This window comes from Dreissena polymorpha, chromosome 2, assembly GCF_020536995.1.
Source record: "Dreissena polymorpha isolate Duluth1 chromosome 2, UMN_Dpol_1.0, whole genome shotgun sequence".
In the NCBI taxonomy this organism is placed as follows: domain Eukaryota; kingdom Metazoa; phylum Mollusca; class Bivalvia; order Myida; family Dreissenidae; genus Dreissena; species Dreissena polymorpha.
The window spans coordinates 20,582,964-20,727,142 of NC_068356.1; the positions used below are offsets into that span (position 1 = coordinate 20,582,964).

The following is a 144,179-nucleotide window of genomic DNA, read 5'->3' on the forward strand; positions in this document are numbered from 1 at the left end:
ATAGTATTTTTATTTGCAACCGAAAAGCACTATCGCGCCAGCATAGAATCACCGAAAAGCACTCAATTATTCTATATATACATGAAAGTAAACTATAAGGGCCGATTTTAATGGAGTGAAAAAATGTACATATTTATTTAGTCAATAATGACTTCGTAAAATATTGATTTAAGTTTAAACATAAAAAAGGCAGTTCTTCTTTTCATTGCATCAAATTAAAGGTTAAAGACCGATTGTTTAAAAAAACTGCTATTTTATGAATATATATCAAGCACGTACACTTAACAAAAAAATACGATATTTCTTTATTTAATGTAGAATTTTGAAATAGTAAAGCGCTTTATACATAACAATGCTTCTTTCTGGTACTTCTTGAGTAAATAAACAACAATGTATAGCATATTATATTTGTACATAATTTATAAAAGAACTATGCGCGTCCCATTGAACGTTGAGTTAAGCGAGAGTTGAGAATTAAATTACACATTCATTGTTTTATTTTTATTTTTAATTTAAATGATTGAAAAGTTATGTCAGAAAACCAGCTTTTCTGCATTAAATGACCTTTAACAAAACGCCATCAGACCCGAATGAATACACGTCATTTATTCCAAGCAGGTAAATAACAAATACTATAATAAAACAGGGGAAGTCTACACTGTGTATTAGCAACCTGCTGTGGTTATCGTATCAGCTCAATACACAGGAACATGGCCATAATGGCTACTGTACTGGAAAAATTGGATTTACAGTCAAAATAACCAATTTCGTTTAAGTCTACACTGTGTATTAGCAACTTGCTGTGGTGATCTTATCAGCTCAATACACAGGAACATGGCTACTGTACGGAAAAAATGGATTTACAGCCAAAATAACTGATTTCATTTATTGCTGAAGTGGTGTGTAATTTAAATTAACAACGAGCATTGATCCACCTCACCGTTGCACATTATATTAAATTAATTAATTTAATGAACTAATTAAAGACGGCGCTAATAAAGTGTGAAGGTGGAAATTAAGAAATAAGATATATTTTCGCATGACACTGAATACACACGATACATGGATAAAATATAAATAAGACAAATTTGAATCTTTCATTTCTCCAACAAAATAGCACGTAGTCACATATATAAGATAGCTTAAAGACCAGAAAACAATATAAGTTAGACACATTTGCATCTTTCATATCTTAAAAAAACAAACATGTGAATCTAAAGCAAAAAAAACCCGTTAAAACAGGCTGACTTTGACCGGGATATACAGGCGGACTCTGACCCTGCCATAAATTATTTTGACATGGTTAATAACTGTGGAGTATCTTCTTTACAACGGTACCACTATAATTAATATCGAACGAATAATAATGCATTTATAACCATTTTCGCTTTGATGCTTCGCCTTATTTCATATTATGCTTTCTCACAATATTTGTTTACATATTTAGAAACAGTGGAAGAATACCGTAACAACGGTACCAAAAATGTATGGTCGGTTGGGAAAAGGATGCTTTTATAACCCCTTTTAGCTTTTCCGTGTTTTCATCAAGACATTGTTCTGTGTAAAAAAACACGGTATTTTTCGGTCAACTTTTACCGCACAGCGATTTACAGGTTGACACTGTCCCTGCCATAAAATATTTTAACATCATTAGAAACTGTGGAGGTCCTTCTTTGCAACGGTACCATTATAATTAATATCGGACGAATAATAATGCATTTATAACCATTTATATTGGTTCCGGGTTTTCTTTACGGCATTTGCGTGTGTAAAAAAACCCCGTTAAAACAGGCCGACTTTGTCCGCGATTTACAGGCCGACTCTGACCCTGCCTTAAACTATTTTATATAATATTAGAAACTGTAGAGGATCTTCTTTACAACGGTACCATTATAATTAATATCGGACGAATAATAATGAAGTTATAACCATTTATATCGGTTCCGGGTTTTCTTTACGGCATTTGCGTGTGTAAAAAAACCGTTAAAACAGGCCGACTTTGTCCGCAATTTACAGGCCGACTACGACCCTGCCATAAAATATTTTGATATGGTAAGAATCTGTAGAGGATCTTCTTTACAACGGTACCATTATAATTAATATCGGACGAATAATAATGAAGTTATAACCATTTATATCGGTTCCGGGTTTTCTTCTCGGCATTTGCGTGTGTAAAAAAAACCGTTAAAACAGGCCGACTTTGTCCGCGATTTACAGGCCGACTACGACCCTGCCATAAAATATTTTGATATGGTTAGAATCTGTAGAGGATCTTCTTTACAACGGTACCATTATAATTAATATCGGACGAATAATAATGAAGTTATAACCATTTATATCGGTTCCGGGTTTTCTTCTCGGCATTTGCGTGTGTAAAAAAAAACGTTAAAACAGGCCGACTTTGTCCGCGATTTGCAGGCCGACTACGACCCTGCCATAAATATTTTGATATGGTTAGAATCTGTAGAGGATCTTCTTTACAACGGTACCATTATAATTAATATCGGACGAATAATAATGAAGTTATAACCATTTGTATCGGTTCCGGGTTTTCTTTTCGGCATTTGCGTGTGTAAAAAAACCGTTAAAACAGGCCGACTTTGTCCGCGATTTACAGGCCGACTACGACCCTGCCATAAAATATTTTGATATGGTTAGAATCTGTAGAGGATCTTCTTTACAACGGTACCATTATAATTAATATCGGACGAATAATAATGAAGTTATAACCATTTATATCGGTTCCGGGTTTTCTTCTCGGCATTTGCGCGTGTAAAAAAAACGTTAAAACAGGCCGACTTTGTCCGCGATTTGCAGGCCGACTACGACCCTGCCATAAAATATTTTGATATGGTTAGAATCTGTAGAGGATCTTCTTTACAACGGTACCATTATAATTAATATCGGACGAATAATAATGAAGTTATAACCATTTATATCGGTTCCGGGTTTTCTTTTCGGCATTTGCGTGTGTAAAAAAAACGTTAAAACAGGCCGACTTTGTCCGCGATTTACAGGCCGACTACGACCCTGCCATAAAATATTTTGATATGGTTAGAATTTGTAGAGGATCTTCTTTACAACGGTACCATTATAATTAATATCGGACGAATAATAATGAAGTTATAACCATTTATATCGGTTCCGGGTTTTCTTCTCGGCATTTGCGTGTTAAAAAAAAACGTTAAAACAGGCCGACTTTGTCCGCGATTTGCAGGCCGACTACGACCCTGCCATAAAATATTTTGATATGGTTAGAATCTGTAGAGGATCTTCTTTACAACGGTACCATTATAATTAATATCGGACGAATAATAATGAAGTTATAACCATTTATATCGGTTCCGGGTTTTCTTTTCGGCATTTGCGTGTGTAAAAAAAAACGTTTAAAACAGGCCGACTTTGTCCGCGATTTACAGGCCGACTACGACCCTGCCATAAAATATTTTGATATGGTTAGAATCTGTAGAGGATCTTCTTTACAACGGTACCATTATAATTAATATCGGACGAATAATAATGAAGTTATAACCATTTATATCGGTTCCGGGTTTTACCATAAAGATTTCCGGATAGTTCCGGGTTTTATACCTGCCCTGCAGTTTATTATACGGGTCGAAGCCAATCGTGATACATCGGCTATCTCGGATTCCTCCGTAAGATAGGCCTCGTGGCTAACGGTCGCCATATTGCCTTGTATTACTACTTTACTACCCAAAAGGTTGTCAGTCTATTGTTATGAGGCTGTATACGATGCGCGTTGAACTAGCGCCAACCTTTTTACCGAAACTTTGATATAAATAGCACTATTAACGTTCATTTGTGTTGCATTTTGACCTATTATCCAAGTGATTTACTTTTCCATTATTATTTAATCACCCTATCATCCAATTTTTAAGATGAAATTACGGTGTTTACAAAACCAACCAAACCGAAAGTGAAACTGGATGCATTACGTTTCGCGATGTAAACATTAAATATTTGTTCAGTTTGAGGAAGCGAATCGATAATAGACGTTGGAATATGTATGCAATACAGACTATCATTGCCGATTGTAGTACTGGCTAAAAAATACCTTTTATGACAGGTCATGTAAAGAACGTTAATCAAATAGTGACCATAAATCACTACAAATGTCTGGGTTGTTCATTAATATAATTAATGCACGTTTCTGATCTAATTGCCTGTATCTAGTTGTAATTACCATGATATTGATAAAATTAAAACGTTTTTTTTTTCATAAATTAACATTACATGTTTTATTTTTATCATTTAGGGAATATATAATTGTATCATTATCATCATTAAATATTATGAAAATGATCTAAATTATCATGATTACTTTAAAGTATAATTTTTAAATTTTACTCATTATTTTTAATGAATTTGCACATTTGCTTGATTCAAAATAAAATGTATTAATAAGGGTTTCAGTTGTTAGTTTTAACCCATTTTTAGTTCGATTAAATTTAAAGTACTAACTACGTACATGTATGTGAAATGCTCTTGAGTTTGTTTCCTGGGCCTAGAACCAGTACTTGGGTGTCTCTTGGAGATTTCTTGAGAATGCTCCCACACTGGGGATCAAACCAGTGACCTCCAGATCATTAGGTGGACACCACATCCATTACACATCAGCGACCTTTAATTAGTAAATTACTTTAGTATTGCAGCATTATATAATGTAATGTTGCTACATATTTTTGAAAAATGATTAATGTGCAGTACTTAATAAATCTAAATGCATACAATTTTAATTGTGTATATTGTGTGATTATTAGTTACAAATTCCCTTTTTACAGGTATACTGGATTATGAAAGACTGATAAACATAAAATTGACAACTCATCTCCCCAACAATACTTTGTGTGGCTCATTCTCAGAACAAACCCATAGTCAGTGAGAAAACAACAGTGTAAAAAGACCACTTGATTGTGACAATTATGGCTGACCAAGCAAATGTTATCATTTAAAATAAAGAAAACTTCCAGTTCAATATACATTTTATACCAATTATGACATTGGCCAACACAGAAAATAATTATAAGGTTGATTTTCCCAAAATTGACTACTTTGTCTGAAAATAAAAGTCCTAAATGATGTAATAGAAACATACATATTTAATTTTTAGTTTTACAAGGATATATATATATTATAATATCTTTTTATCGATGGTTAATCAATTTAAGTTTAACTAATATATACATACACATTTTATACATGTGTATGCTTTGATTTTTTTCTATTGAAGCCAATTAATATCCCATAAGATAGATAGATAATATCACAGCAGTATTCCTAGTTTGTCTGCAAGTACTGCAGAAATCGTGGATTATTATTTTACTGAGTCAGCCTTAATCTTTATATTATAATTGTTAAAACAGATTAAGATGTGCATTATACAATTGAGGATGCATCAAGATTAAAAATGGTACATGTATAAATTAATAAAGAATCAATAACAATCAGAAACTGTGCATTTTTTTCAGTATTGTGTGAAAGGATTTGAAGTAATTATGTGTTTTTGAAATTTGATTTATGTGAATTTGAATAAATATATAAAATTGAGTGATTTTCTCAGACAAAACTGTTAATTACATACTAAAGTATTCAGAATGTACTATTGTAATATTCATTCGAATTATTTAGTACAAAAAGCACTTTTCCCTGGCATTTGTATTTATAGTAATTGCATATTTTATAATTCTGACAGCATTTATAAACTGTGTTCATGCAAGCATGAACAGGGTTTCATTTTTTGAGTATTTAAACAAGAGGGCCATGATGGCCCTGTATTGCTCCACTGCTGAAAAAAGGCTGAAACAAATTTCTCTGCATGTGCAAATACTTAAATATAGGCCCTATTTAAGCACATGTACACTTTTGTGACCTTCTGGGCTGGGTCAAATTTAACCCCGGGGGCATAATTTGAGCAACCTTTGTAGAGCACTACATACAAAATGTGGTAGCCCTAGGTCCTAGAGTTAAGGACAAGAATATTTTTAAAGTTTTCACAAAATAAGCAAGATATAAGCGTATATAATGTTCAATTTTGTGACATGCGGGTCAGGATCAAATTTGATCCAAAGGACATAATTTATACAAACTTGGTAGAGGACTATAAGATGTTACTGCATACCAAATTTGGTAGCCATAGTCCAAATGGTTTTCGACAAGAAGATTTTTAAAGATTTCACAAAATAGGCGCTTTAAAAGCGTTTAATCAATTTTGTAACCCCCCGGGGCAGGGTCAAAGTTGACCCCAGAGGCATTATTTGAACAAATTTGGTAGAGGTTTATTAGATGTCACTACATACCAAATTTGGTAGCCCTAGGCCCAATGATTATGGACAACAAGATTTTTAAAGTTTTCACAAAATAGGCCCCATGTAAGCGTATGTTCAGTTTTGTGACCCCGGTCAGGGTCAAATTTGACCCAAGAGGCATAATTTGAACAAACTTGGTAGAGAACTATAACATGTCACTACATACCAAATTTGGTAGCCCTATGCCTTATGGTTAAGGACAAGAAGAGTTTTAAAATTTTCACAAAATAGGCACTATATAAGCATATAATTGATTTAGTGGCCCCCGGGGCAGGGTCAAATTTGACCCCTGGGGCATAATTTGAACAAACTAAGTAGAGGACTATACAATGTCACTACATACCAAATTGTGTAGCCCTAGGCCTAATGGTTATGGACAAGATTTTTTTTAAGTTTTCACAAAATAGGCCTTATTTAAGCAAATTTTCAATTTTGTGACCCCCAGGGCAGAGTCAAATTTGACCCCAGGGGCATAATTTGAACAAATTTGAAAGAGGTTCACCCAGGAACATTCCTAAGAAATTTCATCAGAATTGGACCAGTAATTTAGGAGAAGATGTTTAAAGGAAAAGTTTATGCATGGATGCACGAGCTAAAAATCAAATTAAACATTTAGTTTTGATGTAAAATCAGTTTTTATATGCAAGTGTGAAAAACAGTGTCAAATTCATACCAGTGCCTATTTAGTAGCAGTAGGCCTTATATGGTCTACTTGTGGTAGAAATAATGCATTTTGTATCATACAACATACATAAATTAAAAAATATAGCTGCCCATACAGTTCAATACAATGTTCAATTAACTACGCTATGCAAAGTTGAAATATGACATCAAGCTTGGAATAATCTTTTTAATAATGAATAATATGCTGTTTTAATTTATAAGTGAAATAGACACTTGCATATAAAAACTGATTTTACATCAAAACTAAATGTTTAATTTGATTTTTAGCTCGTGCATCCATGCATAAACTTTTCCTTTAAACATCTTCTCCTAAACTACTGGTCCAATTCTGATGAAATTTCTTAGGAATGTTCCTGGGTGAACCTCTTTCAAATTTGTTCAAATTATGCCCCTGGGGTCAAATTTGACTCTGCCCTGGGGGTCACAAAATTGAAAATTTGCTTAAATAAGGCCTATTTTGTGAAAACTTAAAAAAAATCTTGTCCATAACCATTAGGCCTAGGGCTACACAATTTGGTATGTAGTGACATTGTATAGTCCTCTACTTAGTTTGTTCAAATTATGCCCCAGGGGTCAAATTTGACCCTGCCCCGGGGGCCACTAAATCAATTATATGCTTATATAGTGCCTATTTTGTGAAAATTTTAAAACTCTTCTTGTCCTTAACCATAAGGCATAGGGCTACCAAATTTGGTATGTAGTGACATGTTATAGTTCTCTACCAAGTTTGTTCAAATTATGCCTCTTGGGTCAAATTTGACCCTGACCGGGGTCACAAAACTGAACATACGCTTACATGGGGCCTATTTTGTGAAAACTTTAAAAATCTTGTTGTCCATAACCATTGGGCCTAGGGCTACCAAATTTGGTTTGTAGTGACATCTAATAAACCTCTACCAAATTTGTTCAAATAATGCCTCTGGGGTCAACTTTGACCCTGCCCCGGGGGGTTACAAAATTGATTAAACGCTTTTAAAGCGCCTATTTTGTGAAATCTTTAAAATCTTCTTGTCGAAAACCATTTGGACTATGGCTACCAAATTTGGTATGCAGTAACATCTTATAGTCCTCTACCAAGTTTGTATAAATGATGTCCTTTGGATCAAATTTGATCCTGACCCGCATGTCACAAAATTGAACATTATATACGCTTATATCTTGCTTATTTTGTGAAAACTTTAAAAATATTCTTGTCCTTAACTCTAGGACCTAGGGCTACCACATTTTGTATGTAGTGCTCTACAAAGTTTGCTCAAATTATGCCCCCGGGGTTAAATTTGACCCAGCCCAGAAGGTCACAAAAGTGTACATGTGCTTAAATAGGGCCTATATTTAAGTATTTGCACATGCAGAGAAATTTGTTTCAGCCTTTTTTCAGCAGTGGAGCAATACAGGGCCATCATGGCCCTCTTGTTTAAATACTCAAAAAATGAAACCCTGTTCATGCTTGCATGAACACAGTTTATAAATGCTGTCAGAATTATAAAATATGCAATTACTATAAATACAAATGCCAGGGAAAAGTGCTTTTTGTACTAAATAATTCGAATGAATATTACAATAGTACATTCTGAATACTTTAGTATGTAATTAACAGTTTTGTCTGAGAAAATCACTAAATTTTATATATTTATTCAAATTCACATAAATCAAATTTCAAAAACACATAATTACTTCAAATCCTTTCACACAATACTGAAAAAAATGCACAGTTTCTGATTGTTATTGATTCTTTATTAATTTATACATGTACCATTTTTTAATCTTGATGCATCCTCAATTGTATAATGCACATCTTAATCTGTTTTAACAATTATAATATAAAGATTAAGGCTGACTCAGTAAAATAATAATCCACGATTTCTGCAGTACTTGCAGACAAACTAGGAATACTGCTGTGATATTATCTATCTATCTTATGGGATATTAATTTGGCTTCAATAGAAAAAAATCAAAGCATACACATGTATAAAATGTGTATGTATATATTAGTTAAACTTAAATTGATTAACCATCGATAAAAAGATATTATAATATATATATATATCCTTGTAAAACTAAAAATTAAATATGTATGTTTCTATTACATCATTTAGGACTTTTATTTTCAGACAAAGTAGTCAATTTGGGGAAAATCAACCTTATAATTATTTTCTGTGTTGGCCAATGTCATAATTGGTATGAAATGTATATTGAACTGGAAGTTTTCTTTATTTTAAATGATAACATTTGCTTGGTCAGCCATAATTGTCACAATCAAGTGGTCTTTTTACACTGTTGTTTTCTCACTGACTATGGGTTTGTTCTGAGAATGAGCCACACAAAGTATTGTTGGGGAGATGAGTTGTCAATTTTATGTTTATCAGTCTTTCATAATCCAGTTTACCTGTAAAAAGGGAATTTGTAACTAATAATCACACAATATACACAATTACAATTGTATGCATTTAGATTTATTAAGTACTGCACATTAATCATTTTTCAAAAATATGTAGCAACATTACATTATATAATGCTGCAATACTAAAGTAATTTACTAATTAAAGGTCGCTGATGTGTAATGGATGTGGTGTCCACCTAATGATCTGGAGGTCACTGGTTTGATCCCCAGTGTGGGAGCATTCTTAAGAAATCTCCAAGAGACACCCAAGTACTGGTTCTAGGCCCAGGAAACAAACTCAAGAGCATTTCACATACATGTACGTAGTTAGTACTTTAAATTTAACTGAACTAAAAATGGGTTAAAACTAACAACTGAAACCCTTATTAATACATTTTATTTTGAATCAAGCAAATGTGCAAATTCATTAAAAATAATGAGTAAAATTTAAAAATTATACTTTAAAGTAATCATGATAATTTAGATCATTTTCATAATATTTAATGATGATAATGATACAATTATATATTCCCTAAATGATAAAAATAAAACATGTAATGTTAATTTATGAAAAAAAAAACGTTTTAATTTTATCAATATCATGGTAATTACAACTAGATACAGGCAATTAGATCAGAAACGTGCATTAAAGGGGCCTTTTCACAGATTTTGGCATTTTTTAAACTTATTCATTAAATGCTTTATATTGATAAATGCAAACATTGGATCGTAAAAGCTCTAGTTAAAAATCAAGAAAAAAAAATAAAAAAAGGAAAAGAACATTGCCCGGAGCAGATTTCGAACCAGTGACCCCTGGTGTCCTGCCAGAGTCCTGAAGTAAAATCGCTTTAGCCTACTGAGCTATTCCGCCGAGTACACCTGCTGGACGTATTTTATACCCTATATAAGCAATCTTCGTAGTTTCACAAAATTTAACGACAAAAACAGAACTCTCCAAATTATTCAATCGTTTCGCGTTGCAACGCTTTATAATTTTTAGGTTTTAAAATCGTCAAAAGATGCATATAATGGCTCTATTAGACCATGGTAAATGTTCAGTATTACTGTTTCCTCACAAATATCATAACTAAAACGAAAATTTGCGAATCTGAAACAACTTTTTTCAATTTTGTCAATTTACCAAAGCGTGAAAAGATCCCTTTAATTATATTAATGAACAACCCAGACATTTGTAGTGATTTATGGTCACTATTTGATTAACGTTCTATACATGACCTGTCATAAAAGGTATTTTTTAGCCAGTACTACAATCGGCAATGATAGTCTGTATTGCATACATATTCCAACGTCTATTATCGATTCGCTTCCTCAAACTGAACAAATATTTAATGTTTACATCGCGAAACGTAATGCATCCAGTTTCACTTTCGGTTTGGTTGGTTTTGTAAACACCGTAATTTCATCTTAAAAATTGGATGATAGGGTGATTAAATAATAATGGAAAAGTAAATCACTTGGATAATAGGTCAAAATGCAACACAAATGAACGTTAATAGTGCTATTTATATCAAAGTTTCGGTAAAAAGGTTGGCGCTAGTTCAACGCGCATCGTATACAGCCTCATAACAATAGACTGACAACCTTTTGGGTAGTAAAGTAGTAATACAAGGCAATATGGCGACCGTTAGCCACGAGGCCTATCTTACGGAGGAATCCGAGATAGCCGATGTATCACGATTGCCAGAGTGGGGTCGAAGCTAGTCAACTCGTACCTAAGTCAACACGTACCTTCGGTCAACTCGTACCCGATTTTTGGTCAACACGTACCCCCACTAGTCAACTCGTACCCGATTTGGTCAACACGTACCCTCTATTATGTTTTAATTAGTTTCCGATTAGCGTCAGTACATAGTTTCCGTAGATCAAGTAGAGATGCTTCAAAATAGTTTATAGATTGAACTGTGTCAACAAGTTTATATTGTTAGATAAAAATTTGTAATATATTAAACCCGTTTGTTTTTACGCAATAAACTTACGTATTCTCTAGTATTGAAACAATGTGTTTGTTGAACTGTGTCAACAAGTTTATGCTGTTAGATAAAAATGTATAATTTATGTGTCCAATAAAATCTTGGATCTAAATACTCGATAAACCCCCTTGTGTTTACTCAAAGGTGTTCTTTTTTGACAAAGGTAAAAGGTGCAGATTAAATCAATTTAGATATCAGCGACCCGTATCGAGTAATGTGTTATTCAATATTTAACTCAGGTGCAGATTAGGTAAATTACGATATTAACGAGCCGTATCACGTAGGTGTGAATAAGTATTCTAGGCGTTGATTAATTGACTACTCGAGTTTCTGACGAACCATAATTCGATGCAAAATTTGTTAACATCTAAGTATTTTGTATGTATGTTGTGTTTTATGCTTGACTTTAATTTCATTAAAAACTCAAAAATACGGGTCACTATGCGTTGTACTGCATTTGGAATCAGTCAGACATAATCATGAAGCATCATATTTGACACAATAAAGAAAATGGAGTGAACATGTAATACTATTTTAAATATGTTTAACCAGAGTAAAAGATGGGGTTTACCATTTGTAAATATTTACTTTTTAATAAAAAAAAAATGCCGGTGATGGTCGATTAATTAATTCCTTCGCATCATTAGTAAAATACAAAAAGAAGAAGAAGATATACAGGTAGATTGAAAAAAAGACTGCGTGAAAGGGTTGAAATAATTTATATACAAACGAAATGTTACGTGGAAAAATAGTTAGCAGCAACTGTGACCATTGTCACAAAGATACGTATCTCAATATGCTGACCTCTGGGAAAGATTGTACAAATTAGGCCTAAGTCTCAATTGCCTCCTGTTTAACATTTGACATTGAATTATGGTCTTGATCGTCGGGTTGGGTTACAAATCTTTTGTTCAAAACTTCATTATATACTTACATTACTTGTGAAGAGTTATTTGTACATTATTTTTATACTTAAAACGGTTTAGTTCTTTTTTGACATTTAGCATTGAATTGAAGCCTAAATGTGTTTTGTTTGTGGCTATACCGGCACATCATGTGTAGACCATTCACTTTGAAAGATGACCATGGCCTTAAACCAGGCTTATACGTGTACATCGCACAATGTTTGTCACTTCTGCATTATTTTTTTTATTTGTGAACTTGACCTTTACCTTGGACCTTGACCTTGGACCATTTAATTAATTTGGTTATTGCGAAGACACTCCGTCTCGTTTCAAACTTATGTGTGCCCCAATTTTACTTAATGTATACACTATAAATTGTTACATGTTATTTTATTTCATTTGTATTTATATTTTCAAAATAGGATCAAATGCAACCCATGTTTAAAATATATCAACATACTGAATCATGATTAGAACTGTACTGAATAACAATTTAAACATATCTGAACCGCAACATATGCAGGTTTTGACATACATTTGTGTATATAGAGTATACCGTTAAGCCAAGTACACGGTGATTAATTGAGCGAATACCACAACTTTTCCGCTCACCGTCGAAATTTTATACTTCTGACAAGAGCACCGAATCCTTCTGTCAAAAACATGGCCGCAAACGTTTTTGCGAGTCCAGAAATGAAAGATGAAAAAAACGAGAAAATAAGGTAAGTTGGTAATAAAAAGATATTCCATCGAACGAAGTATATACTTTACATCTAATGGCCGTTTACCACATCGAAATTGAGTCGCTATTAACTTCAAAATAGTGAAAACAATTTAAGCGTGTCTTGAAAGAAGTGACTATTAATGACGCGAAAAATCGTATTTTTTGCAGATTTTAAACATTTTAAATGAAAGATTTTTTTGTTTAACGGTATTTTATGGTACAAGAATCAATTAACAACACAATATGGCATGCTTTATTGAATATAACTGTGATTTTTACTTTTACACGTGTTAGCAAGTTTGCACCGCTAAACACTGACATCATAGAAATATGAACACCGCTCAACAATGTCCGTAAAAGCACCGCATCTTTATGATTTTTTTTTGCACCGCTTTATTCTGATATTTTTTCCTTCAGAAGGAAGAGACGTTAAAATATTTGTTTGAACAAACAAAAAAAAACAAGACAAGGAGACTATTTCCTCCGGGTGCTGAATATTACAATGTACTTAGAAAATATTTGGATTAATATGTTTTTAATACTTGACGGAAATAACTATATATAATTCGAACCCTTTACATCTCGTTAAAACGGACCGCGCTGTAATGTTTTATCTATGGAGACATGCACTCACAAGCTTCTATAGACAGTCTAAAAAAGTTTTTTTTAATAATTGGATTTCCTTTGTTTCTGATATAAGAAGGCGAGCGCATCTTTGGTATATATCTTTGGTTTTGGCCACAAACACCAAATTCATATTTCAGTACATTTAACGAATGCAACATCACGTTGTACACTCTATACATAACTAAATTTATTATTTCCTTCGGTTAATTTTACACCAACATTTGCTTATACCTTTCCGAAATCGTAGCTGGACATATTTTTTACTGGTTATAAATCTGAAATCAATAAATAATAAGACAATTGCCAAGCAATATATATCCCCTACCGGCTCCACCATTGTCAGAAATTCCACCATTGTCAGATTATTTTTTTTTGTTTCCATAGCAACCAAAATTTTTAAATTAGGGACAAAATGAAATGACGTGCACAATGTCCATATTGCCATCTATCCATGTATCAAGTTTCATGAAAAAATATGAAGAACTTTTAAAGTTATCGCAGGATCTAGAAAACTACCATTTTCAGCAGTATTTCTAGTATATTTGTTGCCATACCAACCATAATTTTTGACGTAGGAACAAAATGAAATGACGTGCATAGTGTCCATATAACCATCTATCCATGTTTCAAGTTTCATGAAAAAAATATTAAGAAAATTAAAAGTTATCGCAGGATCCAGAAAAGTGTGACAGACAGACAAACAGACTCACAGACGCACAGAGCGAAAACCATAAGTCCCCTCCGGTGAAACCGTTTGGGGACAATAATTACTAATAATGATTGTATTTTACCACAACAATACAGATAAATTGAAACATTAGACTTAAACATGTGCCCTCCACGTACTGAAAAGCCAGATAATCGACCCCGACGAACCTTTTTTGGTGCAATATAAAGAAGTGAAACTCCAGCTGCTAGAGCAGTATTGAATTCTCATTATAAACAATTAGTTGGTCCTTTATGTATGCCATCATTTTCAAGATCAATTCTGGGACATGTAACTTTTATAAATGGAAGATTATCGCAAATTAATTCAGCTCACGATGGCTCGTTCTAGCTTATCATTTAAAACCATGTGCAGAAGTTAGCGGTGCCGCGAATCTCAGTGACACGGAATATAAATACGGTGTTTATAATCAGTGTTGCGCGGTGCATCGATATTTATGTATAAGCGATGCATGTTTTCACCAAAAATTAGGCCTTTAACAGATATTAAAATAAACAGGTTCATATGGCATGTTCTTTATATACATGTATATACAATGATTTAAGTCTGTTACATCAGGTCTGACACATCGACAATCATCTGATTATTACATTTTTCTCACAAGTACGAATGGTGTCGAGCGCGACACGACTTTTTGTAAACACTATTTCAAAGTCATGCTATATTTTTCACGACTGGTCAACTTTTAAATGTTGGTTCAGAAATTCGATGGAGTGCTTCGCTAGTGGCAATCATTTTGCAGTGTCTTATAATAAAACGTTTTGTCACCCACTTACCTGATATTGCTTCGTCCGCCATGTTTCTTTTGGTCAGAAGGATACGGTGCTCTTGACAGAAGTAATCACTTTTGACGGTGAGCGGAATAGTTGTGGTAATCGCCTTATCACCGTGAAGTAATGCACAATGTGTACGTCCAACGTAGGGTATATAACCATTTATACTGTAAAACGGAGCATGGTTTTAACAGAGCAATCCGTAAACGGAGCAATTCGTTACAATATCAAAAGTATAAAAAATCTTTAAATATAACACACATAGGCCCACACATTGTTGTAATTATTTTCACGATAAGTCTCACAATGAGTTTCATTTTTGTCTCCGACAAAAAAGTAAAGGCACGGTTTTCTTAATTTGACCATTGACATTGAAAGTGACCTTGACCAAGACGCTATAACACTACATTTGCTTTTCATTTTTTATGATATACTTTATTTGCTTTGTTAAGATGTTTAAACATTTGTAGATGATATAGTGTATATGTATGTATAAGGATATTATATTCTAACAATTGATAACAACATTGTTTACTCATACTTACACAAAAATGTATGTACGGTATGAAGCAGGATGACCTCGACCTACACATACCTATGGACGAGGTAAATAAAGTATTATTATCGGAAAAAAGACCCTAAAATACAATTCGTGCGAATTATCGGTGTACTCCCGCTTATTATACTTAGCTTTTTGAATATCCACACTTGGTGAACAAAGTTTGTGACATAAAAAACACATTTATATCCCGCTGCTCGCCCATTCGATTGCTTTCTTTTTGACTGCAAAAGCCATCAGTTTACCGAAAACCTTATGTTTCAAAATTCGAAATTTGATATGAATAACGTCAACACTTCTCGATTTAAACTTCGTTTATGGGGGTCAATCATGGTGTTTATCATCTATTAATAATTGATTATTATAGTTGCACGCGATGAAAGAGCAATTTAAGGTATGTTCAATATGCGTATTTCTTTCATTTTTGTTGTTGACGACGTTTACTGCGGGGTTTCAAAAATAATCATTAACTGGTGTTTGTTGAGAATGTCTTTAATTTAAGTTATAATTAATTGGAGTCAAACTTCTCAACTGATCGCTCGAGCCCCGCCCAGTTAAAATCTGTACACACTATTTTCTCAACGGCGACTAAATATTAATAGAACCAACATTTAATGCTTAAATCACATCCAATAGATTCTTCGATTTTTTACGAAAAACAATATATACCTGCAACATAGTTTGCTCTTCAATTGATAGTGCATGACAGAATGATTAGATCTAGAAACGACCAGTGAGAGATCTGCCATCACTACTTTCTTGGTAAGGACCACTAATGGCTCCCATCCCACTAATGAATCGTCGCTGTCAGAGAGTACATTAAGTGAAATAGTGAAAGTTTTAAAGGCGCTGCCAGTGATCATAAGACCTCCCACCCACCAAGCAATCATGCAGCCTTCTCATATATCTTTGTAATTCAATAAATATACCCGCAGCAGCTAATTGACCTACTTCTTTTTTAAATAAAGAATGGATATTGTTAACACATTGATAACGATTATGAGATAGGAATGAACTATTTATTTAACGTGTAAGTTTAATAACTCCAATCGCATCGTGGAATATTTAACCGGAAATAAACTGTTAAACGAAGATATCCGAATTTTGCACAGGAGGGAACCGACGCCATTTTTATCTACAAACGAAACACGAATCTCCTTACTATTGTGACGAAATAGTATTCTAAGATTTTAATCTAGAAGCTTGTAACGGTCTAAATATGTCTGCCCATGATCAAGTTCGAGCTATGCTCGATGAACTTATGGGAACTGCGCGAGATGGTAAGTTATAAGAGTTGTTGATTTACTCACCGATTCGTCCACCTTCGTTCCGTACCGGATGATTTATGAAATAACTTAATAAGTAATTTCGAACCAACTTTTAAGATTTAGATTGGTAAGTTTTTCAAACCCTTAATGAAGGGATGCAAATGTTCTAAACTTAAGAACTGAAAAGTACTCTCTTTCTTGTACAGTTTTAATTGAATCAGCATCAATCTTAATGCAGATGTTTGTAAAATTAAAGTGCAGTGGTATTCTTTCCTGGGTTCTCAATAAGAGCCAGCCAAATCGGCCGTTTGCAATCAGATTTTGGAGAGTTGAAAACCGCTCAGATTTGGAAAATCGGAAATTGACTTTTCGAAATTTTCGTGTCTTTCGTAATTTTGCTTCTATTTGCTATTATGCAAAGGCGTCGCTTCATTATCTCCCTTAACTCATTACAACACCAACAATGAAAAGGCGCATATTGGAATCGGTCAAAAAGCAGTAAAATTTTTTGACGTTCTGTTCATCACATGTTGAGTTAAAATTTTACAAAAGTAATAAAGAGCTTTTTCCATTAATCATTTGTTAGTTAACTTTAAAAAGCTAAAATTCATAAAATGCACACACAAATGCTAAATTTTAAGTGCCTGGTTGACCACTAAAATAAGCACAAAATGGCTAAATTTGCAGGAAATCAAGTGCTCAATTAAAAAATTTTGAGGGGGAGCATGCCCCCTCGGACCTCTAGAAGGCCTTTTGGTTTTACATTTGGGCTTGTTGGCTCAAAAGTTATTGAGAACCCTGATTTTGCTTTTTTTTTTACAGCCTGTGCCTTTTTGAGAAAAAAATTGCAGAAGACCATGAAATAAGGGAAAATTAAACTATATGAGGTTTTTTTAATCTGATTTTCGGGAAAGTGCCTGGTCTTTTTAAGGCGAATAAAATAGCATGAAACACCGAATTTTCAGGAAAAATAAGTCTTTAATAATTAATAATCAATTGAACATATTTTACTGTTTTTAAAACAAATTCAAAGCAAAAGATAATTTAAATAAGCTATATTTTTCCAGTGTCCGACAAATTTCTTATTTTTCAGGAAGCCCACTGGGCTACCAATAAAAATATTTGGTAGCCCATAAAATTTTCCTACAAAATGATAAGAGGCAGGTTTTCATCTTTATTTTATTTCTTCATTTACATTTACATAATATGTATACATACATATACATAAAACAGCAAGTAGTCTGATGTACACAGTCAATATCGTAAATTAATGTTACAGTACAGACACCGAGTACTTAAATGTAAATGTACCAAAGAAAATCATATACTACATGTAGATATTATACAGTACACTCCACGCGTTTTCCCCAATTTCCCTCCATATTCCGCGGGTTTCGACCGGGAGGGAGATTCAGAAAATCCCGCTATACGCGGCGTTTGGATGATTTTGGACGCGGCGGTTAACGATCGGCAAAACTGATAAACCGACGCGGCGGCCCTCGGCGTTGGCAACGCGGGGGAAACTCCGCGTTTTACGAGATAACAATCAATTTAATTTTGTTTGACTTCCTTATTTTCAAATAAAATTACATTTATTACAAGTACATACATGTACATGTAGTATAATATTTACAATTAAAAAAAACAACCAAGATAGATCGATCCCGACGTGGTTGTAGAAGTAGTTGTGGTTGAATAGAAAACTCGTTGATTTACGACACACAAAACGTCGTCTTTTAACTAATACTTACCAATTAATATAAACACAGTTTGCAACATTGTTTTTATTTTGATAACTTAATCCAAAGTTTTCATGTTAGCAGGTGATTTTCTATAATGAACATGTATACAAATGACCAAGGACCCTAAAAATCTCGCAAATCTGTGTGAATTGACAGTTTGACGTAATCAAAGAAAAGCCGCTTCCTGTCTAAAGGCATAACTTACTCAAGTAAACACGTTCAACGAATGCATAAGGAATGGTTTTAATTGTCGGAACAAAGTCTATTCTCTGCTCGCTAATGCATTGATTTTCTCTTTGTTTGTAGGTTATTCCATTGATTGCTAAAAGGTGGTAACTATTGAGTTGATAATTGCATTTAATATTCACAGTTGTATTCTTGTTGCGTCGACATTCTAAACAATGTTTACCAGTAATTATGGACCTAATCGGCAGAGTGACATTCACACATGTTAATCCCTTTTGTCAAAACACCCTATACAGCAGTCTACACAATCGGTCAGTAGACATGCTTTGCGTGTTTTCATAACGTCAAACACTTAAGATCCAGTTCCGCCCAGATGTCTTCTGTAATCAGTTTACAGTACAATTTGTGTTAAAATAATTACTCTACTAAAATACCGTGACGATAAAGATTCGGCGTGTTCGATTTGAAATTATTTTAGAGGAAATATCAACTTATTCGCTATATGATTTCGTTAATAAATACCAAAGAAACTTTTAACCGAAATCAACAATGTTCTCTGCGCTACAAAGTTTGTATCAACAAAATCAATACACGCACGCTTTGCAGGAGTATACATTGTACCTTGACCTTGTACATTGCAGCATAATTTTCGCGCGCTTTTGTCGGGAAATATACATGACTGTATATTGGAAGCATTTGTAAACGTCGTGTTAACAATTAAAAATCGTAGTGTGTTTCGGATTACTAATTATTATTCTCATTTGGAAATTTTACGGAACATTTATTCTTGTGTCGTATGTGTTATGATTTAAATATTAATTTGTCAAATGTATTATATTAGACTAATTCATATTGTAGACGTACCTGTGAATTAAAAAACATAATTTTTATACGTATTTAATTTTCTATACAATTATCTTTTTATACATGTACTACAGTATTTAAACAATTTATTATAACAATGTTTTTATTTTTTGGCATGCCCAGTAGCACACTGCTAACGCGGCGTTGCGCGGCGATCACTGATAAGAACGGAAAGTGTCTGCATTTACCGACTAGCCTAAAGTAATACACGCCGCGGGAATTAGCGAACGCGGCGTAACGCCAAGCGTTTTATCGAGTTCACCTCGCTCTTCCAACGCCGCGTGAACACTCGCTAGCAGAAAAAAACACGCGGAGGGAGCGCGTTTTTTGGGGAAAACGCGTGGCGTGTACTGTATGTATGTGCACATGTATGTGTACTTAAATTCGGACAGCACGTTAAGTCGTAAACGTAAATAAAGGGTTAAGATGATCAATACGATTGACTCGTATGGTGTTAATCAATGCAATTGCCCTTTTTAACAACAAATACCGAGTTTCAAGAAATCAAGAGTATTAAATCATTTATTTACTTGTGTCCGACTTTTAGTACTGTCCGAATTTACGTATTGCATCCGTATGTTACGACACTTGTGTGCAGTCAGTATACAATACAATAATTGTTTCAATAATGAAGGAACTGATACAGCGTAACGGTAACGATACAGCGTGTTTACATTATATTTATTAAGAGGAAATGTCAATGTCAAATAATTCGTGAGATACCCCGGTACATTAGTTGAAATTCACAACGAAACTTTTAATGGAAATTAAATGATCTCAATGTTGTACCCGCTACAAAATTTTTATTTACAAATAAATACACCAACGCCAATTTTCGCGCGCTTTTTATCTGGACAAAGAAATTCATTTCTTAAATGTAGAATTTTGTAACCATAAATAGCTGTGCACAACGCGTGCAAACCGTGGCAGGTGATTTACGCATGTTGCAATACAACGGTCCTGATTGGGAGCTTATTTCATCATATCTTTAAATAGAACCATATGCCGAAATTCATTTGACACTTTAGAAAATTTCAAACGTTTGTGTTTATGACTCTTATCGTCTATATTACCCACCCATAATTTGGTTTTAAAAATATAAATGGGGCATATATGGGATTATTGATAAACAGTCGATTAATCCAATTATTAATTGACAATGCAAACTTATTAGCAGTTGTTAACCGCGTTCACACCCTTGTTATAAATATTCATTTTCGGTTTCGTTACCGTTTTGAAGAATCCGCTCTTGTTTTGATTTATTTAATGTTCGGCGTCCTTGGATATTTAACGACATCAAAAACGTTGTCACTATTACTCATTGTTGCGGTTAACAAAGAATTCCAAACTGCGAAATGATGTTGCATCATGTGCGCCAACTATCCAATCGGCTCTCATTATATTATTAGCAGACGACAAATGTTGATTCTAATTGGGTGATTAAAATATTAGTACACTGTTACTGTTTAAGACATTACCGCAAGTGATCGGTGACTGATTAGATAATTGATTGCACTTTATCGGATTATAAGCAATACACAGTGTACAAACACATGGTCAGCGTGTTTTTTCTACGTATGTCTGTCAATAAACCGGGCTACCGCTTTTATAGATTTATAGTAGCCCGGCGGGCGTCAGCTGGAAAATTTCAGTAGCCCAATGAAAAATTTCGGTAGCCCCCGGGCTCCGGGCAATGGATTTGTCGGACACTGATTTTTCATATTTTCTACACTGGATCAGATTAACTTGTATTATTTTAGTTCTTTTAGATATCATTGTTTAAGGGGAAATTTCTGTCAGAGGGTGTCTATAAGTTCATGTTTAACTGCTTTCTAAAATTTATATTATTACGTGCTGGGGAATTAAATTGCTGTATAATAAACTCAATAAACCAAACATTAAGTTTATTGGAAAAGTTTGGCATATTTTTTAGAAATTTTGGTCAGATTTTTATGTCCCCCACTATAGTAGTGGGGGACATATTGTTTTTGCCCTGTCTGTTGGTTGGTTTGCGCCAACTTTAACATTTTGCAATAACTTTTGCTATATTGAAGATAGCAACTTCATATTTGGCATACATGTGTATCTCATGAAGCTGCACATTTTGAGTGGTGAAAGGTCCACTCCAGGTCATCCTTCAAGGTCAGAGGTCAAATATATGAGGCCAAAATCGCTCATTTTATGAATACTTTTGCAATATTGAAGATAGCAACTTGATATTTGGCATGCATGTGTATCTCATGGAGCTGCACATTTTGAGTGGTGAAAGGTCAAGGTCATCCTTCAAGGTCAGAGGTCAAATATATGTGGCCCAAATCGCTTATTTTATGAATACTTTTGCAATATTGAAGATAGCAACTTGATATTTGGCATGCATGTGTATCTCATGGAGCTGCACATTTTGAGTGGTGAAAGGTCAAGGTCATCCTTCAAGGTCAGAGGTCAAATATATGTGGCCCAAATCGCTTTTTTATGAATACTTTTGCAATATTGAAGATAGCAACTTGATATTTGGCATGCCTGTGTATCTCATGGAGCTGCACATTTTGAGTGGTGAAAGGTCAAGGTCATCCTTCAAGGTCAAATATATGGGTCAAAATTGCTCATGTAATGTCACTTCTGCAATATTGAAGCTAGCAATTTTATATTTGAAATGCATGTGTATCTCATGGAGCTGCACATTTTGAGTGGTGAAGGGTCAAGGTCAAGATCATCCTTCAAGGTCAAACGTCATATAGGGGGACATTGTGTTTCACAAACACATCTTGTTTGACAATAAAAAAGTTACCTTGGGAAACAGCAATTTTTTTACTCTTTGCAACTGGGAAACATCCTGAAAGAGGCTGCAAATAGGGGCAAAAAAATCACTGAAAAGGAGGCCAAGATAGATAACCAGCTAAATTGTGCAAGACACATATAAGTTATTGCATCCTAGTTCATACAAGAAATTCAAAACTTTCCAATTCAACTTACTTTGCTCATTCACTTTTTACTGAATTATCAACAAACTTTCCAAAGATGTTTTTTCCCTGAAAGTGGAAGTTGAGTACAGAATCAGCCAAAAAATATTGGGTCCATTTTTTACAATTGGCATATATTTATGTAAATGATCTTGTTAAACTATTGATTTAATCAATGTTTGACACATGGGATGCATACTTAGTAACTGACTTAGGTAATACTGTACATGAATCTTTTTTTTGGCCTCAGTTGTAGACAATTTTTTTAAAATACATAATGATATGGTATGGTTAATATACTAATTGGTAATTTTAGTATGTGTATCTTAAACACTTTGAAGTTATCTACAAGTTATGTTGCAGCGATTTTTTACCCACTTGGGAAAAATACAGATACAGCGCCATTTGGGAAAACTTTGCGCTAAAATCTTAAATTGTGTCATGAAATCTTCAAATTGCAGGGGTGTGATTTTTCGTCCTTTCAGCTGACTTCCTCCCTTTCTATGTCAAAATAATTTTACAAATAGTTCTTAACTTTGCTTAATCTCAGTCTACTTACGCTTTAGATTCTTTAAGGGGCAGTGATTTTTTTTTGCTTTTATTTGTTACAGCCTTTGCCATTTGAATTTGGAACCATGATATTGGGAAAAATTGCACGATAAACCATGGAATTGGGAAAAAATAACCATTATAAATAGGATTATAAGTAACAGAATTAAAATTGTTCTTAAGTGCATGTTCAGGGGTTTTTCAAGCCATTTTGGGAAAAGGAGTCTGGTCAAATTGGGATTGTTTTATAGTGCTTTTCTCAGGGGGGCAAAGGGGCATGGCGCATTACTTTCAAAAAGGGCATTTTAGCGCGCAGTTTAGGCAGAAAAGGGCAAAAACGTTCCCTGAATACCTGAATTATGGGGAAACATGTAATCGCATCAGAAGCAGTTGTGGAAAAAAAAGCATATAAACAAGCACATTTGATGTACTAAGTATTTAACTTACTATGATTATTATGAATATATATTTACCTTGCGATGTACATTTAAGTTCCATGCTGTTTCAATGAACTGTACAGCACGACAAACACAATAAAGCAATAAATGCATATGAATCTGATTATACACAGATCCACTAACATATAAATGAAACCATGTTTGTCTTATCCCGTTTTCTAACAATAATTTTGCCAGATGTTTAAAATAACATTGCGAGTAAATTGATCGCTAACAATATGCAAACACTCGTTTCCGTGACATACATCCACCGAGTAGATTACAAATAAATAAATAATGTTGTTGCTGTCTAAAACATTTTTATGCATCGTTGATTATCACAGACATTTCATTAATTCCTTCTTAATGTATAAACTCCATCGTTAATTCGATCGGTTACGACGTTATTTGCCATTTTTGCCGAGTCACAATTAAATTCTGTATAGTCCGCCATGTTGTTAAAATGTCAAATGATGTAAGCGACAGGTGCGCATAGCAACGTTAAATCGTATATGCGATTCGCATTTTGTTAAATTAGTATACGTCTCAGTAATTATTTCAATAATTAGATCTAATTATCTTAAAGACGAAAATGATAAAGAATAAAGTTGTTTGTGTTTTTAAATGTAATTATGCGTAAAAATATATATGTTTTGATATAACTGAATAATGCATGCAATGCACAATTGCCACGAGAATAACATCGAGTTTTTCATCAAAAGTCTCCGAAGTAACGATTTTGTCGTGGAGGAGTACACATTGCCGAGCGAAAAGTGTGCTTGGTTTAACATAGCCTCTGGCATTATCGCTTGATACTGACACGGGGTTATTCACGCATGACTAATTCACAGCTTTGGAGCAGTCAGTAAGACCTACCTATAAATCGAGCACTGTAATAGATTAAATCTGCTCAATTAATATAGTCTATTAGATGTTGATGTCTCTCGAGTAAATCAAGCACAGTCGGAGCATCACAGACAATCAAAGACGCTGATTTTGCAACCAAGTTAGGTCATAAGGCAATAAAGATGTTATCGATAAAGGCGCGTGGCGAAATTTTCCTTTCAAAAGGGCAGAGTGGCTATCCGTGAAGGCGGCGTGGCTTTTCGCCACGCTAAAATGGCCTGGGAAAAACACTAGTTTTAATTGATGAAAGTGGCAAATTTGGGAATTATTTATCAACAAAAAGGACTAAACTAAATGTATATGCATATTTTGCAGGATGTTTAAATAAAAAGTTGAGATCTAGAGTTTAGAAATCATAAGTCATAAGAGACTTTTTTTCTTTAAAAAAAAAAAAATTGGGGGGGGGGGAATTGGGCTTTTTTGGGGAAATTTTGGTCAGCTTTTTGGGGAAAACGTTGATTTTTGCGATTGGGAAGCAGCCAAAAATGGGCGGTAATTTTTAGCAAAAAAAATCACTGAGGGGGAAGGGCATTTTTGGGAGTTTGGGAATAGTTGGAGTATTTAATTGCTTTATTATAGTATTGAATTACACCAACCCGTCTTGGATATTCTTTAACATGCCTTTTGGATGAAATGTTCACTGTTCATTTTTCGTTCTCTTGCGGATAATGAGGTTTTGTAACGGTATTGGCTAAACTTTCCTTCATTTTGAGAATATTTCAGACAGCAATTGGGAAATTAATATATTTCCCTGTATTTGGAAATTGCTTTTTATCTTTACTTACTTCAGTAAGGAAAAAAAAATCTCTGCGTTGTTACTTTTTAAGTCACCAGTGATATCAAGCCTACACAAAAAATATGTGTATAGTTTATTAGAATATAGATTATATTTGATGTTTATAATTATCAATATTTTGTATTCAAGCCAACAAAATGACCATTTCCTGATGTTTACTTTTTAAGGGGCCTATCGTATGCTGAGATTTCAAGAATATATGAAAGGCTGATGGCGTCGGTCTGAGCTGTGAGTTCAAATAACCTTAAACGTTTCAGGAAAATGTTGATATTATGAATTTCTTTGAAATGTGACTTAAGAGTAAATTTTTTGACAATATTTTGTTTGTGGTAACATAAAAAACAGTTTTATGGACATTTTTACTGTCTTTTTTTAACATTCATACAATTTTCATTATTGAATCAATGAATGGGTACATATGTACTTTGTGTACATTATTCAATATTGCTTTTGCATTTTGGGCGAATTCTCTGTGAAACAGACAAGTTTATTTTCAGGGGTTTTGAAAAAAATCCTGTCCTTTTACCTGGAACAGATTCTTTGAGCACAGTGTGTATTGAACTATAATTGTTTTAAAAGTAAAGAATATTTTTAAGCAATTTTTATACATCCGTGTGTCTGTTTAAAATGTGTAGTTATAAATTAGAATGCATTTAACCAGTCTATGAAATGTCAGTCTCAATGGTTAATTTACCCATCAGAACGCCATCAGATCGGGAATGGGTATGTAAGCATTTCCAAGCTAAGCATTAAAAGAGGAAAGAGTCCAGCCTAAAGAACTGTATGTATTTAAAAAACATGATAATGGGATATGTCTCATTTCACTGTTTCATACACTTTTTTATACATATAGAAGATGTAAGTCTGTTTTACAAGAAAGGAGGGTCTTCAAATGGTTGGCTTGTTTCTTGCTGCAGTAATAGCGTACGTATCTCTGTTGTAGCATTCTATCCTATCAGATAATTAACACAACATTGTCATTGACCATTCTTTCCAAAGGTGGATGGTGGCAGAGCCGGGAAGTGTATGTATAAAATTCAAGTGCCAGTAGATAGGAATTGATGCTCTTGCAATATTTCGTTCTTTTTCAGATTGTTTGCTGTTGGTATGTACAGAATGTGATGTGAGCCATATGCATATTTCATTTATGATATCATGTTTCTAGTTGTGCACTTATTAACCAGGATTTTTGCAAGCTATTCTTGTCTTTGACTCTTTTTTATGCCCTCGGATCGAAAGATCGGGGGCATATTGTTTTTGGCCTGTCTGTCATTCATTCATTCATTGTGTGTGTCCCAAAACTTTAACCTTGGTTAAAGTTTTGCAATAATTTTTGCATTATTGAAGATAGCAACTTGATATTTGGCATGCATGTGTATCTCATGGAGCTGCACATTTTGAGTGGTGAATGGCCAAGGTCATCCTTCAAGGTCAAAGGTCAATATATGGCTTCAAAGCGGCGCAATATGGGGCATTGTGTTTCTGACAAACACATCTCTTGTTTATAATAAGTTATGTTCCTTAATCCAGTTCATTTTTTTTTTATTGCAAACATGACTAAATCACAAACATCATTACTGCTAGTTCCCAACAAGAACAAAATCAGGAAATTGAGTAAACTATTTTTATTTTATTTCTACACTGAATATTGTATTTCCAAATATCTAAAAGTTTTTTTCCATAGCCAATGCTGTTGCCAAAAATGCTGGCAATTTTGTGAATGAATTTTGAAAAACTGTTGTTTTTTGCCACTGTAGGTGTTACCCAGTAACGATAAAACCAGTGAATGTAGTGCCTACAACCAAACCTTCAATCATGTGCTGCATCTAAGCTTGCAAATGCAAATGTATAATTTCAGCTTCATAATAAAAATCTTATCCTGCTTTATTAAAAATTAGTGCTGTTCCTATCAGTTTTATTGTTGAAATCATGAAGCTTAATATCCTCCAGATGGTGATATTATTCCCACACATTCTACATCATTTAGCTCGTGAATATTTCTAGGTGATGCCTCTAGATGTGCCATGAAATTTGATGACCCTCGCGTATGTAAGAGTTTTCTACTAGGCTGCTGTCCCCATGATATACTATCAAGCACGGTAGGTCCTACAGCTTATTAAAAATTGCAATTGGTGTAGCTGGACAGCATGTCAAAGCATTAATCAAATTATTCTAAAGGAAACAATAGAAGATGAAAGCAGTCTTTTTAAAGAGCACTTGCCCAAATTAATTATATTGTAGTGAACTTATAAATTGTCCTACTTGCAAGATCATATAAATGCATAAAATATTTGTGCCAATTTTTCATTTTACTTTACCACAGACCTTCAGTGAGTGTGCTAGCATGAACACTGTTAAAGTGTTAAGATTTAATTGCATTTGATCACAAGGTCTTTTTAAAATTGTTACTAATGTCAAAATTGCTAAACCCTTCTTACTGACATTTAGAATATACATGTATATGCATTCATGAACAGCGGATGGACCTTGGAGATTGTCCAAAATATCATGATGTAGCCTTGCGAGCTGACTTTGAAAATGCCTCGAAGAAGAAAGATTACTTCTATGACATTGATGTAAGTTTTTTATGTATGAGCCTTGTCAACAAAATCCTGATTTACAATAATTGTATATTCAGTTTTGGAACATGTTTTCAAAATGTTAAAATAAGTTTCATAATTGATATCATTTCTCTTAACGAAGCAAGATTTCTTAGATAAGATTTTTTAGATTAATATTGTTGACAATCTGCTGATAAAAATTATAACTTACAAGTTAGATTGAGAAAATAAGACATACATTTGGTTTTACAATATATGAATCGAATGTTTATTAGGCCATGGAGCACCTGCAGAGCTTCATCAATGAGTGTGACCGCAAGACAGAGCTGTACAAACGGAGGCTTAAAGAGACCCAGGAGGAGCTGAGTGAAGAGGCCAACAGCAAGGTGACCTTGATACACCTCCTACTGATACACCTCCCACTGATACACCTCCCACTGATACACCTCCCACTTGATATACTTCCCACTGAGCCTGGCACACATCCCACTGAGCCTGATACACCTCCCACTGAGCCTGAAACACATCCCACTGAGCCTGATACACCTTTCACTGAGCCTGAAACACATCCCACTGAGCCTGATACACCTCCCACTGAGCCTGATACACATCCCACTGAGCCTGAAACACGTCCCACTGAACCTGATACACCTCCCACTGAGCCCGATACATGTCCCACTGAGCCTGATACAGGTCCCACTGAGCCTGATACACCTCCCACTGAACCTGATACATGTCCCACTGAGCCTGATACACCTCCCCCTGAGCCCGATACATGTCCCACTGAGCCTGATTCAGGTCCCACTGAGCCTGATACACGTCCCACTGAACCCGATACACATCCCACTGAACCCGATACACGTCCCACTGAGCCTGATACACGTCCCACTGAGCCTGATACAGGTCCCACTGAGCCTGATACACCTCCCCCTGAGCCCGATACATGTCCCACTGAGCCTGATACACCTCCCCCGGAGCCCGATACATGTCCCACTGAGCCTGATACATGTCCCACTGAGCCTGATACACGTCCCACTGAGCCTGATACACGTCCCACTGAACCCGACACACGTCCCACTGAGCCTGATACATGTCCCACTGAGCCTGATACACCTCCCACTGAGCTTGACAGCGTTTTTTTCCCTTCTTTGAACGGGTCCGGTAAACTGCCCTGTTCCCAATCGGGACCGGACCTGGTCCCAAAATCGCCGACGGACCCTTCCCAATTTAGAAAACGGTCTTATCCCAAATAGTTTATATAAAAACGGCCTCGTATCGATTCGAAAATCTTTTTTGTCTCAAAACGACTTCAGAAGTTAATAAACAAGTATGAAAAGGAAACGGTTGTTGTTGTAGTTGTTGTTGTTCTTTTAGAATGAGGCCGACACAACTTCCGATAGGTGGAGCCACCTAGCTACCAAGTTGACTGTTCCCCAGTCAATATACATAATGCGGCATTATTGAATGCTGGCGGGGAAACAGTCAACCAAATAAGGCAATAGTAGTAAAATTGACCTTGTTTTGTACGCTTCGATAACAATGTTTCACATGTTCGTGACAGTTGTTTATTGAACGTTCTCGTTAAATACAGATTCAATATACAAAATAAAACCCTTATCCGAAAAGAATGATAGATATTTCGAAATTCCGACTTTGACAAAATATTTTCCCGGGTTTTGGTTTTATTCGTAGCGACATCTTTACGTAGTAAACAAACCCAAATATGGAAATCCGAAATCTCGTTTTACTCTTCAAATACTCGCGGCGAAGTAAATAGTCAACAACTTCCGACGATTTTGCACACTCGCATCGTGGTTTTTATATAAATAGCCAGAAAATGAGTCACAATTCAAAATACTACTTGAAGAAAGAACAAAACAAAATCAGCCAAGCATAAATTTAGCCACCTAAATTTCTGTTTTCCATTATAACATTGGTCATCTGCTGGTCCTTTTAATTTAGACAAGTTATCTCAAATTGCCACACAAAGTAATTGTTCAATTGGGCTTTATGCCATTTTAAACAATTTTCAGTTATATTGCGGCAATACCCATTAATTCTATTTGGAAAACCAGTTCTTAATATTTTTTTTCATAAACTGGTATTTGTTATACAGACTTATGATCTACCCTATCCCAGAATGCCATTGATAGTGTATAAAAGCATTGTTTACTACATAAAATAGATTCCAGTTGATGTATTTGTATGATTCTTGATATTTCCCAATTTGATGGATTTCACGACGCGAAAATTCCCAATTTGAAGGATTTCGCGACTCAAAAATTCCCAATTTCTAGGGGACAGGACCTGTTCCCAAACAGGTGAAAAAAAATGCTGCTTGATACATGTCCCACTGAGCTGGGCACACCTCCCACTGGGCTTGATACACACCCCAAAGAGACAGATACACCTCCCACTCATAGCTCCAGATAATTTTTTTCAGCCGAGGCGTATTTCACTCATGAAATTTTTAAATGATGAGTAAAAATCAAAATCCGATAATTTTAAGGAGTATTTATGTTCAAAGGATTAGAATTAATAATAAATTGTACATGTAATGTTAACTAGCTATAACAAGCAGTCTTGTACACAAGAAAGCAATCACTTATGTGTAACAGTTTTTTTTTCTGATTTTTAGCTCCACTGGCCAAAGGCCAGCGGGGCTTTTGTCATGGTCCTGTGTCCTTCGTGTGTGCGTGCGTGCGTTAACTTTTTCTTAAAACATCTTCTTCTCCTAAACTACTGGTCCAATTCTGATGAAATTTCTCAGGAATGTTCCTGTGGTGAACCTCTTTCAAATTTGTTCAAATGATGCCCCTGGGGTCAAATTTGACTTTGCCCCTGGGGGTCAAAAAATTGAAAATTTGCTTATATAAGGCCTATTTTGTGCAAACTTTATAAATCTTCTTGTCAAGAACCATTGGGCCTAGGGCTACCAAACTTGGTATGTAGTGACATTTTATAGTCCTCTACCAAGTTTGTTCAAATTATGCCCCTGGGGTCACATTTGACCCTGCCCCGGGGGGTCAAAAAATTGAAAATTTGCTTATATAAGGCCTATTTTGTGAAAACTTTAAAAATCTTCTTGTCCATAACCATTGGGCCTAGGGCTACCAAATTTTGTATGTAGTGACATCTAATAGTCCTCTACCAAGTTTGTTCAAATTATGCCCCTGGGGTCAAATTTGACCCCGCCCTGGGGGGTCAAAAAATCGAAAATTTGCATATATAAGTCCTATTTTGTGCAAACTTTAAAAATCTTCTAGTCCATAACCGTATGGCATAGGGCTACCAAATTTGGTATGTAATGACATCTTATAGTCCTCTACCAAGTTTGTTCAAATTAAGCCCCTGGGATCAAATTTGACCGTTCCCCAGGGGTCACAAAATTGAACATATGCTTATATTGGGCCCATTTTGTGCAAACTATAAAAATCTTCTTGTCCATAACCATTGGGCCTATTTCTATCAAATTTGGTAGGTTGTGACATCTAATAGTTCTCTACTTAGTTTTTTCAAATTATGCCCCTGGGAACAAATTAGACCTTGCCCCAGGGGTCACAAAAATGAACATATGCTTAAATAAGGCCTATTTTGTGCAAACTTCAAACATCTTCTTGTTCTTAATTATAGAGCCTAGGGCTACTAAATTTGGTATGTTGTGATATCTAATAGTTCTCTACCAAATTTGTTCAAATTATTCCCCAGGGCTCAAATTTGACCCTGTCCCGGGAGGTCACAAAACTGAACATATGACGTTTACCAGAGGAGATTACTGCGGCCGTGTGGCTGTGACCAACAACAACAACAACATCTTGTAAACATGAGATAAAACCTTGTCATTTAGTGCCATTTTAGATCAGATGGTGACTGCTTACAAAGGAATTGAAGTAAGAACATGTGTTCTGAATGTTTTTCTTATAAACCTAAAAAAAGTCGGGATTTATATAAATATGTCTAAAGTGACCATATATCCAGATAAAAAAATTTCGGATGACATATTTATTTAATGTCTTTTTTGTAGTGTTTAAACCAGTTTAATAATATCTTATTGATTTTACAACACAACTTCCATGAACATAATTATTTCCATAAAAGTCAATATATGATTCTGCATTGTAAACTCAAACTTTGTATCCAAGAGAAGGTGTTGGAATTAATGAAGTGCAATGTTCTTAACTGTCTATATGCTGCTTTTTAATAACTAATGATTCATTGTTCCATTTGTGAATTGTGATTCATGAATTGTGGAGATATGATTGTCAATTGCTCAACGATCTATATAAATTTCTGATCATTTTATAATTTTCTTAATATAAGTTATGAATTGATCTTAGAAGTCATATGTATTACTTAATTAAATACATTTATAAATATAAGAAATAATCTTAAGATTATCATAATATTCTCAGGCCTTTGGTCTAAGGGATGTGTGGGTTGTTAATTATATGTATGCCCATCTTCGAAGAAGAGGGTGTTTATTGTTTTGCACATGTCGGTCCGTCCGTCATCTGTATGTCCGTCCACCAGATGGTTTCTGGATGATAACTCAAGAACGCTTAGGCCTAGGATCATGACACTTCAAAGGTACATTGATCATGACTCGCAGATGACCCCTGCTGATTTTGAAGTCACTAGGTCAAAGGTCAAGGTCACGTTGACCCGAAATAGTAAAATGTTTTCCGGATGATAACTCAAGAACGCTTATGCCTATGATCATGAAACTTGATAGGTACATTGATCATGACTCGCAGATGAACCCTATTGATTTTCAGGTCACTAGGTCAAAGGTCAAGGTCACGGTGACCGGAAATAGTAAAATGGTTTCCGGATGATAACTCAAGAACGTTTTATGCGATCATGAAACTTCATAGTTGCATTGATCATGATTCGCAGATGACCCCTATTGATTCTCAGGTGAAAGGTCAAGGTCACTGTGACCCGAAATAGTAAAATGTTTTCTGGATGATAACTCAAGAACGCTATTGATTTTCAGGTCACTAGGTCAAAGGTCACGGTGACTCAACTTAGAAAAATGGTTTCCGGATTATAACTCAAGAACACTTACGCCTAGGATCATGAAACTTCATAGGTACATTTATCATGACTTGCAGATGACCCCTATTGACTTTCAGGTCACTAGGTCAAAGGTCAAGGTCACTGTGACTTCACACAAAAAAATGGTTTCCGGATGATAACTAAAGAAAGCTTACGCCTAGGATCATGAAACTTCATAGGTACATTAATCATGACTCACAGATGGACCCCTATTGATTTTCAGGTCACTAGGTCAAAGGTCAAGGTCACAGTGCCAAAAAATGTATTCACTCAATTGCTGCCACTACAACTGACAGCCCATATGGGGGGGCATGCATGTTTTACAAACAGCCCTTGTTTGAGATGATTCTTTACAAAGAAAGATGCTACTATTGTATTTGTTATAAATGTGTGAAAGGCTCTTAAGAAGGAACCAGAGATTATTAACCCTTTACCAAACACCAACAGGATTTTACGGGTTTATAGCTGACGACTTTATAAAAAATTATGATAAAATGAGAATTTTCTCAAGATGAGCAATTTCTCCTTTTATCACAATTATTTCTACCCTACCTGATTATTTCCTTAATATTCCATTACAATTTAATTGTCGTCTGCAACTTTTTTCAAATTTGGAAAGTCCAAAATGTGTAGTTTGGTAAAGTGTTAAGGCATTTTGATTCCTACGGGTCTTGTGAATCTGTTTCAAATTAAATGCGTATATTTGATCTTCAGCATCTAAAAATATGTGAAATAGAAAGAACGACAATATCTTTTGGAGAGATAAATGTACCTGCGTTATAAGCAATGGGACTGTGCTTCAAAGGAACAATTCACAGGCTTTTTAGTCTGTTTAGTTAACACGGTAGTAACTTTTTCCATATATAAAAATGCTCACCCTTCCAACTTTAAGCGTCCAATGGGACGAGGGATAGACAGAGAAAGTCACATGCTTGAGTACATTTCAACCCATGCGCATTGCGCGTTTTTTTCGCATAAAAAAACAGTGGAGCGATACAGGGCCATCATGGCCCTCTTGTTTTTTTTGCCCTTGGCTTATAAGCAGCCATTAATCTCTTTTTCCGTCTTGATTTGGCAAGCCACTGTTAAGTACACACTGTACAGCCACGATCAAAATCTTCTGAGCTTGGCCTACAAAACTTGTTATCCCCCGCCAGAGGCGGAGGGATATTGTTTTGGCGTTGTCCGTCCGGCTGTCCGTCCGGCACTTTTGTGTCCGGAGCCATATCTTGGAAGTGCTTTTGGGGATTTCATTGAAACTAAGTATGAGTATATATATGCATAAGAGGATGATGCACGCCAAATGGCATTGTACACCATCTGTTAATAACAGAGTTATGGCCCTTTGTATCTTGAAAAAATGCTTTTTACTATAGGCACTTTTGTGTCCGGAGCCATATCTTGGAAGTGCTTTGGCGGATTTCATTGAAACTTGGTACGAGTTTATATATGCATAAGAGGATGATGCACGCCAAATGTCATTGTACACCATCTGTTAAAAAAAGAGTTATGGCCCTTTGTATCTTGAAAAAATGCTTTTTACTATAGGCACTTTTGTGTCCGGAGCCATATCTTGGAAGTGCTTTGGCGGATTTCATTGAAACTTGGTATGAGTAGATATATGCATAAGAGGATGATGCATGCCAAATGGCATTGTATACCATCTGTTAAAAACAGAGTTATGGCCCTTTGTATCTTTAAAAAATGCTTTTTACTTTAGGCACTTTTGTGTCAGGAGCCATATCTTGGAAGTGCTTTTGCCGATTTCATTGAAACTTGGTATGAGTATATATGCCCCGCCAGAGGCAGAGGGATATTGTTTTGGCGCTGTCCGAGCGGCTGTCCGTCCGTCACTTTTGTGTCAGGAGCCATATCTTGGAAGTGCTTTGGCGTATTTCATTGAAACTTCGTATGATATGCAGAAGAGGTGTACACCATCTGATAATAACAGAGTTATGGCCCTTTGTATCTTCAAAAAAATGCTTTTTTTAGTGTCAAACATAACACTTTTGTGTCCAGAAGCATATTGGCGGGGATATCAATTCAACAAATTTGCTTGTTTATTATGTATTTTGGCGCCATTTAAAAAGTGCTTGAAGGTAAAAGGTTTTTCCATAGTGCCACACAAGAGATGAACTGATAGCAAAAATTATATGCTTGAAGTTGGGCGATTCGGATTTTATCGAATGTGATGTCAAATGTTTTCACCATAAGCGTATATCGATTCTCAACAATGCAACGGGAGCCCGTTGTGTCAACATCGGCCTTTATCGTGGGCCAACATGAAATGATACCGTTTTGACTGAGGAGTACATTAGGTCGGGAACCACATTCTTTACATAGATGCTGATGTCACTACGTTTTTACCGGTGTTGGCAAAATGACGGAAACCAGTCATGTTTACATGAATTTACGGTATATGCATGTTTGAACGGCTAATACGCATTGAAATTGCACATGAAGCGTAATCTGAATTTAGTCAGGAGTTTTTTATACTCAACACAATTTTAAGTCATGCGTATTTTCATTTTTGTCATGCGTTTTTTACGCAAATACGCATCTTATCTGGCCCTCTGCTCCCACTGAGCCTGTTACTACTCCCACTGAGCCTGTTACACCTCCCACTGAGCCAAACACACCTCCCACTGAGCCAGGCACACCTCCCACTGAGCCTGTTACACCTCCCACTGAGCCAGGCACACCTTACACTTAGCCAGGCACATCTCCCACTGAGCCAGGCACACCTCCCACTGAGCCAGGCACATCTCCAACGGAGCCTATTACACCTCCCTCTGAGCCAGGCACACCTAACACTTAGCCAGGCACACCTCCCACTGAGCCAGGCACACCTCCCACTGAGCCAGGCACACCTCCCACTGAGCCTGTAACACCTCCTTCTGAGCCAGGCACACCTCCCACTGATCCAAGCACACCTCCCTCGAGGCCTGATACGTCTCCCTCACCTCCCACAGAGCCTGTTTCACCTCCCACTGAGCTTGGCGCACCTTCCTCTGAGCCTTATTTGACTCCATCTGAGTTCAATACACCTCCCCTCTGAGCCTGATACACCTCCCACTGAGCCTGTTACACCTCCCACTGAGCTGGGCACACCTTCCAATGAGCCTGATACACCTCCCACTGAGCCTGATACACCTCCCACTGAGCCTGATACACCTCCCACTGAGCCTGTTACACCTCCCACTGAGCTGGGCACACCTCCCAACGAGCCTGATACACCTCCCACTGAGCCTGTTACACCTCCGACTGAGCTGGGCACACCTCCCAATGAGCCTGATACACCTCCCACTGAGCCTGTTACACCTCCCACTGAGCCTGATACACCTCCCACTGATCCTGATGCAACTCCCACTGAGCCTGATACACCTCCCACTGAGCCTGATACACCTCCCACTGACCTGCTCACACCTTCTACTGAGCCTGATGCACGTCCCACTCAGCTGAACACATCTCCCACTGAACTGGGTACATATCATTCTGAGCGTGGCACGTCCTAACACTGAGCTTGGCACATCTCACACTGAGCTGGGTACATCTGACACTGAGCATGGCACATCTCACACTGAGCTGGGCACATCTCACACTGAACTGGGCACATCTCACACTGAACTGGGCACATCTCTCACTGAGCTTGGCACATCTTACACTGAGCTGGGCACATCTTACACTGAACTGGGCACATCTCACAATGAGCTTTGCACATCTCACACTGAACTGGGCACATCTTACACTGAGCTGGGCACATCTCACACTGAGCTTGGCACATCTCACACTGAGCTTGGCACATCTTACACTGAGCTGGGCACATCTTACACTGAACTGGGCACATCTTACACTGAGCTGGGCACATCTCACACTGAGCTTGGCACATCTTACACTGAGCTGGGCACAACTCACACTGAACTGGGCACATCTTACACTGAGCTTTGCACATCTCACACTGAACTGGGCACATCTTACACTGAGCTGGGCACATCTCACACTGAACTTGGCACATCTCACAATGAGCTGGGCACATCTCACAATGAGCTTTGCACATCTCACACTGAACTGGGCACATCTTACACTGAGCTGGGCACATCTTACACGAGCTGGGCACATCTCACAATGAGCTGGGCATATCTCACACTGAACTGGGCACATCTTACATTGAGCTGGGCACATCTCACACTGAACTGGGCACATCTCACAATGAGCTGGGCACATCTCACACTGAGCTGGGCACATCTCACAATTAGCTTGGCACATCTCACACTGAACTGGGCACATCTTACACTGAGCTGGGCACATCTCACAATGAGCTTTGCACGTCTTTCACTCAGGGGTGTCAATTTTCCGGATTATTCCGGAAATCCGGATTTGAGCCGGCCAGGGTTGATTTTGAGGTGAATGTAAATCCGATGAGTTTGTTTAAGGCGGGTGGGGGTAGGGACAAAATTCTTTTAGTGCGGGATCATTTCAGAACGAATATTGTTATAGCATCGTCGGCATTCCGGACATTTGCGCTTGGTACCGATTTTATTTATTGATTTCTGATTGGCAAGCGGCTGGCACTGACATGGGCAGTAACTGGCTGTAAAGCACTGCAATATCATATTTTAAAACAATATGTTAATCAAATTATATATTGACTGCGTATTTGCTAGGTTACTGGCTACTGGTTTTCATTTTCTGCAGTCAAACGATGTGCATATTTTATTTCATTTGCAAATGATGTATCGCGACATGTTTTCGGACAGTCGTTTTCGGATACGCTGGTTTGTCGATTTTAATTTAATTTCGAAGTTCTTAATATCATTTGTTTAGAATGACAAATACACATGCGGTGTTACGGATGGTTTGGTTTATAATATTTCTTATTGTACTCACCAGAAATTGCACCTAGAAAGACTATTAAAAAAAAGAACAATAAGCTAGGGATCGGGGGGTTGGGCCCTCTCTTCCCTTTATCTTACGGCTTAATTTTCCGGATTTCAAATTTGGGACAATTGACACCCCTGTTCACTGAACTGGGCACATCTTACACTAAGTTGGGCACATCTCACACTGAGCTGGGCAAATCTCACACTGAGCTTTACACACATCTCAATGATGAACTTCAAGCAAGTCCTTCTTAATTTCTCACTGATTCTTTCATGGCTAACTGGATGCCCCACGATTTCGAGATATCACTGTTTGTTACTGTATAATGTGTTGCTCATAATGATCACATTACATTAGCCAGTAAGTTTGTGTACACATGGGAGTGTTATTTGAATAAGCACCATGTTTTTTTCTACAAAATGTCAATGCAGCTTTCTATTAGCAATTTATTCCGAGATAAACATGTCTTGGTATGGATGAGTGCTGACTGCAACTAAGAAGTAAGGGCAACCTGATTTTGTCAGTTGGAATCCATTTAGGTCTAGTGGCCTCTAATAGATTTTTACATATGTACTATTGTAGTGTTCAAATGTTTATCAGCGTTCTAGATAAGCTGCGTATCAGCGTAATATATGCATTAGAAATAGCAAGATACACTCAATTTATAATTTCCGTGCGTACATTTAAGCAAGTCAATCTGGACTTACGCAAATGATGTAAGTTCTATGCGTACAAGGTAAACAAAACATATAAACAGCTGATTGTCTTTCGCCCAAATATGAGACTGGTTATCGTAAAAAAAAGAGCTGATTTGTGCGATGGATTGTAGAAATAGTTAGCCAGTCAGTATGAATACTCTGTATCATCTAGACGGATGGTAAATTTAGTATGGATTTTTTAACAGACAGTCAAGCGCTTATGTGTTTATTTACATGGAAGAGGTCAGCACAGCTTCTTTGAAGCCAAAACAAATTATGTCTTAAAGTAAAATTGATTCTTTTATACAGTAAAAGTTGTTTCGAGTTGAAACATTGTACTGCCAATACTGAATGATTTCTTCTGTTTTCTTATCAAAAAGGACACACTTAAACGCTAATAAAACAACTATTAAAAGTTGGCAAAAAAGTTTTCCGTGGCTCACAGTGGTGGACGTCTGATGTCACGATAAGGACGAGGTTCGTCTTAAATGCGTCTTAAATGTAAAATCTGCCAACAAGACAAGGCTTATAAACCATGGACAGTTAAAAAAACAAAAAACACTTTAAGAAAGAAACCTACTACTATGAAGGAATACACATAGTTAATGGTTTATTGTGTTTTATATGATTAAAGTAGTGTGTTTGTACCCCGGCTATATTCTTGTTTTACTTTTAGCAAATTACCCTTCAAGAAAGGCAAAATTTGACCATTTACCCCCATGCTTTGAAAAGTGGGGGTATTTACCCCCATGGGTCAGAAATTATCTATAACGCTGTGTATATTTAAAGGTTTCAAGGAAACTTAAACTTGATAATGGAACATGATGTTTAAAATAATTCTTGGTTTATTGTTTGAAAATTTTGGGAAAACAATGCTTATAGATCTTTGGCTATGTTGTTTGCAGGCTGAAGCCATTCACAACCTCGGTGAAGAGATAGGTACCAAGCTGGCCAAAGCTGAGGCAATGGGAGCTGAGGGAAAAGTGGAGGAGTCCATGGAACTCATGAATGAGGTTGAAGAAATCAAGAAAAAGAAATCTTTGGAAGAGGTACTGTAATTTGTGTGACATTAAAGAATGAGTAAAAGAACATGGATTTTCATTAGTTGTTCAAACAGAATTTATGTTGGCTAGTTCGAATTTTAACCCACTGAGCAATGAAAAATTTCTTGCAAGTTCTTGAATTGTAGAAACATGGTATTGAAATTAACTTTCGATATGTTGTTGTATGAGATTGCAATCCATTCTCTTTACAGCAAGAGTACAAGAACTCTATGCCAGCATCCAGTTATCAGCAACAAAAGCTGCGTGTGTGTGAGATCTGTTCGGCCTACCTGGGTATCCATGACAATGACAGACGTCTGGCAGACCATTTTGGGGGCAAGCTTCATCTTGGCTTTATCACCATCAGGGACAAACTGGCCGAATTGAAGGTACTTGTTCAGATTTTATTATGTTGGGTTTTGTACTTTTTTCTCTGATGCAATTAGCCTTATAGCAACTTTTTTGATGATATAATGTCATAATGTAAAAAATGGACGGTAGCAAAAATGGGATATTTCTTTGCAAAAGCCTTTATCAAATTTGTAATTTTTTAGCTCGGTGTTTTCGAAGAAACCCCGAGGTATTGTCATAGCCAGCTCGTCGTGTTGTCTGACGTCCGCGTCGTGCTAAAACCTTAACATTTTGTTAATGTTTTGAACATTGGCTCTAAAATCAAATTTCTTCCACCTACAACTTTGAAACTTTATATGTAGATGCACCTTGATGAGTTCTACACGCCACACCCATTTTTGGGTCACTAGGTCAAAGGTCAAGGTCACTGTGACCTTAAAAAAAATAAAATCTGACAAGCTTTCATTTATTCAAAACTGCACCCGTAGCCGAGCGTGGCACCTGTTATGCGGTGCTCTTGTTTCCATATGAGGTTTTGAATCCAGTATTTTGAAAAAAATCAGTTGCCTTGGCCTCAGTTGCAAAATTGGAAATAAAGAAGCAAGTGTTGACCAAAACTAATAGTATTAAACTTATGCTTGAAGTCAACGCATGCTGACCGTATTCGCCAGCGTGGGGAAGAGAGGGAAAAACAGCGGCAGAGGAGAGAAGAGGAGAGGACTCATGAGTCACGGGACAGAAGTAGAAGCAGAAGTCGTAGGCGATCTAGAAGCCGCAGCAGGTCACGCCGGCGGCGGTCACGATCCAGGGATAGGTAATGCATTGATGTGCAAAAATTTACATCTCTTTAACTTAACAAGAACACTCAGATGTGCTGTATTTAGTGTGTAACATTTTATATTGACCCTCTTCTTTCATCAAGTCATGACCCTTTGGTCATAACTGGCCACATCCAATGGATGTAAGTATTGAATATTGGCTTACATTGCGATTTTTTGTTAAAAAATTCTTTATCTCTGATACAATAAGGCCTAAAGATTTTATAATTGATATTATTAACATAATATTGTGGCACTCTAAACATTTTATTAAAAAAATGCCCAAGGGGTGCCAAGTGGTTCAATTTTAAGCTCTTTTGAGAATTATGTAAGAGCTGCTTTTTGTCTGAAATTTATCTTCTTCATTATTTGCCTTGGGAACAAGAAAGAGACTGCCTTTATTGACCAATCTTTATTAAACTTAGTCTGCTCATTGTTTTTCATTAGATCCCTACCAATAATTACATGGGATAGAAAACTAGGTAAAATAACAATCATTTTTGCCTAATCTTCATGAAACTTGGTCAGAACAGTTTTCCAAATGATATCTCCAGTTTATGACTGGGTCATGTCAGAAATTAGGTCACCAGACCCAATTAATGAAACAATTGGTTAACACTCTAGTGGCAACATTTATTTCCAATATTTATGAAACTTGATCATAACATTTGTTCTGATAGTTTATTGACTAAGTTCAAAACTGGATCATGTTGGATCTAACTGGGTCAAATAACGAAAAACCTGTGTTAATTATTCAAATTTAGGGGCGGTTTTCCTTGTGTTGCTATAGTAGAACCATGTTAACACAGTAAAAATCATCTCTTTTAACACCTTTCTGGAACGTGATCAAAATATTTAAATAAAAAAGTTATGTTACCTTGGTTGTGTAAGAAAATGATTGTTGTTTGTTAAAAACCTGCCAGGTGTTGAGACAATTTTGGTTAAAAGTAAGTTGTGAAAGTTTGTGTACACTTTCTGCTTAGAACAGCTTAGTTCTTTGAGGTCTCAAGTTATATTTATATCTTGGGGCTGCACTGAGCAGGTCAGTTCCTTTGTATCTCAGGTGAGCGTTCTGGGCCTTTCAGGACCTCTTCTATAGTCTATAGGGGTGGTAACTTTGATATATTTTATTTATTGAAAGCAGGGTGACAAATGTGAACTATATGCATAACTATCTTTGTTTATTAGGGAATGTTCTAAATTAATGGCAAAACACTTCAGATCTTAAATGATTCAGGGAAATACAGATTTGTTGCTTTTTCCTTCATGTTTAAGTGGAAATTGCTACTTTGAAAAAAGGAAATCGGCATTGCTGATTGTAAATCCAATAGATGTATGTGTTTCTGCATTAAATCACCTTGTGTTGATGTTTCAGGTCAGGGTCCCGGTCAAGGCACTCCAGGAAGAAGTCCAGACGCAGGTCGAGGTCACGCTCAAAGAAATCAAGGTCACGCTCGCGCAAACGTTCCAGGTTGGCTCATCAAACTCCAGTAAATACAAAACAAAGCAGGCTACACCAATTTTGTTTAATTTTGCCTACTGGATTGAGTCTGTAAATAAATACAAGCTTGTCTTGGTATTTTTGTATCACAAGAATGTGCATGAAAAAGAAAAGACAATCTAAAATATTGAATTTAATAAAACTATTATTGTATTGCCATTTTAGTTATCCTCACCTGAGCACAAAATACTCAAGTTTAGCTGTTGAGATCACACTATGTTAGCCTAGGCGTTGTTTGTTTGCGTCATCAACAATGTAGTTACCACTTCAGAGGCCACATTTGTCGTCCCAATCTTGATAAAACTTGGTCAGTTTCCGTAAGAAGGTCAATTGGTGTAAAACATTACCACCCTAGTGGCCTTAATCTTGACTAAATGTGGAAAAAGCTTTGTCAGAATGATTATTTATTGTCCCCTACCGGTTTCACCGGAGGGGACTTATGGTTTGCGCTCTGTCTGTCTGTCTGTCAGTCAGTCACACTTTTCTGGATACTGCGGTAACTTTAAAAGTTCTTAATATTTTTTAATGAAACTTGAAACATAGATAGATGGCAATATGGACATTATGCACGTCATTTCATTTTGTTCCTACGTCAAAAATTATGGTTGCTATGGCAACAAATAGACTAGAAATAATGCTAAAAATGGTGGTTTTCTGGATCCTGTGATAACTTTAAAAGTTCTTAATATTTTTTCATGAAACTTGAAACATGGATAGATGGCAATATGGACATTATGCACGTCATTCCATTTTGTTCCTACGTAAAAAAAATCTGGTTGCTATGGAAACAAATTTTTTTTTTAATTCTGACAGTGGTGGAATTTCTTACAATGGTGGAGCCGGTAGGGGACTACATTGCTTGGCAATAGTCTTGTTATATATATAATTCAAAGTCTAGACAGAGATCAAATCTGGATAAAGTGCGCACAAAACTAGATCTCCACGTCAAATCTGTGTTATCACTCGGAAGCCACTATTAGGGCTCAATCTTGATGAAAATTTGTCTGGATGTTCATCTTTAAAATATCTAGGCCTAGTTCAAATACGGGTAATGTGCCTTTAAAACCTTGGTCACCATGTAAAATCTAAGAAAAACCGGGTGACTGCTATTGTCATAAATTAAGTTTATGCAACATGAAAGTGGTCAAATTTTGCCATATAACAGCTTGAAAATTGTCTTTTTAGCTCACCTTAGCACAACGTGCTCATGGTGAGCTTTTTTGATCGCTTTTTGTCCGTTGTGCGTTGTGGGGCGTCAACATTTGCCTTGTTAACTCTCTAGAGGCCACAGCTTCATGAAATTTGGTCAGAAGATTGTTTTCAATGATATCTTGGATGAGTTCGAAAATGGTTACGTTTGCTTGAAAAACATGGCATTTTTCCTTATATGGCTATATTAAAATCTTGTTTACAACTTAACACTCTAGAGGCCACATTTATTGTCCAATCTTAATGAAAATTGGTCAAAAGATTCATCCCAATAATATCTTGGATGAGTTCGAAAATGATGCCGGTTGGTTGAAAAACATGGCCGCCAGGGGGCGAGGCATTTTTCCTTATATGGCTATAGTAAAACCTTGTCTTAATGATATCTTGGATGAGTTCGAAAATGGTAACTTTTGCATGAAAAACATGGCCGCCAAGGGGCGGGGCATTTTTCCTTAAATGGCTATATAAGGCTATAGTAAAATCTTGTTAACAATCTAGAGGCCACATTTATAGTCCGATCTTCATGAAACTTGGTCAGAAGATTTATCCTAATAATATCTTGGACGAGTTTAAAAATGATGCCGGTTGGTTGAAAAACATGGCCACCACGGGGGCGGAGCTATTTTCCTAATATGGCTTTAGTAAAAACTTGCTAACACTCTAGGGCCACGACTTTTATATTTCTTGGTTTACAAAACCGCCGACCCTAATTTTTGGAAAATGGGAAAAAAAATAAAATCGGAAAATCGTCTTTTTTTTATATATTTTATTCCCGACCGCACTGAAAAACGAGCGAAACGAGAAAAAAAAACGATCCGGTTTGAGTACGGTTGCGAATAAAATCAAGTAAGTACAATCAACGATTGGTTCACATATATTACAGAGATCGGGATATTTTTCAATGTGACACAGTATGTACCAGTCCTTTTATGGGCACTTCTCAAAATTTATTTTATTATTATATTAAACATACCCGATATTATAGTAGATAAAAAAGTATTACCTTGCAATTTGATAATTAGTATAAATAATCCAATAAAACACTGCCATTATTTACGATATATGTGTTTAGGAATTTTGTAAACACGTCCGCCATAGTTTATAGGAACTGTACAGAAAGTTTGGAAATCGGAACAAATCGGTATATCTCGGAAAATCATTGATAAATGTATTTGTCGTTTTAATGCTTAGGGCCGAGTAATTTCGGCAAATCGGAACTCAACTTGCGTATTAAAAATACTAGCTCAATTAACCGTTAAACTCCGCCTCCGTTCTCTGCAAAAGATTCGAAGGCGGAGCTATGCACGTGCTATTATTAAATTGGAGGATTGCAATTGAGAAACAAACGCACGATTGGTTCGGCATGTTGATTGCTAGACAAAGGAAGCCAATTTTGTCGGCGCGAAATTTGTCGCTTTATTGCTTCAGACAGCAAGCGGCTTTCCTTTGATGACGTCAAACTGTCAATTCACACAGACTGCACATTTTCAGAAGACTTTAACTGGCTCCTTGTTTACAATTCCAGTAAAAACACTTGCTAACATTAAACTTTGGATTAAATTATCAAAATAAAGCAAAAGCCAAGTTGACAAATATGATTGTATTAATTCGCGTCAGTTTAAAAAAGACGTGTTGCGTTGTAAATCAACGAGTTTTCACGACAACAACAACTTTAACAAACATTACCGCGACGACGCGGGGATCGATCTACCTCGATTTTTTTCATGGACGATGTCATAAGTCCAATAAGAGCAAACACAAACTTTGTGTATGAGTAGTTTATCTTATATAAGATTTATGCAACGGGCATCGCATTGCGTAATGGTGCGCATCGAATTACGGAAATGAAGCGCAGTTTTTCGTTTTAATGGGAGAAGAACGCATGTCATTTAATGGAGTGTTTAAAATTGCCTGATGTTACAAAAGGTGCTTTTAGGTGACTCATTTCATTTGAAGATATAGATGTGTTTCATTGCATAATTAGATTTTTCGTCTCTGTGTTAAGGTTATAAAAGATATGATGTCTTTGTTCTGATGTTATTAGTATTAACTTATTTTTCCAATGATGTTTTTTTTTTTTTTTTTTTTTTTTTTCGACCGCCCGATGGACCATTTTCAAAATAATTTTTGTAAACCAATAAAAAAAAAAGTCGTGGCCTAGAGGTCACATTTATTTTTCGATCATCACGAAACTTAGTCAGAAGATTTGTCCCAATGATATCTTGGATGAGTTCGAAAATGGTTTTGGTTGCTTTAAAAACATGGCCACCAGGGGCGGGGCATTTTTCCTTATATGGCTATATATGGCTATAGAAAACCTTGTTAACACTCTAGAGGGTACATTTAGTGTCCAATCTTCATGAAATTTGGTCAGAAGATCTGTCTCAATGATATCTTGGATGAGTTCGAAAATAATTATGTTTGCTTGAAAAAAATGGCTTCCAAGGGGCGGGTCATTTTTCCTTATATGGCTATAGTAAAATCTTGTTAACACTCTAGAGGTCACATTTGCTGTTTGATCTTCATGAAACTTGGTCAGAAGATTCATCCCGATTATATCTTGGACGAGTTCAAAAATGATGCCGGTTGGTTGAAAAACATGGCTGCCAGGGGGCAGGGCATTTTTCCTTATATGGCTATAGTAAAACTTTGTTAACACTCTAGAGGCCAAATTTATATTCCGATCTTTGTGAAACTTGGTCAGAAGATTTTTCCTGATAATATCTTGTTATATCAGGTGAGCGACTTTGGGCCTTTCAGGCCCTCTTGTTTTAACATTTTTGAATCCTGTCAGTAGAGTGAAAATGGCTATGTGCAAACAGCATAAGACTAGAACAGCCTGCGAGTAACTCACAGTCTGTTACTGTTATATGCTGTTTGCTGCTCATCATTATCTCAGGGATGGAAATGAAGCTTTTAAAACTTGAATCTAGTAAGAACGGTCTTTAATTAAATTTAACTTTATGAAGGACTACAAATGTGTAAAAATACGTTTTAAAGTGTCAGGATTAAGACAGTAACATCTGTTTACAATGACTGCAAGTTAATACTATAAATGTGATTTCTGTTGTCCTGTTATATCTTGAGGCAGCAGCTGTCATGTTTTGCTTTCTATGATCAGGAAGTCAAGGTCACGGTCAAGAAGACATCGGAGTAGGTCGGGGAGTCGGTCACGGCGGCGAAAGTCTCACAAGAAGTCACGTTCCAGATCTCGCTCTCATAAGCGCAGTTCCAGCATAGAGAATGGCTCGAGGAAGTCGTCACCCAGTTATCCCGCTATAGAGGACATGTAGATGGTCACATGACCTTCAGGAGACCATGTGACTGACTCGGAGACTAAACCAATGATTCTAAGTTTTAAGTGTAAAATGAAACTATAACTTTGTATGTGTTTATTCATGAAAATTGTTTTAATTGCTTTGTTTAAATTGCCATTTGCAGGGGTCATTTTATCACTCATTAGTAATGTTCTTAAAATGTTTTGCTGATTAAGTCATTGTAAAGGTTCTGTACAAACATGCAAATTTCTAATTTTAATGTTCTGTTCTTGCTCATGCATCATTTTAATAAATCGTGTATAAAAACTTAAAATCTTTGAAGTGTTTATTGTTTTCTGGGAGTTAATAAAAATGTCATTAAAAAATAAAAATATTTTAAGCTAGACCCATTGTTTGACCAGAGAGTTCAATGTTTTGCCTTTTCTGCTTTTGTGGTCAGTATTAATATATGGTTGCACACTTGTTTCTTTTTACTGAGCCCTCTTGCTGTTACCATTGTGGAGTGTATGTGCGTGCTTGCTAAAGTCTGTCAATTGTATCAGGACTCAACTGAAATCAGTCATCATAGAGTTTGAAATTACCTTGCGGCATAGATAGATGGTTTGTCACGTTTGAAACCTTTCTTCCTTCCTTAAAATTAAGTCTCTTAAGTCACTTGGGAAGTAAAATGTCAAATTGAATATTATACTGTTTGTCCAGACTGTAACTTTCATCATTATTCATGCATTTTCGCAAAAAAATCCACTAATGTTCACCATTTTTAAAATGCCAGTTACGCACAACATCAAGTCCATGCGAGTTAAATATCAAGGTAACAAAGGTGAAAGGTTAAATATGGGAATGTTGGAGCCTAATGGTCAATTAAGAGCATTCTCGACTGGTGCTGATAAGCATCTAGTTTTAATAAGACAGTATTATTAACAAGGATTTAGTAAACGCTCTTTGTCAATGTTCATGCTGAAATTTTGTCTATGCCAAATTTTTAGCTCATCTATTTTTTGAAAAAAAAATTATGAGCTATTGTCATCACCTTGGCGTTGGCGTCGGCGTCCGGTTAAGTTTTGCGTTTAGGTCCACTTTTCTCAGAAAGAATCAATGCTATTGCATTCAAACTTGGTACACTTACTTACTATCATGAGGGGCCTGGGCAGGCAAAGTTAGATAACTCTGGCGTGCATTTTGACAGAATTATGTGCCCTTTTTATACTTAGAAAATTGAAAATTTTGGTTAAGTTTTGTGTTGAGGTCCATTTTATTCCTTAAGTATCAAAGCTATTGCTTTCATACTTGCAACACTTACTAATTATCATAAGGGGACTGTGCAGGCAAAGTTATGTAACTCTCACTGGCATTTTGACAGAATTATGTGCCCTTTTTATACTAAGAAATTGAAAATTTTGGTTAAGTTTTGTGTTTAGGTCCACTTTATTCCTACAGTATCAAAGCTATTGCTTTCATACTTGCAACACTTATTAACTATCATAAGGGGACTGTGCAGGCAAAGTTATGTAACTCTGACTGTCATTTGGACGGAATTATGGGCCCTTTATACTTAGAAAATTGAAAATTTGGTTAAGTTTTGTGTTTTGGTCCACTTTACCCCTAAAGTATCATAGATATTGCTTTCATACTTGGAACACTCGCAAACTATCATAAGGGTACAGTAAAAGGACAAGTTGCATAACTCTGGTTGTCATTTTTACGAAATTATGGCCCTTTTTTGACTTAGTAACTTTGAATATATGGTTAAATTTTGTGTTTCGATCCACTTTACTTCTAAAGTATCAAGGCTATTGCTTTCAAACTTCATGTACTTTCATGCTATCATGAAGTTACTGTACCTGGCAAGTTGAATTTTACCTTGACCTTTGAATGACCTTGTTTCTCAAGGTCAAATTATCAAATTTTGCTAAAATTGCCATAACTTCTTTATTTATGATTAGATTTGATTGATACTTTGACAAAACTACTCTTACCTGACATACTACAATAGACTCCACCCAAACCATCTCCCGTGCCCCCCCCCCCCCCGAATCCCCCCCTCTCTATAGTAGTGGGGGACATATTGTTTTTGCCCAGTCTGTAGGTTTGTTTGCGCCAACTTTAACATTTTGCAATAACTTTTGCTATATTGAAGATATATTTCACAAACACATATTTTTTTTTTTTTTTTTTTTTTTAAGATCTCACAAATGACCACCACACCCTCACACTATACCCCCCCCCCACCCCCCCCCAATTTTTTTTTTGAAACGGTTATAAAACACAAATATTTATTTTTATTATTTTATTTTTGAAATACCGTCCAACCATCGCACCCAAGAATACCCTCCCCCCCCCCACCCCCCCCACCCCCGAATTAAAAAAAAAAATTCGCATTTTTGGAAGATAATGTAATAAATGTCCACACCCCCACACTATACATCCCTCTTCACTCCACCCCTCCCTCCTTTGTGATTGAAATTGAGAGTCCCTTCACCTTTAAAAAGAAAATAGATGAGCGGTCTGCACCCGCAAGGCGGTGCTCTTGTTACTTAAGTTATCAAGATGGAAATTCATAGGAAGAAAGCTTGAATTATTGGGAAAGCAGTTCTTCAAATTGAAATGCTGATTCCTCCAAACACAGTGACATATGGTATTCAAAACATGACTATCACAGTCGTAGTTTTTACCAGTATTTGTTGAGATTTTTGTGGTAGTTGTCGCTAGCGTTTCTGAATATAATAAAAAAAAACATTAAGTGACATTTGGAAGACAAAAATGGTCCTCAGGGCTGTGATGTACGACGAACGAATGATAGTTCTTCGTTCATCAAATTGTTAGTGGTGTACTACATGTATTCGCAAATTTGTTAATACTCCTGCAAGAAGCAGGGACTTGTGGGAGAACCCTTAATCCCGTTGTCTAAAGACTGCCTAAAAATCGAGGTCATTAAGAACTCTACAAAATGCACAAATCCGTCAGGCTCTCAAGGCCAATGTCACAAGCGAATTTCATCATATTTGTTGTACTCTAAATACCCGCGTCACAACATGCTGTCGTTTTACTGCGTTTCAACAGTAACCACCTGTAACCCCCGATGTGCTAGGATGAACAAAGACACCCGGATTCTTTACAAAGAATAAACTGAGACTCACTACATCTATGGGGCCCTAATTACTGTCTCGTTCATGGCCGAAATGCAGCTGAAATTCAAACGCCAATATCACAATAGAGTCGAATAAGACATGGCAACAATGTGGTGTGGACGCAGTGAGATCGCCGATGACCGCCGCTTGAACGCCAAGGCATCAATATATGACAGAAGTGAAAACTCTAAGGAAGTGGCGTAAACGCGAAGAAAGCAGAATGAAGGAGCCCATGGTATTTGATATATGTAATAAAAATACATTTGCATCTTTGCGACTAACGGCGTTTTCCGAGAACAGACATATTAGTCGTACTGAGGACGCCAGTCCTGTGTTTCGGGACATTACTGAACCATCGTGGACACGTGTGTAGAATAGTTGGGCTTTGTAACATGTACCGGTACACGTGTTACGAGAATTTAATAATATGCCATAATTGCGGAATTTTCAAATACCACAGGGATCGTTGAAAATGGTAAAACAATACACAAAAAGCGTGAGTATGATATACGATTTAAAAAAATAAGTTCATTCAGAAAACGCCTTGGATATAAGGACTGTGTGTATGCTATGATGAAAGTTTTTATCAAAATAGCGCTTGATAAACGAAAACAAATCAGGAAGCGAAAACGCAATCAATATTTTTTTATTACCATTGGCGAAACTTCATGTTAATTACACTTCGTCTGTGCGGTAACTAGTTGGTATTTTACTCATTCGTAGATCTACATGATCGTCTTAATTCAGGTTCTTCTAAATTAGTTGTCATGTGGGGTCACTACGGTCGTCTAAAATATTATTGTATGCAGTCATGACAGAACATTCATAGAATATATTCGGGCTGGCAATCTCAGATTGAGATGGTAGATTTTTGCTTCAAATATGAAAATTAGTGCCTTCATTTTCCGCCGTATTTACATCACTTTTGAACAATGCTCCATCTGCCATTTGTTACTGTGAGAGAAAACACATATACTTTATATTGTAGTGTAGCAGATTTAAGCAATAAATCGTCTGCTGGTCCAGAGTGCCGTGTTTTGTCACACATTTTCAAAACAAACGCGTTCATGTCCTGTTTTAAAAGTTGTTTGGGGTTTTGCTTGAGATAAACAGTAAGTAGCTATTTAAATTTTAACTGACCACAATCTCATGCAATTGTGAATGGGAAATAAATAATACAAGAATCACACATTCAATGCCTAGTTGTTCTTGAAAGTTGAATGCTTTGAGCTTTTGACGTAAAAACTAAAATAGTAATACGCATGTGATATAAGAAAATTTATTGTTAAATGTGTATTCATGGACAATACAACGAAAACTGCATTTAAATCGGCCATGTTTTGGCAAAATACTGGCTAGACGTAGCTCCTTTTGGTAATCTGTTTCATGTACATGTTGTCTCATAGTATCGGCCCTACTGATTGGTTGTTTTATTAGATTTTTTACTATGCGCACTTGCTTGTTCTAAAAATAGCAACTTAATGGAAAAACAAAACTCTTGCTCATGATCGTTAACGCCACACACCCTGAAATGAAATACATGACATAGAAAATTTAAGTATAAATAAGAAACATATTTTATATATGCCAATTAGAATATATCTGGTGGTAACAAGGTAATAATACGTCCCTTTTGCGCTTCAAAACAAAAAAATAATCGCGTTTGTTGAAAATGAAAATCCTACTTCCGGTTTTAAAAACGTACTGTTTGAAAAATAATAAATTACTTGCTAACTATGCTATAGATTTAATTTTATCTACGTGAATTAAAATATATCTGGTGGTTACAAGGTAGAAATTCGTCTTTCTTGCGCTTTATAACTTAAAAATAATCGCGTTTGTCGAAATGGACGAATACGTACAGAAATCCTACTTTCGGTTTTAAAATTAAAAAAATAAATAAATTACTTGCTTACTAGGCTATAGATTTAAGGACAATTTTGCACACTTTCAAATTGCATCTATATGTATTGATTAACAGGTACTTCATTTCAAGGTGTGTGGCTTTAAGTCATGGATAACCATAAAATAAATTACAACTTGTAAAAATTGAACAACATTAACTTTGCAGCACTTCTTGACGGTTTTTCGATAAAGGCACGATACATAGAGAATAACAGGTTACCAGGCCTTATCCACTCCATTTTGGGAAAACGCCACACTGGAATTTTGGGAATTTCGCGTCATGAAAAACCCCATTTTGGGAAAAAAAATTAATCGCAAAACTGGCTCAATTGGGTAAAATAATCGCATGTAAATAGTGTTTCTTATATATTTCAAAGAAGCCGTTAACTGGTAAATAATGACTATTTTGATAACATATTATTAAAATTTTACAAAATATTATGAACATGTGTGATAAGTGCAGTTTTTTTTTTATCTGATTTTGGGGAAAGGGCCTGAGGGGAAAAAAATCGCGCGAAACGCCTGATTTGGGGTAAAATAAAGAAAGTCTTAAATTATCAATTTAAATAATCAATTTAAATAATCAATTCAAAATATTTTCTTGTTTTTAAAACAAATTAAATGCAAAAGATAATTTAATTATGCAATATTTTTCTATTTTCTTCACTGGATCAGGTTAAATTATATATTTAAAGGTATAAAAAATATACAAAAATAATTTATTTATTTTTTATTTTTTTGCAATTGGGATTTTTTTCAATTGGGCAGGAATGGAAACTAACGTTTTACAATTAGTTGCCCACACGGGCAACCATCTTGAGTATGTTTGTTGCCCAGCTAAAGAGTAACGAGCCCAGTACCATGTGCATGTAGTGTCGTGTTTATAATACTATCTTTAAACAAAATAATATATAACTAAACAACAACATTGATCAATTGACAAACTTTCTGTGTATTATGTCCTAATATAAGCCTGAGTTAAAGCATTTCATTGACTTTGATAAATGAATTTCATAAAACTCATTATTAATTCATAGTCGCCAATTTCATAAATGTTAATTTGCACTGAATTGTTTGAAGCTTAAAAGGCAAGTAGCCCGGCCGGACTACTTACTTTTGAATTTGAGTTACCCAGACCAAAATGTACTGGCCCCGGGTTCACAGGCAACCACTACTTTCCATCCCTGTTGGGAAAAAAACCAACAGATTTGCATTGGGAATGGGGCCGATATTCGGACCCGTGGCATAGGGCGGAAAAGGCCTGGTTACATCTGATATTTTTGTAATGTATCAGGCAAGGCTTAGGATAATATAACGGCGAGGCTTGTCGAGCCATTATTTCATTCGTGCCGAGCCTGATATATTACAAAAAGATCAGACAGTAACCTGTTTTTCTGTTTATGACATACATCTACATCCCTGATTTAAAAGAAATAATGAAAAAACTTGTCGTTTGACGTTTTAATAAAGACGTCATGAGCACACGCGCTTAATATTTGTAAACAATGTTTTTTGCTATTTGTGTTTAAAATATATTACATCTTGGTATCAAATTGTCTGTTTTGTTGAATCTGATTGGATTTTGCTAAAAAAGATTACTTTATAGTTGATTCCGAGTAATATGACCATCCTCCACACATGAGTGATATAAGAACTTCCTGATGACCATGATATAAATAGAGAATAACAGGTTACTGCCTGATCGTTTTGTAATTTATCATACCACCGCATTGATATAACGTAGGATCAGCAGACGAATTATTCCATAAATCAATCGGAGGAGTCCGATGATAGCCGATGTATCACGATCGCGATAAGATAGTGACGTGTCCTAGCAACATCTACGATTATCGAGCAAAGTTATGCGAAAATGTTACGGCGCTATAGAAAGGCGGCTGTAACTTGGTCAATAATGATCCGATTTTTATAAAATAAAGTTTCATTGAAACATGAGTAATTATGCTTTTACAAAATCTCGATTCTATTAACCTAATATAAGAATTTATAATGCAGCGATCGTTGAAGTAATAGCGCTATAAGAATTTCCGGCGAGAATGCCGTTGAATAATTTTTTTTTGAAAGGCTTTTGCTGATAAAATTTTCTTGTATACATTTTTAATTCAAACATTTAAAACCTTATAAAATAATATTATTTCAAAACGGATAGATATTGGTGAATGAATATAAATTGCTGCATCGGGGAATATGTTAAGGTTCAAATGTTGCAAATGCAACTTACAATAGATAAAAATAACTCTCATCGGTTTGAAATTCACAATTTTGACGCCATTGTCGCTTTGTCACGTGACGAGTTTTCATTTGGATACTTTCGGATCGACCTTGACATTTTTGCTGAAATTGTAAACATTACTTTCGTTTTCTGAAATCTATTATTTGAGATTAACAACTTACTTCGGGTGGATTATAAGACTGATTTCAGTGTGAATCGGTTAGTTTTAAATACTATTTACCTTGAGTTTGTATTTACACTACAATTTGATTACAAAACAATCCAGAATAATCTAAAATACTGGGAAATGTCATTCACTTGAGCACATGGTATGTTACTAAAAATAGAAATAACATCATATGACCGTGAAATCTCAGAAGATTCGCATTTCAAGAAAGTCTGACACATCGCTGTTTTTCTCGATATGTAAGAGCAGAATAGATAAATTTTAAATGTTCAATATAGTATTTTGTGAAAGAATATATCAGTTTAATGTGAAAAATTTCAATCTTTCCATCAAGTGGTAGATTTGGACCAATAACTGCATTTAAAAGCTGTTTTGGACCGGTCTTTGTTAACTGTCAACTTTTCGTGAATTTCTGGTTGACTTTCCTAATGGGGTTGGTCCATAACTATAAAGTTGCGCCTGTCAAAAATCATAAAAAGCGACATTTAAAGTTATGGTAGCCAGAACTACTTCGCAGTGTGTCAACACGTGTAAAGAATTGAATGATGTCTTTATTAGAATTTGGAATATATACTGCGCGTTTGGTTTACTGTGGTGGTTGTTCGTAGATATTGAGCCAAGTTGAGGTTCTGCACGTTTAGTACAGCTCCAAAAACATGTCATTTATTGGATTTTTGCCAGGAAACTGTGCTTGTGAAACTGCCGGGTGGATGGGGAGAGAAATGTTCATTTCGGAAGTGTTGACAGAAGTGCATGAAACAGATGGTGTTGCAGTAGAACATGTTGCCAAAAGTTTGAACATCTTTTTTGTGTTTGTTCGGAAATTTTACTGTAATTGGTTATTGACTGTACGTTTTTGTGTCCTGTTATTTGAATGATTTCAGTTGGTGCGATATTGGAATCCCTTAGTTTTTGAACAAGGTGTTTTCTAGCAGAATGATTACTTATGTTTTTTGTTAACCTGCCTCGATTGCCATAGTTTTCAACATCTTGGCATTTTTTTCACCAATTTTCTGCCGTGATTAAACAGTGATTAAAAATACATTTTCCTTGTGTGTTTTTTTTTTATAGATTTTTCTGCTTTGCTTTCAGGCAGTCACATGTGAGGGAAAATCTGGACCACTGCTCCGGAAGATAGAGTACGTATGGGTACTTCGCTCTTTGAAGTTTCCGTCAATGCTTCCCACGATGCTTCGCAATGTGACAGGCTCATATTCATCATCATCATTATTGCGAATGGAGAGCAGATATGTGGCAAGATATTCATTTAGATGGTCGACTGATAAATTGTGGATTGCCTTCGTTTCGCCTTTCTTGGCAATATATTTTTTAAATCGACTGACATCTGCCAGTGTTTTCCGGATAGTGTTTTTGTTATCTTCGGCTTCGATTAATTTTTGTACATCTTCGGTTGTCATTTCTATGGCGACTGATTTGTTTTCACCGTTCTCAGTTTTTGATTTTGTTTCAGTAAAGGATTCTAAATAACTTTTATTTAAATTGACATTTGCATTCGTGATTTCATCAAATGGTTCATTAAACACACTCGGATTTATTCCAAACTGATTGGCAAAGTCTTCTTCAGACATAACAACTTCCTCCATTAAACCGTCCCAAACAATGTTAAATATCTCCATCCACAAAGTCTGACATGGTAATGTTTATTTATTGTATTTATATATGTTTTTTATGTTTAAGTCTTTATTTTCACAAGAAATTAGCTTTTAACGAGCCTTATCAAACACAATTCATGTGGCAAAATTGGCAAACTGTAGAAGACAACAAATGTAACCTTAATAATAATTTATGATTTAAAATTATTTCATTATTTAATGCATATTACATTGGGTTTTATTGTGAAGTGTGTTACTATTTTATTTTTTACTATTTTTACTGCTTTTTATGCCCCCCTTCGAAGAAGAGGAGGTATATTGCTTTGCTCATGTCGGTCGGTCGGTCGGTAGGTCGGTCGGTCGGTCCGTCCACCAGGTGGTTTCCGGATGATAACTCAAGAACGCTTGGGGCTAGGATCATGAAACTTCATAGGTACATTGATCATGACTCGCAGATGACCCGTATTGATTTTGAGGTCATTAGGTCAAAGGTCAAGGTCACAGGTGAAGGTCACAGTTAGTGGAAATAGGCATTATAAGGATTTAGCATGGTTCAAACAAGGGAAACAACTACGGTTTATGCATGTTCTTTTTATTACAGATTTGCCTCCCTTTAATTCACTCAAAATCTCATTTTACAGCAGAGATTCCAAATCTGACCTGTAAATGAGCCCCATATTTACTGCCAGTGCTAGGTTACCTTTTCCCATTTGATCATTCTTAAGTATTGGTATTGTAATGCTGCTATTGCTGCTGCTACTGCTACTGCTACTGCTACTACTACTACTACTACTACTACTACTACTACTACTACTACTACTACTACTACTACTACTACTACTACTACTACTACTACTACTATTACTACTACTACTACTGCTACTACGACTACTTCTACTACTACTACTACTACTACTACTACTACACACCACCACCACCACCACCACCACCACCACCACCACCACCACCACCACCACCACCATAACTACTTCTACTACTTCTGCCACTACTACTACAATTTTACTACTACTTCTACTATTTTACTACTACTACTACTACTACTACTACTACTACTACTACTACTACTACTACTACTACTACTGACTACTACTCTACTACTACTACTACTACTACTACTACTACTACTACTACTACTACTACTACTACTACTACTACTACTACTACTACTACTACTACTACTACTATACTACTACTACTACTACTACTACTACTACTACTACTACTACTACTACTACTACTACTACTACTACTACTACACTACACCACCACCACCACCACCACCACCACCACCACCACCACACCACCACCACCACCACCACCACCACCACCACCACCACCACCACCACCACTTATTCTACCATGTCTACTATTACTACTTCTACTACTACTGCCACTACTACTATTTTTACTACTACTACTACTACTACTACTACTACTACTACTACTACTACTACTACTACTACTACTACTACTACTACTACTATTACTACTACTACTACACCACCACCACCACCACCACCACCACCACCACCACCACCACCACCGTTCACAGTGACAAAAATGTATTCACACAATGGCTGCTACTACAACTTATAGCCCATATAGGGGGGGGGGCATGCATGTTTTACAAACAGCCCTTGTTTATTGTTTGTTTTATTTGTTTGGTCTGTTTATAATAATTGCTGAACTTTTGACATAACCTTTGACCTTTGATGTTTGCATATGAAGGCGTGTCAAAAAAAGTAGTCCGATTGTTACATGACGCCATCAGCATGTACTTATTCATTCTTAATATTTGTAAAATACCTTTTTTCTGTTTTTGTTGTTGTTTGTGGAATAAATGTAATACATATTGGTATCAAATTGTTTGTATTGATAAATCTGATTCAGTTTTACAATAAAACAAAACATTGTACTTAAGTCTTAGTAGCCACCACACATGACTGATATTTGAACTTCCTGTTGATCGTGATATAAAAAAAGATATCAGGCAACAGGATATCAAGCAGATATCAATGTGGTGGTATGTTTAAAAAATATATCAGGCAACGTTATATAAGGCAGATATCAATGCGGTGGTATGATAAAATGATGAGGGCTGATACTATGAAAGTAAGGGATACATACTGATGGGTGAAAGCGAAACTGCTCTGATTTGTTTTCTCATTTTTTGTATAGTTTGTTTCGCATGATCCATGCCCATCATGTACCAAACTATTTTAGTTCCATTAAATCGAATAAAAACTAAAATTGAAATTTTACATTGTCTTAAAGCTCTCAGTGAAATTATATTTATTTGTTAGTGCAAAAAGGTTTATGTTCAGTGAAGTGCAACTTTTTGCAATATTTAAATTTTCAAAATAAATACTGTTAATTGATCATTTAAGCTGCAGTCAAAACCCGATGGCTCAACTCGCTGGAACTGACAACAAAAGTTCGAGCCATCCGGAATTCGAGCCAACCGATTTCTAATAAACGTTATGTATATTAACATGAATCTGCAATTTATTTGAATCTCCAATTGAAGGGTATTAATACTGCCTAAACTCCGTAGGCTACTATTTTCTGCTTTTGAATTAATAAGAACCGAATAATATGCTTAATCCTTTACCACATAGATAAGTATTTTGAAGCATTTGTAATTCCATAGAAAGATAAATTTGATTAGATATCTTTATTACTAAATTCAACTTTTAAAGGCTTCATTTCCAACCTTTAGTTACTGATGAGCAGCAAACAGCATGAAATCTGAACAGACTGCGAGTTACTCGCAGGCTATTCTGATTTTTTTCTGCTGGTTGCAAAAGCCATTATGATATCACTTTGCATCTTATGGGGGAAAGGGTTAATAATTTTATTAAGAAATAAGTTAAAACAGTTACCCATAACCGGTTGTTGTTTTTTTGGCCCGATTTTATAGCCGAAATTCGGCTATGTTCCCAATCCCAAAAAGTATACTTTTTTCCCAAAATGTGGCAAAACATTGCAAATTTCCACCCCAAAAAATAATGTTTTTTTCTTAGAAAGAAGTGTCTTATGCGTATTTTATCTCAATTTTAATTCAATTACATCTTACAAAGTATTATATGATTTTGTTCTTTAATTTGAATGATTATAAAGAGTTATGTCAAATTTAGAGACTTTTCGTGTGGAAGAAAAAAGGTTAATGAATTTATTTTCCCAATTTCATGAAAATGCCAATAAAATTCCCAATTGCAAAGCCATGGGCTATCTTCCCAAACAATGGGAAAAAAACTAAATAAAGTCAAGCAAATATCATATAATACATGTACATGTATAGTATATCAGCCCGTTTTTACGTAGCACATTTACTGTTGCATGTTAGGAACAGCACTAAGAAACAAAACATACATAAGCATTATATACACTCCGCAGAAATATTGAAAAGCACAACATGTATTTATTTATTTGCTTGTTGTTTTTAATGCCCCGAAGGAGGGCATATAGTGATCGGACCGTCCGTCTTTCCGTCACACTTTGCATTTAGGTTTCGAAAAATGCTCATAACTTCTATGTCGCTTCAGATAGCAACTTGATGTTTGGCATGCATGTGTATCTCATGGAGCTGCACATTTTGAGTGATGAAAGGTTAAGGTCATCCTTCAAGGTCAAAGTTCAAATATGTGGCTTCAAAGCGGCGCAGACGGGCGCATTGCGTTTCTGACAAACACATCTTTTGTTTTTTTATAATGACGTGATGAATAGATACAAAGTTTTCTATTCCATCAATTTGACATAGTGCATATTGTGTTGCAGCCCTTCCAGCATTGTGTACACACCGGTCTTACTGAAAATAACGTAGTGACGTCACCATCTATGTAAAGAATGGCCCTACCTCCTAATACGGGCGACACGAATTACCTAAATATACCCAAATCTACCGAAATCTTCCCAAATTGACCTAAATCTTTGTAAAAATAATAATTATACATAATGTTTGTGTGATGGGCACTATTGTTTTGTTTAATGCTTCATCTTTACGCGTGACAATATTTTATTTCCAAATAAAATTACTTTTAATAAATATAGGTTACACACCACTTACAAACTGATTTCTGTTCTGGCCACTAGGACCCAATATCCGATACCCATTTTGTAGTCGAACTCGGCTGATATATCTTAGTAAGAATTTACTTTAAATGTGACTTCTAAAGAATTAAAAAAGCTTTCACTTTAATATGAACAAGTGACCTATTAGTTTACCTCATATAGCCCTTTAAATGAGGAAGTTTAAAACTCTGCCGATATATCATTACGTACAAATTTAAAGTGTTGGCCCAGTTTCATGAAGACTAGACTAACGATGTGACATTTAGAGCGTTCACGAGTCTTGCAAGGAAACTTGCACCACTCACTGGCTGCCATATTTTTAAAGGAGCAGACACCATTTTCGAAATCATCTCAGATATCTGAACAACGGATCTTGACCTGTTTTAATGCAGATTGGACAACACATTTACATAACCATGGTGTTCACAAGCTTTGAGTTAATCCAGTATACCTACTTTCACTTTGTAACGGAAGCTTAAAGAAAGTAGAAGGGCATATACTTTGTGTTCACTTCCCTAAATCAAACACTCAAACTAAAGTAAGATTGATACAACATTTAGCTTAATGACCATGTATACAAAATTATGTAAATCAATAGTACACAAATGCTAATAAATAACAAGTGTTATTATGTTACCTAATTCAATGCCTTTATTATTGTTTGATCCAGTTGGATGCACGTTTAAAATTATATATGCAGTTAAAGTTTTAGAATGTATTTTGGGCTTTTAATAGGGTATAATTCTTGTAGTAGTAGTAGTAGTAGTAGTAGTAGAAGTAGTAGTGGTAGTTGAAGTAGTAGTAGTAGTTGTAGTAGTAGTTGTAGTAGTAGTGGTAGTAGTAGTAGTAGTAGTAGTAGTAGTAATAGTAATAGTAGTAGTAGTAGTAGTAGTAGTAGTAGTAGTAGTAGTAGTAGTAGTAGTAGTAGTAGAAGTAGTAGTAGTAGGAGTAGGAGCAGGAGGAGGAGGAGCAGCAGCAGCAGCAGCAGAAGAAGTTGTAGTAGAAGCAGTAGCAGTTGCAGTAGTAGAAGTAATAGTAGTAGTAGTAGTAGCAGCAGCAGCAGCAGCAGTAGCAGTAGTTGTAGTAGTAGTAGAAGTAGTAGTGGTAGTAGTAGTAGTAGTAGTAGTAGTAGTAGTAGTAGTAGTAGTAGTAGTAGTAGTAGTAGTAGTAGTAGTAGTAGTAGTAGTAGTAGTTGTAGTAGTAGTAGTAGTAGTAGTAGAAGTAGTAGAAGTAGTAGTAGTAGTAGTAGTAGTAGTAGTAGTAGTAGTAGTAGTAGTAGTAGTAGTAGTAGTAGTAGTAGTAGAAGTAGTAGTAGTAGTAGTAGTAGTAGTAGTAGTAGTAGTAGTAGTAGTAGTGGTAGTGGTAGTAGTAGTAGTAGTAGTAGTAGTAGTAGTAGTAGTAGTAGTTATAGAAGTGGTACTAGTTGTTGTTGCTGTTGTCTTTGTAGTAGAAGTTGTTTTTGTTGTAGAAGTAGTATATGTAGTAGTAGTAGCAGTAGCAGTAGTAATAGTACCTACATGATCGCATACTTAGTATTTATACATAATTATACTAAAAACTATCAAGCACTGAGATCTTATAAAGCAACGCGCGCTCACGTAAGTATACCTCTTATGACAAATCAATACCGAAAAAAAAAAGAAGTATGATTGCTAAATGCCCACCGTTATGATTGAGTTTATTTCAATCATAGTTTGCATAGTATGTTTATTAGTCCACTACCGGTGAAACCGGGGGGGGGGCTTATGGTTTGCGCTCTGTGCATCAATCCGTCACACTTTTCTGTTTTAATAACTGTGCCATTTCGGTCTACGCTAAACGCCCCTACCCGCCCGATCTCAAGTTAAATTTGTACGACTTCACCATACGAATGTTACCAATTATCGAAACTTAACCCCTGTCTGTAACAACAATTGTGCTCGTTCGTTGTTAATGTTTTAATTGTCAGGCAATTGATTCCCGGCATCATTATGGCATGTTGTTTTATTTGCCGACATCGTTAATTTACATTATATTGCGCGTTTAAGATCGAAGTTGTAAGATAAAGTCCTTGAACAATTAATTCATAAAAAAGTTTCATGTTATTCTTTAATTGAATTTTTACTGGTCATCTGATTTTTTTCAGTACTTACATTTTACAATTCGCTTTTGATAATGGCACTGCGCTTTCGGTACGCGGTTATTGGCTTTTCTATGTTCTTTACGTACCTTGATTTAGCTCTATCTTACTTCTTTTTAGACATTAGTTGGTCTTTTCGACAAAATTATATAGCAACCACAGGAAGCAATATATATGTGTCTCCAAATTGATTACACAAGTAGCTTTCATTAGTTTTAATTGGTGTAGATTTGGGAAGATTAATTAGTATGTGGTGTGTAACCTATGTTTGATTTTAAGTATTTTTATTGGGAAATTACATATAGGAGGTTTTTGTGTGACGTCACAAGAGGGGTTTTCCGTTATTAAAAATAGATTGGCCGTCAACTTCACGATCGCGGATATTGTATCAGAGTAAAGGTCGTCGGATATGGTGTACGAACTGGTCCAAAACTATTCTAAACTGTCCGGGACGGTTTATAAACCGTCTGGGACGGTTTGTAAACTGTCCCGGACAGTTTACTTAACTGTCCCGGACAGTTTCTTACTTTTGAACCGCTCGTGCGTCTGTAAACTGTACCGGGCGATTTATTTTGTGAATTACAAACCGTCCGGCACAGTTTAGCAAACTGTCCGGGACGGTTTTTCCGGGAAACTGTCCGGGACGGTTTCCTAAACTGTCCCGGACGGGTTACAGGCATAAATTTTAGTACGGCATAGGTTCAGAACACTCGTAACACTTCGCATTTGTGTGCCATTTCGAAAGTGAGAATTTCCTTTTTAGTAACGTTTACTCGAGTGATTGTTCGATAATTTATCATTTGTACGCGAATATGGACAGAGCTCGGTTTTTAGAGACTTGTCGGGATGTGTTTAATTCTATTACAAGAATTTTAGAGACAAATTGGTCCCTTGAGGTGATTAACTCTTCACTGGCAAGATTGGATGCTCTGGCTAGAAATGTGAACAGAATGACCACATCATATCCCGAGTTTACACCTACTCGACAGTTTCAGGGCAGCGACTGTAAAAGAAGAAATTCGTTACCAATGTCAGAAATACTTTGTGGGCAAATACATTTATTTCGAGTACATAAAATATTCATTTTCAACTCTGGCGTTTTTGGCAGCAATGATTGATTGAATATTTTTTTTAAATCATGTTTTGTCCGAGAAAAATAGCGTCGCTCGAGATGACAACGATATTACATTACGACTTCTAAAGTAAAGCATTATTGTAAGGAGTGTTCGATTGGTTGATATAAATAATACCGTATCGGACAGTTTAAACCGTCCCGGACAGTTTACTAAACTGTCCCGGACAGTTTAAACCGTCCCGGACGGTTTATGCGCACGAACGGTCCAAAACATTCCTAAACCGTCCCGGACAGTTTGTAAACTGTCCGGGACAGTTTAGTAAACTGTCCGGGGCAGTTTAGCAAACTGTCCGGGACAGTTTACAAACCGTCCCGGACGGTTTCTAAACTGTCCCGGACAGTTTAGAATAGTTTTGGACCAGTTCGTACACCATAGTCGGAATACTTAATACTCTTAATACTTACAATTTCACAAAACAAAACTATAAATACCCGTATTCTTTTTTAAGTAAGACTTTAATAAATGATATTTCAAAAATTATAAAACATATAGAGAATCTAATAATTTGAATATTATTATAAGTGGTGTGGATGCGATAGTGTTATTTTTAATCAGAGATTCAAATTTAGTGTAAGGGGTGTATTGAATCAGTCATAAAACAAAGCCCTTAAATAGCTCAATACATTTCTTGAAATGTAGTTTTAATTTTCTTTACACATTATAGCAGAGTTTACATCTGCAGGTGCCCGTTAAATACGTCACATAAGAGAAGAATGAAGCATTAAACAAAACAATAATGCCCATCACACAAACATGATGTAGAGTAATTATTTTTATGTGGATTTGGGTAGATTTGGTAGATTTGGGAAAATTTGGTAGATTTAGGAAAATTTGGTAGATTTAGGTAGTTTAGGTAATTCGTGCCGCCGTACAAATAAAGCATCTACAAAAAAACACAGATTTTATACAAAACGTAATCTTTTACTCAAATCAGTTAACGATTGAGTCCATGACATTTTTGCACTAATGGCGGGCCTTTAATCAAATGCTTCATACGATTAACAGCTTAATGCAACACTTACAACTGCTTTGCTCTTAACAGAGTAAAAAAAGGGAAATTCCAATGCAAAAAAGGTCTAAGTGAATTTTTTTCAAATAACTTTTTTGTTTATAAAGATAAAATGTCTCTGATAAAGTACAGGTCAACCCGGAGGGTCAATAGCTGGGAGTTTAATTATTGCAACTAATTTTAATCAATCAATGCACCATTCTAATGTGCGTTTTTTTAGAAAGTAAAAATGTGAAATACTATTGTCAAGAAGAATACATTACTTTCACATTTAAATAAAGAATGTTGGGAGTGGCAAATACAATGTGGTCAAGCATCTGATTTTCAACTAGGTGGTTTTTAGCTCGGCTGTTTTTCGGAGAAAACCCGAGGTATTGTCATAGCCAGTGTGACGTCAGCCGTCCGCCGTCAGCGTCATGCTTAAACCTTAACATTGGCTCTTAAATCAAAGTGCTTCCACCTACAACATTGAAACATCATATGTAGATGCACCTTGATGAGTTATACACGCCACACCCCTTTTTGGGTCACTAGGTCAAGGTCACTGTGACCTCTAATATACAACTTTAACATAGGCTCTAAAATCAAAGTGCTTCCACCTACAACTTTGAAACTTCATATGAAGATGCACCTTTATGAGTTCTACATGCCACACCCATTTTTGGGTCACTAGGTCAAGGTCGCTGTGACCTCTAATTTAAAACTTAAACATAAACCTTTACATTCGCTCTTAAATCAAAGTGCTTCCACCTACAACTTTGAAACTTCATATGTACATGAACCTTGATGAGTTCTAAACGCCACACCCATTTTTGGGTCACTAGGTCAAGGCCGCTGTGACCTCTAATTTAAAACTTTAACATAGTCTCTACAATAAAAGTGCTTCCACATACAACTTTAAAACTTCATATGTACATTCATTCCTCATTTCTACACGCCACACCCATTTTTAGCTTGGCTGTTTTTGGAGAAAACTTGAGGTATTGTCATAGCCAGCTCGTCGTCAGCCGTCCGACGTAGGCGTCGTGCTAAAACCTTAACATTGATTCTAAATTCATAGTGCTTCCACCTACAAATTTGAAACTTCATAAGTAGATGCACCTTGATGAGTTCTACACGCCACACCCAATTTTGGGTCACTAGGTCAAAGGTAAAGGTCACCGTGACCTCTGAAAAGAAAAAAAATCTGACAAGCTTTCGCAGCCGAGCATAGGCACCCGTCATGCGGTGCTCTTGTTTAATCTTAGTCTACCTGTTCCCTATGAACTTGTGTTTTCATGGTCACTTTTTAAAATTTTTGACCAGTGTTTAGCTCTGTTGTTGGTCAATCTGAGGTTTTTGTCACTCTTTTGCAGCATTTGAACTGCCTTCAGAAAATTAAATATCATCACGTTTTGACATCGCTGTCGGCAACTTTTCTTAACACTGTGACAGTGACATTCACCTCTGTGTAGCACATTGAATGAAGTCTCAAGTAATCTGAATTTGAATAATCCATTGTACCATTCAAGATGGAGACAGGTACACACAGTAACATTACAAAATTGGATTGTTTTGTGTGTGGTGTTGCCAGAGGTAGAGTGATTTGTTTGAATGGACGGAAATCTAAAGAACACAACTTTCTTGAAAAATTGAAATTAGTTTTAAACAATAATGATCTCTTTGCAAGCATCGTTAATTCAAATTCACCTTTGGTATGCAGGAACTGTTACAGGAAGGTAGAACAAACATATGATTTCATACTTCAGCTGAAGACTTCAGTTAGTAAATATGTTACTGAAAATAGTGTACCAGTGAAATGGGATGAAACTTTACCTGCAACACCGGAGAGTATGAATCCAGAACCCCAGAATGCACAGCCAAACTGTTTAAGGAAGAAACTTAAATTGATGTCACCTGCCAAACAGGTTCAAAATCCAACCCCTTCTGATAATGCGTCAAATATTCCATTTATAAAACATGCAACCTTGTCGTCCACTTGTATTTCACTGCCAGATCATGGTTACAGTAGACTTGTTGATGGAGAGGTTTCTAGTGAAAGTACTATTTTAAGCAATTTGAAAGCACTGTTACAAGGCATTTCTGCAGGCAAAGATTCAACTTCAATTCTCTTGCGAGAACTGCGGACGCAATCCTCAACACTGACTTCAAGACTACCCATTTTTTGCTCAGTGTTGTATAAATACAGAAACTTAAGTAAACTGGAGGACAATATTGATCACTTCCAGGATGAAATAATTGCAGAGATGATGAAAAGGTAACAGTATTACTAATAGTTACTTAAAAGGAAGCAATTTGTATAACCCTGATGTGTATACTGGAATCACCATGGTGGTCTGTCTGTCTGTCTTTTTAACTCAGCTCTCTATCAAGTTTGCTCAAATCATTCCTCTGAGGTCAAAATCGTACCTGACTTGGCGGTTACCTATATATCTTATATTTATACAGTATAAAAAATCCATTAAACTGCAGGTCTATTTATTTCATCTCTTTTGGGGTTTTACTTACTTTAAACTACTCAAATATTATATTTTGTTAGAAAATAAAAAATCTTTGAACAAATCTCTTTAAACATAAAATTTGTAAGATTTAATATTTTATAATGATCTCAGAAATTGTTGCTGTATATGAGTCGATTATACTGATATTTCAGAGTCCCTCTTCTTCTAAAAGTTATGCTATGTGTGGCTACCCCTGAAAGTGAGAATATGAAACCCTCTATTCTTCCTGCAATAGCTTCAGCTTACAGCATCTTGATGAAACATAAATATGATAACCTGTCAGCTTACCATAGGTTAACAACCATTATCGCTGTCAATGGGGGCCTTGATGAAAGAGTAAGTATCAAGACCATTTGTGTATGGAAATTGTTTAAAAGTCTATGCTCATCATCAGGGATGTGGAAATGCCTTATTTTTACTTAAACAAATTCTTTGCAAAATATCCTAGTATTTGTTATCAGGAAATGCCAGTTGTTTACGTAATAACGCCTTAATGGACTTTATTTCAAGAAATCTCCTGTCTGATATATTGTTTTGTGTGACATAATTACTTTTACAAAATAATAACAAAATGATAATTTAATTGTGTAATAAATTATGCTGTTATACAAAAATATCTTTCAACCGTGTATATTGACTATATTTTGCCACACTGTTCACTGACAGTCAGGCATATTGCTTGTTCTTGAACAAGTAAATTACTTACAAGGGATGCTAAGTACAAATGCAAGAAAAATATGGCCGTGACATTCCACACCAATGTTAAAGAGTTTGTGTTAGTGAGCAACATTTTGGGCATGTCATGAAATTTTTATGCCCCCCTTCGAAGAAGAGGGGGTATATTGTTTTGCTCATGTCGGTCGGTCCGTCCGTCTGTTGGTCCGTCCACCGAATGGTTTCCGGAACCAGTAAAAAGGTTTCCAGATGATAACTTAAGAACGCTTACGCCTAGGATCATGAAACGTCATAGGTACATTGATCATGACTCGCAAATGACCCCTATTGATTTTCAGGTCACTAGGTCAAAGGTCAATACAGTAAAATGAATATGGGTCATGCCGGGTCAAAAACAAGGTCACGGGGTCACTTAGTGCGTTTTAAACATCACAATGTTGTCCGCTCTCTCATTCAAGTACTTTTTATCCAATCTTCACCAAACTTGGTCAGAAGTTGTATCTAGATGATGTCTAGGTCAAGTTTGAATATGGGTCATGCTGGGTCAAAAACTAGGTCACGGGGTATCTTAGTGCATTTTAAACCTCACCATGTTGCCCGCTCTCTAATTCAAGTAGTTTTCATCCAATCCTCACCAAACTTGGTCACAAGTTTTATCTAAATGATCTCTAGGACAAGATTGAACATGGGCCATTCTATGCCTAAAACTAGGTCAGAAGGTCACTTAGTTTGTTTTTTAACATTCAGCATGGTGTCCGCTCTCTACATTCATCGTGTTTCCGGCCGCCATATTGAGCAGATTGCAAATAAAGATATTTTTTGAAGCTTCTGGTTACAATACACTAAATGATCGCTTCATGTAGGGCTGTACTCTCTAAAAAAAATATCATAGTTGACAGGAAGGCATGTTTTACACTTTTTACCATTATTCGGGTGTTATCTTGCGGTGATAATTGTAGGGCATGAATAGGTGTTCACTACTGAATCCCTGAAATATGATACACGTGAAGACTATAGTAAACCATTGCACTAGAAAAGGTTACATTCCACTAAGAAACGGCCGAAAAAAAAAGTTGCAAAAACAGTCGATTTTGATTTGTGTCAAGTTCTTTCTTGCATTGTACATGACATATCTTTTTTATTGCATAAATCGATTCCGCTTAGAATGGCCTTTAAGAAAAGGCATGGTTATGGGGGTCTCTATGTGCAAAATATTGCATTTATTTTCGCTCAAAGTTGTCGCATTTACATTGAATTATATAGGGAAATTATTTAGTGTATTATGACCTTCTGGCATCATACCGCAAAGTTAAAGAAAAGCAGAGAGGGTCCATCAAGATCAGAGACAATACAAGCCAAAACACTACCGCTACTGATACCCTGCCCGTCCATGACTGTTTGTTTTTTTCTTTTCGTAAACATTTAATAGCACTATTTCGGACGTCATTTGGTTTTCGGAATCTTTTTTCTTGGTTTTTATATTACAGCATTTAGCAACTACCAAATGACTTAATACACCATTATTATTTATTTATATAAACTTATTGGGTTGTTTACCGGTGCGGTGCTTGTTATTTATGCTTTACTGTCAGGCTATTTGATATTAACGGCGACTAGAATAAATTTATACATATTGATTGACTGTCTCAGGATTGCGATTGTAGTAGTTATTATTTCTTTATCCCCTGTCAATTTTCTTTCAATTCATACAAATGTCTTTACACAATAAAGTATCCAAGGGGCAGAGCAAGAACCTGACCCCTTTACTAGGGGAGACACTTTCAGGGTTGGATTCCCATCATCTTACCCACAACACCATGACCTTTAGGTGCCTCCTCCAGTCAGTCGGAAGTGTAGGCCCCATTATGTCTTTTTTCACTATTTTTCAACTGGCCTCGTGTTTGGCTAGGGAGCTTCCTGGATTCGTTGAGCGGACTGTGCCTCTTGCGTCTGGTTGCATCTTACTGCAGCTCAAGTCCGCTCAGGCGCTTGCTACCCTTCTCTCTAGGGGGACTTTCCACCTTGGCAGCGTCGCAGTCCGGGCCTTATCACCCTCAAACATGAGGTCAGTTTCAGGTTTTATAGCAGGGATCCCGTAAAGTCAGGAACTAATGGAACTTCAAAGAAATCTTGTATTTAGCCCTGCGATTCCCCTTTCCAAACTTTCTATAACCAACTTGGAAAGGGTTGACCCCTATCGCCCCGCGCCCCCTGGCTTTCCGAGACTGGTCAAAATAACTTTCCTTACCTCTATTCCAGTCCCTAACAAAATCCTTGTGAAGGGCACTAATATTGCCCTTGACATTCGTCCCTGCCTGGTCCAACCTACCCGGTGTTTTAACTGCCAGGGTTTCGGCCACATAGCCAGCAGGGGTAAATGTTCTAGTATCACTACCTGTTGCCGCTGCGCCGGATCTACTTGCCAGAGAAGGCGCACTCCGCTTCCTACCAGGGGTGCCCCTTCTATAAGAACCTTAGCCACTTTTGCTCATTTTTATGGGGTCACCTGGTCCGAGGCGGAGAGCAGGCTATTTACGCCTGACACTGCAAGCCAGAGCGTGGTCGCCCGTAACACGATCAACACAACCGGTTCCAAGTCATCACCCAAACATGCCTCTACCGGTAGTATCACGCCCCAAACCGAGAGGTCATGTCTTTTAGTTGAGGGGTTAGTGGGTAAAAGTACCCCCCCTCAACCTATAAATAGGGAATCCCCTCCCAAGGTTACTTTCGTGGAACCGGTATCCAAACACACACCCGATTTACGCACCACCCCCCTGTATCGCCTATCCAGGGGGATCCACCCACTCAGAGACGCCCTCCTGTGGCTACCAGGGGATCCTCCCCGTCCACCACGTTGACCGACGGTGCTAGCGACACCACCTGTAGTGGTCCTACACTGTCGGACGACTCTATGTTTGATGTGACGGGGAGAGACTCTCTGGTGTCAGTGCACTCCAGTATATTGGCGAACCTTACTATCTCTGGTGTCTGTGAAATATAGGAGGAACCCCGAGTTAGTGTCCCCCCTAACCGTCCCAGAATGGTCGACTCCCAGACATCCCCAATGAGCTCCCCTACGGACAATACCAGCAGACGTAACTCGTTTGCGGGGGACTCATTTATCCAAATCAAGGATCCGCCAGCAACAGGTCCCACATATAGGAAAATATATCTCAGCAAGCTGGTGGATCTGGTTGCTGAGATACTAAAGGACCAGAAAAGGCCCACTGGGAGTCATGTTATACTGTGAAACCATTTATTTTCGTCAGCACAAAATTTCGTCCTTTTCATAAAAATGACTATTTCGTCCGTTCATAAATTCGTCCATTTCTGGTTTTGAAAAAAAAAGCTAGACAAAAAAGTACATGCAGTTAAAACCAAACAACCAAACACAAATCAAAATGTTCTTTATTAATTTGTAACAAAGGGCAGAATATATTTCAGTCAGGTGTTGATCACACATCGTCATATTTTAATTGCTTTTAATAGTATTGTCTTTAATCCGGATTTGCCGCGTGTAGGCTGTATAATCTTCAACACCCCTGAAAAACACAATACGCACAATGGGTAATAAATTTGTCAACAATTAGCGCTAATCAACACTATTATACCTAAACGAAGTCGACGCATTCGATACAGCCTTATTGCATTCGCGTTTTACAGGAAATGTCAGTTGTCAGTACACTGTATAATGAACACCCCTTTGTGTCAAAACCGGATTTAACTTGAGTGTGAATAGTCGACTGTTTCATGTTCTTTGTATCAATACCATCTGTGTATCTGTATAATAAGTATACCAGTCTACAAACAAAGTGCCCGCTTCCGCATATGGGTATTCGGACGTTCAAAAAATTGACCTACGGTTTAGCATTCATACCGTCGAACGCATTAAGCAATATAACTCGTTTTTTTTCACTATTTCTTTACTTGCAAAAATACTTGTGGCTTATAACTTACCTTGCAATTTTTTTTTCTTGCATTTTGCGAGTGTGCGAGTGTTAATTTCGAGCCCTGTGTATATGCGTGGATTACGCTGGATTTAAATGCCTCATGCTTACGGTAGTTCAGTCTTATTTGTTTCAAATATGGGACATGATTGTTCGTTAGGATCTTGAATTCGTCCATCGGTCGAAGGACGACAAAGGCGAAAATTAATGTCTGACGAATAATAATGGTTTTACAGTATCCTACATCTGTAACAAAATTGATTCTCGATTCAAAAATTGCAGAGAATCACTAACAAAGGTCATCCCTCCTGATAAATCCCTAACTAATAAAATCCATTCTGGAACTGGGGATCCTCCAATTGTAGCAGATCCAGGATGCCCCCCCGGCCAGCGGTACCCTTTCCGTTAATAAGAAACCTGTTCGGCTTGCCAGGACCCCCGCGTTGCTCAAAGGGGCCTGTGCAGGCCATAAACTAGGAGTTAAATCTCCTCATAATAAATTAAATCTGTTTAAACGCAAGTTAATTTCACACCACTATGGACAGTAACCTGCAAATCATTTCATTCAATGTTGGTGGTCTTACCGCCAACAAATTTACTGAGTTAAAATATTTTATTGACAGCAACCCTAATACCCATATCCTTTGTTTACAGGAAACCAAGTTTTCCAATAATACTGTAAAACATATACCTGGATATAACTGTGAATTTAAGAATTTTGTTAACTTAAACCATAATATTGCCGTTGGCCTTGCCATATATATTAAAAACACAATTAATTATGAACACCTGGGAGTGAACAACCAATTTAAATCTGATGGTAGCACTGCTATTGAGGCATTAGCAATTAAATTGGTTATTGACAAGAACCGGCCTCTTATCCTGGTCAATTTATATTCAAGAGGATGTGATCTTGAAACTCTGAACGGCCTCTTTAAGGAATTAAGGACCATTAAAGGTCCCTTTGATGTAATATTCACAGGCGACTTTAATGCACATCACCCTGCTTGGGGTTCCATCAATTCAGATGCAGAAGGTCGGGCGGTAAAAGAATGGTTGGACGAGCAAGATCTTATACTGCTCAATGACGGTTCTCCAACCAGACTTAACCCCACTGGTTTTAACTCCCACATTGACCTTACTGCTGTTAATGCCAGGATAGCAAGTGCGTCTGCATGGGCAACCGTTAAAGATACCATGGGATGTGATCACCTCCCACAACAGGTTACCCTGCTCAACTATATTGCACAGGGAAATGAGGACCAATGCTCAGGAGAGCAAAAGTTTTTATTGGAAAAAGCTAATTGGGCTCAGTTTAGGGACCTCTGCTCAGATCTCTCCCTTGCAGATGTTCACTCTCAGGATCCTAATCTGTTTTGCAACAACTTAACTAGCAAGATACTGTCCATGGCGGAATGTAGCATACCGGTCTCCTCCGGCAAGGTTAAAGCCAGAAATAGGGTCCCGTGGTGGAATGAGGCGTGCTCCAATGCGGTACAGGCCCGTAAAAATGCTTTAAAAATTCTTAAAAAGAACCCCGCTGAGCATAATCTCCTTAATTATAGGTCCCTCGAAAATCAGGCAAAGCGGGTTATTTTGGACGCAAAAACTCAAAATTGGAAAGAATTCTGTGATTCAGCTATCATTAATTAGAAAAATACTAGGGATTTTTGGAAAAAAATTCACAGAATTAAAGGAAAATCATTCACCCCTGTACCGCTACTTAAATACAAAGGCGAAATTGCCACAACCCCAAGGGACAAGGCTCAATTTTTGGTACGACATTTCCAATCTGTCTCCAGTGACTCAAACCTTCCCGTTGAAACTCTGAATTATCAAAAGCGGTTTGAGACTGAGCACCGAAATATTTTAAATGAGCCTGGGGATAATAGCACGCCTCTCAATTTACCATTTACTATTACAGAATTATTAAGTGCCATTAACAGCAGGAGCAACACCGCCACGGGGCCTGACAAAATAGCATATTTAATGTTTAAAAATATGCCAGCCATAACTCTGAAAATCTGGCTTAACCTATTCAATCAGGTGTATAGGACAGGCAGGATACCACCCGAGTGGAAGCAGTCCACAGTGATTCCAATTCCTAAACCCGGTAAAGACAAAAATGATCCAAACTCATATCGTCCAATAAGTTTAACATCACATGCTGGTAAATTAGAAATAATGGTCAAAAATAGATTAGAACACTTATTGGAATCAAATAACATACTAAACCCCTTCCAATCTGGCTTTAGGAAGGGGCGATCCACTCTTGATCAGCTAGCTAGATTACAACATGATATTCTTTCTGCAAAATATCAAGGGCAATCAGTGCCCCAGATAATTATTTGGGAAATAGGGTTTTCACCCATTGATTTTGAAAAATAGGGTGATTTCATTCTTGAAATAGGGTGAAATTAGTTTAAAAAAATGCATACTTTAAAATCATTTCTGCTTTACCTATGTTAAAGCTGCACACTTGTATTGATGCAATAAAACTGTAAACTATCATAATTAACTTTAATAAACTGATGTTTCATAACATCTTTAATCCTTGAAACTGTCCTTAATATAAACTTAAAACTAAAAAAAATCGATAACACGAATAATTCGGCACTTATTGGCTCTTGCTTTCTTGTTTCGAGAAAGTTTGTGATTGACAGATATTTTGGCGCAACAATGGCGGACGTCTTTCGACCTCTCTTTGGCATTTTTATTTCGCATCGTAATATAAACTGACAGTACAGACGCTTTACAAAAACACGCACAATGAACGACGGATTAAGTCAGATTGAAAACGCATGTATGCCGTTGTCAATATTATGGTCAAACGCTTTATGATATCTATGTCTAGTCCGCAGAGCGTTTGAATAACTTTGCCTGTTTTTCTGCTCTGTCATCCAGGCGCTTGCTGAATAAAAGCGTCGCCGCGTTACGATAATAATTTCAAAAGAAAATACCGAACATGAGCAAAGCATTTTCGATCGAAGCTAGTGTGTCGTACGCATCGAATTTTACGCTTTTGCGTAAAAATCAAATTGATAGCGTTTTCAATACGCATGATATTGAATTTCTTTGCGTTTTTCAACATTTTAATAGGGTGAAAGACGCAGATACGCAGCTTATCTGGGGCACTGGGCAATAAGTATTAGCAATTTTTTTGGACCTTCAGGCCGCCTTTGATTTAACATGGACCTTTGGCATATTAAAAAAGCTAGCTGACTATGGAATCACTGGATACTGTTTCCACTACCTCAGAGCTTTCCTAGAGGGCCGAAAAATCCAGGTCAAGGTCGATGGGGAGTTATCAGAGGAAGTCATAACTGACCGCGGAACCCCTCAGGGGTCCGTATTATCCCCATCTCTGTTCTCCGTCATTGTAAACGGTCTACCTGATGCCGTAAAAGACTCAGGAATGGTTATCACCCAGTTTGCCGATGACTCCGGCACTTGGTTAAAGGGGTCTAACATGTTACACCTGCAAAAGAGGGCTCAAGCAGGCTTAGACTCCATATGGAAATGGGCAATTGAATGGGGATTCAAAAATTTTCCAACCAAAACAGTAGGAGTGCTATTTGGCCACCAATTTCAGCACTCTTTGGACTTAAATTTAGGCGGCACCAAAATTATCTTTGAAAAAGTGGTGAAATTTCTAGGTATGTACCTAGATAAACAGTTAACTTTTACTCACCACTTCAAATATTTGGCAGAAAGGTGCGAAAGGGACCTAAATTTAATGAAAATGTTAAGAGGCACAGGTTTCGGATCAGATAAAAATAGCCTCTTAACTCTCTACAAGTCCCTTATACGTCCAAAGCTAGATTATGGAGCCCAAATCTATGCATGTGCAAAGCGAAACGCCCTAAAAATGGTTGATGCCATTCAACATAAGGCCCTAAGGATAACTCTGAGAGCCCTAAACTGTACACCGGGTGCACTGCTTGAGGAGGAGGCCGGTGTGCTGCCTCTTGACTTGCGTAGAAAACAACAGTCCCTTAACTTCTAGGCCAGGGCTAAGTCTCGGCATGGTTCAAACCTCGTTAATAAACTTGTCGGGACTGGCACCTTCATCAAGGGGAAAATACTTAAGCGTAAGCATGTCGCCCTACCATTTGGTGCGAGTATGAGGACCCTGGTTTAGGATGCCGGTCTCGACAAGGTACATACCTCTGACAAAATTAGGTTATTGGGGGAGGGAGAGCAGCCAACAACCACCTAATTATTCAGTCTTGTGACTGTTTTTCTTTTAAACTGTGTAATCTTTGCACAGAACTGATGTAATCTAATAATTGTGTTGGATTTGTGTCTCTTTTACACAACTTTTATTTTAGTTTTTAATGGGCTTATTGTTCTACCCCGCCCTTTCTAAATCAGGCCAATGGCATTGACCTGGTCTTCTTTATTTTAACACATTTTTTATGAGAGTATGACGTTAGTCCACCATTTACATTTTTCAGTTTTTTAATATAATCATATTTTATGGCATTTCTTACTACAAGAAAGGACGAGGCTGCTCAGTAACCTGGGATTGTTGGCTGCATTGCTACCCCTTTCTTCCCCTTTGACACCCCACCCTTTCCCCTTCAAACTCGAAGAGCCATGTCGGACTGGAGTGCACGGTGCAGGGCCTTATACCATGAAAAACACTTATTTAGTCCTATCCAGGGTAATACCAATCCCTTGGTATTATTGTCCACTTTGTTGATACTGCTAATTTTGTACCTTGTAGTACATTAAATCTTGTTATAACTGCTATTTTGTGTAGCAAATTTCCTTATTTTTGTGTAAAAATGCTATCTTATATAGCAAATTGCCTTAATTTTTTCTCAATACTGCTATTCCTACACCATAGAAAACATTTTACTCTGTATTACACTAATTCATGTTAAAATTGCTATTTTATATAGCAAATTTCCTTAATTTTATATTAAATTGCTATTTTATATAGCAAATTGCCTCAATTTTTCCGTTTAATTGCCATTTTATATACCATACAAGGTACTTTAGTACTATTTCCTCCATTGTTATCACCAATATATAAATAATATTGGTTGGATTAGAGCTTTTTGGGTTTGTTTTAATGCATCTAGGTAATATTTGGTCTTTTTACCATTTTACATCATACCTTTTTATAATCTTCCTTCAATTGTATACAAACCATTTTCCATTTACCATGCACTCCCTCTGAACCATTGTAGACTCCATCCCCACAATTACCTCCCTTAGTTCAACTGAGTGACATCACCCCTGCTGGCTCTTTTTCCCCCACTCACACCGGCCTACACTTCCAAAAATCTCTTCTTCTTTCAACCCTCCAGGGTGGCAACATGTATTTTAAATATATAAGCGCATATAGTTCTGTACATAATGTAAATAATGTACTTTTTGTACAAATTTAGTTGTTTTTGTCTCATTTTTAACTGGAAAGCACATTGTCTTACCCTTTATTTTTATGTGGCCCTATAAAGGTGACCGTTTGGAAACACGTAAGTCATTACCCTTAACATATAAGTTTTGTTTTACTAAACTCACTTTTAAATATTGTTTTAATGCCACTCTGGGGGGACTTCTCTTCTCCATAGCCCAATCCTCTTTAAGTTCCATACAGACAGGGTCTAACGTTGGAGCATTACGGCTATATTCCATGTCTGCAAGTGTTTAACATTGAGCCACATACATAAATTTATACACATTACATTTTTAATAACTCAATACTCAATTGCAACATTAATAGATATTTGAGAGTTATATTCCCTATGTGTTATTATATTTTATCTTTTTTCTTTTCTTTCTTCATATAATTGCATGTATACATGCAAATTCACTTTACATTTGAGAGCCGTTAAATCAAGCTTTAGCATCCCTACTAATTAATGTTCATAGATAAGCATATCTTTCCATCGATTAGATCTTGTTGTATGACATTTCGTTTAAACCTTAAATAAACACATAATAATGGTACTTGACTATGTATGTAAATATATAGTGGCAATGTTAAACCACTTTGTGATCTGGAAAACCCTCAAATATTATTATTTTGTGTTTGTTTCTCAAGCATATTACACATCTGTGTATTCCTTTTTCTATAAGCATTATATTAAAATAATCCTATTTGGATTTTAACATTTAAAACACAGATCACAAAGTTTAAAGACTCCAACAAACCCATAGCAGTATATACTGAACAGTGGGTCTAGTAATGATGATGCCACATACAACAGTATGTGTGTTTTCACCATCTTTACTTATAAAAATTGGGCTATTCTCTCTCTCTCTCTTTTAAAAAACAAAACAAAACAACTATCATATAATAACATCAACATACTAATATTAATAATTAATAAGAATTATAGTAGCATAACATAAACAAATCATGAATTTCTTTAAAAGTTCTTTTGGATGTAATTATCCTTTTCTTTCATTTCTATTTTCTGCAAAGAAACTATTACTGTTTACTTTTTGTAAAGTGCAAGTCCGCCGTGGGAAAATTCTATTTATAAACGGATTGACCTACTTGTAATTCTTAATAAGAAATTTCGGCCAATCAGCGCCATCGTTTTAAAAGTCAACTAACGAATTAAAACGCCGCTTTTTAACAGCGTTAGGCTCAGCCAGTGTAAAGCTAATTTTTAAACTACTACATTTTTATTAAAGCATCGCACCAACACTGCAAAGTTTTATATTTGTATCAATGGTACAGCCCAGTAAAATCGGGCTGTCCATTTTATGGCCGTTTTCGACCTTTTAAATGCAGAGTTTTAATGATAAGCAGTGTGCTTGGGCAATGGTTTATTAACCGAAGTCCCGAGGGTAAACAACCCCATTAGTCAGTCCGCTCTCTAATTCAAGTAGTTTACATCCGATCTTCACCAAACTTGGTCAGAATTTTTATGGAGATGATTATAAGGCCAAGTTAGAACATTGGCCTTTCTGGGTCAAAAACTAGGTCAAGGGGTCACTTAGTGCATTTAAAAAATTGAGCATGGTGTCCGCTGTTTATTGTGAAGACGACATGCAAAATAATATGTGTCAATGCGGCATGTGGGGGTATTGATCACTTCTGTGACAAAGCTCTAGTTTGTTTGAGTAAAGAAAGAGTAAATTCCATTTAAAAAGTCAGGGTTTTTTCCCACTTTTTGGGAAGATAGCCCATGGCTTTGGAATTGGGAATTTTATCGGCATTTTCATGAAATTGGGAAAATAAATTCATTAGCCTTTTTTTCCACATGAAAAGTCCACTGATTAGGGAAATACTAAATTTGATATAACTCTTTATAATCATTCAAATTAAAAGAACAAAAACATATAATACTTTGTTAGATGTAATTGAATTGAAATTGAGATAAAATATGCATTAGACTTCTTTCTAAAAAAAAAATATTTTTTATAATTGGTTTTTTTTTTTTTTTTTTTTTTGGAAATTGGGAATTTTTTGCCACATTTTGGGAAAAAATTATACTTTTTGGGACTGGGAACATAGCCAAATTTCGGCTATAAAATCGGGGGAAAAAAAAACCTGTAAGTGTAAATTGAAATCCTTGATTAGCATGCTATGTATGCAATTGAAAAACAAGGTATTTTTTCCTTTTATTTCCTTAAAAAATGTTGTTGTAGTTGTCATGTATGCATTTTTATGGTGAGCTTTTGTAATGGCATTTTGTCCATTATGCTTCGTCATCATTGACCGGGTGAACAATATAGGCCACATTTATTGCCTAATCTTCATGAAACTTGGTCAGAACATTTTTTCCCAATGATATCTTTTGGAGTTCAGAGTTCCCATAAAAAACATATACTTAAACAGCAACATACTTCTTTCCATTTAAACATATGACATTATGATAATTTGTTGTAAATAAACTTATTGGATTTCATAATTTAACTTTACCTGTAATTATATGTCAGCACGAGCATATTACATATTTACTTGCTTGAATTATTGTTCGAGTTTTTAACTAAATAAATGTTTTAATCAATTATATTTACATACTTTAGATGCAAATTGTCATAAAATTACATTATATTTCATCATACATGTTCAAATAATTCACACAGTATTACAATTAATTGTTCGCTTATCGTGTAAGACCATGTTAAAATGTTTATTCCAGCACAATATTTAATATAGCAATGAAACATTTTTTTTGCAGGGACAGACTAGATTAAACCAGCTGGGTCTGATGTTGTCATATTCCTCAGGGACTTCACTCAAGCAAGAAATCAAAGCAATGACAGAGCAACGAATCGCTGGCAACCTAAAACAAAATCCATTGATAAAGGTTAATGGTAAGAATAAAGCAAGTTTCCGCAGAAGCTTTCTTCTCTTTCATGTGTTTTGACCACATAATAAAGTGTCACACATTGGAAATTAAAAATTTAAGGCCTAACATATTTTTCACCAAAAGATGACTGACAAACATGTGATAGTACTACAAATACTGGGTTTATCATTCCCCTACCAGTTCCCTGGACTGACAAACATGTCATTTTTGTGATAGTACTACCCTGTTTATCAGTTCACATGAGACTTATAACAAAATACATGTATATGATTTCTTTCAAATTGAAAAGTATTGTTGGCACATTTTTGTAGACATGAGATTAAATCATTCTGAGTAGTGTTTAGAAAAATGACTGATGTTATTTATTTTAGGCAAACTGCATAAATATATCATTGTCAGACTTACTATTTGATCTATGTATGCATGCAAACGATATAATATGGACTCTTTCAGTGATTTAAGGGAATTTTAGAAATACCATCTATTTGCCCATTTAACAGCACTAATAGCAGTCACTGGTGACTTTGGGTTTTATTTAATAATGTCACCTTTGTTATTATCTTCTGCCTAAGGCAGAGGGATATATTATTGGCCCCTGTCCGTCTGTCCGTCCGTCAGTCTGTTTCAAAACTTTGTAGGGAGATATCTCAGAGACTATATAATAAGATATCAGCATAAAACTTCATGGGTGTAAAGATATCAATGAGGAGAAGTGTCATGCAAAAGTACAATAACCCTACAGTTTCTTTATTTTAATAAAGAGTTATTGCCCGTTGTTGTTTTTTGTATGATGTTACTTTTCAGGGCTATATATCAGAAACCATGCAACACTTCAACATGAAACTTCATGGGTTGATTGATCATATTAATGAGAAGTACCATGCATAAGAACTATAACCCTTCACTTTCTCAAATACGATTTATTTCCTTTTGTTGTTTTTGTATGATTGAACTTTTCAGGGCTTTATCTCAGATACGAAACAACATTTCAACATAAAACTTCATGGGTGTGTTAAGAACAATGGGAAGAAGTTCCATGCACAAGAACCCAACCCAACCCTTTCTTAACTAAGAGTTACTCCCCTTTGTTATTTTTGTATGACATAACTTTTCAAATGTATATCTCAGATACGCTACAAGGTTTCAACATTTAACGTCATGGGTGTATAGATATCAATGAGGAGAATTGCAATTCATAAAAACTATTACCCTACACCTTATTATGTTTAGCTCACTTGAGCACAACATGCCTTATGGTGAGCTTTTGTGATCACCTTTTCTCCGTTGTTCGTTGTCAACATTTGCCTGGTTAACACTCAAGAGGCAACATTTATTTTCCAATCTTTAAAATTGTTCCAGTTGGTTAAAAAACATGGCGGCCAGGGGGTGGGTCATTTTTATACGCCCGTTTTTAAAAACGGGACGTATTATAGTTTCACCTTTGGCGGGTGGGCAGCGTCCACAGTAGTGTCCGCTCTCTAATTAAAATAGTTTTTATCCGATCTTCACCAAACTTGGTCAGAAGTTGTATCTAGACAATATCTAGGTCAAGTTCGAATATGGGTCATGCCGGGTCAAAAACTAGGTCACTGGATCACTTAGTGCATTTCAACCATTTAGCATGGTGTCCGCTCTCTAATTGAAGTAGTTTTCATCCGATCTTCACCAAACTTGGTCAGAAGTTGTATCTGGACAATATCTTGGTCAGGTTCGAATATGGGTCATGCTGGGTCAAAAACTAGGTCACGGGGTAACTTAGTGCATGTCAAGCATTTAGCATGGTGTCCGCTCTCTAATAGAAGTAGTTTTTAACCGATACTCGCCAAACTCGGTCAGAAGTTGTATATAGACAATATTAAGGTCAAGTTAGAATATGGGTCATGCCGGGTCAAAAACCAGGTCACAGGGTCACTTAAATCATTTCAAGCATTTAGCATGGTGGCCGCTCTCTAATTGAAGTAGTTTTCATCTGATCTTCACCAAATTTGGCCAAAAGTTGTGTCTAGACAATATCACATGTAGGTCAAGTTCAAATATGGGTCATGCCAGGTTAAAAACTTGGTCACAAGGTCACTTATTGCATTTCAAGCATTTATCATGGTGTCCACTCTATTATTGAAGTAGTTTTCATCCGATCTTCAACAAATTTTGTCAAAAGTTGTGTCTAGACAATATCTACATGTAGGTCAAGTTCAAATATGGGTCATGCCAGGTTAAAAACTAGGTCACAAGTTCACTTATTGCATTTCAAGCATTTAGCATGGTGTCCGCTCTCTAATTGAAGTAGTTTTCATCAGATCTTCTCCAACTTTGGTCAGAAGTTGTGTCCAGATGATATGTAGGTCAAGTTCAAATATGGGTCATGGTAAAGTTATCAAGTTGTCCAAAGCCTTAAAACGAGCCTTAAAACGGGCGTATCTTGTGACAGTTTGGCACTCTTGTTTCTTATATGGCTATAGTAAAAACTCTTTAGAACTCTAAAAGCACGTTTATAGTCCTATTTTCTGGAAACTCTGTCAGAACATTTTTTGTAATGATATCTTGGATGAGTTCAAAAATGGTTCCGGTCTGTTAAAAAACATAGCCGCCAAGGGGCGAGGCATTTTTGCTTATATTTTTCCTTATATGGCTAAAGTAAAACCTTGTTAACACTTTGTGCTCTTATTTATTGTCCAATCGTCATGAAACTTTGGCAGAATATTTGAAGAACCCAATGATTTTTTGGATGAGTTTGAAATTGGTTTCAGTTGGTTGAAAAAATATGTACTCATTCTACTGACCATCAGAGGGGGGGGGGGTGGCATTTATCCTTATATGGCTATATATTGCTATAGTGAAACATTGTTAAAACTCTACAGGCCACATTTTTGTTCAATCTTCATGGAACTTGGTCAGAAGATTTGTCTCAATGATTTCTTGGACAAGTTTGAAAATGGTTCCGTTTTTTAGCTCACCTGAGCACAATGTGCTCATGGTGAGCTTTTGTGATCGCCTTTTGTCCGTCGTCCGTTGTCCATCGTGCGTTTTGCGACATCAACATTTGCCTTGTTCACTTTCTAGAGGCCACATTTATTGTCCAATCTTCCTGAAATTTGGTCAGAAGATTGGTTTCAATGATATCTTGGATGAGTTCGAAAATGGTTACATTTGCTTGAAAAACATGGCTGCCAAGGGGCAGGGCATTTTTCCTAATATGGCTATATATGGCTATAGTTAAATCTTGTTAACACTCTAGAGGCCACATTTATTGTCTGATCTTCATGAAACTTGGTCAGGAGATTCATCCCAATAATATCTTGGAAGAGTTTGAAAATGATACCGGTTGGTTGAAAAACATGGCCGCCAGGGGGCGAGGCATTTTTTCTTATATGGCTATAGTAAAACCTTGTTAACACTCTAGAGGCCACATTTATTTTCTGATCTTCATGAAACTTTCTCAGAAGATCTGTCCCACTGATATCTTTGATTAGTTCAAAAATGGTAACCTTTGCTTGAAAAACATGGCTGCCAAGGGGCGGGGCATTTTTCCTTATATGGCTATAGTGAAATCTTGTTAACACTATAGAGGCCACATTTATTGTCCAATCTTCATGAAACTCGGTCAGAAGATTTATCCCAATAATATCTTGGTCGTGTTCAAAAATGATGCCGATTGGTTGAAAAACATGGCCACTACAGGGGCGGGGCTATTTTCCTTATATGGCTATAGTAAAACTTTGTTAACACTCTAGAGGTCACATTTATTTTCCGATCATCATGAAACTTGGTCAGAATATTTGTCCCAATGATATCTTGGATGAGTTTGAAAATGGTTTTGGTTGCTTAAAAAACATGGCCACCAGGGGCGGGGCATTTTTCCTTAAATGGCTATATATGGCTATAGTAAAACCTTGTTAACACTCAAGAGGCCACATTTATTTCCAATCTTCATGAAATTTGGTCAGAAGATTGGTCTCAATGATATCTTGGATGAGTTCGAAAATAATTGTGTTTGCTTGAAAAAAATGGCTTCCAAGAGGCGGGGCATTTTTCCTTATATGGCTAAAGTAAAATCTTGTTAACACTCTAGAGGCCACATTTACTGTCCGATCTTCATGAAACTAAGTCAGAAGATTCATCCAGATAATATCTTGGATGAGTTCAAAAATGATGCTGGTTGGTTGAAAACATGGCTACCAGGGGGCAGGGCATTTTTCCTTATATTGCTATAGTAAAACCTTGTTAACACTCTAGAGGCCACATTTATTTACCGATCTTCGTGAAACTTGGTCAGAAAAAACCTTGTTAACACTCTAGAGTCCACATTTATTGTCCAATCTTGATGAAATATTGTCAGAAGATTTGTCTTAATGATATCTTGGATGAGTTCGAAAATGGTAACATTTGCTTGAATAACAGGGCCGCCAAGGGGCGGGGCATTTTTCCTTATATGGCTATATAAGGCTTTAGTAAAATCTTGTTAACACTCTAGAGGCCACATTTATAGTCCGATCTTCATGAAACTCGGTCAGAAGATTCATCCCAATAATATCTTGGACGAGTTTGAAAATGATGCCGGTTGGTTGAAAAACATGGCCACCACAGGGGCGGGGCTATTTTCCTTACATGGCTATAGTAAAACCATGTTAACACTTTATAGGTCACATTTATTTTCCGATCATCATGAAACTTGGTCAGAAGATTTGTCCAAATGATATCTTGGATGAGGTCGAAAAAGGTTTTGGTTGCTTTAAAAAATGGCCACCAGGGGCGGGGCATTTTTCCTTATATGGCAATATATGGCTATAGTAAAACCTTGTTAACACTCTAGAGGCCACATTTATTGTCCAATCTTCATGAAATTTGGTCAGAAGATTGGTCTCAATCATGATGATATCTTGGATGAGTTCGAAAATAATTATGTTTGCTTGAAAAAAATGGCTTCCAAGGTGCGGGGCATTTTTCCTTATATGGCTATAGTAAAATCTTGTTAACACTCTAGAGGCCACTTTAAATGTCAGATCTTCATGAAACTTGGTCAGAAGATTCATCCTGATAATATATTGGATGAGTTCAAAAATGATGCCGGTTGGTTGAAGAACATGGTTGCCAGGGGGCGGGGCATTTTCCCTTATATGGCTATAGTAAAACCTTGTTAACACTCTAGAGGCCACATTTATTTTCCGATCTTCGTGAAACTTGGTCGTGAGATTTGTCCCAATAATATCTTGTTATCTCAGGTGAGCGACTTTGGGCCTTTCAGGCCCTCTTGTTTAAACATGGTTGTCTTGAGGGGGGGGCGCATTTTTCTGTATATGGTTGTAGTAAAAACTTGTTAACCAGGTTTTCCGAAGGAAAAAACTGGTTATTAGATTGGCGAATGCGGGCGGGCTGGCTGGCGGGCGGGCGGAACAAGCTTGTCCGGGCCATAACTATGTCGTTCATTGTCAGATTTTAAAATCATTTGGCACATTTGTTCACCATCATTGGACGGTGTGTCGCGCAAAATAATTACGTCGATATCTCCAAGGTCAAGGTCACACTTTGAGTTCAAAGGTCAAAAATGGCCATAAATGAGCTTGTCCGAGCCATAACTATGTCGTTCATTGTCAGATTTTAAAATCATTTGGCACATTTGTTCACCATCATTGGACGGTGTGTCGCGCGAAATAATTACGTCGATATCTCCAAGGTCAAGGTCACACTTTGAGTTCAAAGGTCAAAAATGGCCATAAATGTCCCTTGAGATATAACCTTCATATTTGGTATGCATGTGTATATGGACAACGCCTTTCCATACGCACACAAATTTTGACCGTCCGTCCGTCCGTCCGTGTGTCCGTCCGAAAACTTTAACGTTGCTCATAACTTTTGCAATATTGAAGATAGCAACTTGATATTTGCCATGCATGTGTATCTTATGAAGCTGCACATTTTTAGTGGTGAAAGGTCAAGGTCATCCTTCATGGTCAAAGGTCAACAAAAAAAATTCATGTGCATATCTCCAATGTCAAGGTCGCCACGACTAAAAATAGATTTATTTTAAAACAAACTTACAAAGGGGGTTAATTTTCTTTGTTCATTTCAAAAGTTCAGTTTGAGTTGTCTCCCTTTATCAGATTTTTTTTCACAATGAAAACCTGGTTTTGTGACAATTTTGTCCCTTGTTTATTTCTAAAAGTAACATTAATGATTTATAGTCCAATCTTCATGAAACTTGGTCAGAACATTTATTGTAATGCTATCTTGGATATGTTCGAATAAGGTTCCGGTCTGTTGAAAAACATGTCTGTCAGGGGGCGGGGAATTGTTCCTTACAGGTCAGTTCCTTCGTATCTCAGGTGACGGACTTTGGGTCTTTCAGGACCAATTGTTTATGATTATTCTGTATATTAAGAATTATGAACCTATTCCATAAATAAAATTTCTTTGGCGGTGGATATCAATTTAACAAATTTTCTGCTTATGTATGTTTTCAGGAGATATCAATGTCAACGATCATCTCGTTGTTAAGAGAGACGAAATAAGGACTTGATTGGGCATTTTCCCAAAAGAATGGGAAAACACAAAGGTTATGGGTTATAAACAAAGGCATGTTTAAAGCCTAGCTATACCTTCTATTTATTATATGTACTCATTCTTCTGAGCATGCAATTATCCTAACTAGGCATAAATGTTTAGCCACTGTAAAGAAAAGTATATATTAATTTTCACTATTTTTACTGTTTATGGTCTCTATTAGATAACTGAATTGTACATATCTGGTATTACTATCTAATAAGTTATCTGCACTATTCAGGACAATCAAATCTTAATATGATATTTAAAAAAAAAGATCAAATAATTATAATCAAGAAACAACAAGATATAATAATTTGGAGCCAGTTGTATTTCGGTTGGAGCGAGTTGACCATATTTTTGGGGTTGACCATATTTTGGGAGCGAGTTGTTCTGGGGGAGTTGGTATTGGGTCCAGTTATCTGGCAACCGCTACATGCATTCAATGCCATGACTTACACAATTGTGTTACTATTTTCACAAAAATTTTGGTTATTCAATCTATTTATTTAATAGCTGCGTAGAACAATCTAATATTAAAACATAAATTACTAGTTTGGGTTTAAATAAATAAACTACAAGTACCATTCAATGTTATTTAGTTATTAATAAACTCCATTGTCGTAAAACACCCAATAATGAACATGTCAATATATGCATAGCCTCTTGATGTACCTGCTAACAAATAAAGATGTCAATTATGAGAAAAGTAAAAAGATACTTAAAGGTTTTTGTTTAAATGATAAGTACTCCCTTGGCTGATGATACATTATATTAATTTTCGCACATACTGATTTGGTCAACTTGGCTTTTAGTTTCGGTATCTGTCTCTAAAGGAGAGATCGAGTATTTAAGCATTGTGTGCTGTATATGCATATACAAAAGAAACAAAAACGAATCATTTGTGATTTGATCAGTCATTCTATATTTTATCCTAATTTAACAAAATGCGTATGCACTATTGAGATTATCAATGAAACATATTTTACCTACTTCTTCCTTGTTTGACAATACTGGTTCCGCCATTTTGTTGTTGTTGTTGTTTACCTTAGCATGTCGCTTATGTGAGTGGATGTACAAGATGGTAACATGTTTTTTTGGAACTTACATGCAGAAATGCATCAGAAGATAGTTAATATACTGCATTTCTCAATTATATTTACTAAAACTTGATTATATTACTAATTTAAGACACGTATCAAACATCAATCTGTGAAAAGAACTCTTTAATTCTTACATTGATATTACAACATGACATGGGAATTCTTACATTTGTGGATACATGATCATTTTTCCTATGTTTACATTAACAATAATGTTATGGGACAGTAAAATATATTTTCTAACTGCATGCATTGTGCCTACACTAATCAGTATCAAAATCCATCCACATACATGGACATAACAATTACAAATTGGCTATTATAATACTATGTGACAATATATCCACGTGCACATTAGAATTTTTGTCTTACGATTTGTCTTTTATCCAACCAACTTTTCTAGTCTTATCACAATTAAGGATCACATTTACATTTAATATGATATTATTAGCTCGGCTGTTTTCGGAGAAAACCCGAGGTATTGTCATAGCCAACTCGTCGTCAGCCGTCCGCCGTAGGCGTCGTGCTAAAACCTTAACATTGGCTCTAAAACCAAAGTGCTTCCACCTACAACTTTGAAACTTCATATGTAGATGCATCCTGATGAGTTCTACACGCCACACCCATTATTGGGTCACTAGGTCAAAGGTCAAGGTCACTGTGACCTCTAATATAAAACTTTAACATAGGCTCTAAAGTCAAAGTGCTTCCACCTACAACTTTGAAACTTCATATGTAGATGCGCCTTGATGAGTTTACACGCCACGTCCATTTTTGGGTCACAAGGTCAAAGGTCAAGGTCACTGTGACCTCTAATATAAAACTTTAACATAGGCTATAAAATCAAAGTGCTTCCACCTACAACTTTGAAACTTAATATGCAGATGCACCTTGATGAGTTCTACACGCCACACCCATTTTTGGGTCACTAGGTCAAAGGTCAAGGTCACTGTGACCTCTAAAAAAATAATATTTCTGACAAGCTTTCGCAGCCCAGCGTGGCACCCGTTATGTGGTGCTCTTGTTTATTCCTCAGAAATGTATTTGTGTATAAATGTAGTAATAGTGATATTTATATTTAAACTGCTTTTCAAGTACAAAATTGAAACATGTAATAGGCAAACAAAACTTGTTTTTGTACCCATTTTTAGCACAACGTGCTCATGGTGAGCTTTTGTGATCGCCTTTTGTCCGTTGTGCGGCGTCAACATTTGCCTTGTTAACTCTCTAGAGGGCACATTTATTGTCCAATCTTTATGAAATTTTGTCAGAAGATTGGTCTCAATGATATCTTGGATAAGTTCAAAAATGGAAACGTTTGCTTGAAAAATATGGCTGCCAAGGGGCGGGGCATTTTTCCTAATATGGCTATATATGGCTATAGTAAAATCTTGTTAACACTCTTGAGGTCACATTTATTTTCTGATCTTCATGAAACTTGGTCAGAAGATTCATCCCAATAATATCTTGGATGAGTTCGAAAATGATGCTGGTTGGTTGAAAAACCTGGCCGCCAGGGGGCGGGACATTTTTCCTTATATGGCTATAGTAAAACCTTGTTAACACTCTAGAGGCCACATTTATTTTCCGATCTTCATGAAACTTGCTCAGAAGATTGGTCCCAATGATATCTTGGATGAGTTCAAAAATGGTAAACTTTACTTGAAAAACATGGCTGCCAAGTGGCGGGGCATTTTTCCTTATATGGCTATATATGGCTATAGTAAAATCGTGTTAACACTCTAGAGGCCACATTTATTGTCCAATCGTCACGAAACTAAGTCAGAAGATTCATCCCGATAATATCTTGGACGAGTTTGAAAATGATGCCGGTTGGTTGAAAAACATGGCCGCCAGGGGGCGGGTCATCTTTTCTTATATGGCTTTAGTAAAACCTTGTTAACACTCTAGAGGCCACATTTATTGTCCAATCTTTATAAAATTTGGTCAAAAGATTTGTCTAATTGATATTTTGGAAGAGTTCGAAAATGGTTACGTTTGATTGAAAAACATGGCTGCCAAGGGGCGGGGCATTTTTCCTTAAATGGCTTTATATGGCTATAGTAAAATCTTGTTAACACTCTATAGGCCACATTTATTGTCCAATCTTGATGAAATATGGTCAGAAGATTTGTCTTAATGATATCTTGGATGAGTTCAAAAATGATGCCGGTTGGTTGAAAAACATGGCCACCAAGGGGGCGGGGCCTTTTTCCTTATATGGCTATAGTTAAACCTTGTTAACACGCTAGAGGTCACATTTATTTTCTGATCATCATGAAACTTGGTCAGTAGATTTGTCCCAATGATATCTCGGATGAGTTCGAAAATGGTTTTGGTTGCTTTAAAAACATGGCCACCAGGGGGCGGGGCATTTTTCCTTTTATGGCTATAGTAAAACCTTGTTAACACTCTAGAGGCCACATTTATTTTCCGATCTTCATGAAACTTGGTCAGAAGATTTGTCCCAATAATATCTTGTTATCTCAGGTGAGTGACTTTGGGCCTTTCAGGCCCTCTTGTTATTAAATGTATTATATTTTTCCAAAAATTGTATGTATGTGATAATAATAACGCGTTATCAATTGCTGAAATAAAATAGCAAACCAAAAGCCTGGACATTATATGTTGTTTGCGTCTTTAATTTATGAAAACATGGTATTTTCTAGGTTTTGGGTTGCCACCTCGGATTGAGACCCCATAAGAACAATTCTTTTTGTTGGAACAAAGCTATTATTTTACCCAAGACAATTAAATCTAAATGTTTTTGTAATATAAGTTAATATATCTTATGTACTTACCTTACTAGTATTTGTTTCTATCACAGCTATGCTTTTCAGAGCAATATAGTCTCGAACAGAAAATTGACAATCAAGATACTAGTAATTTACATCCTGATAATGTTTTTGGAGTTTCAGTATTTCTATAAATTAAACTAAGCAGACACCATGGAAAACATATATCAAAAGACCAACACAACCTTTCATTAAACACATGGGTACATACAACTAGTATTCTGACACCTTTTGTTTCCATCAAAAATCTTTTGTATCAATTTGTAACATAAACTTTTAATGTGAGGTGTTCAATTATTTCACTTTCTTTTAAGACAATGTATACCAGTAGTTAAGCATTGATAAACCCTATGGTATAATGCTTCATAATAGATATTAATGTACTTGTGTAACTCACCCTTATTGTTTCCATCTCAGCTTTACTTATCAGAGCAATTTTAGCTCTAACAAGAAATTTACAATGAAGATGATTTAGATCTTGATAATCTTTGGGAGTTTAAGTATTTCTATAAATAAAACAAGCACTAAGCATGGCACACTTAAATCAAAAGGCAACAACACTGTTTACTAAACACATACTTACAGTCAACAAGTATTTTTTTACCGAACTTGTTTTTGCCCAAAATTTATTGTTTAAATTTGTATCAAAAACATAAATCTCAAGTTATTCAATGATTTCAGATTATAATAAAGCAATGATAAAACCCGTGAAATAATGCTTCATTGATACATGTATCATTTATATACTACACTCAATTTTTTGCTTTTTCACAATGTGTGTTAAAAAAGTTATACAAATAGACTTAAAATTTTTAACGAAACTCTGCAGTTATACAATTTAATAACACATTATCTTGACAATTTATCAACACATATTTTAAAAATGATATGAGTGTTATTGAAAAACTTTTTTGAAGGAATATTTCACACTTTTGTTTTTGCCTGAAAATGTAAATTAAAATATCTCAAAGGTTGAACATTATAAAGTTTTTTTTTAAATTGAAAACATTGGTTAAAGGATTTAATACACAAAGTCATGTTTTTGGCAAGAACATTCAATGAAAAACTGTATAATATATGGGGTTTGTTTTTTGCGCCCCTGGGCACAATGTGCTCATGGTGAGCTTTTGTGATCACCTTTTGTCTGTCTTCCGTTGTGTGTGGTGCGGTGCCAACATTTGCCTTGTGAACACACTAGAGGCCACATTTTTTGTCAGATCTTTATGAAATTTGGTCAGAAGATTTGTCCCAATGTTATCTTGGATGAGTTTGAAAATGGTTCCTGTTAGTTGGAAAACATGGCCGCCAGAGGGCGGGGCATTTTTCCTAATATGGCTATAGTAAAACATTTTTAACACTCTAGAGGCCACATTTTATTGTCCAATCATCATGAAACTTGGTCAGAAGGTTTGTCCCAATGATAACTTGGACGAGTTTGAGAATGGTTCCGGTTGGTTGAAAGCATGGCTGCCAGGGGAGCGGGACATTTTTCCTTATATGGCTACAGTACAAACTTCTTTACACTCTTAAAGTCACATTTATAGTCTAAGCTTCATGAAACTTGGTTAGATAATTTATTCTAATGATATCTTGGAAAAGTTCAATAATGGTTTTGGCCTGTTGAAAAACATGGCCGCCAGGGGGTGGAACATTTTTCCTTATATGGCTTTTGTAAAACCTTGTTAATACTCTAGAGGCCACATTTATTGTCTGATCATCATAAACTTTGGTCAGCAGACTTGTCCCAATGATATCTTGGAGGAGTTTGAAAATGATTTCAGTTGCTTGAAAAACTTGGCCGCCAGGGGACGCGGCAATTTCCTTATATGGCTATAGTTTAATTATGTTAACACTCTAGAGTCCACTGTTGTTGTCCGATCTTCATAAAACTTGGTCAGAAGATATATCCTAATGATATATTGGGCGAGTTCGAAAATGGTTATTGGTTGAAAAACATGGCCGACAGGGGGCTGACCATTTGTCCTTATATGGCCATTGTAAAAACTTGTTTATCTCTAAAAGTAACATTTATCGTCCAATCATCATGAAACTTGGTCAGAACATTTGGCTATAGTAAAACCTTGTTAGCACTCTTGAAGTTACATTTCCTGAACTACAATTTGATTACTTTCATTAAATAGATCTCTGCATAAAAGATGATAAAAGACGCTACAGTATATATACTCATGAGTGTAATTTTACAACTGAAAAAATATGAACACATTTGAAAAAACAAAGAGCTTCCGTTTTTTAAACGTTAAAGAATTACAGTTTTGAAACATAATGTTAACTTTGGGAAATTTTGAAGGTCCTAATATTGCAAACAATTGGCTTTTGGGCGAAATGAAGAAGAATAGTGCAAATTGAGAATTTGTTAAAAAATAATAGCAACGATTATCTAACCAGTTATCAGTAAATGAATATCATTGAGCATATTGATTCCATGTACGTTATGTATTTTTAATCGACCTTCTCATCTGAGCATATGTCTTAATTAATGGCTGCAACACTGATCACACTGGGTGGCGGCTTGATTCGATTATACGCCAGCAACAGGATTGTGTCCAACACGCTCAGGAATGCCATGCAAAGAAACACAAACCCGTTCATGAAAGTCATGGTCAGCGAGTAAACGCCATTGAAAGCGATAGAGCCCACGAGGCTGCTAAGTACTTCGAACACGGCCACGCCCGCGAACATAGCTCCCTGCTTGTCCGCTGGTGTAATGGTGGACATCATGCCGCGGATCATCGGTAGCATAAGAAACGAGAACATACCGGTAATGGGGCCCAAGTAGATCACAAGCGTGCTCTGCGCCAGACCCTCGATGATGTAAGAAATAGTTAGAGACACGGTGCTGATAATTGCGATAACTGGGTTGGAGAGACACACCTGCAGCAGTCGCAGAGAGCCAAGGCCTATGACGCTTTTGGCGGCATTCACAGCTGTCATAAACAACCCGATCTTTGAGGGTCCCCAGCAGAATGGCTGCCCTAGAAAGTACAGCGTCTCAATGCTGGTCCTACACATTCCGGCAACTGTTGCGAACCAGAAAGAAAGCATTAGCAGAATGTACCTTGTTCGCTGTCCTTTCATCTCCTTGCTGACGTAGAAATCGGTTACTCGTTTGATATTTTGGATGATTGATTGTGCTTTTTGCCGATTGTGTTTAGCAAGGCTCTCTGGTAATAGCAGTAAAACAGAGAAACTGAAGAAACACATACCTACGCAAATGAAAGACGTTTTTGAAAACCCCAGTGACAATGTTTCCACAAAATACCCGGATAAGTAAGGAGCTACCATAGAGGTACTCATGAGCACGCACTCGGTTACTACAATCCCAATTATTCTGTGGTCATCTGTATATGTAATATCTGCAATAAACGCGAATACGGCCGAAAGAAGCCCGAACATTCCACCAGTAAATCCATAAACGATGTACGACATCACCACCCACACCGGCGCCCAGTCAAAAGTTACAATTAGTGAAAGCATACCTGCTTTGAAAAACGTGCCAAATGTTGTCAATAGAATGAGAAACTTTCTTCCAAATGAGTCTGTGTATGCGGTGATAACGATATTCATGAACACCATTGGTACGGTCTCGCCCAGGTTGTAAAAGATCAACCAGTTTGCAGACTGTTGTTGCACCTGTTTGTGTTGCTGGTATTTCAATGACGTTTTATTAATGTTGTCGCACGCGCTAAAGTTTGTGTCTAGTGAGCTGTTTGGAAAGTACTGCTCTCTCATTTTCGCCTGCGTCCGTTCGTACAACACGTACGAGTACATCTGCGATCCAACGAACAGAGTGAACAGTGAGGGTAAAATCAGAATCTTAGCGGGCTCGCAACTCAATCGGGGTGAACTCTTGAGAGTCTTGACAGAGTCGTAAATGATTCGTAGACAGATCACGTGATCACCGATTCCCCGATTTAGTCACGAATTACCTAAGATTCCACTACGACGCCCAAGAACGCACTACGACACTGTTATGAGTCAACTGCGATTAAATTCAGTCTTAGAGGTCTTGGTCAAATTTTAAACACGTTTAAAAACTGGCCGCGATTTTTTGGGAGCTCACGACTCGCCCGCGACTAGCTACGAATGAGTTAGGACCTTCGCCGATTGAGTTACGAATGTCCCCGACCTCTATATATTGGAAATCGGGACAAATCGTGGGGAATCGGGTCGTAGTGGAATACCCCTATTAGCGGTTTGGTCGCCGACTTTAACCAAGTTATCCTTGTCGGACATATTCCTTAGAGCTGTAATGCTGTGATACAAAACTCTATAAAACCATACACACGCATTATTCAAGAAACTTTACACAAAGTATTCGTTGTTGACAGCAATTATATCCGGCGTTCACGTTGACTATCGTCCGAATTAATGGATGAAAGATAACCGTTAAATGTGACATTGCATGTGATAAGAGAGCGTTATCAAGTGATGTCTGCACATGTGGGTCATCGGAAAGAAGAGGTGCAGACACGGGACTGTACTTGTACACCCATCATTTTGATTATTTATTCATTGATGTATGCGCTGGCAGTGTACACAGGCCTGTCATGTGAATCTGAATTCTCCAAATGAACAACAGCTACGTCGCATTAACTAATAAAAATGTAAACAACCTTCATGTGCATTTGTTTCAAACAGTATATATGACGATAATTTGAACATGACATTTAAAATACATTTATACAAAGGGCAATTCATCAACTACATGTAACATTGGACTGAAAATAGGTGATGAAATCTGTTTTGATAAATTCAAGGTTGCTGAAAAATGTAATATGTTTTATTGTACTGTTGCTTCTAATCTTACTGCAAAACTACCTGCAACATTGAACAGATTTGGCTAGCAGTTTGTATCTAATTTTTATGCCCCCTTCTTCGAAGAAGAGGGGGTATATTGTTTTGGTCTGTCTGTCTGTCATTCCGTCATTCTGTCCCAAAACTTTTACCTTGGTTAAAGTTTTGCGATAACTTTTTAAATATTGAACATTGCAACTTGATATTTGGCATGCATGTGTATCTCCTGGAGCTGCACATTTTGAGTGGTTAAAGGTCAAGGAAATCCTTCAAGGTCAAAGGTCAAAAAAAATATTTCAAAGCGGCGCATTAGGGGGCATTGTGTTTCTGACAAACACATCTCTTGTTATTCTTCAAATGGCATTACACCTAGTTGTTATTCTTTTTCATTGATATCAGAAAATAGTATTTTAAAATATTTGAATAAGCTAGGGGAAAATAAATCTACTGGCCTAGATGGTATTCCATCTCGTTTTGTTAGGGATAGTGCAACTTTTATTACTTTCCCTTTAACACATATTATAAATTTGTCACTTATACAAGGTACTGTGCCCGATGAATTGAAGGCTGCTAGAGTTGTTCCACTTTTTAGCTCACCTGAGAACAACGTGCTCATGGTGAGCTTTTAGGATCGCCTTTTGTGCGTCGTCCGTCGTTCGTCCGTCGTCAACATTTTGCCTTGTGAACACTCTAGAGGCCACATTTCTTGTCCGATCTTCATGAAACTTGGTCAGAACATTTGTCCAAATGATACCTCGAACGAGTTCGAAACTGGGTCAGGCTGGGTCAAAACCTAGGTCACTAGGTCAAAAAAAAGGAAAAACCTTGTTAACACTGTAGAAGTCCCATTTGATGCCCAATCTTCATGTAACTTTGTCAAAATGTTTGTCTCAATGATATGATGGTTGAGTTCAAAAATGGTTCCGATCCGGTGAAAATCATGGTCGCCAGGGGGCGGGGCAGTTTTCCTTATATGGCTATAGAGAAACATTGTGAACACTCTAGAAGTCACGATTTTTGCCCAATCATCATGAAACTTAGTCAAAAGATTGGTTTCATTGATATCTTGGACGAGTTCGAAAATGGTCCAGATCGGTGAAAAAAACATGGCTGCCAGGGGCTGGGGCAGTTTTCTCACTATATATATAGTGAAAACATGTGAACACTCGAAAAGTCACATTTTTGGTCAAATCTTCTTGAAATTTGGTCAGAACATTTGTTTCCTGGATATAACGGTTGAGTTCGAAAATGGTTTGGATCGGTAAACATGGCCGCCATGGTGTGGGGCAGTTTTCTCTATATGTATATAGTGAAAACATGTGAATAGTCTAGAAGATACATTTTTTGCCCAATTTTCATGAAATTTGGTAAGAACATTGGTTTCCTGGATACGATGGTTAAGTTCGAAAATAGTTCTTATCCGTAAAAAAACATTGTCGCCATGGGGGCATTTTCCTTATATTTATACAGTGAAAAAAGCTTGTGAACACTCTAGAAGTCACATTTTTTGCCTAATGATCCTGAAATTTGGTCAAAACATTGGTTTTGTGCATATCTCAGACGAGTTCGAAAATGGTCTAGATCATTTGAAAAACATGGCCGCCAGAGGGGTGGGGCAGTTTTCTCTCTATATATATAGTGAAAACATTTGATTAGTCTAAAAGATACTTTTTTGCCCAATCTTCATGAAATTTGGTCAGAACATTTGTTTCCTGGATACGACGGTTGAGTTCGAAAATGAATCGGATCGGTAAAAAAACATGGCCGCCGGGGGGGGGGTCTTTTTCTTTATATTTATATAGTAAAAAAGATTGTGAACACTCTACAAGTCAAATTTTTTGCCTAATCATCATGAACTTTGGTAAAAACATTGGGTATGTGGATATCTCGGACGAGTTTGAAAATGGTTGTGATCAGTGGACAAACATGGCCGCCAGGGGGTGGGGCAGTTTTCTCTATATGTATATATTGAAAACATCTGAACAGTCTAGAAGACACATTTTTTGTCCAATCTTCATGAAATTTGGTCAGAATATTTGTTTTCAGGATACGACGGTTGAGTTCGAAAATGGTTCGGATCGGTAAAAAAAAACATGGCCTCCATGGGGGGGGGGGGGTGGGGTCTTTTTCCTTATATTTATATAATAAAAAAAGCTTGTGAACCCTCTAGAAGTCACATTTGTTGTCCAATCATCATGAAACTTGGTCATACATTGGTTTTATGGATATCTTGTTATGATATCTAGGCCGAGTTCCTTTATGGTTAGGGTCTGTTGAAAAACATGGCTTTAAATGGCTTTATAGTGTAACCTTATTTACACTCTATGTAGACAATGTACACGTTGAATGAAATTTATGCATATTGTGCTATTCATGATCTCCATGCAGTCCTCTGAATATTAATTTTGCCGATAAGATATACAGTTAAATTGCCAAAATTTGTTTTATTTATTTTTGTTCCTTTCTGAAGAGGATTATTATGATGATGATTGGTTGGGGATAAAGTGCAACAAACATATTTATGCCATCTGAAAACCCTTTATTAAATATTCTCAAAATGTTAAGAAGTAATGTTGATTTCACAGACAATTACTTAGGGGAGAAACAACTGTATATATCTTGAATTGTCTTTGACCTCCAATCATGAATGAATGGCTTGTCAGGAATGCACTCTTATTTCTCCAAAGATCCCATTCATTCAACTGCTTATCAGTAACTAATTAATTCTCTATTGACTGCCTGAATTGTTCTGGTACAGTAGTATTCTTCGATGCCTTTTGAAACAAGAGCTGTCAGAGGACAGCGCGCTCGACTATTCGAGTGCTTGACAGTATAACGTAAGCCATAATGGGGAAATTGTTCATATTGAATAATTTATTAGACGATCTTTCAAAAATAAAAAAAATAAAAAATTTGGTGTGGTCATTTATTAGATGATGTTTCAAAAATAATAAAAAGGAAAACAGATTTTTTTTTTTTTTTTTTGGGGGGGGGAGGGGGATTGAGAGGGGTATAATGTGGGGTGTACATGTAGTCATTTATTAGATGATCAAAAATGGTGAAAACTTTGTTCCTTTTGACGCTCTCTATTCATACAAGACTAGGTCAAGTGAAAGTGGGTGCTATATTTTACCCAAAGTCAAAGGTTGAGGTGCTTAATCTTTTGCATATAACGCTTGTGTTCTGTGGAACAAACTACCTTCCTCTTTAAGGAATATTACAAGTTTATCTAATTTTAAGTTGTCAGTTAAACTCATCTTCTTTATATGTAATCATCCTTTTAGATTTATATAGTAAGCTTTTAATTGATCCACATTTTAATATGTCTTCTTCTTTATGCAAATAATTGTCTTTCATAAATCAAATCTTTGATATTCATCTCATGCCTCTCTATGTCAATACCATCAATATCCAAGAACCACAATGGAAATAAGAGATTAAGTTCTCTTGTTTGTGTAATCCTTGGTATGATGTTAGTGACATGGTTTTATTTCTCACACATGTTTTATTATTTCATTGTTTTATCATGTATGTAGATATGATTTATCATGTTGTATCATTAAACTGAAATAAATCTATCCACAATAATGGATAAGAAAACAAGTTTAAAAAAAACTTATATAAATTCTTCTCTATAGCACGTTCAAGAATTTAGCCTATGCAACCAGTTAAAGCAATTCCAAATTAGTGGCGAATTATACAACTTTTGAACATTAATGTTTGCATGGAGTCTCACAATAAATATTAAGCTAAGTAAAAATATATAGTTCTGGTATGTTACGTGTCATTATAAAGTGTATTTAGAGTTAAAGCAAGAAGAGATTATAAGACTGGGTGTGAAGACGAAGAACAGTAATGTAAAAAAGACAGTCAACAACATCAAATAAGGTGGGCTGTTAAATGTCTGTAATTATGAGAAACGTTTATATATGCTGACAATATAGGAGCAATATAGTTCGCAGTTTCAATTTCTCCACATTAGCAAAGAGGGCTTTGTACTAGCGATTTTTTAAAAAGATATTTATTAAGGGAATTGCACCGAAGGTGAAATCTGAAGTGAAATATTTGACCATCTTCTGTACCAATATTGAATAATTCAGACGATTTTGTGATATTTTCGCTAAGAAAGGCGTTACAACAGGACAACTTGGTAAATACTTGCAAATCTGGCGTAAGGATATTTTACTCTCGTCTACCTGTTAAAAGAAATAAGCATCGATATGATTCTCTTTTTGTCTGAATAACAGATATAGTGATTTGTATTTTCTAAGGTTTTCGCGGGTTTGTGAGTGGACTGGAATGAGTTTACAGGGGATACAGCTAGCTATATAGGACGCAAGCGAAGTTTGATTTTGTAAAAGATAATTAGGATGTGTTTCTGCCCTCTTTTTGAACATATTTCCCATTTGTATTGTATTTTCCTCATTTTGTTCACCTTATAAAATCGTTTATTAGCAGTTACCCAACAAGGGAGGCAACTCGTGACGTCACATTTTGGGTAGTAAACAAAAAGTCGCTCTTTATTACTTCGCTCTACATGGGTCTAAATAACGTTTAAGAGCTCTTTTTTATATGATTAAACAGTCCCAAATTACCCAATCAATAAAATCGGAGCACTAATCTGCAAGAACATTCAATTTCATGCTGCATGCAAGCTATTTACAACACAAAAATTTCAAACCAAAAAGTTTGAAATAGATCTAGATCTATTTGTTTTCGCGGTTATAGACAGTGTTTCGGACTGAATCAATTTGCTATTACTTGAAAACCATTTATTTACTGGCATACAGCAGGAAATTGGTATAATATTTGCGGAAAACATAAGAAATTTAATTAAACTTTGTGTCTGCCAACATTTTCCGAGTGGTTACGAAAACCACCGATCGTAGCCTACAGATATATTGTCACTCGTATATCAACTGAAACCATTTTAATTAACTGTGTATATAGTGGTAATTACTTATTACATGCTAACAAACAGCTAACAATCAAATATTGCATCAAAAGTTTACATCATAATGCAATATAACGCTTAAAAAGATATTTTTAGTGAATTTAAACCCGATAATATAAACCACGCGGCGTTAAAATCGTAATGTGTAACTTGCTTTTCACCGATAGTTTACCATATAGGATATTTGTACTGTCAATTATGCAGCTGATTCCATGGTGTAGTGGTTATCACATCTGCTTAACACGCAGATGGTCCTGGGTTCAATCCCCAGTGGAATCACACTTTTTTTGTAACAAATAAAATTAATTTATGCATTAATATTATTTGCTTTCATTATTGTGCGTGTTAGTTTATTGTCAAATTTTCCTTTCTATTGACTATAAATTTTTTTTTTATAACTCATACCTTAATCAATTTTCAAAAAGATATTCAAAAAGACTAGTTATAATGAATGTAAAATTTCTGTATTTCATAGTTTATAAGGTCATTCCGCGCCGAGAACTGGATTGTGTGAGGACCAAACAAGTGTACTGATTAAATATTTTACTATATAGATCTATATGTATTTAAACATATTATATAATTACTTCAGTTTAATAATTCTATTATAGCATTAACTTATGATGACTATCAAAAAAGTCGTATTTAAACAAATTCCATCAACGACTTAAAATATTATAAACCGTCAAAGTTGAGCCGACAAATCATATCACGGCTTCAAACGTACGACTTTTTTTACCATTTAAAAGCACTAGATCAGTAACTCAAATAAATCATTTGTGTTGTTTTTTGTTCCGGAGTCACTTTAAAAACTTATAATATTTACACATATCATTGTAAAGAAGTTAGAACTTCTAAGAATAGTGGTGGCGGATTTCGGCACTGTCAGACTCATAGTTATGTTAGTATGACCTTTAATATCAATCATTTTCATATGACAAATATGCATTATGAATTGAATATACCGAAATCATGCCAGCAGGTGCACATTGAAAATTGCCAGATGTGCGTGAAATTTAGAACTGATAGGGTCAAAGTGTGCATCATACAAAATGTAAAATGTTGTCGACTAGGCACTGCAACAGCAGTTTTGTAATATAAATATAGAGAAATATTTTCTAACGATCAATTAAATAACTTATTTTGAATAATTTTAATCTGTTCTATAAGTGCTCCATATGTTTATTCATCTAAATGGTAAATGCATGTACCCCCCCCCCCCCAATCTCTGGGATATAAGCCGTCCGTTTACATTCGGCGGCAGTATGCAGCCTTATACCCTCGCAGGTACCCATTTATCGTTTATACTCCTAGGTGTAGAGGAGCAAACTTTGTATTAATTTTTGCTCAGGAAAATTTCGTGGTCTGAGCGGGATTTGAACCACTGTCCCACATCTAAAAAAGTTTACTATGTGCGCGTCATAGGTTTATTCATCTACGAGAGTCATTATCACTGCTGCATGGGATTATTTATCTAAGAGAGATCACTATTAGTGCTGCATATGTTTATTTATCTAAGAGATGTCTAATATTAGTACTGAAAAGGTTTATTTATGTAAGAGGGGTCACTATTAGTGCTACATAGGTTTATTCATCTAAGAGAGGTCAATTTATGGGCGTTTCGAGTGTTCGACAAAGATGGCAACGGTCATATTTACACCTCTGAGCTGCTAGCCGAATAGCAGGCTGGATTTAGAGCTGGGCGGAGCACAACTGCAGAATCATCTCCGGGGGGAGCACAGTGGAACAGATCTTCAACTGCAGAATCATCTCCGGGGGGTAGCACAGTGGAACAGATCTTCAACTGCAGAATCATCTCCGGGGGGAGCACAGTGGAACAGATCTTCAACTGCAGAATCATCTCCGGGCGGAGCACAGTGGAACAGAACTTCAACTGCAGAATCATCTCCGGGGGGAGCACAGTGGAACAGATCTTCAACTGCAGAATCATCTCCGGGGGGAGCACAGTGGAACAGATCTTCAACTGCAGAGTCATCTCCGGGGGGATCACAGTGGAACAGATCTTCAACTGCAGAATCATCTCCGGGGGGAGCACAGTGGAACAGATCTTCAACTGCAGAATCATCTCCGGGGGGAGCACAGTGGAACAGATCTTCAACTGCAGAATCATCTCCGGGCGGAGCACAGTGGAACAGAACTTCAACTGCAGAATCATCTCCGGGCGGAGCACAGTGGAACAGAACTTCAACTGCAGAATCATCTCCGGGGGGAGCACAGTGGAACAGATCTTCAACTGCAGAATCATCTCCGGGCGGAGCACAGTGGAACAGATCTTCAAATGCAGAATCATCTCCGGGGGGAGCACAGTGGAACAGAACTTCAACTGCAGAATCATCTCCGGGGGGAGCACAGTGGAACAGATCTTCAACTGCAGAATCATCTCCGGGCGGAGCACAGTGGAACAGAACTTCAACTGCAGAATCATCTCCGGGCGGAGCACAGTGGAACAGATCTTCAAATGCAGAATCATCTCCGGGCGGAGCACAGTGGAACAGAACTTCAACTGCAGAATCATCTCCGGGGGGAGCACAGTGGAACAGATCTTCAAATGCAGAATCATCTCCGGGGGGAGCACAGTGGAACAGATCTTCAACTGCAGAATCATCTCCGGGGGGAGCACAGTGGAACAGATCTTCAACTGCAGAGTCATCTCCGGGGGGATCACAGTGGAACAGATCTTCAACTGCAGAATCATCTCCGGGGGGAGCACAGTGGAACAGAACTTCAACTGCAGAATCATCTCCGGGGGGAGCACAGTGGAACAGATCTTCAACTGCAGAATCATCTCCGGGGGGAGCACAGTGGAACAGATCTTCAACTGCAGAATCATCTCCGGGGGGAGCACAGTGGAACAGATCTTCAAATGCAGAATCATCTCCGGGGGGAGCACAGTGGAACAGATCTTCAACTGCAGAATCATCTCCGGGCGGAGCACAGTGGAACAGAACTTCAACTGCAGAATCATCTCCGGGCGGAGCACAGTGGAACAGATCTTCAAATGCAGAATCATCTCCGGGGGGAGCACAGTGGAACAGATCTTCAACTGCAGAGTCATCTCCGGGGGGAGCACAGTGGAACAGATCTTCAAATGCAGAATCATCTCCGGGGGGAGCACAGTGGAACAGATCTTCAAATGCAGAATCATCTCCGGGGGGAGCACAGTGGAACAGATCTTCAACTGCAGAATCATCTCCGGGCGGAGCACAGTGGAACAGATCTTCAACTGCAGAATCATCTCCGGGGGGAGCACAGTGGAACAGATCTTCAACTGCAGAGTCATCTCCGGGCGGAGCACAGTGGAACAGATCTTCAACTGCAGAATCATCTCCGGGCGGAGCACAGTGGAACAGATCTTCAACTGCAGAATCATCTCCGGGGGGAGCACAGTGGAACAGATCTTCAACTGCAGAATCATCTCCGGGCGGAGCACAGTGGAACAGATCTTCAACTGCAGAATCATCTCCGGGCGGAGCACAGTGGAACAGATCTTCAACTGCAGAATCATCTCCGGGCGGAGCACAGTGGAACAGATCTTCAACTGCAGAATCATCTCCGGGCGGAGCACAGTGGAACAGATCTTCAACTGCAGAATCATCTCCGGGGGGAGCACAGTGGAACAGATCTTCAACTGCAGAATCATCTCCGGGGGGAGCACAGTGGAACAGATCTTCAACTGCAGAATCATCTCCGGGGGGAACACAGTGGAACAGATCTTCAACTGCAGAATCATCTCCGGGCGGAGCACAGTGGAACAGATCTTCAACTGCAGAATCATCTCCGGGCGGAGCACAGTGGAACAGATCTTCAACTGCAGAATCATCTCCGGGCGGAACACAGTGGAACAGATCTTCAACTGCAGAATCATCTCCGGGCGGAACACAGTGGAACAGATCTTCAACTGCAGCATCATCTCCGGGCGGAACACAGTGGAACAGATCTTCAACTGCAGAATCATCTCCGGGCGGAGCACAGTGGAACAGATCTTCAACTGCAGAATCATCTCCGGGGGGAGCACAGTGGAACAGATCTTCAACTGCAGAATCATCTCCGGGCGGAGCACAGTGGAACAGATCTTCAACTGCAGAATCATCTCCGGGGGGAGCACAGTGGAACAGATCTTCAACTGCAGAGTCATCTCCGGGCGGAGCACAGTGGAACAGATCTTCAACTGCAGAATCATCTCCGGGCGGAGCACAGTGGAACAGATCTTCAACTGCAGAATCATCTCCGGGGGGAGCACAGTGGAACAGATCTTCAACTGCAGAATCATCTCCGGGCGGAGCACAGTGGAACAGATCTTCAACTGCAGAATCATCTCCGGGCGGAGCACAGTGGAACAGATCTTCAACTGCAGAATCATCTCCGGGCGGAGCACAGTGGAACAGATCTTCAACTGCAGAATCATCTCCGGGCGGAGCACAGTGGAACAGATCTTCAACTGCAGAATCATCTCCGGGGGGAGCACAGTGGAACAGATCTTCAACTGCAGAATCATCTCCGGGGGGAGCACAGTGGAACAGATCTTCAACTGCAGAATCATCTCCGGGGGGAACACAGTGGAACAGATCTTCAACTGCAGAATCATCTCCGGGCGGAGCACAGTGGAACAGATCTTCAACTGCAGAATCATCTCCGGGCGGAGCACAGTGGAACAGATCTTCAACTGCAGAATCATCTCCGGGCGGAACACAGTGGAACAGATCTTCAACTGCAGAATCATCTCCGGGCGGAACACAGTGGAACAGATCTTCAACTGCAGCATCATCTCCGGGCGGAACACAGTGGAACAGATCTTCAACTGCAGAATCATCTCCGGGCGGAGCACAGTGGAACAGACCTTCAACTGCAGAATCATCTCCGGTGGGAGCACAGTGGAACAGATCTTCAACTGCAGAATCATCTCCGGGCGGAGCACAGTGGAACAGATCTTCAACTGCAGAATCATCTCCGGGGGGAGCACAGTGGAACAGATCTTCAACTGCAGAATCATCTCCGGGGGGAGCACAGTGGAACAGATCTTCAACTGCAGAATCATCTCCGGGCGGAGCACAGTGGAACAGATCTTCAACTGCAGCATCATCTCCGGGCGGAGCACAGTGGAACAGATCTTCAACTGCAGAATCATCTCCGGGCGGAGCACAGTGGAACAGATCTTCAACTGCAGAATCATCTCCGGGGGGAGCACAGTGGAACAGATCTTCAACTGCAGAATCATCTCCGGGGGGAGCACAGTGGAACAGATCTTCAACTGCAGCATCATCTCCGGGCGGAACACAGTGGAACAGATCTTCAACTGCAGCATCATCTCCGGGCGGAGCACAGTGGAACAGATCTTCAACTGCAGAATCATCTCCGGGGGGAGCACAGTGGAACAGAACTTCAACTGCAGAATCATCTCCGGGGGGAGCACAGTGGAACAGATCTTCAACTGCAGAATCATCTCCGGGCGGAGCACAGTGGAACAGAACTTCAACTGCAGAATCATCTCCGGGGGGAGCACAGTGGAACAGATCTTCAACTGCAGAATCATCTCCGGGCGGAGCACAGTGGAACAGATCTTCAACTGCAGAATCATCTCCGGGGGGAACACAGTGGAACAGATCTTCAAATGCAGAATCATCTCCGGGCGGAGCACAGTGGAACAGATCTTCAACTGCAGAATCATCTCCGGGGGGATCACAGTGGAACAGATCTTCAACTGCAGAATCATCTCCGGGCGGAGCACAGTGGAACAGATCTTCAACTGCAGAGTCATCTCCGGGGGGAGCACAGTGGAACAGATCTTCAACTGCAGAGTCATCTCCGGGGGGAGCACAGTGGAACAGATCTTCAACTGCAGAATCATCTCCGGGCGGAGCACAGTGGAACAGAACTTCAACTGCAGAATCATCTCCGGGGGGAGCACAGTGGAACAGATCTTCAACTGCAGAATCATCTCCGGGGGGAGCACAGTGGAACAGATCTTCAACTGCAGAGTCATCTCCGGGCGGAGCACAGTGGAACAGAACTTCAACTGCAGAATCATCTCCGGGCGGAGCACAGTGGAACAGAACTTCAACTGCAGAATCATCTCCGGGGGGAGCACAGTGGAACAGATCTTCAACTGCAGAATCATCTCCGGGGGGAGCACAGTGGAACAGATCTTCAACTGCAGAATCATCTCCGGGCGGAGCACAGTGGAACAGAACTTCAACTGCAGAATCATCTCCGGGCGGAGCACAGTGGAACAGATCTTCAACTGCAGAATCATCTCCGGGGGGAGCACAGTGGAACAGATCTTCAACTGCAGAGTCATCTCCGGGCGGAGCACAGTGGAACAGATCTTCAACTGCAGAATCATCTCCGGGGGGAGCACAGTGGAACAGAACTTCAACTGCAGAATCATCTCCGGGGGGAGCACAGTGGAACAGATCTTCAACTGCAGAGTCATCTCCGGGCGGAGCACAGTGGAACAGATCTTCAACTGCAGAATCATCTCCGGGCGGAGCACAGTGGAACAGATCTTCAACTGCAGAGTCATCTCCGGGGGGAGCACAGTGGAACAGATCTTCAACTGCAGAATCATCTCCGGGGGGAGCACAGTGGAACAGATCTTCAACTGCAGAATCATCTCCGGGGGGAGCACAGTGGAACAGATCTTCAACTGCAGAATCATCTCCGGGGGGAACACAGTGGAACAGATCTTCAACTGCAGAATCATCTCCGGGGGGAGCACAGTGGAACAGATCTTCAACTGCAGAATCATCTCCGGGGGAGCACAGTGGAACAGATCTTCAACTGCAGAATCATCTCCGGGCGGAGCACAGTGGAACAGATCTTCAACTGCAGAATCATCTCCGGGCGGAGCACAGTGGAACAGAACTTCAACTGCAGAATCATCTCCGGGCGGAGCACAGTGGAACAGATCTTCAACTGCAGAGTCATCTCCGGGGGGAGCACAGTGGAACAGATCTTCAACTGCAGAGTCATCTCCGGGGGGAGCACAGTGGAACAGATCTTCAAATGCAGAATCATCTCCGGGGGGAGCACAGTGGAACAGATCTTCAAATGCAGAATCATCTCCGGGCGGAGCACAGTGGAACAGATCTTCAACTGCAGAATCATCTCCGGGGGGAGCACAGTGGAACAGATCTTCAACTGCAGAATCATCTCCGGGGGGAGCACAGTGGAACAGATCTTCAACTGCAGAATCATCTCCGGGGGGAGCACAGTGGAACAGAACTTCAACTGCAGAATCATCTCCGGGGGGAGCACAGTGGAACAGATCTTCAACTGCAGAATCATCTCCGGGGGGAGCACAGTGGAACAGATCTTCAACTGCAGAATCATCTCCGGGCGGAGCACAGTGGAACAGAACTTCAACTGCAGAATCATCTCCGGGCGGAGCACAGTGGAACAGATCTTCAACTGCAGAATCATCTCCGGGGGGAGCACAGTGGAACAGATCTTCAACTGCAGAGTCATCTCCGGGGGGAGCACAGTGGAACAGAACTTCAACTGCAGAATCATCTCCGGGCGGAGCACAGTGGAACAGATCTTCAACTGCAGAATCATCTCCGGGCGGAGCACAGTGGAACAGAACTTCAACTGCAGAATCATCTCCGGGCGGAGCACAGTGGAACAGATCTTCAACTGCAGAATCATCTCCGGGGGGAGCACAGTGGAACAGATCTTCAACTGCAGAGTCATCTCCGGGCGGAGCACAGTGGAACAGAACTGCAACTGCAGAATCATCTCCGGGCGGAGCACAGTGGAACAGAACTTCAACTGCAGAATCATCTCCGGGCGGAGCACAGTGGAACAGATCTTCAACTGCAGAATCATCTCCGGGGGGAGCACAGTGGAACAGATCTTCAACTGCAGAATCATCTCCGGGGGGAACACAGTGGAACAGATCTTCAACTGCAGAATCATCTCCGGGGGTGAGCACAGTGGAACAGATCTTCAACTGCAGAGTCATCTCCGGTGGGAACACAGTGGAACAGAACTGCAACTGCAGAATCATCTCCGGGCGGAGCACAGTGGAACAGAACTTCAACTGCAGAATCATCTCCGGGCGGAGCACAGTGGAACAGATCTTCAACTGCAGAATCATCTCCGGGGGGAGCACAGTGGAACAGATCTTCAACTGCAGAATCATCTCCGGGCGGAGCACAGTGGAACAGATCTTCAACTGCAGAATCATCTCCGGGGGTGAGCACAGTGGAACAGATCTTCAACTGCAGAGTCATCTCCGGGCGGAGCACAGTGGAACAGATCTTCAAATGCAGAATCATCTCCGGGCGGAGCACAGTGGAACAGATCTTCAACTGCAGAGTCATCTCCGGGGGGAGCACAGTGGAACAGATCTTCAACTGCAGAATCATCTCCGGGGGGATCACAGTGGAACAGATCTTCAACTGCAGAATCATCTCCGGGGGGATCACAGTGGAACAGATCTTCAACTGCAGAATCATCTCCGGGCGGAGCACAGTGGAACAGAACTTCAACTGCAGAATCATCTCCGGGGGGAGCACAGTGGAACAGATCTTCAACTGCAGAATCATCTCCGGGCGGAGCACAGTGGAACAGAACTTCAACTGCAGAATCATCTCCGGGCGGAGCACAGTGGAACAGATCTTCAACTGCAGAATCATCTCCGGGGGGAGCACAGTGGAACAGATCTTCAACTGCAGAGTCATCTCCGGGGGGAGCACAGTGGAACAGAACTTCAACTGCAGAATCATCTCCGGGCGGAGCACAGTGGAACAGATCTTCAACTGCAGAATCATCTCCGGGCGGAGCACAGTGGAACAGAACTTCAACTGCAGAATCATCTCCGGGCGGAGCACAGTGGAACAGATCTTCAACTGCAGAATCATCTCCGGGGGGAGCACAGTGGAACAGATCTTCAACTGCAGAATCATCTCCGGGCGGAGCACAGTGGAACAGATCTTCAACTGCAGAATCATCTCCGGGCGGAGCACAGTGGAACAGAACTTCAACTGCAGAATCATCTCCGGGCGGAGCACAGTGGAACAGATCTTCAAATGCAGAATCATCTCCGGGCGGAGCACAGTGGAACAGAACTTCAACTGCAGAATCATCTCCGGGCGGAGCACAGTGGAACAGAACTGCAACTGCAGAATCATCTCCGGGCGGAGCACAGTGGAACAGATCTTCAACTGCAGAATCATCTCCGGGCGGAGCACAGTGGAACAGAACTTCAACTGCAGAATCATCTCCGGGCGGAGCACAGTGGAACAGAACTTCAACTGCAGAATCATCTCCGGGCGGAGCACAGTGGAACAGAACTTCAACTGCAGAATCATCTCCGGGCGGAGCACAGTGGAACAGAACTTCAACTGCAGAATCATCTCCGGGGGGATCACAGTGGAACAGATCTTCAACTGCAGAATCATCTCCGGGGGGAGCACAGTGGAACAGATCTTCAACTGCAGAATCATCTCCGGGCGGAGCACAGTGGAACAGATCTTCAACTGCAGAATCATCTCCGGGGGGAGCACAGTGGAACAGATCTTCAACTGCAGAGTCATCTCCGGGCGGAGCACAGTGGAACAGAACTGCAACTGCAGAATCATCTCCGGGCGGAGCACAGTGGAACAGAACTTCAACTGCAGAATCATCTCCGGGTGGAGCACAGTGGAACAGATCTTCAACTGCAGAATCATCTCCGGGGGGAGCACAGTGGAACAGATCTTCAACTGCAGAATCATCTCCGGGGGGAACACAGTGGAACAGATCTTCAACTGCAGAATCATCTCCGGGGGTGAGCACAGTGGAACAGATCTTCAACTGCAGAGTCATCTCCGGGGGGAGCACAGTGGAACAGAACTGCAACTGCAGAATCATCTCCGGGCGGAGCACAGTGGAACAGAACTTCAACTGCAGAATCATCTCCGGGCGGAGCACAGTGGAACAGATCTTCAACTGCAGAATCATCTCCGGGGGGAGCACAGTGGAACAGATCTTCAACTGCAGAATCATCTCCGGGCGGAGCACAGTGGAACAGATCTTCAACTGCAGAATCATCTCCGGGGGTGAGCACAGTGGAACAGATCTTCAACTGCAGAGTCATCTCCGGGCGGAGCACAGTGGAACAGATCTTCAAATGCAGAATCATCTCCGGGCGGAGCACAGTGGAACAGATCTTCAACTGCAGAGTCATCTCCGGGGGGAGCACAGTGGAACAGATCTTCAACTGCAGAATCATCTCCGGGGGGATCACAGTGGAACAGATCTTCAACTGCAGAATCATCTCCGGGGGGATCACAGTGGAACAGATCTTCAACTGCAGAATCATCTCCGGGCGGAGCACAGTGGAACAGAACTTCAACTGCAGAATCATCTCCGGGGGTGAGCACAGTGGAACAGATCTTCAACTGCAGAATCATCTCCGGGGGGAGCACAGTGGAACAGATCTTCAAATGCAGAATCATCTCCGGGCGGAACACAGTGGAACAGATCTTCAACTGCAGAATCATCTCCGGGGGGAGCACAGTGGAACAGAACTGCAACTGCAGAATCATCTCCGGGCGGAGCACAGTGGAACAGATCTTCAACTGCAGAATCATCTCCGGGGGGAGCACAGTGGAACAGATCTTCAACTGCAGAGTCATCTCCAGAAGACTGTTCTCCAAGACATGCTAGAGGGAAGACGACGTCGAGGCCGTCAGAAGAAAAGCTTGATGGATAATGTAAAAGAATGGATATCCCTTCCCAAACGTAAATTACTCTCAGCAGCACACAACAGACCCGACTGGAAGAGGATTTCTTTATCGTCGTATCTCAATTCTCCCCAAAATCCAAACCGGTTAAGAGATTTATGAAGAAGAGGAGGAGGAGAAGGAGGAGGATGACGCAGCCCCGAGGCGTTAATCTGACCTTTGCCATCTTTGTTGAAAACTCGGAACGCGTCAGAAATGAAATGAAAAGTAGTACTCCTTTTTAACCACCCATCCGAATACCAACCCATCGGATCATTTCGCCCTCGGACAAACATTTATTTAATTACGTTTTAGTGTTTTGAGAAGTATATGGATAAATGTTTCATCTTTATAAACCATATGTATGGTCTGTTAAACAAAAGATACATATTCATACAATTAAAAAATGTATTTAAACAAAGAAAGTATAAGGAGAAATGGAAAATAACATTTTGACAAGCTTTTAGATTAAAACGTGTTATTTTTTCTAAAAGGAACGTCCCTGGGTGGGCTTGAACCACCAACCTTTCGGTTAACAGCCGAACGCGCTAACCGATTGCGCCACAGAGACGATATGATGTTGACGTGAAACATTTATTAAAAATTGCTTGAAGGGCTTATTGACAGCTGTTGACAATAAAAACAGCTCGGTATACCTTCATAAAACGTCGTGTTGGACACGTTGATTTATACACGTGCACTCTCACAGGTGGTGAACACGTGACTAACAAGATGGGGAAGTCCATGCCTAGACGGGTATTTTTCGCACTTGTATGCCTTGTATTGCATGCATTGATAGTTTAAATGCAACTCACTTTCAAGCCATATCAGCAAGAAAATAATAATTAAGCGTTTATTTCGAATGTACTCGCTGAGCATTTTCTTAACGGAAGATGTTATTCCTCTGACTACTTCAGCTATCAAAGAAAGTTCGGGAGAAGATATACATGACGCACCAATAATTTCATGTGAAACTGTTACACACTTGTAAAAACGTGTATTTATAATTGTGTATACTAGTTTAGCTGTTCGATGATATAATATCTAAATCAGCAGCGCAACAAATAAAACGTTATTTGTTTTGACGCTGAAAGTTCATTTCAGTAATAATATTAAATTGCAAATATTTTTTTAATGTGCGTTAGGGCGCAAGTATTCTGCCTATTTTTCTAACACCAAATTATTCGCATTTTGAATGCCTTTTACCTATAGCATCATATTTAGATTTAAAAATGAAATAAATTAACCATACTGTATAGATGGATCTTGCTTATATATATATATATATAGCTTATTTAAATAACCTTTTCAGCATGTCATATGTAAAGGAAATGATTAAAGATAAGAAAATGTTTGGCATTTGTGGGAGCGTATTTGATAAACGAATGGCTTTAATGAAGTCAGCTTCTCAGAACGTGTGGTAAGAATTACCATACCACTTCCATAACAGTAACAAAGCACTACCATATCAATACCACACCATTTTCAAAGTACTCCAATAGCAATATCATAGCAATAACATAGCATTACCATAAGTCATTCCCATTGCATTACCATAGCATTATAATAGCACTATCAAAGCACTACCATATATTTTCCATAGCATGTACATAGCTCTAACAAAGCATCACCAGAGCACTTCAAAAATCAATAACAAAACATTACAATAACATTACCATAGCATAACCGTAGCATTACCATAGAATTACAACAGCATAACATAACCATATAACTACCATAGCAGTACAATTGCACTACCATATCATCATCATAGCATTACCATAGATTACCATAGCCCTACCATAGCATTACTACAGCATTGCCATAGCATTACCATAACATTACCAGAGCAGTACCCTAGCATTACCACTGCACTACCATATCATCATCATAGTGTAACCACACCATCAACATAGCATGACCATAGCACTACAATATCATTAGCATAGCATTACCATAGCAACACCATATTACTTCCATAGCATCACCATATGTATAGCTGCTATAACTAAACGTTCGCGAGTCTCAACATGCCTTCATAAATGTCACTGGGTCACATTCCAGATCATTCTTCATTCGGTTAAAATAGTTCATTTGCAAATCTGTGACACTTTCTTGAATGTATGTGTACGCATAAATTTCAAGATTACGATCAAGTGTGATTTGAATAGTTCGTGGAACACGACATGTAGGCCGTCAAGGTAAGTATCAAGCGACTAAGTTGCAAAGTTTGCTTATAACGCGGTTTACACCCCCAGCGGTAACCATGGCAATTAGGGCACATTATATTCTATATCTGACCGATATGATTAGTTTGTTTGCCATGAACGTCCGTGCAGGGCGTGGTTATGTAGTTGCGTTTATGATTTAAAATCAAATTTCTGAGATTATAATTTATTGATTGTCTCGTCACAGCTCTATACTTTATGGGTTTGTTTAAAATCGATTGTGTATGTTGGCATAGAACGGCCTTAATTATAGGGAATTGTTCACAATTTTGCAACATGCTTATTAAAGGGCCCTTTCACGTTGTGCTCAATTGACAAAACAAAAAATAAAGTTTCAGATTCGCATATTTTCGTTGTAGTTATGATATTTGAGAGGACACAGAAATTCTGAACCTTTACCATGATCTTAAATATCCATAATATGCATCTTTTGACGATTTAAAAACCTGAAAATTATAAAGCATTGCAACGCAAAACTATTGAATAATTTGGAGAGTTCTGCTGTTGTCGTTATATTTTGCGACACTGTGAGGATTGCTTATATAAAGTGTAAAAGCTAGCTTCTCTTGCTATGAAATTAATTTAAAATGCCTTAAGTAAATAAAAAACATAAAAATCGTGGGATGTTGATGTTTATGTTTTATTTATGCAACTAGTAAAATTAATTGCTTACTCCTAAGTCGCGCACAAATATCGCTATGTATAAATAATACGTATGATGTACTCAATAATATGCCTTATATTATATTCATAGTACTAAACTACTGGAATTGAATTTCAAAAGAGCCTCGCTCTGTGAAAAGGAGCTTTAATGCATGTGCGTAAAGTGTCGTTCCAGATTAGACTTAGTTCACTGCACTGGCTAATCAGGGACGACACTTTCCGCCTTAACTGGATTTTTTCTAAGAAGAGACTTTCTTTAAACGAAAAATGTCATAAAAGCGGAAAGTGTCGTACCTGGTTAGCATGTGCGGATTGCACAGTCTAATATGGGACGACACTTTACGTACATATTCACAGAGCGTTTATCAAACGTATTCTTCACAAAGAAGTCCTGAGCCGATAAAAGACCACGACTTATGGGAATCGTTGTTATTCTTGAAAATTTTGATTGCAGAAAAAATGAATTAATAGTGTAAAAATAATGCTGAAAATATTATAGATAATAATAATGATAATGATGGTTGTAGTTATGTTTGGAATGATGATGATTTTGATTATGATAAATGGCAAATATAAATATAAATATATATATTCGTGTCATAATTAAAGATTGTATATTATCGTTTTGAAGCCGACTGATCTGTAATCACAAGGTCCGTGCGTTTCGTTGTCGTACTTTGTACTTGTCCTACAAAGATTGTTAAAATTTGCTTGTAAACACTGTATAACGTTTATTTAGCGTCACCTCAATTGAAACAAAATATTTCGTGTGCAATAATGGCTTCTACCTGTAAAATGTTTACTGGTTGAACTGCATTGATCACGTGAAACATTCATTTTATAGAATTTTTTATTTCAACATGTGTAAAAATTATTAAAATAAAAATAAAGGTAAATAACATATATAATTCATCAATAAAATGAAAATCACTCGGAGCAATTCATACACTTCAGTATTCTAATGTCATATGTGGGACGTGCTTTTTTACAATAACATTCCATAACAAACACATTATATGAACTTGGTTATTGTATTTGGTGTCCTTTCCTTTGTTTTGCACACCTGCACTTTAGTGGTTTTCCGGGTTTTCTGCGACGTATCTCGCATGTTCCACCTTTAATCTCACAAAGACCCATTCCCTTGTTTTTTCCTCCTTTCTTTATAACGTCATTGCACTGTGATATCTTGTCTAACTTGCATTTGGCCCGTCCACGTCGTTTGCTATCCACAACCGTCAAGCACGCGATAAAAATCATCATCAGTACAATAAGTGACCTGGAAGCCATTCAGCTGAAAATTGATATATACAACTGACATGAAACACGCAAACAAGTACGGTGATACTCAACTCAATTAATCGCGAAAATAATCCGTTTTTTCATAGTGTTCATGCATCGTCAACTGTATCCAACACGACTTATGTGTATGAATTTTATTTACAATAAACTCTGAATGAGACTGACGTTATTAATACACTTTAAAAGTATTTTCAGTTTGTTTATCAAATATTCGAGAGTGTAATTTTATCTTCACAATCGTGTATTGACTTTGCTGTTTAAGCACACATTTGAATCGTGAACGCTTCTAAGGTTTGTTTGCCGTGCTCTGTAAAAAAGGGGTTTAATGCGTGTGCGTTAAGTGCCGTCTCAGATTAGCCTGTGTAGTCCGCACAGGCTAATCAGGGCGACACTTTCCGCCTAAACTTGATTTTTGCTAAGGAAAGACTGTCATGAAACGAAAAATATTCTAAAAGCGAAAAGTGTCGTCCCTGACTAGCCTGTTCGGTTTGTACAGGCTAATCTGGGACGGCACTTAACGCACACGCATTAAACCTCTTTTTCACAGAGCGTACATTTTTTTAATGTTTTTGTGCGAGGTGTATTTACTAAAAAATAATTGCTATTACCTATAAGCTAATGAGAAATGCAAATAAACACGATCCCAAACTTATTAAACCAATACCAGTAATGCTGGTCCGAGAAGACTTACTATTTATGTAGAAATATCAACAAAGTCCAATAAATTCTATTTTATCTTGTCTGTTCTTTGTTTAAATCAATGTTTAAACAACTATGCCCATGTTTCATTATATATACATTCACAGAGTCGTCGTTCTAATATCATTATCCAGCATTGATTTCAAGAAGCGGATTCCCCCATACTTTTATGATTACTAATGCTTAATTAATACGTCATTAAAAGTCGGACCCGCTTATCAAAAATCTGTATGAAGAAACCTACTAAATATGGACCAAACATGTTAGCATTACGTATGAACTTTTGTCATCGGTTTCTGCCTTGCTCATTTGACTTTCATTGACACGGATTACAAATTATTCCATCGAGTAATACTCAATTAGATCACATACATTTTAGTCGCTACAGGATGCAGATGGATTTCATTAATATGTTGAGTGGTGAAGAACCAATTGAAATGATGCGAGCAAGTTCAGTTGAGTTTAAAAGGAAAATATATATCTGCAGCAAAACAATGAGCATCGCTCTCATGCCTGGTTGGTTGAATGCTTGGAGAGCGATTGTATCGTACATTTGGCGTGTATGCAATCGTTTCATTTAAATATATATATGAACTAATACTAAGCGAACGGCATTCGCCGATGAACTTTCGGAAATTAAAATGGAATTTATGTAAAAATGGAATTTATGTTTCATTTACTCGCAATCAGTGGAAATACCAACTCTTCCTTATGTTCATCTTCATGTATTGTTATACTGAAACAATAAATGGTGGCGTTACCCAATAATACGTTGTTGCAGCCGAAACACTGTAAAATAAATAAAATCTTAAAGATGCTAACCTAAGTTCTCATTTGCTTGTTTTTAGTTTGGGTTTCCAAGGTTTGTCCATATGTGTTGTAAGAATCGCGTAACACTTAGAAATAAGTGCTTTCAAAACAAGTTGATTCTCATTTCTCTACAATGTTTACAACGTATTATAAACACGAGCTTTAGTCCGACCAAGATAAATTTGCTAGCCTTACAATAGTAACAGTATATATATATTATACAATGTATTTTATGAATAGGGAATCCTCCGTTAAAATCTAAAGCCGATTCTACATTTAATTACTTATAAAGCAATCATGTATACACAAGTATTACTTATAAAGCAATCATATATACACACGTATTACTTATAATGCAATCATATATACACACGTATTACTCATAAAGCAATCATATATGCACACGCATTACTTATAAAGCAATCATATATACACACGTATTACTTATAAAGCAATCATATATACACACGTATTAATTATAAAGCAATCATATATACACACGTATTACTTATAAAGCAATCATATATACACACGTATTACTTATACAGCAATCATATATACACACGTATTTCTCATAAAGCAATCATATATACACACGTATTACTTATAAAGCAATCATGTATACACAAGTATTACTTATAAAGCAATCATATATACACACGTATTACTTATAAAGCAATCATATATACACACGTATTACTTATAAAGCAATCATATATACACACGTATTACTTATAATGCAATCATATATACACACGTATTACTCATAAAGCAATCATATATGCACACGCATTACTTATAAAGCAATCATATATACACACGTATTACTTATAAAGCAATCATATATACACACGTATTACTTATAAAGCAATCATATATACACACGTATTACTTATAAAGCAATCATATATACACACGTATTACTTATACAGCAATCATATATACACACGTATTTCTCATAAAGCAATCATATATACACACGTATTACTTATAAAGCAATCATGTATACACAAGTATTACTTATAAAGCAATCATATATACACACGTATTACTTATAAAGCAATCATATATACACACGTATTACTTATAAAGCAATCATATATACACACGTATTTCTCATAAAGCAATCATATATGCACACGTATTACTTATAAAGCAATCATATATACACACGTATTTCTCATAAAACAATCATATACACACACGTATTACTTATAAAGCAATCATATATGCACACGTATTATTCATTAGGATTCATAAACGCACACGTATTACTCATAAAACAATCATATACGCACACGTATTACTCATAAAGCAATCATATATGCAAACGTATAACTCATAAAGCAATCATATATACATACGTTTTTCTCATAAAGCAATCACATATGCACACGTATTACTCATAAAGCAATCACATATGCAAACGTATTACTCATAAAACAATCATATACGCACACGTATTACTCATAAAGCAGTCATATACGAACACGTATTACTCATAAAGCAATCATATATACACACGTATTACTCATAAAACAATCATGTATGCACACGCATTACTTATAAAGCAATCATATATACACACGTATTACTTATAAAGCTATCATATATACACACGTATTACTTATAAAGCAATCATATATACACACGTATTTCTCATAAATCAATGATATATGCACACGTATTACTTATTAAGCAATCATATATGCACACGTATTATTCATTAGGATTCATTTACGCACACGTATTACTCATTAAACAATCATATACGCACACGTATTACTCATAAAGCAATCATATATGCAAACGTATTACTCATAAAGCAATCATATATACATCTTATTACTCATAAAGCAATCACAAATGCACACGTATTTCTCATAAAGCAATCACATATGCAAACGTATTACTCATAAAACAATCATATACGCACACGTTTTACTCATAAAGCAGTCATATACGCACAAGTATTACTCATAAAGCAATCATATATGCAAACGTACTACTCATAAAGCAATCATATATACATACGTATTACTCATAAAGCAATCACATATGCAAACGTATTACTCATAACGCAATCACATATGCAAACGTATTACTCATAAAGCAATCATATATACATACGTATAACTCATATAGAAATCATATATGCCCACGTATTATTAATATACTTATCATTTATGCACACGTATTAATCATAAAGCAATCATAAATGCACACGTATTACTCGTAAAGCAATCATATATGCATACGTATTACTTGTTAAGCAATCATATATGCACACGTATTACGCACAAATCAATCATATATGCACACCTAGTTATCATAGAGTTATCATTTATGCACACGTGTTACTCGTAAAGCAATCATATATGCATACGTATTACTCATAAAGCAATCATGTAAACACACGTATTAATCATAAAGCTATCATATATACACACGTATTACTCATAAAGCAATCATATTTGCACAAGTTTTACTCATAAAGCAATCATATATGCACGCGTATTTCTCGTAAAGCAATCATATATGCACACGTATTAATCATACTATTATTATATATTGCCTACTGTGCCTCTACGTAGAACAAGAGTGTACTGAGAAACAATATCATTTGTCTAAAAGAAAATATGCTTGTAAAACTACGCTGTTACCACCACTTACTCTACCAGGACAAAAACAATCGGGACAATGCACACCGTAAAAGGCATACAACACAAGCACGGACATTAAATCGCTAAATAACCATTTATAAAAAAATAAATGAAGTCACTAAATCCAGATAGTTCGATTCACTATCTATATATTTGCTAGAGAGAAAGCGCTCGACCGATATAAGTATTGTGCAACAATATACAGTATGTCATTGGTCATTATAACGATAAATGCTGTAAGTTGAAAAAATACTGATGGTTATTGCCGAACAAAACAACATACCGAAAATAATAAAACAGGATTATATTATTCGTGCACATATTTATAAACTTTCGATATATATTCGAAAAATACCACTTACTGATATGTTATATTCAAAAGTTGGGGACTTATTGGACTTATAAGATACACAGTTGCATCCCTTAGACTACAGACAACATACACTTATTTGTGTTGGTGATGTGAGGTAAAGCTGTTCGGTACATAAATGCCAAGTGAAACCCGGCTTGATTTAATCAATTATACAGCGACGTGAGCAAAGATTCCACTAACAGAAACACACCGTTTTCTCAGAAGTTTATTACATGTTATTAAATTTGCACGTCTTATTTTTGCATACAGTCATTCCATAATGCGTTCGGATTTATTTTTAATGTATTTCGTTGAAGAAACCAGGGTATACTTAAAGTTTTACAACGAAGAAAACGATAAGGTCGTATTGTATTTGATTGTTACGATTATTCAAGTTTACGCTGGTAATGCAGATTTTTGGATAACGGATAGCACTTCGATAACAGAGAAAAACAAAAGCCACGCGCGAACTTTAAGTTCCTCGATTTTTGTGTAAATTTATATCCTTAATATTAGTTTTTGAGACACGGTACATGGTGGAGTTCATAAATGGTATGTGATTGTGTAATATGAAGGAAGAATTTCAAGGAAGAATGATAGAGTTTTCCAAAAATATTAGAAAAAAATTCCATCGGAAACCAGCATAAACCGAATGATCAGTACCTAATTCAAAAAATAAATAAACATACTTAGAAATATTGCAATACAGCGTTTCTATTCCAGCTTGAAGAGCAATTACTGGTCTTCAAATACTGAGATTTTGATAGTACTCAATTTAAAAAGAACGAAAATAGAGAATATTCTAATACGAGGTATGCATGATTTTGTAGACACTTCGATTCACGTCGGATAACAGAGACTCTCAACAAATTGGGCACTCTAATATCCGAGTTTTATCTTCTACTCAAAATGCGTTTATTTATATTGCTACTATTCTTATTGTGTAAAAAATTTGAAAATTCCTCAATTACGTCAGTGAACTACAAATTTAAATTGCGGTAACATAAATACCGGTAGACATATTGATCTTGTACTTCGAAGAAATATGTTGTCGTCCTCTCTCATATAATCATCAGTTTTTCCGCGAATTTTTCTTCGCAATACGAAGTGATATACCATTAATCGGCCAATTTGTTGTTCTCTGTTATCGAAGTGCCATCCATTATTAAAGTACCTGCATTACCGGCGTAACGTTTGTCTATTCAATTTTAATTTTCCTACGAATTTACAAGCAATAGTTGTCGACAGGCAATTACTCATGGCAGAGGTTACACGATTGCAGACATTAAGAAACAATGCTTGCACACTTAAAATTTGACATTTGAATGCAAAGACTTGCTGCTTATACAAGCCGTATAATTGAAAAGTAAAAATGCTTTAACTTTGCATATTGTTATATACATATTTCATCTATTAAAAGACATAACATGGTTCAAAAAGTATACCTGTTATTATATATATATATATATTGCTTGATCTACAAGTAAGATAAATTACCATTAACTGTTTTTACAATAATTAAAAACACTGTCATTTAGCTTTTTGGATATTTGTCGAAGCAGTCAGGTCAAAAATATTGTGATCTGGCAATACATTTTGGATTGGCTAGTTTTGTGTTAGTCTTATGTCATAATTATGCTGTGTCGCTGATACAAACACAAAACCGTGACTTTACAACTGACAGTGTATGCGCCTTCGTCAACTACCGAGTGGTACCGAATAACTATATAATTAATCTGATAAATTCTGCGCATCCAACTAACATATATCTAGTTGATAGCTCGAGACGCAACGAATGGTTTATGAACTGATATTTGGCTTATTATATCGACAGTATAATGCACTTTAATTCGAGTGAACTTGTTTTATAGTCTGGCTATTTATAGCGTAACACAAAAAGCGTATCATAATTTCATTTATTTAACAGCAAGTGCACTTGGTTGTGACATTGTGCAAAAATGAAGTTTCATTCTGACACACGCAACATGAGAGAAGCATTGGTAAACAAATACATGAACATTTATCAGACATCTTTCAGAAATCATCGGCATCTTGAAATGCCAGAATGGGTAAACAAGCCGCAAGCAATGTATTCTCTAAGCAGCCCTAGACTGTTTACAGCCCTGCATTATCATTTTTATAGAGATAACTCTCTCCTACTTCTTGTACTGTACTTATACTAAACAGGGTTACGTTTTCTTATCTGCTTAAAATGCTGATAATTCAGCCAGAAGAGAAAAGGAGCTTTGATATTGTACTGCAATGCATCTCAAGAAGTAATTGGAAAATTAGAAAATAAAAGAAAATTATCAGTCTGTTTATCTCGTTTGCTGTATAACAAATACAAATATAATAATTGACCTTGTGTATATCTGTAGACTTTGATGACACAAATGACACAAACCGGATCATGACACAAACATGAAGTCGAAGTGAAGTCGAAACTTACCAAATTTTCTCCTCTGACAACGCAAGGCTTAGACGCTAAACATTTGGTATGTATCATCGCATGGTGGTCCTCTGCAAAGATTGATCAGATCATGTCACATGGGTCTCAACTGTCCACTCCCCCGGGGTCACAGGATTTATATAAACTAACATACTAAATAAGTTAAAATATCTTCTCTGAAATCGCAAGGCTCAGCGGTTTAATATCTGGTTTGTAAAATCATGTACTGGCCCTTTATAAAGATTGATCAAATCACGCCCCTGAGGGCAAAACTGGTCAAAACCATATATACTTATATAGTAAATAACTTAAAAATATAAGATTGTACACATCATGTACCCTTACTCGACGTTCCCTGCGTTTCAGCGTTCAAATGATATGTAAAGACGTATATAGTAAATAACTTTAAAAGTCCTCTTCTCTGAAAACTCAATGGTCAGAGGTGATTCGCTTCAAAGATTTTTCAAAGGATGCACATGGGTCAAAACTGACCACGCCCCAGTGTTCACAAAAATTATTTCAATAGACTTATATAGCAAATTTTGTTATTTTTAATTATCTGAAACCACAATGCTAAGATGCTACATATTTGGTGTATTACAACGCCTTATGATCTTTTACCAAATTTGTTCAAATCATGTCCATGGGGCGAAAACTTATTAGATCAGGAATTGAATTTTTTGTGGTCTCTTAACAAGTTAAAAATATAATGTATATTTTGTGTTTTAGTGATAAACGATCGCCGTAAACTACATATTTTCATTTAAAACGTTGGATTAATCTGTGGCTATGTCAGCTATAGTTGTACGTGTGCCCTTGATTGTATTGTTTTATTGACGAAGAAGAAAGTCAGTAATTGGTTGTTTTGTTATATTCGATAACCCATCGATTTTACCAAAAGAGCTGTCATTGCAAATATGATTTTTAAAGAATGATGTTTCATACTTAAAAGATAATGAAATCCAGTAAGTTCAAATCATAGATTTATTACATGCACATGGTAGATTCTACAATTAAACAGAGGTTATGACAACGAAATGAAAATAAATGGGTTTAGCCGTTTACAGTACAACTGGCGTTACATATTTGAAGAGCGTTTACATTAAGGCGTTAGAATAACACTAGTGATGTTCATTGTTTTACATAATACCACACACCATTAAATTTCACATATTTTGCATTTAAACGCAATGAAAGACGTTACTTTCTTCAATTTGTCATACGACAATCCTTCCTCCATTTTGATTTAATTATACATATAAATAGCATTATAATCGATTGCTACCCTGTCATAACATTATTAAACAATGCGAGTGTTTCTAACAAATGCAATATTGTTATTCACACTACTTTTTATTGTATAATCACTTCTTTTCATATGTTATTTTTATATGTATACAATAAAATGGCCAAGACAGATGATGCACTATGTAAAAGTCGTAATAAATGTCTGTTCTTTTCTATTCTGTTTTGTTCTTAACTTGACTAATATAGTAAATAACTTTAAAATCTTCTCCTCTGAAACCGCAAGGTTCCATACGTTTAAGTAACAGAATCTAGTGATCCTAAAAACAAAGTTCAAATCATGATGTTGTTGTCAAACCTAGCCACGCTCAGGGTTCACAGTACTAATACACGATATACGATAACGGATTTCGTAGCGACCTAAAGTCACATGGTCTCATATGTGTGTCAAACGGACAATGAATGTATTAGGGTTAGTTCGAGACTGAATGCAGATTGGTTAAAGTTTCTTTTCTATTGTATCTTTTTGCATCTGTTTTCAGAGCTCAAATAAGAGCAGGATTTGTGAGACCATGATTACAACCGATGATCACTTTTCTGAAAGAGAATATATGGGTAAAGTCGTATTTGATAAAAGCGATCTCCACTGATGCTAAAATCAGATTAGATGTTATTTGATCACATATCGAATTATTTTACTTATTCAATTGTGATGTAAATCCTGAAAGTTGTTGCTTAACATTATATTATTGTATGCTTTTGTTTCGAGTCAAACCTATGTATTTCAGAAATATAATGTATTTGATAAGAATACCTCAATTAAGTGACTTATTCTGCACCAGCCTAGGATCACATCTTTTAAATAAAACGCGTCGTTTTTTAATATTGTTACGAGCAGTGAGAAAACACATGGATTCGATATACACTGCCACGAATCTTGTAAATAATGAAACACAACTTATATTTATTTCAACGATGTTTTTATAGAACACTTGTGAATTAAACTCAAGTTATGGTTATATTGGATTTCAACCAAGAATGAACAAATTAAAGCTAATCACCAAATATGATCGCTCTGATGGCTTACGTGATGAAACAGTACTGCTTCCTTTTATTTTAAATGACATACGCAAGTATATAAAACATCTATAGTTCAATCATATTTAAGGTTTCAGTCTATCATATTGTATGTCCTCGACTTTTATCTTCAGGGAATATGATTTTTAACAATTTCATTCGGTATTATTTCAACATGCTTTACGGCTTCGACTTCAAGGAGAAATAACGCACGAGAGTACACATAACACGTGTGGAATCGATTTTACATAACGTGAGCATAACCATGTCCATTTTCTCCCGTTTTTTTCATGCGAACCTTGACACACCTTTGATATCCCGTTTAAGATGCAAAACATATTGGCCTTGGTCATATCCCGTGAATGTTGCAACACACATTGGCTTTGGTCATATCCCTTGTATGTTTCAACACAAACGCATCAATATTATTTTACCTAATTTTATAACATCGATTCTAAAACGCAAATACGTCAGGTGAATGATTGAATGCCACTTGAAGTTAAAATAAAGGCGATCGAAAATTAAGGACATCGATGTGAAAATAAAGGTCATTGAAGTAAAGGTTATTGAAGCTAAATAAGATGCCATTGAAGTTAAAATAAATGTCATTAGAGTAGTTATTGATTGATTATTAAAAAGTATTGATTAATTGCATAACAAATAGTACTTAGTATTTAAATGCATAGTTTAAACGCAGTTCAACATTAAACACTCTTAAGCATAGGGGGCTTGAATGGTGTTGAGATAGTATAATAAAGTGTGTTTAGACCGAAAATGCAAAAAAATAAAATAATAATAGTAACAATGGTTTCAACTCAATAATTTCTTTTTTTCGACAGCTATCAATCAAATACCGGTTGCATTGCCAAAAAATAATACAAATCAACAACATTGGCATGCAGATGTAGCTTAGACATAGCTCTATCCAATAACAATAACAACTTTACGCATAAGGCATTGAAAATCCTTTTTTGAAGAACTTAAACACTAAAAAATTGTCTGTTTTTTTACTCGGCCGAGAATTCGCAACACGGCGAACATCTACATTCACGCCGTAAACATGTGTCTAGAACGCATCTGTGGTCATTTACACGCATGCAATCGATACATAAACCAATAGTTTGCCAGCTTACCAAGTAATCATTTGCGAAGCATGCAACAGATCTATAATTTCAACTAATTTTCGAATGGGATTTTACGTTTCAACCGGAGGCGACCATAACTTGTGACATGACTGAAAGCCTACACAACTTATAAAACGGTTGTTCTCATTGGATACTAATTTGATGTACGGGCCCGGGTGTAATAAGGTATGATGGTGAATGCCGGGCTTAAGTATGTTTTGTAAACATTAACACGTGCTTTCGTATTCCCAGCGCATTACCATGTATCACCAAAGGTACTAAAATGTGTTAGAGTGTTCGACAATCATTTGAAGAATAAATTATTTTAACCATACTTTTACAAGACAAAAACACATTTTTAAACGTTCACAACTGAAACTGACAATGGGCAATAATATATTAAAAAATCTGATTAGCTAGCGTGTGAATTATTGATTGTCTTTTGCATGAAAGTTAGTATCATCCAGTTTTGTGGCTTCTCCGCTATGATTAATTCCAGACAGGAAACCAGTTATAGCTTTTGCTAGGCTTAGAGTAGCGTTGTTGTGTTTAGTATGTCCTCTACAATAGCCAATGAAACGATGTTTTTACAAATCATCTCTAGATGATCTTAATGGCTGTATTGATAAACAAAATTTGAAGTCGTCACATTTTATGCAAGACATAATTTAATCTGACACTTTCGACACTTTAGAAATCAAGTTATTTAAATTTGTATGTACTTTTCTCCTATTGCAAGGTTGTACAGTGGGTGCTTATTCGTTCTAGACACATGTTTAGGGCGTGAATGTAGGGGTTCGCCGTGTTGCGACTTCTCGGTCGATTAAACAAAAATGACAATTTTACAGTGTTAAAGTTCCCAAAAATAACATTTTCAATGCCTTGTGCTAAAAATTGTTATTGTTTATTGATACAGCTATGTCTTAGTTACGTCTACATGACATATTGGTTAATTTGTATTATTATTTTGGCAATGCAACCGGAATTTGATTGATAGCTGTCAGAAAATAGAAAATTTTGAGTTGAAACCATTGTTACTATTATTATATTAATTTGTGTTTGAATTTTCGGTCTAAACACACTTTATTATAATATCCCAACACCGTTCAAACTCCCTATGCTTAAGAGTGTTTAATGTTGAACTGCGTTTAAGCTATGCATTAAAATACTATGTCCTTTTTGTTATGCAATTAATCAATACTTTTTAATAACCAATCAATATCTACTCTTATGACCTTTATTTTAACTTCAATGGCATCTAATTAAGCTTCAATAACCTTTACTTCAATGACCTTTATTTTCACATCGATGTCCTTAATTTTCGATTGCCTTTATTTGCAACCGGAATTTGATTGATAGCTGTCAGAAAATAGAAATTTTTGAGTTGAAACCCATGTTACTATTATTATATTAATTTTTTTTTTCATTTTCGGTCTAAACACACTTTATTATACTATCCCAATACCGTTCAAGCCACCTATGCTCTTAAGCGTGCGCTCCAAAGTTGAGCTCGAAGCTGTTTATATTACATGTATGAAGTTTATTATACCTATTATTCGATCTGCATGATGATACATTTGCGTACCAGGTTTTTCTGATGCAGATTTTGCACAGCCACGGTTATAATTCAAACTGCAACAGCATGTACTTTGGGCTATTAATCTTCACTTTCGGAACTAATTTAATCACTCACTGGTAGTTTATGTGTATATCAATTAAAGAGAAAACCATTTGGTGTCAAATAGATCAAGTTAGGACACACAATTACTATACTAACTCTATAGTTGCACTGTAATGAGTAACAAGGACCTCGTATATATCGGGTTCATTGAAGGTTGGGTAATACACTTACTTAACTAGAAATACATCGTATTTAATGAAAATGGACGCTGAATAAAGTTGATAGAGATATGACTTACAGCTAAAAAAAATAATCATTATGTTTTGTTTGGTATATCAACATATATGGTTAACTTTCTAAAAGGGTTTACTTGTATTCCATTGAATCCAATCTACCTCTTACTCTTATTATTTATTTCTTATGATAAATGAAAAACTTCTACAAAAAAGCAATTATGCAATACATTATATTAGGAAAACAAAATATTCAGTGGTAGCGACCACGATTGCTTCCAGAGTACTTTCTCAAAGTACTACCACTCCGACAGTGATTGTACATCTATCACAGGGATTATACCCGTTGTGCAAATTTAGCCATGCATCTCATTTATTATTTAAGGAAACATGTTGATGTAGTTTTTCCAGTTTGAGATATTACAAATATGCAAAAACGTTTTTGTACTTTTATTTCTATAAATTATCAAAGTAATTGTACACATGGCAAACTATCTAGTATTGCTTGTTTGATTTACAACGACCGAGGATAATAATTTCAATACTGATAAGGTTTCTGCCGATCCCATGTTAAGCGAAACAAACATACATGATAAACCGTGTCTGTCGTATACACGAACCTGCATCAGAGTGGTGACCACTGTAGAACACGATAAAATGCTATTAAGGCGCGCTGAATAATGCAAATTAATTTCGCATTTAGCAAGCATATATAGTGATATCGCAAGATGCATCATGAATAATTGAATATCGAAAGTCTGTAATATCAGGTAATGGGCATATTTAATGTGTCGCACTCTAATGATAACATGGATGGCAGGACTGCACTGTACTGTCTAAGTCTTTCCTCTAAACAACAAATGATACCATGGTTGACAGGACTGCACTGTACTGTCTAAGTCTTTCCTCTAAACAACGAATGATACCATGGATGACAGGATTGCACTGTACTGTCTAAGTCTTTCCTCTAAATAACGAATGATACCACGGATGGCAGGACTGCCCTGTACTGTCTAAGTATTTCCTCTAAACAACGAATGATACCATGGATGGCAGGACTGCCCTGTACTGTCTAAGTATTTCCTCTAAACAACAAATGATACCATGGATTGCAGGACTGCACTGTACTGTCTAAGTATTTCCTCTAAACAACAAATGATACCATGGTTGACAGGACTGCACTGTACTGTCTAAGTATTTCCTCTAAACAACGAATTACGCCTGGTTTTCCCCAGAGCGTGGCATACAATTCATGTTCATAGTTTACACAAAAGGATTTTGTGTCCTATTTCCTTATTTTAATTCTAAACTTGTTGCATCAAATTTAGTGGGCAAACTGTTTAAGTTTATCTTTATCCCTACTGGATATGAAACTGAGTGTTTTAGTTTAGTTTAAAGCTGCTTTAGGTTATTTAAAACAAAAATTCGACTTTGAACACACGTGGTTCAGCATTTTGCAGATTAATGGAATCAACAATAATCGCTCTCTATATTAAACTACAGAAGGAATACGTAATGCCATTAAGAATTGCGTGTCAATCCATTTCATAAGTAAAGAATAATGTGTCAATGTGCAGGAACAAAAACTGTCACGTGACCACAAATGCGAACGACCACGGCTATTTTGCGGACAAAAGGTCGATCGAATGTATGTTTTCTTATATTTTCTCCGTTTTAGCAGAACACATGTCACAATGTCTTGGCGCACCGTACGCAGTGCGAATTCTACTTTTCATTGATGTATTTCTCATATGTTTAGGTATAATACTTTCTTAGAACATTCAAAGACAAATATCGAACTCAACGATGCAGACGATGCAGACGACCACATATTTTTATAAATACCTGTGTTTGTTGTTAAAGCAATTAAAACTGAAGGTTTTATTACTGTCAGTATGCGTATTTTTTTCAAATACGACCAAATATTAGTCGACCACACACTGTATGCTTCACACATGACTGTATGCATGCAATGAAATGTATATTTCAGATAGATCACTCAAACCTACAGATATGCCGCTATTGTGGCAACGTTCTTAAAAGTAAGTCGTCTCTGCGCCAGCATGATTTGAGTCACAAAGGGGCTGGGAAGGGATATACCTGTTGCGATTAAGTGTACTTCAGCAAGGCGAATCTAAACAGGCACAGGTGCAATAATTTTGTAAATCCTGTATTAAATTATGTTTGTCAGAAAGTGTAATTAATACAAAAATATGCTGTTAAGTTCGTCTTTTTAATAACTAGTATATCATGTATGCACATGCAAAAGGTCTTACTTGCTGATGTTTGTAATGGGATCAAAATGGGCTTAATGAGCAGCTGGTAGTAATTATAGTTTACCCCATATAATGAATACTAATTGATCCATTATAAAATATTTTGAACACAATAAGAAAATTGAGAATATAATTAAACGCGCTTAAATGGTACTGATAATTATAATTTTAGATGTTATGTACATGGCAAAGAGAAGACATTCGTGTGTATCAAGTGCAGTAAGCGATTTCATACAAATGCTGACTTGCAGAAGCACATGCGGCGGGAAAATGGGCAGACAATTTGAAGAAGTGCAAGACGTTACTTTGTGGATGCAACACTATTTTATAGGGACAAATTGGTGGCTTATACAGTTATAAAAAATATTAAAAGTATTGCTTAAAACGTAGATCTCTTGTTGATAGTCACTTTATATATGTATTTATTGAGGGGGTAACCGTCGATATGTCCATTTATTCAGAGTAATGCTCAATGAAACTAGGCCACTAATTCGAATATCTACGTCTAACACCTAATCATTGTGCGTGATCAATGCGTAGTCGGAACACAAGTTAGGCATCAACATTGTTGTTCACCTGCTTGAAAGGAGCCATTTCGTGGTAATTTTCATCTTTATTTACGAGTTGTTTGCTTTTTTCAAGTGCCATAGTATTTGTGATAAATTCGTGCTTGTGATTTATCATTTATAAAAACCTTGTTCTTAAGTTCATGTTTCGTTTGTTAATGTTTTTCTATGCGTTAACGATAACGATGTTGTAGATTCATTAAAATAGTTTATACAATTTGTTATGCTCATTTGAAGTAAAAATGAGTAAAAATGAGTCACATGATACAAAAACAGATATAATATAAACATTTATAGTCAAAAGTTTCAACATAATTTGATTGATGGTTTGCTTTTGTATTATATTTATGCATACTTGATGCTTCATATGGCGAAGTCATTACTGTGATGATTTATGACAATTTACACTCAGTGCTATTATTTTTATGTTGTGTGACATTGTGTTCATAAAAACATAATTATACATTTTAGACTGACAGTTTTATGTTTGCAAATATCCGTACTGTTATTTCTGTCTTTGATTATTTTTACAATAAATTGTTGATCTGAAAAATGTTTGTTGTAAATAAAATAACTGTACAGTTTTGTGATAGAAATGATACAAATTTCAATTTTCACTCGTTTTACCATTCAACGCCATTGCAGATAACTGCATATTTCATAAGACTTCCACCTCATTTATGAAATTTAATATGCATATATTAACACTTAACAAGTTAAACAATAAGTTGCGTATCCACAAACGCCACTGACGCAATGGATACGTATACAATATGTAGAAAAAAATGCACATTCAGTTGGTTAACGTTCGTATAAGTATTTACCTTTAAATGAATATGTCATTAGCTGGTATATAATCTATATTATTTACATTCGAATTCACCGTTTTGCTGTTCCAACATAGTACACAAAACACAATGAAAGTTAGATGACGTCTGTTAAGCCCATTTTAGAAGAAACCAGCATTTTGGATTCATTTCTTCTAGCGTTTTCCCACCTAAAACCAAGGGCGCCTTTTTGAAGACAGTTTCTGCCCGTATCAACGGTCCCACCTTTCTTCTTACTCCCTTTTCGATGATCAAAGAAATGGTCCCTGTAAGATTAAATATTGAGCTTTATTATTTTAAACACCAGTTAGCGCAAATATTATGATACAATATATTACAACAAGTTTATATGGTTCGTATTTAAGTATTTGTAACTTAAAAATATTTTTGTAAGTTAAACCATTGCTAGCCTATTTCGAAGTTAAACAATCCACGTGGTTTCCATTTGATATTTGTTTTGTAACAACGATTGGGAATTGAGCATATATGTACTAGCGGAATAAAGAAAATGAAGTTTGTTTTCATAGCCTACAGTTAGTCCAACTAACTTACTTGATCGTAATATCAGTAATGACTGTTCTGGAACTAGATACGCATGCCGCACAGTTCTGGTCACACGCTGATGGTAAGTAAATCTTGGACTTCTCCAGCAGATGATATTTATGCGATCGTCCCGTACTGTATATAAATGGTCTATATTAACAAAATATATTGTTATATGCATGGATTTTCTATAACTATCTACTAATTTATACTAAAGTATACAAAGGTACTTAACAAAACGAGTGTTTAATAATTAAGTGTGGTCGTTCGTATACATTTATATTCCAAGTGTGGTCGTTCGCAAACGTTTTTTAAGTGTGGTCGTTCGCACATTTATTTTTCCCCTTATAATTATATTATAGACAATAATTATATTATAGACAATGTTAATAACCTTTTTAAAACTATTTAGATTTCGAAGCTGTAATGTTGGTCTGTTTTGTATAGTTAAACATTGACAACTTGGTCTTTTAAAAGAGAAACTCATAAAGAAACAAGATGAGTGGTCGTCTGCATCGTCGAGTTCGATATTTGTCTTTGAATGTTCTCAAAAAGTATTATACCTAAACATATGAGCAATTCATCAATTAAAAGTAGAATTCGCACTGCGTACGGTGCACCATGTCATTGTAACGTGTGTTCTGCTAAAACGGAGAAAATATAAGAAAACATACCGTCGATTGACGTTTTGTCCGCAAAATAGCCGTGGTCGTTCGCATTTGTGGTCACGTGACAGTTTTTGTTCCCGCACACTGTGTGTATTTGTATAGGATTTGTGTTCGCACGTTCTTGTGTGATGCCGAATTAGTTATCTTGTATAAGCCGATGTCTTATTTGTCATCGGCGAACAAAGTACCTTACTGTGTTTTACCTGGATGTCGCAAAGAATTATAATTTTAATAACACAAACTGTTACTTCTGCTTGTTTTCTGTGATTTCGATGATATCTATCTTTCATTAATTTTGTCAATCAGTCTTAACAAAAAAGTCAAATCAAAGCGGTTAAGAAACCAGATTGGAGTATATTGTTTAAGTACAGACAAACCAAACAAGAAACCCCGTAAACATTATTAGTTGAAGCCTTGTAACCATTTAATAACGTTTACTCCATTAAAATTATACTAATTGTCTTTACCATCAAAATACATACAACACAAAGTCGGGTAACTGCTTGGAATGCAGTTTTAAGTGGTTAAAAGGTTGAATAGCACACTTTTTAAAAACAAACAAGCATAAATTAACATTGAATGTAACAATACGTTTTTCCAAGTAAACGTATAAATAACATTTTTTTCACTCATGCGCAATGGTACATTGGTACGGTACGTTAGTAGCTTATCCCTTTATAGAAGCACCGATAAGCAGATCAAGAACGTACTACGGGTATATTCACATAATCGAATTGATCAGAATGGTTAATTAAACAGAAGAATGTTTATAGCGTCTGTAATGCTGTAAACAAAACTCTCTGTACCTTTTTATGGAAATCGTGTAAAGGCATTTCATTGTTATACATATATACTAATTGATGATGTTTACTGTTATTGTACAATCAAAATATTAAATATCCAGATATCTAGTATTCTTATTAAAGCCGCATAGACTTGTATGTAAGACAAGTAATCATTGTTAACGTTTTAAAATGATACTCAATCTATTCAGGATTCGCAAAAAGTAGGATAATGCAACAATGATTTGTGCGAATATACGGAGCAATGTTTGAGTAAATTATTGCAACTGTATATTCTTAATCGGTATTTGTAAAACAAACTTGTAAACATACGTGACAATTAATAAAAAAGGATGCATGATAAGCTTACTATTCGGAGAAACGAGATTCTGACATTGCAGTTAACAGTTTTTTCTAATTGGTTTCAAAGTAAACCACTGACATACCGCATCCAAAGGCTATCTGATTTTATAATAACAATATATCACAAAGAGTGAAACTCTGAGAGGTTCTGACAATAGTTAATAGTAACATGTACCCTACACAACTGTTATGACGCATGTTATATCCCGTTGATGCTAGTATAACGCGACATCATAAGGACTCACAACACTGAGATGCATGTTGTATATATGGGTGTGCTCTGTGAAAATGGGGTTTAATGCATGTGCGTAAAGTGCTGTACGCACAGGCTAGTCAGGGACGACACTTTTCGCTTTTATGATATTTTTTGTTTCAAGAAAGTCTCTTCGTAGCAAAATTCATTTTAAGGCGGAAAGTGGCGTCCTTGATTAGCCTGTGCGAACTGCACAAGCTAATCCGGGAGGACACTTTACGCACTTGCTATTCACAGAGCGCGCCTCAAAAATTTGATGTTAGGATTATCACTTGCAAAGAAAAAAATTGATGTTTTTTTTCTATAACTGACCATGTGTCTACGCAACGCCAAACGGTCGACTCTAGCAGGGCATAGTTGAATAGTTGAATTTTCAAATTCAAGCATTATTCACAAACAGCGAAAACATGGTTTTTGCTAACTTACCTGTCGTCTGTTACAGGCATTTACTATACCTTATATACATTCTTCCATAATAAATAGATACACAGAACAACGTTGATAGACAGAGCTTTAACTTAAATCCGAATCAGATTAAGCCAAATAGTATTAGTGTATTTTTATCGACATAATTGTGAGCTTGAACCTCTGGTTTTACTGTCCCAACGTCCCATTTGACAATAATAACCGTAAATGAGTATATAGTAACGGAGCGAATAAGATCATTTTATTTTGTTAACAATTTATGAAGTTTAGTGCACTCTTGTTGCATAGTCCTGGACAGTAAAGCCACTTTTATGCGGACAATAGCTTTACGGTTGCCACGGGGATTAATTCCTATATGTCTGAATGAAAAGTGTAGCACTTATTTGATTCACCGTCGTCCAGTCAAAACATCAACAACAATACTAAATATTAATTGATATTATAAAATTGTTGTTATTTGAAAAAATATCAGTTACACAAAAGGTAAGGCAAAACAACAAAGTATTGTATTTTAATGTAACAACATATATATGCATGAAAGTGTTGCTGCTGAGCTGCTCGATATCATGTTATAGTGACTGCTGAGTCAGGTCGTTTTATTTCGCATGTGGCAAAGTTTAAAGTACCGGTAATATCGTTAAATCATGTACAAATAATACAATGATTTAATGTCGATTTGAGTGTGGCTTTCTGAAATATCATGTTACCTGGTTATGAATACGAAAGTGTCACAAAATGTGCACTACGAATTTAAGGTGTGACTAACCTGATTTCTGTCTTGATTTATTTCAATGAGACCTTTGTGCCCGCAATAAATATGTCGGATAAAATATTTAATGTATTAAACATAACGTGTTATTCAGTCATAGTATACGATTAACCATCTGTAAATTCATGTGACAATATTATGGCTTTCGAACTTTATGACATGTTTTCAATTGTATCGTTCCTCTGAACGTAATATGCATTTCTTGTCATACAATAGCAGACGTAGTTTCACTTAAGTACTTGTGGCTATGAGCTATCATCATGAAAGGACAGTTGATTAGCATTACACCTATCTGAAAATAACTTGTAGAAATTGATTTACATTGAGCACGGTAACGATGATATTAACCAAATATCCGCTGTAGAATACTTCATCACAAAAATAAAGAATCTATGTAAACTATAGCAAACGTTAACGTTTTGATGTAATGCCCAAATGCCAACTACAACGGATGCTTTTCCTGACTAAGTATTATAAGAACAATGTTTAATGTTCCCTCTTTATTTACCGGTACACTAACCAGTATGATATACGCAATTTATTATGCATCACATTATACTTATTCTCATATTCGTACACTTTATTTGATTTTCAGCGACCGGGAATAATAATTCAAATACGGATCAACTGCATGCCAATATAATCCATGTTAAGCCATGAATCAAACAGACATAATTAAACGTGTCTTTCTTCTTCACCAATCTCAATTACATTGTACAAGCATAATTTGATATCGCAAAATTCATAATGGATAATTGAATTATTGGAAATCGATGAACGTAGGTCCGTCTGGAATATCAGGTACATGCATAGTTACAAAAGCGTCGCTTTCTAATGACGTAAAGGGGGGTAGGGTTAACAACGTGTTAAGTCTGTTTTTCCCTGAGGGTTTATTATTTTTATTTTCATAGTTTCTACGGAAGATGAATCGTCTCATCCCCCCCCCCCGCCTTCTAATGTCAACATGTCAACTTGATTGTGTTGGCGAACTGTCTGGCTGAATTTTTTTTACAAAAGATTAGAATATAACCGCAATTGCAAGGACATTTTACGAATACATTGGAACAATAATCGTTTTCTTTAGTAAACTACGACAGCAAAAAATTATGTAATGCCATAAAGTATAGCGTCTAATTCATAAATACGGAATCATGAGTGTTGGTATAGGACTTGTGTTCGTTTATTCTTGTTTGATGTTAAATGAGTTGATTTGCATAAACAGATGCATGTCTTAAATCCCCTTAAAGTACAACAAAACTGGCCAATACAAACAACGCAAAGTTTGATAACCGGCTTGGACTGCAGTAGTTCATAGCAAAAATGGGGGGTGGGAGTTAATCTGGTTTTGAGGTTCAACATAAAACTAATACAAAATAAACAAACGCAAATATGCAGTTGATATAACCCATGTTTCTAAGCGAGTGTAAAATAAAACAAATGTTCACTCTAGTACATGTACCTTAAGTAGCAAATGCCATCATGCACTCAGTTGCGTTGGTTTACATACTGCACGTATAAGCCTCGATTGGTTAATACGCTCATTCAACTATGCTTATCCATTCAATAGTCATAGAGGGTCCTCTAGATGATATTTCTAGAGTGCTGCACCATGCAGGTTTGTCAATTTGAATGGTTAATTAAACGGTATATCGGTAAAACACGTTGTTTCTAACCGAGCAAAAAGTTTAATAAGGCAACATTGAAAATTTAATCGGATACAATTCACTCGATATTTTGTACTTGCTCTCCTAAACAAGCTCAACATTAATTTGGTATTAAATAAATAATACATAACACGTTATGAATAATATATACCGCGTTTATCGACAACACTTTATATATTTATGTTTTAACTTAGGGAATAATATTGTTTGTAAATTGTAACCATACATTTGTATTATGTTTCCAAACAATATGAATTAGTTAATGTGAATAATATGAATTTACTACCGCGTACTTCGATGAGGTACATGTTCGTATGCAGCCGTGCGACTGTAAACAAATGAAACTAATAATAAAAATACACATAACTGTACAGGAAGGCAGCAGGTTTTTAACCCATGTCACATGGTTCCCGTTTGTAAATGACATAAATTATGGTTTCCAATCTAAACACGTGTTAAATATGGCCTAATAAACAGTCTGGCAGTCTAACAGTATGAGACCATTATTATAATTAATAAAACATTTGCCTTAGACAGACGCAACTTGTAAAACTAATTAGGACTGTTACATGTATGTGTTCTTTGAATTTAACTACACCACATTCATTTGATTTTGTTTAAGGTCTGACAACATTGACCGTAACGGAGAGAGCATTGTTTAATATGAATGCAAATAACCTCCTTATATCTCGTAAAATTTATTTGATTTACAGCGACCGGGAATAATAATTCAAATACTGATCAACTGCATGCCAATATAATCCATGTTAAGCCATGAATCAAACAGACATAATAAAACGTGTCCGTCGTCTTCACCAATCTCAATTACATTGTGCAAGCATAATTTGATATCGCAATATTCATTATGGATAATTGAAAATCGATGAACGTAGGTCCGTCTGGAATAACAGGTACATCCATAGTTACAAAAGCGTCGCTTTCTAATGACGTAAAATGGGGTTAACAACGTATTATGTCTGTTTCTCCCTGAGGGTTTCTTAATTCTTATTTTCATAGTTTCTATGGAAGATGAATTGTCTCATTTTCCCCCTTCTAATGTCAACATGTCAACTTGATTGTGTTGGCGAACTGTCTGGCTAAATTTTTAACTAAAGTCTGAATATAACCGCAAGTGCAAGGACATTTTACGAATGCACTGGAACAACATTCGTTTTCTTTAGTAAACTACGACAGGAAAAAAATTATGTAATGCCATAAAGTATAGCGTGCATGTCCACTTCATAAATACGGAATCATGAGTGTTAGTATAGGACTTGTGTTCGTTTATTCTTGTTTGATGTTGAAAGAGTTGATTTGCATGGGCAGATGCATGATTTTAACTCCCTTAAAGTACAACACAACTGGCCAATACAAACAACGCAAATTTTGATAACCGGCTTGAAATGGAGTAGTTCATAGCAAAAATGAGGGAGGAAGTTAATCTGGTTTTAAGGTTCAACCCAAAACTAACACAACACAAACAAGAGTAAATATTCAGTTGATATAACCATGCATGTGTCTAAGCTAGTGTTAAAATAAAACAAATGTTCACTCTAGTACATGTACCGTTAGTATCAAATTTCATCATGCAGTCAGTTGCTTTGGTTTACAAACTGCAATTATAAGCCTCGATTGGTAAATACCCTCATTGAATTATGCTTATCCATCCAATGGTCAAATATGTTGAATGAAATCAGTCGACATAATTGCCAACTTTAAGTCACGTCAGCATCCCATATGCTCATGAACACGAGATATTTACAAGGTGCAATCCCAACTTGCCACCGTCGGAGCCACAGTCCGTATGTAAAATACTATTGTCGACTGTATTTTACATTCCATGTTTCTACAGGACAGACTGGTTGTGTTGGCATCGAATACTGATATGTCATATTTTGTCCATAAATGTTGCTTAAGCTACAATATAAACCAAATCTTATCCATAGAAAACGTATTTCAAAACTAGACAGATATCTATTAAAACTACACACAACGTACACATGTGTTTTTACCTTCGCGATCAAATTACTCCAGGCTTTTTCTGACTGATAAAAACAAAAGTGTATGTGCCTTCTAAAGTAACGAGTACAGTTACCGTGGTGATGTACTCAATATACAAAGGCTTTGTCCCGCTATACTAACGAAGTCAGACGTACGGAACACGCTGTCTTTTCTACATCAAAATGAAGTAATCACATCTTAAAAGAGCCGGGTAATGCATCTTTCTATAAACGGTATATATACGACACGAGATGAAAACATATTACATGTAATTTATAAAATATGGCTGGCAAAAATGGCTGGCAAATATGAAGTTAAACTTTTATTTTCTGAAAAGGAATATAATCACGCACATGTAATTATTCATTTTGGAACAATAGTACTTGCAAAACTATGATCGGTTCCTATATTAGCTTTATCATATCCACAAAAGTATCTATGTGTAATTTGTTATACATTACTTACTTTTAAAGATAAATGATTACTCCAATTATGCAAAAAAAGAATATGGACTTGCCTGTAACTTCTGCAATTAACATGGTTCGTAAGTATACTTCCAGGATAACGGGAGGTCTTGATTGGTTTAAAGATAGTTGTCGGACCAGAACAGAAAAGTGCTATATAACCTTAGAAACTTTTTGATACAATATCCTGCTATATTTGACTAGCAAATCAACGACCGTCAATCACGGGCGCGAACCTCTTTTGCAATGCATTAATAAATGAGCCAATGCTACTCACGAGGTTGCGCTAAGGACCGGATGTTTTGAAATATCACGGATAATTATAAAGGGAGAGTACGGTAGGTTTCATTTGTTTATTTCAACATATTTTGCATTATTTAAACAAAATCGGGCACTGTAGTACGATTCAGCGCAGATTAATTTATATATAAATGTACACAAACATGCAATCACATTTATTTTGAAACGTTAGGACCTTTATTAGTTGTGGCATGATTGAGTTTTTGAAAGCAAATCAAGGTATTTTGCCTGTGTGAAGAGCAAATTTCCAGCCGATTAATTCGCTAACGACACCAAACGATTGCGTTCAGTTTGTACTAACTGCTGCATGCACAAACACGTTGGCTTCTTGCAAATTAAATATGTTATTTTGTGTACTAAACGAGTTGGAGCCAATGCCAAGGAGGTGGTAATCATAGCGGGAGGTTGCGCCGATGCACGATATATGAATCATGACATGACTACCATATGATCGATAATGTTCCTTTTTTCATATTTCTTTTTATTTTCAACGTAAATAAGTTTACCCAAATCTATACAAACATATACACAGTCTATAAAAAGCAAGATGTAAATATGTAAATACAGTCAAACCTGTCCCAGAGACCACCTTTTAATAGAGACCACCTGTCCATAAAGACCACAACGATTTCCTCCCAATCCTTTCAATTCCTATCAATCGACCCTGCGAATAAAGACCACCTGTGAACAAAGACCACAACGACCAAATCCCTTGAGTGGTCTTTATTGACAGGTTAGACTGTATATAAGTAACCAACTCAATTGAGAAGTCAGCAACCTGAATAAAACATATTGCATGATATAAACCCAAAATATGTAGTACTCAATAAAATCCAATAACTAAATTCTCAACGGTTTCAAAATATTTATAGTATAACAAATATATTTATACATTATGTAATTTTACGAAATAATTAAAAGATGTTACAACTTCTGCTTGAAACGATTAGTTTTGTTCCCTAATCCAAATGCTTAATTCACTGAAAGGTATAGTTAAACAAAACTTAATTTGGGTATTTTGGGTTTGTAATTTGGGTTAATATGTTGTTTGTTCCCTCTTACATCTCCAAAAATAGGTTTGCTCGGTCTTTAATCGTTAACGTTTTTAACCATACTCAAGTTACTTTCCAGTTTGATCGTATATTCGATGACACAAAATCTTCAAAATCCCTTTACAACAGGTGTTTCTTCATAATTATACAGACTTACGTGTTTGAATATATTTCATTATGATCGAATTAAGAAAGAAAGATCGGACACTGAACATGGAATACCCACACAAAAAGTGTATTGTCGGCGACGAAAATTGGTATTTATTGGTATTGGTAAATTTATTTATAAATCTTTGAGCCAGGTTATCTAGTGGCTAACCCCATACCAAATGGTATGATGGTAATACCATTGCCTGTCCATACATCCGAATTCCGTTAACCTAAGGCCTGTTGAACAGACTAACTCGAGTCGTATCAGGTGTGCCGGAATGCCATTCGAGCCATTTTCGCATTACGCGGTTATGAAAGTGTGATTTGAATGTTTCGAAAGAAACTACGTGTTTAATATTAACGATATATTTCGACAGTAGAGAAATAAAATCATTATAAGCCATGTGAGGACACATATGATGCAAACTCCCGTAGTATAATTTGTATCTACTAAAAGTGTGCGGCTTTACTAAAATAACACACATTTCATGCGGTGAATGTGCAACTTACAAGTGTAAAACACACACACTAGTTTAACTTTTTTTTAAATTTAATTATTTAGAAACGAAAATGTCAAACTTTATTTCAAAGTCAGCATTTTCGCAACTCATTTTCATCGTTTTCTAAATTGAAAACTGTGAATATAAACAAGCTTAACCGTATACTTTTGCGTAGTTATCACCCGTGAAATTGAGAAAATATGAGATATCGCCACTACCTGTTGAGAACAAAAGAACGTTTCCCAGACATATAAAATTTAACCACGCTGTAGTATCAAGCACTATCAACGAGGTTACGCAACAGACGCGTGATGATGTATTGGACTCTCGATATAACACTATACTTGTTGATCGAAGTAGTTTTTTTTCCGCATCTACCATTAGCCTCAGATTATGAATGACCCGTGCTGAGCAAAAATACCACCTGATTAAGACGCAACAGATAGTGGAATGTTGTACGGTAATCATTCTTTAACATACTCTTCGCGACACGTATATTTCTAAAATTGTTTATACATTCTTTCTATATACGCTCCGTCCGAAACTATTCCATCTAACACGATATTCACATTATGTTTCCGGTTGTAAATGAATACAGTTGAAAAACTCAAACCTCTGATATAAATTATACAACTCTTTCTCGGCGCAGTTGCGGCAAATCTGGCAGTTATCAGGTTTATTGTATATAAGAAAAACTGGCTTCAAACGATTGTGAGTTTTGTTGGTGGTCACCATACCGGACAAGTGGGGTTTCCTCCGGGTTTTTCGGTTTCCCCCCACAGCGCACAAGACCACCTCAAAATAAAAAATAAAAAAACCAATCAGTAAACAGTAAATAGCTGGAAATTGCAGATATCATTCAACATTCGTCCTCAGATAATGCAGCCTCAGGCGCGGATGGACCTCATAAACATCGAAATACACACACACACACACAACGCGTGGTATTAACCTTAATAAAACAATATACCCGGACATGGCTCCGAAATGGTCATATAATATGCCATACACGTGTCTGACCTGATTCATGTCATAATGTATTTCAATAAGACAAAAGGGCCTAAAATACATATTCTGAAAAAAATATGAGCTGAATCTTAAACAATTATGCGACCAATTAACCAAACATTCCGGTTTACGTAATATTCATATTTTTGTCTCATAAAATAAGCAAACGGTCATTCCCTGGAGTGCAATCTGTGGTTATGAATAACTCGGTATTTAAGGACGATTTGTTTGAACTACAACTATCTGAATTTATCCTTTACAACTTAATGTATACTGAACGCTTTAACTACGATGTCAACAAAATCTTATACATAGAAAACATGACTGCAAACTAAATTAGATGTCTATTAAATCCATTTACAGCGTCTATATGTTACATCGCCATGAAATTAGTACATATACTTTTCCTCACTGATAAAAGCAAAAGTGTATTTACCTTGTATAAAACGAGCGCACTTATCATATCCCATTTCACAACCCATTGTAATCAAAATTATGCATATGTGATTTGTTTTACATTGTTGACTGCAAAAGGAATATGAACAGTTAAAAAGTGCAGAAAAATAACACTTATGTGCATAAAATCGCTGCAAAGAATGTGGGCACACATACTTCCTGGATAACGGGAATTCTTGATTGGTTCAGGTATAGACATGGGGCCAGAACAGAATGATAATATTTTAATTTAGATGCTGGCTTGCGCTTGTTTTGTTCAATATCCGGCTATCTGTGCATGACAGTCCCGGCCTGCAAGATTCATTGAGCCACTGAAATATAGGATCTCCTTTATTGAATGAGTTATTAAATCCATAACTTATTTAACTTACACGTGACGGGTCAAATAGTTCTTAGGGTCGTGCCGGCGAATCAATTTAAAACAAACGTGCCATTTTGGGTTGGTTCGAGTCAGGATTCAATAAGACTTAATAGCTGCATTAATGTCAGAATATAGGCAGTCTTCATCAGGAAGAAGTAGTGTAATCAATCAAATAATGCCTAAAACACTTACGCACGATACTACACAAAATTATACACAACCTTGTTGAAGAATAAATGTTTCCTATCTTACAGCACTGGCACAACTTTTATTCTTCTTACATCATTTAATGACTAGTAGGATATGAATTCGTGAGAATTCGCGGGAATTAGCGTCCCGACTCGGTATCGTTGGCAAAAGCTTTGTCCGGGATACGCGGATAATTTTCGACCCACAAATCCGCTTCGTTTTCGAGTACCCTTTTGTGCTTAGTTTGCATAAATTATATTGCTCGTTTCACTACTAGAATAATGTTCATTCCTTAACAAGGAATAATATACTAACTGAAATAAATAATATTCGCATACTCATACCTGAGCTCACAGCATGAGGAAACCATGAAAGCCTTTTTTGAAAAGGTGTCATACTGTCAGGGATCAACGATTTCAATTCAATGACAATTGTATAAAACTATTACATCGGGAATTTAAATTTATTTTCTTAAGACGTTTTCGGAAAGAATAATACTATGGGCGTTTAGTTAGAAATGCGATTGAGTGTAGTCATTTTTGTTTATTTGGAATGGCAGTTTGAACACTTTGTTGTTAATACACGTTTTTCTGCATTATTTTTGAAAAGTGAAAAGCTTAATTTTGCAACAGCAGTATTTTAATTTGATATCAGTTGTTTTTGTTTTCGTGTTCGCCGAGCCAAATGATTAACGTTACAAGCGTTAAGTAAAGTACACATAACATGTCGATCACATGATATCGACCACATTTATCGACATTACAACATTGATGCATTTTTGGAAGGGCATAATGTATTTTTTTAATCATAAAGTTTGAATTTGCTGCCACATACTCTACGAAGGAGTTCTATAATGTGAGTGTCCTTCTGTGCCCTACTGTGACCTGCTGTATACTTCGAGGAGATTCATATACTTATACTGTAGTGCGACAGAAAACAAATGAAACTAATCATAAATTTACACTGCACTTTACAGAAAAGCACATGGTTTTGAACCCTCTTTTGTGGTTCCCATATGTAAATGACAGATCTTCAAAAACTATATGATCCGCGCTCTGTGAAAAGGAGGTAAGATGCACGTGCATAAAGTTTCGTTCCAGATTAACCCGTGCAGTCCGCACAGGCTTATCAGGGACGACTCTTTCCGTCTTAACTGGATTTTTGCTTCGAAGATACTTTCTGTAAACGAAAAGTATCATAGCAACAGAAAGTGTCGTACTGCACAGACTGCACAGGCCAATCTGGGACGATACTTTAAGCACATGCATTAAACCCCATTTTCACAGAGCACTGCTCAGATGTATTAATAGAAAGTGTGAGGCAAATAGTCTGTCAGCCTGTCGTGTTATAAGTTCAACATTTACTTTAGACAGCTACTACTTGTCAAACTACTTAATAATACACTGAGTAAATGTATGTGTACATAATATGTTACTTTACAACAGGCTTTGACTTTTTTCAGAGGTCTGACAACACTAACAGAAACGGGAAGACCTTTGTTTACGATGTTCAGATACTGCGTAGGTATAACCTTGTAA

General features: G+C 36.7%; 3 protein-coding genes, 3 long non-coding RNA genes, 2 other non-coding genes and 1 pseudogene across 19 annotated transcripts; 5 read left to right on the forward strand and 4 right to left on the reverse strand.

The window, feature by feature from the left end:
• Positions 1 to 15,182: 15,182 nt before the first annotated feature.
• Positions 15,183 to 15,803, reverse strand: LOC127866160 (uncharacterized). Its single transcript, XR_008042875.1, has 2 exons — positions 15,683 to 15,803; positions 15,183 to 15,304 (listed from the first exon to the last, which is right to left on the reverse strand). It is a non-coding gene; the product is annotated as an uncharacterized LOC127866160 (long non-coding RNA).
• Positions 15,804 to 16,792: 989 nt separating this feature from the next.
• LOC127866143 (putative RNA-binding protein Luc7-like 1) lies at positions 16,793 to 47,119 on the forward strand. 3 transcript variants are annotated; one of them, XM_052406559.1, is made up of 10 exons: positions 16,815 to 16,976; positions 25,572 to 25,632; positions 27,409 to 27,503; positions 27,882 to 27,980; positions 28,241 to 28,351; positions 39,508 to 39,651; positions 39,858 to 40,034; positions 40,641 to 40,810; positions 42,190 to 42,285; positions 46,646 to 47,119. In XM_052406559.1, exons 3-10 carry the CDS (start codon positions 27,429 to 27,431, stop codon positions 46,815 to 46,817), a joined length of 1,044 nt encoding a protein of 347 aa, XP_052262519.1. In that variant the 5' UTR covers positions 16,815 to 16,976; positions 25,572 to 25,632; positions 27,409 to 27,428; the 3' UTR covers positions 46,818 to 47,119. The 3 variants fall into 3 exon arrangements, with proteins under 3 accessions (XP_052262518.1, XP_052262520.1, XP_052262519.1); XM_052406558.1 differs by lacking the exon at positions 25,572 to 25,632 and having other exon boundaries at positions 16,793 to 16,976; XM_052406560.1 differs by lacking the exon at positions 25,572 to 25,632 and having other exon boundaries at positions 16,794 to 16,976; positions 42,190 to 42,304.
• A 7,062-nt stretch (positions 47,120 to 54,181) lies between these two features.
• On the forward strand, positions 54,182 to 56,778 carry LOC127866158 (uncharacterized). Its single transcript, XR_008042873.1, has 3 exons — positions 54,182 to 54,284; positions 54,934 to 55,044; positions 55,345 to 56,778. It is a non-coding gene; the product is annotated as an uncharacterized LOC127866158 (long non-coding RNA).
• Positions 56,779 to 63,456: 6,678 nt separating this feature from the next.
• Positions 63,457 to 63,614, forward strand: LOC127870548 (small nucleolar RNA snR44; annotated as a pseudogene).
• Positions 63,615 to 64,071: 457 nt separating this feature from the next.
• On the forward strand, positions 64,072 to 89,893 carry LOC127866144 (uncharacterized). 10 transcript variants are annotated; one of them, XM_052406563.1, is made up of 5 exons: positions 64,072 to 64,125; positions 65,577 to 66,478; positions 66,875 to 67,058; positions 79,498 to 79,633; positions 86,088 to 89,893. In XM_052406563.1, the coding sequence occupies exons 2-5, from the start codon at positions 65,733 to 65,735 to the stop codon at positions 86,141 to 86,143; spliced, it is 1,122 nt and encodes a 373-aa protein (XP_052262523.1). In that variant the 5' UTR covers positions 64,072 to 64,125; positions 65,577 to 65,732; the 3' UTR covers positions 86,144 to 89,893. The 10 variants fall into 10 exon arrangements, 4 of the variants coding, with proteins under 4 accessions (XP_052262523.1, XP_052262524.1, XP_052262521.1 ...); XR_008042862.1 differs by lacking the exon at positions 64,072 to 64,125 and having other exon boundaries at positions 64,140 to 66,478; positions 86,088 to 88,677; positions 89,018 to 89,893; XM_052406562.1 differs by lacking the exon at positions 64,072 to 64,125 and adding an exon at positions 64,149 to 64,286.
• A 940-nt stretch (positions 89,894 to 90,833) lies between these two features.
• LOC127866141 (solute carrier family 46 member 3-like) lies at positions 90,834 to 94,438 on the reverse strand. Its single transcript, XM_052406554.1, has one exon. The coding sequence runs from the start codon at positions 93,851 to 93,853 to the stop codon at positions 92,555 to 92,557; it is 1,299 nt and encodes a 432-aa protein (XP_052262514.1). The 5' UTR covers positions 93,854 to 94,438; the 3' UTR covers positions 90,834 to 92,554.
• A 5,601-nt stretch (positions 94,439 to 100,039) lies between these two features.
• Positions 100,040 to 100,112, forward strand: Trnav-aac (transfer RNA valine (anticodon AAC)). Its single transcript has one exon. It is a non-coding gene; the product is annotated as a tRNA-Val (tRNA).
• Positions 100,113 to 111,057: 10,945 nt separating this feature from the next.
• Positions 111,058 to 111,131, reverse strand: Trnan-guu (transfer RNA asparagine (anticodon GUU)). Its single transcript has one exon. It is a non-coding gene; the product is annotated as a tRNA-Asn (tRNA).
• A 3,152-nt stretch (positions 111,132 to 114,283) lies between these two features.
• Positions 114,284 to 115,545, reverse strand: LOC127866157 (uncharacterized). The gene is made up of 2 exons (XR_008042872.1): positions 115,442 to 115,545; positions 114,284 to 114,742 (listed from the first exon to the last, which is right to left on the reverse strand). It is a non-coding gene; the product is annotated as an uncharacterized LOC127866157 (long non-coding RNA).
• Positions 115,546 to 144,179: the final 28,634 nt, after the last annotated feature.

Excerpts from the sequence above, each read along its gene's own strand:
- LOC127866143 (XM_052406558.1), top strand. The coding sequence starts at position 16,916 with ATGTCTGCCCATGATCAAGTTCGAGCTATGCTCGATGAACTTATGGGA. Across the intron at positions 27,504-27,881 it reads ATGATATACTATCAAGCACG|CGGATGGACCTTGGAGATTG; the intron begins GTAGGTCCTACA and ends ATTCATGAACAG. Across the intron at positions 40,035-40,640 it reads ACAAACTGGCCGAATTGAAG|TCAACGCATGCTGACCGTAT; the intron begins GTACTTGTTCAG and ends TTATGCTTGAAG.
- LOC127866144 (XM_052406563.1), top strand. The coding sequence starts at position 65,733 with ATGGAGACAGGTACACACAGTAACATTACAAAATTGGATTGTTTTGTG. Across the intron at positions 66,479-66,874 it reads ATTGCAGAGATGATGAAAAG|AGTCCCTCTTCTTCTAAAAG; the intron begins GTAACAGTATTA and ends CTGATATTTCAG. Across the intron at positions 79,634-86,087 it reads TCCATTGATAAAGGTTAATG|GAGATATCAATGTCAACGAT; the intron begins GTAAGAATAAAG and ends GTATGTTTTCAG.
- LOC127866141 (XM_052406554.1), bottom strand. The coding sequence starts at position 93,853 with ATGTACTCGTACGTGTTGTACGAACGGACGCAGGCGAAAATGAGAGAG.